Genomic DNA, 144,179 nt, shown 5'->3' with positions numbered 1-144,179 from the left:
CCCTACCACAAAGGGTGGTCTCGAAATGGTCAATGTGTGGGTTAGGGCAGCTGCCTTATACACTACTGGCCATTAAAATTGCTACACCACGAAGATGACTTGCTACAGACGCGAAATTTAACCGTCAGGAAAAAGATGCTGTGATATGCAAATGATTAGCATTTCAGAGCATTCACACAAGCTTGGCGCCGGTAGCGACACCTACAACGTGCTGACATGAGGAAAGTTTCCAACCGATTTCTCATACACAAACAGCAGTTGACCGGCGTTGCCTGGTGAAACGTTGTTGTGATGCCTCGTATAAAGAGGAGAAATGCGTACCATCTTTGACTTTGATAAAGGTCGGATTGTAGCCTTTCGCGATTGCGGTTTATCGTAAGGCGACATTGCTGCTCGCGTTGGTCGAGATCCGATGACTGTTAGCAGAATATGGAATTGGTGGGTTCAGGAGGGTAATACGGAACTCCGTGCTGGATCCCAACGGCCTCGTATCACTAGTAGTCGAGATGACAGGCATCTTACCCGCATGGCTGTAACGGATCGTGCAGCCATGTCCCGGTCCCTGAGTCAACAGATGAGGACGTTTGCAAGACAACAACCATCTGCACGAACAGTTCGACGACGTTTGCAGCAGCATGGACTATCAGCTCGGAGACCGTGCCTGCGGTTATTCCTGACGCTGCATCACAGACAGTAGCGCCTGCGATGGTGTACTCGACGACGAACCTGGGTGCACGAATGGCAGAACGTCATTTTTTCGGATGAATCCAGGCTCTGTTTACAGCATCATGATGGTCGCATCCGTGTTTGGCTACATCGCGGTGAACGCACATCGGAAGCGTGTATTCGTCTCGTCATACTTGCGTATCACCCGGCGTGATGGTATGGGGTGCCATCAGTTACACGTCTCGGTCACCTCTTGTTCGCATTGACGGTACTTGAACAGTGGACGTTACATTTCAGATATGTTACGACCCGTGGCTCCACCCTTCATTCGATCCCTGCGAATCCCCACATTTCAGCAGGATAATGCACGAGCGCATGTTGCAGGTCTTGTACGGGCCTTTCTGGATACAGAAAATGTTCGATTGCTCCCCTGGCCAGCACATTCTCCAGATCTCTCACCAATTGAAAACGTCTGGTCAATGGTGGCTGAGCAAGTGGCTCGTCACAATACGCCAGTCAGTACTCTTGATGAGCTGTGGTATCGTGTTGAAGCTGCATGGGCAGCTGTACCTGTACACGCCATCCAAGCTCTGTTTGACTCAATGCCCAAGGCGTATCAAGGCCGTTATTATGGCCAGAGGTAGTTGTTCTGGGTACTGATTTCTCAGGATCTATGCACCCAAATTGCGTGAAAATGTAATTACATGTCAGTTCTAGTATAATATATTTGTCCAATGCATACCCGTTTATCATCTGCATTTCTTCTTGGTGAGCAATTTTAATGGCCAGTAGTGTATGTCTCCACGGTGACGAAAACATGAAACCACCGCCAGCTCAGCTTCACAGCGACTCTGATTGAAAATCTTGCATCCACTTATCACGAACCACTCCTTGTAGGGGCGTATATTTCGCCACCACTACCTCACCTAAAGGAGTTTTTTTGTGGATTTCTGTTATGCCAACGCTGACCCGCCAAGTGAGCGACTGCACAGGACCCGTGATGTTTACTGTCATATGATGTGAGACCATCCCCGAAATCCGATTGAAAGCTGTCTGCTCTCGGTTACTTGGTCAGTGGTCTGGAGTTCAGTGTATGGCGCTATTCTTGAGTTCAATGCCAGAGTGGCCAGGTATTTGGTGGCCAGCCACAAATACACGAATCGCCAGAGACTCCATTCCATACGTATTGCTGGTTCTCCGTCGCGTCCCCATAGCCATATACCTGATACAGATGAACACCGTGTGGAATGTGGGTCCCTCGTGGAGATGTGGAGGTTGATAAGACGTATGTTGGCCCTCATTCAGCAAATGATCCCTACAGCAGTAACTTCGACATCCCTTCTTATCCCAAATATGACATTTTATACACATACTAAGATGAATGCAGTGATATGGATGAAGGGCCTTACCACATTGTATCTTTACCGTGATGATGACAAACACTTTCCCAATTTTCAGACCTCCTTATTGGAACGATTCACTCTTTTACGACACCACCCACGCTACTGCCAGTACTTCGCTAATTATCCGGTTAGTGTCATCTTGGACCCTCCCCACACTTGGGGTGTGCCGGGTATAAGAAGTTAGCCTCATGTCCATGTTAAATTTACGGAACGGACTGGAGCAAGTGGCAGAATCATATGAACCCTTTCTTCGTGAAGACGTGCCCAGCCCGAATGACGAGTTATGATTCATGGACGTTCTGATTGATGCTAGCGGTGGGTGCCGAGTCTAATGTTGCTGCTGCCAGAACGCGGCGTTTACGTTCTGTTTATGCTTCAGTATTTTTTGTTCGTAGTTACCTTCTTTACCCCTCGAAGGGCAGCTTTTTAAGAATAAAGATATTCTGTTTAACAAAAAAATAGAAAATTAAAATAAAAATTAAAAAATGGTAAGGCGACTCCGCGCCATAAGCGGGAAATCGAGTTCTAGTACCTGGTATTTTTTTAAATTAAAAAAGCAACAAGAAATGGTTAGTCAACCACTTGCGATAAGCGGAAAATGCAGGTTAGAGTCCCGGTCCGGCACAAATATTCATCGTTATCATTCCATTCTACAGCTGATGTCTTTCCAAATTTGCAGTTGTTTATATGATTAGGTTGGAAGGAACGGAAACTGTCTCTTAGGAAGGTTTCAACCGAATCTCGTCACCTGTCCGCGTGCTGCTGTCTTGAGGATCTATGAAAAGTGGTTGAAGAATGGCGAAACCACGATTAAGCGACAGGTGCTGGCCGTCCACGTCCACCATAGAACGTGAATGTAAGAGACTTCTATCTTTAAGCTTAAAGATAGAAGACGTAACCGTAAATTTAAAATTTACCGAAAAGATTCCTTCACTGACACTTCCATCCGGCTTCCTCCCAACATCCTATAACCTACAAACAATCCACCGTCTTCTTTCTATCCCTATGTCCCTAGAAGACTTTGATCAGGAACTTAATACAATAAAAATAATACCCATAAATAAAGAATTTGACTGCAACACCACCATTAATAAAATTTTAGGCAAAAAGATGAAGAAGCTAGCCAGGTCTCTACTGTTCCAAATGAAAAACACAGACAAACAGGAAAAGAAATGGTCCAGATTACCTTTTATAGGGAAAACATCAAATAGCATAAGTAACATCTTGAAGGCAAAGGGCTTCTCTGCGGTTTTTTATGTCCTTCAGACGATAGGTAGTTTCTTGTTCAATGCAAAAGTCAAACAACCAGCTATCACAAAAAGTAGGGTTTATAAAATCACATACCATGAGTGTCAGTCTTGCTACATTGGACAGACAGGGAGGTCAATCTGTACCATACTTAAGGAACACCACAGAAGCTGGAGATTGAAGAAGCCTGATTCAGCCTTTGCAGCACATTGCCTGAACAATAACCACAAATACGCAATAGATGCACACGTTCCACACACAGAGGAAAAGGAGGCCAAACTGAACCAATTAGAAATTTTAGAAATTAAAAAGTAATGTGTATATCCCCTAACCTGTTATTAAACGAGCAAACACAATGCAATTATTCACCTCTTTTAGATGAGATTACAAGCCCAGGATAGAAGCCAAACTTTGGCTCCAGTCCAGTAGTTAAAAAGCTCTTGGCTGATGTATAGCTTTAGTCCACTCATTGCATTGCAATGGGTGAATGCTTAATAATGTATGTAATTTGTTAAAAATGGTCATTGACGTAATTGTACATTAAGCTATGGATCAATACGTGAAGAAGTTGAGATGATTATCTTTGCCTTCTCATCATGTTTATTTGTGCATTATCATCTTTGGGAATCAGTAATGTACTTGAAAATGGGCTTATAACCTGAAACCTAGGTTTCCCAATAACATTAATAATAAACTGTGAAACAAGGCTAGAAACAGTGTTTCTTTAGATAAAATAGAAGCTAGCTGAGTTACTGTTCTTATCTAGGTGGTGCATCTCTATCTGTTTGTAACCGTTTCAAATGGGCAGGGGCAGCATAACACGCAGAAAAGAGCTCTCCAACCTCAGTTTTCATCCCGTAATACTGACTATTCGTAGCGCCCCAGGGTATGATTCTCGATTACAACATGATTTTGGACAGAGTTTAAAAAAACTGTAATCATTAGGGGAATACCGGCGATTTTTTGTAGTATCCACCCGTCGCTACTTCTCTAGAAAAGCAGCTAATAGTATACGGGTCACGTTTTTCTTTGTTTACCTGTTTTTTGATATTTTTATTCTAGGTACAGTATCTTGAAACGTATAACGCAAGAGTCTGAGGGAGTGTTAGAATTTTTCAGTCTCTGTGCGATATCTGCGTTTATTACTGGAAATAACAGCAAGAAAAACCGAAAATCGCTTCTTTCACGAACCGGTTATTTTGAGCGGTTTTAGTAGCCAGGTTAAAATGGAGATGAAAAAAAAAACAATATAACAAAGACCAGTTGTTTCAGTGATAACCGGCATCCCTACTTCGAATATAATATTCTTAATAATCCACATTACTTTAGACTACTGTGACAGAAAGTACGATAGCAAGAAGTCACGCTTAGTGAAGGAAGATGCTCTCCTATACAGAAGACAGTCCCTGATGTCATACATATAATGCACAATAGCTTCATTCTTAGCCACGGTTCCATGTGACGTATTCAGTCACAACTGGTTTCGGCATCTTTATCATCTTCATCTACATCTACATCTACATGGATACTCTGCAAATCACATTTAAGTGCCTGGCAGAGGGTTCATCGAACCACCTTTACAATTCTCTATTATTCTAATCTCGTATAGCGCGCGGAAAGGACGAGCACCTGTATCTTTCCGTACGAGCTCTGATATCCCTTATTGTATCGTGGTGATCGTTCCTCCCTATGTACGTCGGTGTCAACAAAATATTTTCGCATTCGGAGGAGAAAATTGGTGATTGGAATTTCATGAGAAGATTCCGTCGCAACGAAATACGGCTTTGTTTTAACGATTTCCAACCTAATTCCTGTATCATTTCTGTGACGCTCTCTCCCATATTTCGCGATAATACGAAACGTGCTACCTTTCTTTGGACTTTTTCGATGTACACCGTCAGTCCTATCTGGTAAGGATCCCACACCGCGCAGCAGTATTCTAAAAGAAGACGGACAAGCGTTGTGTAGGCATTCTCCTTAGTAGGTCTTTTACATTTTCTAAGTGTCCTGCCAATAAAACGCAGTCTTTGGTTAGCCTTCCCCACAACATTTTCTATGTGTTCCTTCCAATTTAAGTTGTTCGTAATAGTATTACGTAGGTACTTAGTTGAATTTACGGCTTTGTGGTTAGACTTATCGTGTAACCGAAGTTTAACGAGTTCCTTTCAGCACTCGTGTGACTGACCTCATCCAAACAGGCATACTCTCTATAAATCTGCTCAGGGCCGTCGTCTTGCACTTGCAACTACGAAGTGTCATTGTAGCTGCAGCATCTCAAGGTGATTAAAATATCAAAACTGATCATGTGTGATTGAATGAGAGTAAAGGTACTATGAATCAACTGATAATCGCTGTAGCTTTACCATCCAATGGCAATATACATAAACCAAATGAAGGGAGTTAGATATTTTTTGTCAAAAAAACAAAGATCTTATAAATGCAACAGGCAGTCCTAATCGGACGAGGAATGACACAATAGTATACGTAGGTTTAACTTCGTTTAAGCCAGCTTATACTTAGGACGTGATCTTTCTCGGCATTGTAACTCGAACTTAGTTAAGAGAAGAGCGTCAGATTTTAAACTTTATGAGTATTCCCTCTTTTACAGCAGTTTCTTAGCAAAGTGCAATGTGCAATGTGACTCTAGTAGCTGGATGTGAAAAAGACGTAATTAAATGGTTTGTGAACGTTCATGTTGAGGCTGAAGCTCTCTCTCTTGTGTTAGTGTTCGTCTACGAGTGTGTTTCTCGATATCTTTCGCCTTCTTATCGTATTTCCTGAACAGTTACAGGATGAAAATTTGAAAGTGCTGTTTTTCACCGTGCAGTGAACAGCGAAATCAGAAAAATGACAAGCTAGGAAAAATGCCAAGCTTGGTAAGAGAAATAGCTGTAACGCTAAATACAGAAAACCACGAAAGCAACAACATGTGTTCATGAGAAATAAAGTTAAAAAATACTGATGATGCTGTAACTTCAGAAGCGAAAATTGTGTTTGTACAATGAGAAATCTATCTAAAAAGAAACTGGTTTGTGAACACCTTCAAACACGAAACACGTCTGTATTTAAAGAAAGTTTTTGACAATGCTGACTGGAATACACTCACTGAAATGCAGAAGGTTGCAGGATTTAAATACAGGGAGCAAGAGGTTATCTACAACTTTTACAGAAACCAGGCTGTAGTCATAAAAACAGAGAGACATGAAGGTTTGGCAATAGACGAGAAGCGAGTGAGATAGGGTTGTTACCTATCTTCCACGTTATTCAATCTATACACTGAGCAAGAAGTAAATGAAATTAAATGAAAGGGAAATAAAGTTCACGAAAATTAAATAAAATTTTTCAGCTTCGCTGATGACACTGAAATGCCGGCAGAAATGGCTTGGGACTAGGAAGAACAATTGAAAGGAATGAACAGTGTCTCAAGAAAGAGTTAAAACATGAGTACCATCGAAAGTAAAACGATAATGTAAAGTAGTAGAATTAAATCAGAGAGGCTAAATATTAATAAAGTTAGTAGATGAGTTTTGCTGTTTGGATAGAAAGATAACTGACAATGGCCAAACTTGAGAGGATATCAAATGCGGACTAGGAACAGTACGAAAAGATTTTCTGTAAAAGAGAACTTTCTTAACATTGAATATATACACATCAAAAATTGCATCACCCCAGTTCCCAGAACTCCTGAAGAAGACGTTGACTGTGGATACTGTATCACAGACACAGTCGCTTTGGCTGTTCAGAGATGTCACTAAACCCGCCCAAAGATGTAAACAACCATGCATGAGCAGCGCCTATGAGACGTCCGACAGCTGATCAGTTCCAGTCATTCCACTAGGAAGGAGGTACAAGGCTCGTGTTCAACCACGCCTAGACGGTCCATACCGCGGTTCGATGGCATCCACATTGTTACTTTGTGCCAGGAAGGGCACTCAACAAGAAAAGTGTCTAGGCGTCACGAGTGAAGCAAAGCGATGTTGTTCGGACATGGAAGAGACACAGAGAGACAGGAACTGTCGATGACATGCCTCGCTCAGGCCACATAAGGGCTATTACTGCAGTGGATGACCGCTACCTATGGATTATGGCTCGGAGGGACGCTGACAGCAACGCCACCATGTTGAATAACGCTTTTCGTGCAGCCACAGGACGTCGTATTACGACTCAAACTGTGCGCAATAGGCTGCATGATTCACAACTTCACTCCCGACGTCCATGGCGAGGTCCATTTTTGCAACCACGACACCATGCAGAGTGGTACAGATGGGCCCAGCAACTTGCCGAATGGACCGCTCAGGATTGGCGTCACGTTTTCTTCACCGATGAGTGTCGCATATGCCTTCAACCAGACAATCGTCTGAGACGTGTTTGGTGGCAACCCGGTCAGGCTGAATGCCTTAGACACACTGTCCAGCGACTGCAGCGAGGTGGAATTACCCCGCTGTTTTGGGGTGGCATTATGTGGGGCCGACGTACGCCGCTTGTGGTTATGGAAAGCGCGGAAACGGCTGTACGATACGTGATTTCCATCCTCCGACCAATAGTGCAACCATTTCGGCAGCATATTGGCGAGGCATTCGTCTTCATGGACGACTTTTCGCGCCCCCATGGTGCACCTCTTGTGAATGACTTCCTTCAGGATAACGACATCGTTCGACCAGAGTGGCCAGCATGTTCTCCACACATGAACCCTATCGGTCATGCCTGGGATAGATAGTTAAGGGCTGTTTATGGAAGACGTGACGCAGCTCAAGTGGGACAATCTGGAGCAACAGTGCCTTGATTAACTTGTGGATAATATGCCACGACAAATACAGGCATGCATCAATGCAAGAGGATGTCCTACTGGGTATTAGAGGTACCAGTGTGTACAGCACTCTGGACCATCACCTCTGTAGGTCTCGCTGTATGGTGGTACAACATGCAATGTGTGGTTTTCATGAGCAATAAAAAGGGCAGAAATGATGTTTATGTTTATCTCTATTCCAATTATTTTGCAAGTACAGTCCGCGCACCTGTCTTGAGGCAGCCGCTCATTGGTATCTTGTGTTCAGTGCGACGCGGACAGTTGTCGGATGCGTTTGTTAAGTCGGACATTGTCACATTCTAACTGAAGAGATAGATGTGATCATGCTTGTGCCGATTGGGAAAATTGCCGACTGTGAGGTGCCAAGATATTATTTGTTTTCTCCAAGCGGAAAATGTTAGATGGTTCAAATGGCTCTGAGCACTATGGGACAGCTGTGGTCATCACTCCCCTAGAACTTAGAACTACTTAAAACCAACTAACCTAAGGACATCACACACATCTGTGCCCGAGGCAGGATTCTAACCTGCGACCGTAGCGGTCGCGCGGTTCCAGACTGTAGCGCCTAGAACCGCTCGGCCACTCCAACTGGCGAAAATGTTAGACTCTGTGACGTTCGCCGCAGACTTGTTAGTGATTGCAGCCGGTCTTCGAAAGTGATGCATAATATTTAAGAATGGGAGAACGGACGTTCATGACAAAGAGAGATCAATACGACCCTCCGTCATCACAGATGCTCTGAAACAAAAGATTGACCGTATCATCCGAGATAATCGACATCCACGATTAGCGACGTGCATGAACAAAGCCAGGAAGTTTTTTTTTTTTATCTTATGGGACTTAACTGCTAAGATCATCAGTTCCTAAGCTTACACACTACTTAATCTAAATTATCCTAAGGACAAACACACACACCCATCCCCGAGGGAGGACGCGAACCTCCGCCGGGACCAGCCGCACAGCCCATCAGTGCAGTGCCAGGTAGTATATCGTTTAATGGTGCATGGATCTTTCAGTCAGTACTCAGGGTACCACAGAATCTGTGCACGGTGAGTACCATGCATACTCGGGGATGACCGGAAAGCTGCGGCAGTGGGTGCTGCATTAGCGTTCTTGAAGCTTTACGAAAAGGAAGGCAATACGTTTATTGACCAGATGGTTACAGGAGATGAAGCATGGGCTTATCATAACACCCCCACAATGAAGCGACGGTCTATGGAGTGGCGTCATCCTCGGTCGCCACAAAGCCACGCAAGTTCAAATAAGCTAGATATAACCAGAAAGTGATGGTTTTTGTATTCTGCGATTGTGAAGACGTCTCTCTCGTCCATTTCATGCCAGGCAACAAAACGATCAATAGCGACACATACAGTGCTATCCTTGAACGTTTTAGCCAGGCGATGCAGAACTGCCAAAGAGGCAAGCTCTCGCGTGGAATTATTGTTGCTCAACAATACACGTTCGCAAACTGCCCAGCAGACACACGCCTCGCCGCGTGAGAAATTCCGGTGGGACATCTTCGTGCATTCTCCTTGCACTCCGGACCTGGCACCGTTGGGCTGTTTCCTGTTTCCAAAACTGAATGAGCAGCTTGCTGGTATACGCTTCGCAAATGACCTGAAGGATGCTGTCGTGACTTAATTCGATAGCAAGGCAGCCACACGGTATACACAAACTCGTGACAAGGTACAACGTATGTCTCAATGTAAAAGGGGGACTACGCGGAAAAGTAGTCAAAGTATATGTCAAAACGTGTATATTGAGTTTCTGTAGTATTATTAAAGAACATCTTGCTTTGGAGAAATGTTCTTTATTTTCTGGATGGCTCTCGTAACTGTAGGTGTCAGGAGGTCCTTCCTGAAGATATTTGCTGGAGTGTATCCTCGTGTGGAAGTGGACGACAAGCAGTTCAACAAGAGCGGAGTGGAAGCTTTTAAAATGTGGTGCTACAGAAGAATGCTGAAGATTAAATGGGTATCTCGTACTACTAATGATTAGCTGCTGGACAGAATTGGGGAGGAAAGAAATTTGTGATACCGTTTCCTAATGGAGGGAGCTGTGTATGGGAGAGGGGGAGGGGAATTACAGGAGGAGATGAAGGTTTGACAACAGTAAGCAGGTGCAGATGGCTATAGAGATGCTGGGGCTTGCACAGGGAGAGTAGCGTGGACAGCTGCATAAAACCAGTCTTCGGATTGAAGACAATATCATTCCTGGTTCCATAACAGCATGTCTGATGATTAATTTAGAAATCAGAGTAATTCTGCCTCTGGATATTTAGATATCCTAAGGAAGTTATCATAAATGGGTAACATAAAACAGCAGGTAATTTTTGAACAAGGTCCGAAAGTCATTCCCACAATAGTGGCCGGGCGTTTCCGTGGTGAAGAAAAGAAGAACTTTAACAATAGTAGACTACAAAATTAATTAAGGACGCTGGATCGGAAATGCCAATGTCAAATGTTACATCTACATCTATGTCTACATCATACTCCGCAAGCCACCTAATAGTGTATGGCGTAGGGCACTTTCGATACCTCTATCTGATCCCTCCAACCCTGTTCCACTCGCGAATAGTACGTGGGAAGAATGATTGTCAGTAAGCCTCTGTATGGCTCTAACATCTCGAATTTTCTCCTCGTGGTCAGTACGCGAGATGTATGTGGCGGGAAGCAATATGTTTTCCGACTCCTCCTGAAAACTGCTGTCCCGAAATTTCAATAGTAAATCTCTCCGTGACGCACAACGCCTCTCTTGTAACGTCTGCCAGTGCAGTTTGTTTAGCATCTCCGTAACGCTCTCTCGCCACCTAAACGATCCCATGACGATCTTCGTTCGATCTTCTCTATCTCCTCTATGAGTCCTGCCTGAAAGGAATCCCAGACAGATGGACAATACTCAAGAACCGGGTGAACAAGCTCCTTATAAGTCACTTCCTTCGTGGTTGAGTTACACTTTCGTAACATTCTTCCGATGAATCTGACTCTGGTACCTGCTTTTCCCACTATCTGTTTTATGTAGTCATTCCACTTAACATCGCTCTGGATGCACTACTGGCCATTAAAATTGCTACACCACGAAGAAATGCAAATGATAAACGCGTATTCGTTGGACAAATATATTATACTGGAACTGACATTTGATTACATTTACACGCAATTTGGGTGCACAGATCCTGAGAAATCAGTACCTAGAACTACCACGGCCTTGATACGCCTGGACATTGAGTCAAACAGAACTTGGATGGCGTGTACAGGTACAGCTGCCCATGTAGCTTCAACGCCATACCACAGTTCAGCAAGAATAGTGACTGGCGTATAGTGACGAGCCAGTTGCTTGGACACCACTGACCAGACATTTTCAATTGGTGAGAGATCTGGGGAATGTGCTGGCCAGGGCAGCAGTCGAACATTTTCTGTATTCGGAAAGGCCCGTACAGGACCCGCAACATGCGGTCGTGCATTATCCTGCTGAAATGTAGGGTTTCGCAGGGATCGAATGAAGGGTAGAGCCACGGGTCGTAACACATCTCCAGGTGATACGCCAGTATGGCGATGACGAATACACGCTTTCAATGTGCGTTCACCGCGACCTAGCCAAACACGGATGCGACCATCATGATGCTTTGAACAGAACATTGATTTATCCGAAAAAATGACGTTTTGCCGTTCGTGCGTGCACCCAGGTTCGTCGTTGAGTACACCATCGCAGGAGCTCCTGTCTGTGATGCAGCATCAAGGGTAACCGCAGCCATGGTCTCCGAGTTGATAGTCCATGCTGCTGCAGACGTCGAACTGTTAGTGCAGATGGTTGTTGTCTTGCGAACGTCCCCATCTGTTGACTCAGAGATCGAGACGTTGCTGCACGATCCGTTACAGCCATGCTAGTGTTACGAGGCCGTTGGGATCCAGCACGGCCTTCCGTATTACCCTCCTGAGCCCACCGATTTCATATTCTGCATTTCACAGTCATTGGACCTCGACCAACGCGAGCAGCAATGTCATGATACGATAAACCGCAATCGTGACAGGCTACAATCCGACCTTTACAAAGTCGGAAACGTGATGGTACGCATTTCTCCTCCTTACACGAGGCATCACAACAACGTTTCACCAGGCAACGCCGGTCACCTACTATTTGTGTATGAGAAATCGGTTGGAAACTTTACTCATGTGAGCACGTTGTAGGTGTCGACACCGGCGCCAACCTTGTGTGAATGCTCTGAAAAGCTAATCATTTGCATGTCACAGCATCTTCTTCCTGTAGGTTAATTTCGCGTCTGTAGCACGTCATCTTCGTGGTGTAGCAATTTTAATGGCCAGTAGTGTATTTTACTGTCTCCAACTGTTTGTCATCAATAGTGTAACTGTGCAGAAGTTGATTTCATTTCCTAGGTATGCGCAAAACGTTAAATTTATTTATTTTCAGGGTCAACTGCCAGAGTGTGCACCATTTATCAATTCTCTACAGGTCGTTCTGCAAATTCTTACTATCTTATGGCGTTGCTACTTTGGTATAGACTACTGCATCATTTGCGAATAGCCTTAAAGGTCATCCGACGCTTTCTACTAGTTCGTTTATATATATTGTAAACAGCAACGGTCCTATCACACTTCCCTGTGGTACTACGGATATTACCTTTTCATTTCTAATTTCTCTGATTTCGATAAATAAAGGAAAAATACACGAGAATAACGATTAAATGTAAACATGGCGGAAAAGGTGATCCTATGCGATAAGCCCTATTACTTGGAAAAAACATGGAATTCTTCATTTCCTGCTGACGTAGGGCGAGTAGTGTTGACTGTCGCGCTACTGCGATCTTGGCACCTGCCCAGAGCAGCATACAGTGCATCAATAAATTGGGCAACGTGAGAAGCACACGACAGTGTTCGTCGCCTTGCCTGAAGATGCATGACAGACCAGTTTAAATAACTCTCTGGAACGTGAATCATAACCGGCTGTGATATTCAAACATCGTCGACTATAAGCTGCTTGATCAAAAGCATCCGGACACCTATTAGTGGACAATAATATGGGTTGTGTCCCCCCTTCGCCTTTACGACTGCTTGAACTCTGTTGGGGACGCTTTCAGTGAGTGCATTTTCAATTTGTCGTCGCGTAATGAATAGTCCATTAAATTTCGGGCATGCAGCCGCGCAAATAAAATTTTCTCCACCGATATTTCAGCCGCGTATCGTCCGGTCATCCTCAGAGTGAGTCACAAGACTGACGACAAGATGCCAAGCGCGGCCTTATATGCTCCACCGTAGCAGTACTGCGCGTGCGGGTCGCAGATGCTGGTCGGCGGCAAAGAAATACGCTTTTACACATGCGATGCCTGTGGCGAAGGCATACAGACATTCTATTCGCTTATCGATGTATGATCGGCGGCGGTGACACCGTGACGACTTCTCTGCAGTTTAATTACCCCAAGAACTGGATTCCATGCTTTGTCCAAATTAAAACCATTATCTCTATTTATAAATTATTAGCTAATCTAATCTCTATAGCTTCCCTGAAAACAGATTCCCAAAAGGAAGAGATTTATGTTAAAATCATCACATCCCTGTAATTCATGGAATGCCCTGTATCAATGCAGTGTTCGGCCACAGCTGACTTGTCTGGCTGTAATAAGCGTGTGTATCTTCGATGTTCCACACATCACTCATGAACAGTGCGTGTTGTTCGACCTGTATACGACTTCTCACAATTTCGGCAAGGAATCTGATACCCACCCGCTTTGCAAAGCTATAAATCGTCCTTCACAGAACCGAATAAAGATGCAATCTCCGGGGGGGGGGGGGGGGGGGGGGGGGGCGGGGGGTATATCACCTAACACAGTGTTTCTCAACAATATGGCCTATCTTCGAGGAAAGAGCACCCACATGGGGCAAAAACGCACTAGCTATGAAGGAATTACCATCTTCTTTCCCATCACATACCAGCAATCTAGGTTTTGCATTGAAAGCTGTACGAGTTTGTTGCGGAGAAAATCCATTCGATTTAAAAATGCTCTTGAGGTATGTGAGCTCTTCTTGCAAATTATCTTTATCGGATACACAGTGCGCCCTATGCACTAAGGTGTTAAGGACACCTATGGTCTGTGAAGGATGATGGCAGCTACTGGCATGGAGATATAGATCTGTGTGTGTTGGTTTCCGATATACGGCATGACCTAATGTGCCATCAACTTTTGGATGTCTCATCACCAACAGTCGACCTGGGCAGATGAAGAGAGGTTTAAATGTTCCTGTTGGATGTGTTACTCCGGTAACATCCAGTGACTAGTCCAAGTTTGAAGTCAGCCCTCCTGACGGACCCACTTTGGTGATACTGCTTCTGTTTTACACTGGCGGTTTCTGCCTCTCGTGAAATCTAGTAGTCCATTCAACATTACACAGTAGTGTCCGGATGCTTTCGAGCCGATAGTCCACACGTTAAGGGATCTTTGAGATCCAGGAGAATACACTACGTCATGGGAACATGACGCTGGCTAAACTACGGTGGGAAAATTTGGTAAGAAGAGGCATACATTATAAGCCAATACAAGGTCTCTTAATGTTGTTGTGTGTGCTGTTGGTGCGAATGATTCCTGCCGCCAGAATGACGACACTGCACGAGAAGCGATTGTTGGCAGATTAGAAGCCGTTCGCAAATAAAATGGCTGGCAATTTACTATTGGCGACAGCGTCGTTTCACCCCTTTGGAAACGTTTTCAGGAGGGGGAAAACATTCATCTGCATTTTGAGCAGGGCCAACCAGTTGCTACAACTGTAAGTTTCCCTTCTGTTTGCTTCCTGGATTGCTTCTTGCACACGAGAGCAACAATATACATGTCTGCAAACACTGCTAAATTCTTGCTAAATAATGTACTACCACAGCTGCGGTGCCCAGAATACGGAGTCGTTTGTAAGACTGGTTGACCACATGTACCTCCCAGAATTACCATTGCTCATTTACTTGGTCTTACGGGCGAACTGCACACCGCTTCATTTATGTCCTGCAGGTGTGATAACTATACTAGAAACATGTTTCACAAGCGATCATATGCTCAAAACCATCACAAGACAAGCACATTTCCAGACCACATAATAAATATATTAATGTCATCCAGGATTGTCAACGACAGCGGGCAGCGCCTAAAATATGTATAAATTATAATGCATTTGTTTATTCATTTATTGAAGTAAAACCAATTAATCATGGCTTTACAACAATTCAAACAATAATCCAATGTGGTGCACCACCTAAACTTACGGAACATTACAAGTGCAAGTAACGTTGCGTATAGATGAACAAGTGCTAACAGATTGTATACATGTGCCTAGCCGGTTTCTTGAAATGTATTTCACTCTCTCTCTCCCTCTCTCTCTCTCTCTCTCTCTCTCTCTCTCTCTCTCTCTCTCTCTCTCTCTGTGTGTGTGTGTGTGTGTGTGTGTGTGTGTGTGTGTGTGTGTGTGTGTTTGTGTGCGCACAGATCAAAGCTTAAAGTTCAAGGACGTAGTATTCGGTATGTCAGGACCAAAAGATAGCATTTGTTTTTATGAGCAACTGGTAGCTGGTTGAGGGCAGTTAGCATACAGAAGACTGCATGAATCTCTTGCACTTATAAAAATTCACCGAGAAAATATTCTGTAGCAGTTTCCACCTGATCTTTGTCATTCTTGTCACTACGATTTACTTTAGCGTGCCACCAAGACGAAATCTTAACTTCTTGTGATCGTCTGTTGCAGCGTTCGTCATACAGTTCACGTTCCTGGCAGCCTTCTTCTGGCTGAACGTCATGTGTATCGACATGTCCTGCACCTTCACGTGAGTAACTTTACCTCCAGTCTCCAACACTCAGAACTTTTAGAAAATTTGGTTGAGTTTCGTTTACTACACTATAATCTTGCTGTGAAGGAAACAGTAATGGTACTACCCTTAATTAAGCTTAACGAGTGAAATGAAACTTACCGTATGTGTCTAACTACCTTCCACCTATGAAAATAATTATAGTGGTATGAAATGTCTTCAAGTGGGCGATTGTACACATAAAGCTTAGTACCCTTGGTTTTATTTCTCTCTCTCTCTCTCTCTCTCTCTCTCTCTCTCTCTCTCTCTCTCTGTTCTACCGCCTGGGCACAGAGGATGTGTGTGGAGCAGGTCTTCTAGGTACCAGGGGTCAATTTTATCACCTAATTGTGTACAGCATCTACCATTATCGGGATGATCACTGATTTTTCTGTACTTAGCTAATGTTTTAACAGTTACAATACGAATTTTCTTTCTCGATACTGACAAAGAACTTGTTTTTAAATTTTCTCTTTTGCCCTAATAAGCAAGAGAGGTTGCTTGGTATCCTGAGGCACCGTACAGCTTGGTTCTTCTCAGCCAGATCGCAAATAAATGAGAATGGAATAAAGGCTACCTACTTCGAAATGTTTGGGTAGGTATGGGAATGGACTTCCATTTGAGTCATTTTCCTTGGTCGGAACCATGAGCTCGAATCCACATTTAATGTGTACCAGTGACAACACGGACCTAGCCAAAAATATGAAAATATGTAACTCTTTGGCTCTGTAACCCATCGTGCTTTTCAGCTCCTCATTACTTGCTCTGATGCACAAGGCAGGCTGTTCGAGAGACGGATTCATTGCAGAGTTCTAAACTGCTCATCTAGACAGACTACATGAGAACTGGTATCGGGTCCAGGGGTTCCCCAATGGGAATTTATGGGAGAAAATTTCCAATTCTGTCGTTTGCCTTACAACCAAGAAAAACCTGCCGAACACCTCGGTCTGAATGAGTGGACTGGAAATATTGTTAATTTATGTCTCGGACAGTACGTCCTAGACAAAAATGTGGATGTATAATGTGTTTCTGTAAGTATGTAATTGTTGAATGGTTCGACGTGTGAATAGTATCTGACAACGTGGTTTGCTTGAGCTCCTGCTTTCTTCTCATTACCTGAACGTCGTCGCTGACGGACGAAACCGGTAATTTCCTGTTGAAATTGTGTGTAATTGCGCCTGACAGTAAAACATTCTGAAACTCGATTTCAACAATCACTGGCGACTCCACCAAGACCGAAATGTAGTTCTTTCCAAACACAACAAGTGACTGGCTGCACACCACAAATGCCCCCTAATCCATCATCGTATTCTCATTAACCCTTCACGAGACAGTGACACAGGTTATGTTGTGCCGTCTTCCTATAATATCGGGCCTCTAGATTTATCAAGTCGGATTTCGAGAGCCAATGTCGCGTTTTTCCAGAACTTCCTATTCAACACCCTGAATATTTCCGGTATACTCCAGTGTCGGTTACGCTGCCCTGTTAAGATCCTACCTGCACTTTTCTGAATTCGATCTATGTCTTCTGGTACGCATACTTGATGAGGACTCAAAAAATTTGAAAAATTCCCTTGTATTGGCCACAGCAGCTTTCCTGTGCCGTTACCTGTATGAGTGCAACACACTTTATCAAAATCCTCCTAACATACCTGTCATGTTCCTTCAATAGACTAATTTTATTTCATATCGCTCTCGAACATTTGAACGATATTACGGACTCCGAAATTGACCTGCCCACTAGCCTTGGAATTGGATGGGATGTAGCTCTCTCTCTCTCTTTCTCTCTCTCTCTCTCTGTTTTATGAGCATTATCATGGTTTGATAGTGTTGAGACAGCAAGCAGCCACAAATTTATTTTCATTTCCATTATTCAAAACGTACTGTTACCGGTTTCGAATCATTACGATTCATCTTAAGACGGTTTTGATGCTTTCATTAGAACATGTGGTGCGTTTTTTTACAGGTTAATTGTCCTAAAATATAAATAATACATAATTGTAAGCACGCCACACAGATGGTTGCGTTACAGACTTGCACAGGATGTGACTTACGTGAAATGTCGGTTTGGAGTGTTTGTGTTCATAGTTTTCGTCGAACAGGTGTGAATGCATTCCCACTGCATTCTTATCGTTGCACACGTAAATTTTTCTCACTGAACACTTTATATTTGTCACAGAAAAGATTTCTAACATGCACCCACATGTTTTGATACATACAAAGTGCTTACAAACATTTGAGTGTCAAAGATGCTACGATATATCGTAACATTATAAACATGTCCCATGTGTGGAAACAGATCATATATTCACTAATGCAACTGAAACGCCTTTTACGGTAGTTCAGAGGGACATTGATTTTGTGAGTTCTAGAGCGAATACTGTTAGATTAATTATGCTAGAAATTCGTCTTGTACGTGTTACGAACGTATTAATCTTTCCTCTTTGCTGACTTAAGTGATGATCTGAAAGTTTGAGCAGATATCGGTCGGTGTATATCGGTTTTCTAAACACCCTGCGACCCATGTTTTCAGCATTTCTCGTACCCAGCACATCTAGAAAGTCTAGCTATTGGTCCTCTTCTGCCTCTACCTCCAGCTTTTTAATGTCGAAGTGGAGACTGTTAGGATGTCTTGGGAAAACACACAGCTGTTTCTCACCATGTCTAATGTGTCGTCGATATATATGCACCACCCCATAAGTTTACAAGGTCTAACACCTGCCTTTTGAAAAGATTTCGGGCTTGCAGCCGGTCGTCGTTAGCTTCCATCCACGACATTTCGACTGGACAACTGCCAGCCATCCTCAGGTGAGCCATCGAAGACTGACGAAGACTCGCGTGGATCTGCACGGAGATAACTTGTCCTCCGATGTGTGATGGAGTTCGCAGCAGTTATTGCTTTGCCTCCCATGCATGCCGATGTAATGCGTCTTCACACGTAGGTTGTCTTGTTGGGTGTCTCCTCAGCACAGTTCTGCAGTGCTAGCTATGCAGCGAGCTGGTGTAGCCAGCGGGTACTGACGAAGACGCCCTCCGTTCCGTAATATATAGCGTGCAGCGAGTATTCCGCGCATGCGTCAAAATCATATGGAGAGACGAACCACACCGCGCGCCAGCAGCGCCCCCGCTGGTGGAACTGCAGAACTCAACTGTGTTCGGCGTTGTCAATTGCCGCGGCTATCGGAGTTCTCTGACGTCTTCCTCTGGAGCAGAAAGTGTCATCCACGTACCTCCAAAAAACAGTTGGTTTGAGGGCTGCTGATTTCGTAGTGTGGCCACATGGAGAATAAAAATTAATGGAGTTATTAGATCACCTCAACTCCATTCATGAGAACATTCGGTTTACCATGGAATTAGAGGAAAATGCACTACGGTCGCAGGTTCGAATCCTGCCTCGGGCATGGATGTGTGTGATGTCCTTAGGTTAGTTAGGTTTAAGTAGTTCTAAGTTCTAGGGGACTGATGACCTCAGAAGTTAAGTCCCATAGTGCTCAGAGCCATTTGAACCATTTGAGAGGAAAATGGTTGCCTCCCTTTCTTGGATGTGCTAGTTAGACAGAAGAGTGATGGCTCTCTGAGGCATTCGGTTTATCGAAAGTCCACATATACTGATTTGTATTTCGATTCGTCCAGCTGCCATCACCCATCGCAAACAACGAGTGTACTTAAAAAACTTGTACACAGAGCTCAAGTAGTGTCAGATACAGATAGTTTGCCTGAAGAGCTTGCCCATCTCAAGAGGGTTTTCAAAGAGAATGGCTATTCTACCCGGCAAATTAGCAAGGCACTTGCAATTAAGCCAAAGAAACAGGGAGTGGAGAAAGAAGAGAGCACGTCTGCTAAATCTTTAGCTTTTCTTCATTTTGTTGGCAACATTTCCTTCAAAATTGTAAGAATCCCCCGCGGTTTCGGAGTGAAAGTAATTTTCCGTCCACCATCGAAGATTTCCGACCTGCTGGGATCAGTGAAAGACGATCAGGCATTGCGGAAGGCGGGAATTTATGAAATACCTTGTCAGTGTGGCATGTCATGTATAGAACAAACATTGCGAACAGTAGAAGAACGTTGCACTGAACATCAACGCTGTACTCGCCTTTTGCAACCTAGCAAGTCTGCAATTGCTGAGCACTGCATTTCCACTGGGCACTCAATGGAGTATGCCAAGACAACAATTTTGGCCACAGCAACACCCTTTTGGGACTCCGTCATAAAAGAATCAGCAGAAATTCGCATGACAGACAATCTTATCAACCGTGACAAAGGCTACCAGCTACATAATGCGTGGAACCCCGTCATCGCTAAGATCTGCTCCAGACGAAGACGTCAGAGTACTCCGATGGCCGCGGCAATTGACAACGCCGAACACAGCTGAGTTCTGCAGTTCCACCAGCGGGGGCGTTGCTGGCGCGCGGTGTGGTTCGTCTCTCCATATGATTTTGACGCATGCGCGGAATACTCGCTGCACGCTATACAGGGTGTTACAAAAAGGTACGGCCAAACTTTCAGGAAACATTCCTCACACACAAATAAAGAAAAGATGTTATGTGGACATGTGTCCGGAAACGCTTAATTTCCATGTTAGAGCTCATTTTAGTTTCGTCAGTATGTACTTTACTTCCTCGATTCTCCGCCAGTTGGCCCGATTGAAGACAGGTAATGTTGACTTCGGTGCTTGTGTTGACATGCGACTCATTGCCTCACAGTACTAGCATCAAGCACATCAGTACGTAGCATCAACAGGTTGGTGTTCATCACGGACGTGGTTTTGCAGTCAGTGCAATGTTTACAAATGCGGAGTTGGGAAATGCCCATTTGATGTATGGATTAGCACGGGGCAACAGCCGTGGCGCGGTACGTTTGTATCGAGACAGATTTCCAGAACGAAGGTGTCCCGACAGGAAGACGTTCGAAGCAATTGATCGGCGTCTTAGAGAGCACGGAACATCCAGCCTACAACTCGCGACTGGGGAAGACCTAGAACGACGAGGACACCTGCAATGGACGAGGCAATTCTTCGTGCAGTTGACGATAACCCTAATGTCAGCGTCAGAGAAGTTGCTGCTGTACAAGGTAACGTTGGCCACGTCACTGTATGGAGAGTGCTACGGGTAAACCAGTTGTTTCCGTACCATGTACAGCGTGTGCAGGCACTATCAGCAGCTGTTTGGCCTCCACGGGTACACTTCTGCAAATGGTTCATCCAACAATGTGTCAATCCTCATTTCAGTGCAAATGTTCTCTTTACGGATGAGGCTTCATTCCAACGTGATCAAATTGTAAATTTTCGCAATCAACATGTGCGGGCTGAAGAGAATCCGCACGCAATTGTGCAATCACGTCATCAACACAGATTTTCTGTGAACGTTTGGGCAGGCATTGTTGGTGATGTCTTGATTGGGCCCCATGTTCTTCCACCTACGCTCAACGGAGCACGTTATTATGATCTCGTGCGGGATACTCTACCTGTGCTGCTAAAACATGTGCCTTTACAAGTACGACACAACATGTGGTTCATGCACGATGGAGCTCCTGCACATTTCAGTCGAAGTGTTCGTACACTTCTCAACAACAGATTCGGTGACCGATGGATTGGTAGAGGCGGACCAATTCCATGGCCTCCACGCTCTCCTGACCTCAACCCTCTTGACTTTCATTTATGGGGGCATTTGAAAGCTCTTGCCTACGCAACCCCGGTACCAAATGTGGAGACTCTTCGTGCTCGTATTGTGGACGGCTGTGATACAATACGCCGTTCTCCAGGTCTGCATCAGCGCATCAGGGGTTCCATGCGACGGAGGGTGGATGCATGTATCCTCGCTAACGGAGGACATTTTCAACATTTCCTGTAAGAAAGTGTTTGAAGTCACGCTGGTACGTTCTGTTGCTGTGTGTTTCCATTCCATGATTAATGTGATTTGAAGAGAAGTAATAAAATGAGCTCTAACATGGAAAGTGGTAAGTAGGCTGTTTAGGTTCTTATATTGGTAACGCCAGGTAGCACTCTGTATGAAAATCACTGGCTGTGCTGTGTGCAGTCTGTGGCTAGTTTGCATTGTTGTCTGCCATTGTAGTGTTGGGCAGCTGGATGTTAACAGCGTGTAGCGTCACGCAGTTGGAGGCGAGCCGCCAGCAGTGGTGGATGTGGGGAAGTGAGATGGCCGATTTTTGAGAATGGATAATCTGGAGGTGTGTCCATCAGAAACAGTACATTTGTAAGAATGGATTTCATGAACTTCTATATATATTATGACTATTAAGGTAAATACATTGTTTGTTCTCTATTAAAATCTTTCATTTGCTAACTATGCCTATCAGTAGTTAGTGCCTTCCGTAGTTTGAATCTTTTATTTAGCTGGCAGTAGTAGCGCTCGCTGTATTGCAGTAGTTCGAGTAACGAAGATTTTTGTGAGGTAAGTGATTTGTGAAACGTATAGGTTAATTTAGTCAGGGCCATTCTCTTGTAGGGATTACTGAAAGTCAGATTGCGTTGCGCCAAAAAAAAATATTGTGTGTCAGTTTAAGCACAGTCATGTACAATTTTTCAAAGGGGACTTTTCAAAGTAAGTGTTTCTGGACACATGACCACATAACATATTTTCTTCCTTTGTGTGTGAGGAATGTTTCCTGAAAGTTTGACCGTGCCTTTTTGTAACACCCTGTATATTACGGAACGGAGGGCGTCTTCGTCAGTCTTCGATGGCTCACCTGAGGATGGCTGGCAGTTGTCCAGTCGAAATATCGTGGATGGAAGCTAACGACGCCCGGCTGCAAGCCAGAATGTTTTTGAATATTTAGTTCGCCGGGAAAATTTTAAATTTCACACCTGTCTTTTGGATTTCTCCATGAAGAAAACCACCAGCCTAATTAGACTATCAATGGAGACTCCTAAAAGTTGAACTATGTATTTTCTTGTTCTAGAACTGCAATGTGTCCAGTTTTGTTGAACAGTGACGCCACTGCTTCCTCTGGCTGCAGCGGGATGCGCACCACGCAGTCCCCGGAGCTAGAGCGCGACCGCCGCCGCTTCCTGTGGTACTCTGCCTACGCCTGGGGCTGCACTGCTGCCATCTGCGCGGCCGCCGTTGTTGCCGAGTTCTCACCCGCCGTGCCCGAAGACTCGCCCTTCAAGCCCAACATCAATAAGGGCACCTGCTGGTTCACAGGTCAGCTCCTGCGCCTACACACTTACTGATGATGCACAATGAGACATCTGCTACTCAACAAATTCTCTCTTTCACGAACATTATTTATACAGGGTGAAACGTATTTAAACCGACAAACTCTTGGAGTTTGTAGGGGACATCAAAACAAATATTTTTCCCTAATGTCATTTTTTCCTATGAGGATTATTTAAACCGGTGGAGGCCGTGTTACGCTCTTCAGTTTGATATGTATCCACTTTGCGAGCTAACTATTGTATTGGCTAACTCGTTAGAATTTGCGGAACATGCGTTCCTATAAATTTTAGGAAGTCAGTAAGATTTTTTGATTACAAGAATTGAAAGAGATTTGGTATAGGTTAACACCGATCTTCGTTACCTACATACCTAGTTGTTGCTTTCACGTGTACTGGGGCATACCCGCATCCTACGTACACAACCAGGGAAGATGGACTTATATAGTTGTTACTCTGGTCTAACTACTCAGTAACTGGCCTTCACAGGGAAACCCTGGAAAACCAGGAGGCTTAGACCCCAACTAGGTATCACGTTGTTGTTGTTGTTGTTGTTGTTGTCTTCAGCCCTGAGACTGGTTTGATGCAGCTCTCCATGCTACTCTATCCTGTGCAAGCTGCTTCATCTCCCAGTACCTACTGCAACCTACATCCTTCTGAATCTGCTTAGTGTATTCATCTCTTGGTCTCCCCCTACGATTTTTACCCTCCACGCTGCTCTCCAATACTAAATTTGAGATCCCTTCGTGCCTCGTAACATGTCCTACCAACCGGTTCCTTCTTCTTGTCAAGTTGTGCCACAAACTCCTCTTCTCCCCAATTCTATTCAATACCTCCTCATTACTTATGTTACCTACCAATCTAACCTTCAGCATTCTTCTGTAGCACCACATTTCGAAAGCTTCTATTCTCTTCTTGTCCAAACTATTTATCGTCCATGTTTCACTTCCATACATGGCTACACTCCATACAAATACTTTCAGAAACGACTTCCTGACACTTAAATCTGAGCTCGATGTTAACAAATTTCTCTTCTTCAGAAACGCTTTCCTTGCCATTGCCAGTCTACATTTTATATCCTCTCTACCTCGACCATCATCAGTTATTTTGCTCCCCAAATAGCAAAACTCCTTTACTGCTTTAAGTGTCTCATTTCCTAATCTAATTCCCTCAGCATCACTCGACTTAATTCGACTACATTCCACTATCCTCGTTTTGCTTTTGTTGATGTTCATCTTATACCCTCCTTTCAAGACACTGTCCATTCCATTCAACTGCTCTTACAAGTCCTTTGCTGTCTCTGACAGAATTACAATGTCATCGGCGAACCTCAAAGTTTTTATTTCTTCTCCATGGACTTTAATACCTACTCCGAATTTTTCTTTTGTTTTCTTTACTGCTTGCTCAATATACAGATTGAATAACATCGGGGAGAGGCTACAACCCTGTCTCACTCCCTTCCCAACCACTGCTTCCTTTTCATGTCCCTCGACTCTAATAACTACCGTCTGGTTTCTGTACAAATTGTAAACAGCCTTTCGCTCCCTGTATTTTACCCCTGCCACCTTTAGAATTTGAAAGAGATGATAGGAAAGACAGAACAATTTAGAAATTTGAGAGATATTCTAGAATTCGTAGGAAAGATAAAATCTGCCTCATAGCCAAAACAAATCTTTACACATGAAAATTTTTACGATCTTCAGAAAAATTTTCTTCATCGATGTCTTGCTGAACTGCGGTGAAACTGATCGAACCGTAACATGGGACACGGCACGGAGACAGGCGTCGCATTGGCGTACCGGACAGGAAACGTAACGGATTTGAGAGACCAGAAGGAACCTCAGGAACAGGTACTCAGGATTGTGGCATGAAACAATCGAAATTCGTCTAAGCAATGGTCAACTATTAAATATTCCTGGAAGAGAAGGGTTAGTCGAATTCCTCCAGATTCATTTTGAACTTAATAATGGACCTGATCCATTCAATTATTCGTATTTCTCCAGATTCAGTTTAAACTCAAATATGGACCTGATCCATCCAATCTTCCATCTGAGGAATGGGAAAATCCATTCGTCTTATACTTTCCACACCTAGGTGTCTTAATCGATACTGTAGTTGCACAATATCATAACTCCAGATCGGAAAACAATTTTGAAAACATGGATAATTTCATCCATCTTCTTGAGTAAGCCGAAAGGTTCTAATCCTGGTTTTAATTTTTTTATTTTTTTTGTGTTTCGTTGGCTTTTCCAGGTGGAAGTAGATCTGAATCTTTCCTAATTTGGTTTCAAGTACGAATGTGGATAGCATGTCAGAATATTAAAAACTTTATTATTTGAGACAATTTCAAAAAAAAATTATATCTTATTCATGCATGGTTACAATGAAATTTTGCTGATAGAGAACGTTTAATTAAGTCTTGCTGCATGACCTCTCCAGCTGAAATTAATCTTTGTTAGTAGTGATTGACGATCAAATTTTTCTCTTTTATACTCCGATTGCCGCATTTTCTCATGAACATATATGAATGCAATATAACAACAAACAAATCCAACTGGAAAATGACACATTGTTATTAATTCGATGAAGAATTTTCTTATTAACTGTAATTTTATAAACACACACTAAGCTAGTTAATTAAATTCTCTTGAATAGAATTTAGCTCGCGCCAAAAAACCAGCGAGTCTTTATGTCTGTGGACAGTTGCAAGAGACATTACAAGTTGTTAGAGGCCGTATTACGACCTTTAGTTGCTAGAGGCTGTATTACGAGCTTCAGTTTTTAGAGGGCGTATTACGCTCTTCAGTTGTAGACAACTGCTGTCCACCAGTGTAGTAGCGCGTTGTCTCTGTTTACTAATGGAGCGATACACGTGGAGTGAGTACACTGTGTGGTTGGTGCGTACTACGTAGCGCACCACAACGGACGGGCTGCGTGAGACCGGGTCATCTAGCAGATTACCTGGACAGGGACGCCGTCGCACGGTAAGAACGCTGCAATTTGAGGAAGCTGTCTTCAATCAGCATTCGTGCAATTGCACGTAACGTGGGGACGAGTCAGACGAATGTAAGAACAGTCATTCGAGAGCAATTGTTACGTCCATTTCACTTACAGCGTGTCCACAACCTGGAACCAGTTGATTATCCACCCAGAGCACAGTTTTCGCAGTGGTACATGGGACACTGTGAAATGCATCCTACATTTCCATCCTCTGTGTTGTTTACCGATGAAGCAACGTTCGGGTGTGATGGAGTCTTCAACATGCACAATTCGCATGTTTGGAGTGAGGATAACCCACATGCCACAGTTACCAGCGCTCATCAAGTGCGGTTCTTCGTTAATGTGTGGGTCGGTGTTGTTGGGGACTTTTTAATTGGGCCATATCTGCTACCTAGGCCATTAAACGGCAGGCACTATTACAATTTTCTAGCCAGAGCATTGCCAGAATTGCTGGAAGACGTCTCGCTCCCTACAACACAACGCATGTGGTTCCAACATGACGGGGCGCCGGCACACTTCAGTCGTCGTGTGCGTCGATTCCTGGACCGATGGTTCCCAGTAACGTGGATTGCTAGAGGTGGTCCCGTACCATGGACTGTTCGATCCCCAGATATGACCCCTCTGGACTTTTTTGTGTGGGGAGAGATCCGCAACCTTGTTTTCGCAACTCCTGATGCATCAGAAGAGGATCTGGTTGCCCGGATAGTAGCAGCAGCAGGAACAATTCAGGATACTCCTGTGATTTTTGCTCGTGTCAGACAGAACATGATCCGACGGTGTAACATTTCTTTACGTGTCAAAGGCGGCATTTTTGAAAATGTACTGTAATTGGAATTTGGTTGTGTTAATGTGTTGTCTCTTGGTCATAAAAAAAATAGAAAAGTGTTTGTTGATTTAATTAATTTGCCGCCAGAGAAATCTTCCTCTACCGTTTTAAATACTCCTCACAGGAAAAAATGACATTAGGGAAAAATATTTGTTTATTTGTTTTGACGCCCCCTACAACCTCCCAGAGTTTGTCGGTTTAATACTTTTCACCCTGTATACTCATATGTACTAGCTGAGTACATTTGGACACGCATGCGTGATCAGTGGAACTTTGCATCGCTAATTCAGAATAACGCAGCACTCCAACGTCGTATCCTTTCCAGACCGTAAGTGATATGTGTACCAAGTTTGGTTAAAATCAGATCAGTAGTTTGTATTTATAATACGTATGGATTTCACAGGCCAAATTCCCGCAGGCTTCAAAAAGAATGTAATTATTCCATTTTCAAAGATGGTACATTTTAACAGAATGCATGCAAAATACTACCCAGGACTCAACAATGCGTTTCGAGAGGAGAGAGAATAGTCTCATCACCAGAATGTCAAACTTAGCTCATGAGGTTAAAACGCTAAACGGCCTACCAGTATATTTTTTGCGTTTATACAGTGAAATAGAATAAAATCGCTGTGACTGTGGGCCCACGCCTTACAACTGAAATTGCCGACTTCCGTCAGCAGTCGTCCCATATTACACCGCTCACCCCACCAGATCGCGTTCTCCTGGTCTGCTATGGTCTTCAGGAGTGTCTAGTTGACGTTTCTACAGATGTCCGAGATTTTTGTGAACTGACGTACCTGGGTGTTGCTGTGCAAGTGCAGCTATTGGCTCAACCATGATATTATTTGTTGGTCCCTTAGTTTCCCTCATTTCCAAATGTGCTACTTGCATGTTGTCTACGGTCGTCAGCCTCTCGCTATTTCGTCAAAGATGTATTGAAAATAATTATACATCTTCACTCCGTCTTCAGGCCACTAATGGTCCATTGTGACCATCCGACAGCCGTGTCATCCTCAGTAGAGGATGCGGATAGGAGGGGCGTGGGGTCAGCACACCGCTCTCCCGGTCGTTATGATGGTTTTCTGTGACCGGAGCCGCTCCTGTTCTGTCGAGTAGCTCCTCAATTGGCATCACGAGGCTGAGTGCACCCCGAAAAATGGCAACAGCGCATGGCGGCCTGGATGGTCACCCATCCAAGTGCCAGCCATGCCCGACAGCGCTTAATTTCGGTGATCTCACGGGAACCGGTGTATCCACTGCGGCAAGGCCGTTGACCAATTATACATCTGCTGCATAATAATTCTAAAAAAGCGTTAACAAATCTCATTCAGTTGTCTTTCACTTGCGAGTTACGAATACCGTTACGTTTCTTCTAAGAAACGGCAGTCTCCAACTCTGCCAGCTAATAGAGTTGACGCACTTCTTTTTCTATGCGCCGTATTTCTAAGTCGTCTTCTATTCCTTTAAGGGGATGGCCAGTTTCGTACGCATGGTTCGCAACAACTGATTAATCGCATTTATGTACATTGCATCTTTGCGTTCCTCGTATCTAATCGGAGACGAGGACCTACGGGACAATGTATTTCTATTCTGTTTTATTGCACGAACACTGCAAATGCGTTGTAGGATTTTTAGTTTTTTTTAATCTCATGAGTTAAGTTTCAGAAACTAGCGATGAAGCACTGTCATGTATAGGACAAAAAAACGTTGGATGCTACAATTATTACTGTTAAAATATGACAATCGCTATCTCATACCCCTAAAATGGATGATATCAAAATACTGACAAAAATCACGAGGATCGCTCGAAAACTAATACCCTACGTTCTGTTCTCAGCTGTCAACGATACTGAGAATGTGAGCGTTAGGTCTGAATGTTTGAAGTTTCCTGAGTGCGCGCTCAAAATTTCGTTCCCTCCGACAGCTTAGCTGCAGCAGTGGCGCCTGTAAGTGATGTACGTTACAACCAGCGTGTCTTCATCGAATTCATCATTGCGGAGAAAGAAAGTGTGAGGACCATCCACAAATGTATGTGTGAAGTTCGTGGTGCATCTGCAGGGAAACTGTTGGTCGCTGGGCACAGAGGGTGAAGGAAGTTCACATTCACTGTCATATTCTGATCATGGCTTACAATTAGCTAGCCAGTCAAAAACACTGATTTTCCTTAAGTTTAGTGTTTTGTCCTCAACAGTCTCTATATTAACAGGATTACCTTTTCCTCATTTTGATTACTAATACGCTAACACTGTTCATTTTGTTCACTAACGGGTTCACAATGTGTGATTTCCAAGAAATGAATGGAGAAATTCTCTGTATTGGCAAACGAGTCGTTGCTGCATGTGCCTTATTTACTACAGTGTTGAACTCCTGACATCCATTTGCTTCATCTGTGTAGTTTTCTCCTTTAAATTGTGCTAATGTTCCTCCCAAAATTTTTTATTAATCTTTTATTGATCTGTTCCAGATTCCTGGCAAAATCCATTACCTTCTTTCCCGTCTTTCAAATTTGTTTTATCGCCTCTCCTGTCACGTGCTTCAATTTTCGTCCAGTCTTGTGTCACGTTATTCAAATTTTTTATCCTTTTCTCACTGTGCTCTGATGATACCTTCAGAATACTTTGCAAAATATCAATGTTCCCATCTTCGGCATTACTACAGGAAGGGATTGAGACTGCAGATGAATCCCAGCATTAGTCTCAACAACACTAGCATGCAGAGAAAAATGACAAGGTACCTAGCCATATACTTGGCAAACGGTTAACATTCAACAAGCACGTAAGACTTGCAACTGAAAAAGCGACAATACTAACGCACGATGTTGCCACGCTAAACTCAGCTCACTACAGACAACCATTGAAGACGCTGCGAATTTATCATACAGCTCTCTTTGAGTCTGTTGCGAGCTTCGCAGCAAGTGCCTGGCCACATCGACTGTCACTCGCGACATACAAAGCCGCCGTGAGGTGTGGACAAAGAAGTGTATTTCCCAGAATATCAGGAGCATTTGGTACCACGTCCGTGGAAGCCGTACGCTTGTACTTGTGACCTACCACACTGATATAACCATTGTACACACAACAGCGGCATATTGACTCTAACGGAGAAGACTGGTGAAGGTACACGAGATAGCAGAGGAGCATATTTCAGAAAAATACGAATTAAATCTTTGGAAGGTTGAGACATGGCAAAGAGAAAAGTAGGAAACATCTGACAAGGATCGTCGGGTCTTCTCCTTCTTCCCGAATACCCAGGAACGTTTGAGGATCATACATGTTCACCCAAGTCTCGGTATGGTACATTTGCTGAGGGGCCATGGCCCTCGCCCTACACAGCTGCACCGCAAGTGATTCATTTGAATGTGGGGAACAGGCATCCCCCGACCACACAACACTAAAACGTGGGGCTCACACACACACACATAACACCGATGACAGAAATCGAAGAAATAGAGCAATTATTAAGAGACCCAGATAAATGTTGAATGCCTAACCGGATTACTGATGAAATATCAAGTAGTCTGCACGAGACTTACAATCAGCAACGACCATATAAAAAATCGCGACCAGACGCAAACCCTACACCTCAAGATGATGCATGGGACAACAGAGATTCAAACACTGATATGGGAACAGATGATGACATCAGTTTCATCAGATACAGATACATATAAGACATAGCAGCAGATCACATGACTCGAGCGGTCTAAGGCGCTGCAGTCATGGACTGTGAGGCTGGTCCCAGCGGAGGTTCGAGTCCTCCCTCGAGCATGGGTCTGTGTGTTTGTCCTTAGGATAATTTAGGTTAAGTAGTGTGTAACCTTAGGGACTGATGACCTTAGCAGTTAAGTCCCATAAGATTTTTTAAAAAAGATCACATGACTGTAACAAAACTACAAGTAATAAGTTAGTAATAAAATATTAAACGACGAATTTTCCTGTTTGTACAGAGTAAAACAAGTAATTCTTAATTTTTTTGCATCATTATTTTCAAACATGTAATTTGTTAATATGTAAACTGTATTAGATGCTAATCGTAAAACATGTGAATTTCATAACATTGTGTATAAACATACATATAAAGTATCATAAATCTTAACTACACAAAGATGGAAGCACAATATAGATAAGAAGTGCCTTTCGGAGAGACGAGGCTCAAGGTCGCCGTCCACAGAGCTCCTCTCCCACTTACGGTACGAGCAAATGGCCGAAGGAATTCTAATAAGAAATACTACGGTTAAACCACATACACAAACCACATAGAGTTAATCTCGCCACATAAGTACATACAGTTGTAAGTATAGTGCAACAGAATACGCTAACTCAGGTGAGACAGGCTCTAAGTGTTTATTGAAGCCCTCCCTCTTAAAATGACCAGGTAAATAGACCTCTTTTATCATCTGAATCTTTCCTCTCTTCTATTATTTCTTCCTAAGAACAAAGTAAGGTTTTTTCATTTCCCAGATTGTACTTTATGAAGCACATATTTGTAATTAACAATGTAATTATTTAAAAGATAAGAAAAATAACAGCACTGAGAGAATTTCTAGAAAAACACGAAATGTCTGTGTGCAAATTGTTACTAATTTTTAGCAGCGAACGACCCACCATAGTTACCAAGACTGTAATGTTAATAAATAAACAGATTGAAGCGCCAAAGAAACTGGTATAGGCATGCATATTAAAATACAGAGATAAGTAAACAGAGAGTGTACGGCACTGCGGTCGGCAACCCCTGTATAAGACGACAAGTGTCTGGCGCAGTTGACAGATCGAGAACTGCTGCTACAATGGCAGGGTATCAAGATTTAAGTGAGTTTCAAAAAAATGGCTCTGAGCACTATGGGACTCAACTGCTGTGGTCATCAGTCCCCTAGAACTTAGAACTACTTAAACCTAACTAACCTAAGGACATCACACACATCCATGCCCGAGGCAGGATTCGAACCTGCGACCGTAGCAGTCGCACGGTTCCTGACTGCGCGCCTAGAACCGCGAGACCACCGCGGCCGGCTAAGTGAGTTTCAACGTGTTGCTATAGTCGGAGCACGACCGATGGGACACAGCATCTCCGAGGTAGCCAGGAAGTGGAGACTTTCTCGTACGACCATTTCACCAGTGTACCGTGAGTATCAGGAATTCAGTAAAACAATAAATCACCGACATAGCTGCGGCCGGAAAAAGATTCTGCAACAACGGGATCGACGACGACTGAAGACAATCGTTCAGCGTGACAGAAGTGCAATTCTTCTGCAAACTGCTGCAGATTTCAATACTGGGCCATCGACAAGTGTCAGCGTGCGAAGCATTCAACGAAACATAATCGACATGGGTCTTCGGACCTGAAGGCCCACTCATGCATCCTTGATGACTGCACGACACAAAGCTTTACGCCTCGCTTGGGCCGTCAGAGTATCAGCGTGCGAACCATTCAATGAAACATCATCGACATGGGCATTTGGACCTGAAGGCCCACTCATGCACTCTTTATGACTGCACGACACAAAGCTTTACGCCTCGCTTGGGCCCGTCAACACTGACATTGGACTGTTGGTGACTGGAAACATATTGCCTGGTCGGACGAGTCTCGTTTCAGATTGTATCGAATGGATGGATGTGTACGTATATGGGGACAACTTCATGAATCCATGGACCCTGAATGTCAGCAGGGGACTGTTCAAGCTGGTGGAGGCTCTGTAATGGTGTGGGGCCTGTGCAGTTGGAATGATATGGGATCCCTGATGTGGCATGGATAGCTACGATGCCACGGCGTAAATACAATTTCTAAAGTTGGCACTACGGCAGACACCGACGACAGCGCACTCTAGCTGGAGCGGGAGAGCTCTACGAGCTCCGCTCCAGATTCTGCCCATTTCATCAAGAGCAGACGGCCGGGACACTTGGCACCTCATTGCAAAGTTATGTAACCGTTTATCAACTTGTTTTTGCCTATAGTAAACATCTACCATTTGACAAGCAGTAACGACGTGTTTTGCCTTTTCCTGCTCCTAATCACTTCCTTCGTTCGGCCGACCTTTCAGTTTACCGGAGCAGACCTACGCGCCGCCTTCCAGGCGGGATACATAACCTGATACGTCTAGATACTATCCTGACCGGTGACGCATACGTGAGCATCCTGACTGGTTACCTGTATCCATACATGTCCATTGTGCATTCCGACGCACTTGGACAATTTCAGCAGGACAATGCAACACTCCCCACATCCACAATTGGTACAGAATGGCTTCAGGAACACTCTTCTGAGTTTAAACACTTCCGATGGCCATCAAACTCCCCAGACATGAACATTATTGATCATATCTGGAAAGCCTTGCAACATGCCGCTGAAAAGAGATGTACATCCCTTCGTACTCTCACGGATATATGGACAGACCTTCAGTATTCATGGTGTCTATTGCCTCCAGCACTACTTCAGACGTTAGTCGAGTCCATGCCACGTCGTGTTGCGGCACTTCTGCGTGCTCGCGGTGGTTCTACACGACATTAGGCAGGTGTACCAGTTTCTTTGGATCTTCATTGTAATAATTTATGACCTTCTTTGGTTTGGGCTTGTAACGTCCTTCGGATCTTCGGTCTTGGCTAACACTCAGCGGTAGAGCAATGACATTGTTATTTCCTATGTATCGGTACACACGTTCCAAACAGAACATTGATGAACTAAACTCGAGACTTGTGCGATATATTCACTTCACCAAATGTCGTAATTAAATCGTTTATAATCAATGGTTTATCAGTTGCTATTTAAATATTAGTGATAAGTTCAAATTAATTCCAGCGACACCGAATTCCCTATAGACTGGTTGTAATCTCAAATTTATAATCAGTCGTAACAGTGTAATTAATTCCTAATGTCAGGGAGTTTCTATATAAGCGCCGAGCCGAGCGCTTCAGTCAAATATCATCGCAGCACGTTATCTCTATAAATAATATTGTAAAACTTGAATGATAAATGTATGAATTGACACGATATGCTGGTTTATTACTCAATATTAGTCACTTCCTAACAGAGACGAGAGGAAGAAGCTTTCTCAGGTGTTGGGGGAATTATAAAATATATGCTTCGTAACTATCGTCAAGTTCCATAGTCCATTAGTTATTACGAATGAAATTGTCTATCTGTGTTCACTTCCTAAATAGTGTTAACTTCAGGTTATGTAATTAAAAGTAACTTCTGTCTAATATATGCAAGTCCTCTATCGGAATTCTAAATAACGTTTATTTTAAGTCAAATTGTTGTCTCACTGCGTCGTAGTAGGTCGCAATAATCAATTCTGGAAAAAATCTAATTGCGCCTACATATACGAGCATTCAAAAGTTTGACCTGCTTCGGCTAACTCTCGTAAGTAGTGACAATGGATTAAATTATCCTTAGCCATTACTCACGAATCTCAAAGAGTACTCACACGGAGTATTCTTTGGGAACGTTGGTTCTACTTTGCGAATTTTAATTATAATAATTTTGCGATTTACTATGATTTTGAATTTTGAGTTTGATTTTACTGGAATCCTATCTTTCTTACGTATGTTATTAAATTACCAAGTATTAGATTCCTGATTCAATTACCACTCCGTCTACAGGCCACAAGTATCCTACCGGGACCATCCGACCGCCGCGTCATCCTCAGAGGAGGATGCGGATAGAAGGGGCATGGGGTCAGCACACCGCTCTCCCGGTCGTTTTGATGGTATTCTTGACCGAAGCTGCTACTATTCGGTCGAGTACTCCTCAATTGGCATCACGAGGCTGAGTGCACCTCGAAAAACGGCAACAGCGCATGGCGGCCTGGATGGTCACCCATCCAAGTGCCGACCACGCCCGACAGCGCTAAACTTCGGTGATCTCACGGGAACCGGTGTATCCAATGCGGCAAGCCCGTTATTCCCGATTCAGTTACTGGTTAATATCCAAATAATAGTGTTAACTGGAAATTTGTTTGCTTGTTCATTTTTCATGGAATTTGGAACTTGTTTTGGGGAAATCTGGGAATTTTGGAGCTAATTTTTTATTTTCATTTCTCTTCCGAGGAAGTGGCATTACAGGTTCTTGCGGAAGAATGGGCTGTCAGTCATCACAGACATTCACACACCTCATTCAATGTGTCCCCAGCAGAGATCAAGCAGGCATAAAAGTGGAGGATGGACGCACCCCATGCTAATGTCTATTAATAGTTGTCTGCATGCTTTTGATCAGATAGTGTATGGCCAACACCGACTCAAAGGAAGGCCTCGGCGCTTGTTGGTGACGTTACGTCAGCTAGGCACGGCGAACGCCAGGTCTGTTGTAGGCAGAAACGCCTGGGCGTGCTTATCACTATAAATCTCTTATTTTTGGACAAAATGTTTGGTATTGTTTTGGATTCTGCAGTTTTATTTAGATGAAAGATTTTCTTACTATCGTAAAGCTACAAATAAAGATCATAGTTCTGTATTACTGAATCCTGTCGAAATAAACGTAGATCAATATGAGAAGATGCTTTGCCCCATTGCAAGATTCGGAAATTTTACATTCAAGTAACTATATTTACTTGATCCATTTTGTTATAGAAACTTACCCCAACCCCCTTACAATGAACTCGTTTCTTTTATTTATTTATTTTCGTTTGACATCGTCACTAGAAATGTGTACTAATTTACAGGTGTAAATGTCCAACTGTTGCCAGTCATTAGATTACAGTCGTTTTCAACGAAAGGAATTCTAAACAGTAAACAAAATAGCTTCATACATCGAAAATACTGCTGAGCTTAAACTTTTTCAAACATGCACATTAGAAAAGATAAGCATTCCCTTCTTGCAACTGAAAGGAGAAATATTATAAGAAAAAAAATTTATTTGATAAAACACGTATCTCTCTTTTGTCTCTTCTTCTGTCCCCCACCCCCTCCCCCAACGTGTACAGTCGCAAGATATTTCATGAACATTCAGTGCTCCTCACCCCATATTCTACCAAGATTCCTAAAGAAGAGCACCAATATGTTTACAGTTTCTTGTAAAAGCAACCCAGTAGAAACGTAACTTCCTCAGATTTACAAATAAGATGAAGAAGCACGAATTCTGTTGCTGCTGGACCACGAAGTTGTTTTTGTATGTCAATCCTTAAAACAGGTGGAAATTTAAGTTCAGGAGTACACTATTTGTTAAGAAGTGTAATGAATTGCACAACTAATTGATTGCAGAAATCTCCCAGAACAATGTGTGTTGGTCAACTGTCGCCAATGTTTCACATTTTCCTGTGTCAGAGAGGGAGACACCACTATTATGAATATGCCTGCAACAGACCTGGCGTTCGCCGTGCCTAGCTGACGTGACGTCACGAACAAGCGCCGAGGCCTTCCTTTGAGTCGGTGTTGGTATGGCTCTTGCGAATCTACAGCAAATCTTATTCTTTATAATACGGTATGCTACGGCCGTTGTGGTTGCAGGGAAGCCGGCGACGCTGCTGTACTTCTACGGACCGATGGCGCTGCTGCTGGTGTCCAACCTGTGCCTGTTCGTGTACACGGCGGGCCGCATCTACGTGGCACAGCGCGGCTCCGACATCCTGCGAAAGCCGGGCAGCCAGCGACACCACGGGGGCAGCAAGAGGCGCCAGCAGCAGGAGCAGCAGAAGGAACTGGGGCCGGAGCAGGCGCGCAGGGAGCAGCGCAAGGACCGCGGGAGGTGAGGCGCCGCCGTCGTGGTCCCAGACCAGTTCTGTCGGGGACAAAGCGGGCGACGCTGCTGGTCACGGGAAAACTTCAGTATACACTACTGGCCATTAAAATTGCTACACCAATAATAAATGCAGGTGATAAACGCGTATTCATTGGACAAATATACTAGAACTGACATGTGATTACATTTTCACGCAATTTGGGTGCATAGATCCTAGGAAATCACTACCCAGAACAACCACCTCTGGCCGTAATAATGGCCTTCATACGCCTGGTCATTGAGTCAAACAGAGTTCGGATGGCGTGTACAGGTACAGCTGCCCATGCAGCTTCAACACGATACCACAGTTCATCAAGAGTAGTGACTGGCGTATTGTGACGAGCCAGTTGCTCCGCCACCATTGACCAGACGTTTTCAATTGGTGAGAGATGTGGAGAATGTGCTGGCCACGGCAGCAGTCGAACATTTTCTGTATCCAAAAAGGCCCGTACAGGACCTGCAATATGCGGTCATGCATTATCCTGCAGAAATGTAGGGTTTCGCAGGGATCGAATGAAGGGTAGAGCCACGGGTCGTAACACATCTGAAATGTAAGTGCCGTCAATGCGAACAAGAGGTGAGCGAGACGTGTAACCAATGGCACCGCATGCCCTCACGCCGGGTGATACGCCAGTATGGCGATGACGAATACACGCTTCCAACGTGCGCTCACCGCGATGTCGCCAATCACCGATGCGACCATCGTACTGCTGTAAACAGAACCTCGATTCATCCGAAAAAATGACGTTTTGCCATTCGTGCACCCAGGTTCGTCGTTGAGTACACCATCGCAGGCACTCCTGTCTGAGATGCAGCGTCAAGGGTAACCGCAGCCATGGTCTCCGAGCTGATAGTCCATGCTGCTGCAAACGTCATCGAACTGTTCGTGCAGATGGTTGTTGTCTTGCAAACGTCCCCATCTGTTGACTCAGAGATCGAGACGTGGCTGCACGATACGTTACAGCCATGCGGATAAGATGCCTGTCATCTCGAGTGCTAGTGATACGAGGCCGTTGGAATCCAGCACGGCGCTCTGTATTACACTCCTGAACTCACCGATTTCATATTCTGCTAATAGTCATTGGATCTCGACCAACGCGAGCAGCAATGTCGCGATACGATAAACCGCAATGGCGACAGGCTACAATCCGACCTTCATCAAAGTCGGAAATGTGATGGTACGCATTTCTCCTCCTTACACGAGGCATCACAACAACGTTTCACCAGGCAACGCCGGTCAACTGCTGTTTGTGTATGAGGAATCGGCTGGAAACTTTCCTCATGTCAGCACGTTGTAGGTGTCGCCACCGGCGCCAACCTTGTGTGAATGCTCTGAAAAGCTAATCATTTGCTTATCACAGCATCTTCTTCCTGTCGGTTAAATTTCGCGTCTGTAGCACGTCAACTTCGTGGTGTAGCAATTTTAATGGCCAGTAGTGTATTTCTGAGCTGTGTGGCGAGGTCGATACCGGTGAACTGGAGCGCCATCTTTGGGTATCTGGGAACTAGCGATCTCTGGCGAAGAACAGTGGAGTGGACAGTCAGGCAGAGGCTTGTCAGGGGTCGCACAGAGGATGACGCATGAGACAGAACGTAGTCGTTTTTGGGTTAGTGTGACCAGATTTCCCAGTACGCTCATGTTCCAGCAGAAGGCTGTGTGTAGTGGCGCTGTTGGTATAGAGCAGGGACGGCCAAGATTTTGATTCGTGTGCCGTACGCGGGCACGAGTGACAAAGCGCGCAGTCTGGCTGCACTTTTCCCCTACTGACGTGCTACGCTGTCTGAGCGTGAGGAGGGGATAGAGGAGAAAACTGCGTGCATGCCAGACTTTAATGGCAGTGCTGTTGCACTGCGTGTGACTTGGTTTTATATTTCACATTCCTCAACAACACAACTCACAAACAAAGTACACTCCTGGCAATGGAAAAAAGAACACATTGACACCGGTGTGTCAGACCCACCATACTTGCTCCGGACACTGCGAGAGGGCTGTACAAGCAATGATCACACGCACGGCCCAGCGGACACACCAGGAACCGCGGTGTTGGCCGTCGAATGGCGCTAGCTGCGCAGCATTTGTGCACCGCCGCCGTCAGTGTCAGCCAGTTTGCCGTGGCATACGGAGCTCCATCGCAGTCTTTAACACTGGTAGCATGCCGCGACAGCGTGGACGTGAACCGTATGTGCAGTTGACGGACTTTGAGCGAGGGCGTATAGTGGGCATGCGGGAGGCCGGGTGGACGTACCGCCGAATTGCTCAACACGTGGGGCGTGAGGTCTCCACAGTACATCGATGTTGTCGCCAGTGGTCGGCGGAAGGTGCACGTGCCCGTCGACCTGGGACCGGACCGCAGCGACGCACGGATGCACGCCAAGACCGTAGGATCCTACGCAGTGCCGTAGGGGACCGCACCGCCACTTCCCAGCAAATTAGGGACACTGTTGCTCCTGGGGTATCGGCGAGGACCATTCGCAACCGTCTCCATGAAGCTGGGCTACGGTCCCGCACACCGTTAGGCCGTCTTCCGCTCACGCCCCAACATCGTGCAGCCCGCCTCCAGTGGTGTCGCGACAGGCGTGAATGGAGACGTGTCGTCTTCAGCGATGAGAGTCGCTTCTGCCTTGGTGCCAATGATGGTCGTATGCGTGTTTGGCGCCGTGCAGGTGAGCGCCACAATCAGGACTGCATACGACCGAGGCACACAGGGCCAACATCCGGCATCATGGTGTGGGGAGCGATCTCCTACACTGGCCGTACACCACTGGTGATCGTCGAGGGGACACTGAATAGTGCACGGTACATCCAAACCGTCATCGAACCCATCGTTCTACCATTCCTAGACCGGCAAGGGAACTTGCTGTTCCAACAGGACAATGCACGTCCGCATGTAGGACGTGCCACCCAACGTGCTCTAGAAGGTGTAAGTCAACTACCCTGGCCAGCAAGATCTCCGGATCTGTCCCCCATTGAGCATGTTTGGGACTGGATGAAGCGTCGTCTCACGCGGTCTGCACGTCCAGCACGAACGCTGGTCCAACTGAGGCGCCAGGTGGAAATGGCATGGCAAGCCGTTCCACAGGACTACATCCAGCATCTCTACGATCGTCTCCATGGGAGAATAGCAGCCTGCATTGCTGCGAAAGGTGGATATGCACTGTACGAGTGCCGACATTGTGCAAGCTCTGTTGCCTGTGTCTATGTGCCTGTGGTTCTGTCAGTGTGATCATGTGATGTATCTGACCCCAGGAATGTGTCAATAAAGTTTCCCCTTCCTGGGACAATGAATTCACGGTGTTCTTATTTCAATTTCCAGGAGTGTAAGTTTTAAGTATTATTTAATCATTTTTGGTGAGCTGACGACATACTTTTTACATGGGACTAACTGTCGGCATATGGGCAGATGCAGAGAATTTTACAGAGTTTTGCTCTGAAGTTTCCACGTGAGCCGTGTGTCGGCTCTCAACATATATCGCGCTGTTAAGATTGTTCTGAGTCCTTCCATTACATCGTTAATTGATTCTTTCATATTTGCCGTTATGCTGCCTACGTTTCTGTTGAGATTCCCCTCTGGCTTCGTGTCTGGTCTTATCGATCTTCGAGTCGTTGCTTCCTGTTATCCTTGCGTAAGGGAATAAGATCATTAAGGCGAGGGGGAGGGGGGGGGGGGCGGGGATGGCCGGTTGGTTGTTGGTTGCGTAGCGGTGACGAGTCGGTCGGTCGCCTTTTAAAATTCCTTTGAAGCCAGGGAGCTTAAGGAACTTGACTTTCTTTGTGAGAATTTATGCGTTCTACAACGCAATTTTCTTTTTAAATGCATCCCTAGCAAATCAGAAAGAAGTTACCTAACAGTATCTTACGGTAAGCAGTGTGCGGTCAAGCCCACGTAAAATGCGGTGGAGAGTTGGCTGTTGTTCCGTGAAGCCGCGTGGTCTATCCCGGCGGTGAGAGACGTGTGGAACGAGTTGACTGGACAAGGCTGTAAGCTCTTGCTGTGAACACCCGGGGGCCACGGCTGTGCTTCCGAGTCACTACTTGGTGGGAGCGGCAACGGATGTCTTTAAATTTTCCGTCTGGAGGCGAGAATGATGGACAAGTAACTCGCCTAACCTGAGGAGTGGTATTTCGCCGTCGTGGGTGCAGAGAAGACGATGGCTCCGGTGACAGAGCGCGTGGCTGCGTGACTGTGTCCAGTTGGGTACGCTGGCGACGTGGACACGGTCGGGTGTGAGGAACCTTTGCATTGGAATTCACCTGCTGTTTCTCTGATAAACTGCGAGTTAAGTTGGTTAGAGGTTTAGATGCTAACTGAAGAATTTTGGTTTGTGCAACCAGCGTCTTTTCTGCCTTGTGGCCTCCTGCGTTCGTGTTTCCTGTCCCTGTCGCCGGTGTATTTATAGACAGTGATCTTTTCACTTCTTATTGATACTGCCTGGGAGGAAGTGTATTTTTGGGCAGTGATTATGGTTCCTGATTTGATTCCTCCTCCTCCCCTGGCCTCGCGTGAGGTCGATGTGATTGCTGAATGTGAGGCGTTGTGGGTCTTTTAGTCCGCTTCTAGACTGAGCATCCTTCGGGAGACAATTGTGGGCGCCCTTACACCCGGTCGGTTAATTATTTCTATCCTAGGACATTTTGGTGGCAGGACACGGCATTAAAGTTGTTTAGTTATTGTAAAATGTCAGATGGTTGTATTTTACTCTGATTGGTTTTGGCCACTTCTTAAAAAAGTTAAGTTTGCCTTTCATAGGTGTTTTTTTTTTTTTTAATTACGTTAGTTACTGTAAAAGGTGACTCACTGTATCTTTACTTTGATTGTTTTAATTTACTTGGCATCCTTTGAAAATGCTAGTTCTGCCTCCCTGTTAGCGAGCCCTGGTAATTTAACATCTTGTGCCAAAATTTAAAGAAGTGGCTCCCTATATGTGCGGTAGCGAAATTGTATGCAAATTGCTGTTTTTCTTTCATTACTTGGAAAGTTTTAATTTTGTTATTAAATGCTTTATCAAAGTCTGTTTTAAGTAAAATGGCTTGGCTATTAACGGTAAAGTAAAGTTTTTAGTTTCACTTCTTGGAAAATTTTGATTTGTTATCAAATGTTTTATCAAAACCGGTTTTAAGTAAAATGGCTTGGCCGTTAACTGTAAAGAGAATTGTTTTGAAAAGGCACTCATGTCTGCTAGCTTTTTGGATCTGTTCCTGGTCAAGTGATAAAGAAATGACTTTTAATGGTTGAAATAAAAAATAAATTGTAAATTGCAACTCGACAGTAACGAACTAATTTTGGCCCCGTTTCCCAACTGGGGGTTTTCCCTGATTAATCGTAACACCAGTTTGACGACGAAATCATGGTTTATTCAGTTTCATAATCGAGAAAGGGTTTTTCACGCTAATATGTTCGTAGAAATGTTGTAGCACTTTTGCAACCTCATTACAGGGAAAGGAAAATCTACCTGAAACAAGCAATGTAGACGTTCTAGACAACTATAATCTAAAAAAAATTGTCATTAAAACTGGAATTACCTTGCAGGTCAGTCAGTTACATCTACACATGCATAGATGCTCTTTCAGCTGAAATGCCAAACGATCTCGACAACACTTTGAAAACAGATGCAAATCTCTATAAAACTATCCGTGTAATTCTTTGAAGGCCACAATGAGTGCTTCAAACTGCACGTTTTCTTTGAAGCCAGTGGGCTTAAGGAACTTGACTTTCTTTGTGAGAATTTATGCGTTCTACAACGCAGTTTTCTTTTTAAATGTATCTCTAGCAAATCAGAAAGACGTTACCTAACAATATCTCACGGTAGGCAGTGTGCGGCCAAGTCCACTTAAAATGCGAAGTCTGCAAACCAGTCCAGATATTCTAATTTTCGTTTCTTCACTCTTTTTTCCTTCATAAATTCAACAACAGCAAGTTTTAAAACGAAAAATCGTTCTAGGCATGCCCCCTGAATTAGCCAATGCACTTTGCAGTACTATATGAAGTCTCCATACTCTTGGTTCAGTTCCACTGAAACCTGTTGCAACAGACATTGGGATATTATGCATACCACCAGTTTCTTCAAGTGATCCAAGCCTGAAAATTTAGCACAAAGTGCTTCTTAATGTACAGAACAATAAATCCCGTCAGTCGAGCATTGTATCTTTTTGCTCTTCCATTGTTCAACTCAATCTTTAAATTTGTTTCTGCATGGTATTGTAATGAAGTTTCATAGCAAATATGCTGTACCCGTCGCTTGTGCGAACAGAGAATTACCATCCCCCTCCAGTGTCATTGCCATTCATAGTAAATGCTTGTGACGGTAGATCGCTAGAATGCCTCTCTTTGTGCAAATAGCCTCTGGACCTGTGAGTGTCCTTCATATCACGAACAAATAGCGAAGGGTAAATAGCGTTGACACCACGATTCTCCACAACTCAGAGGCTATGCCTACCGAAAAATGCCGCACCGAAATTCTAAATGAAATACAGCGCTGCTCCAGGTACCTCCGAGAAGGAAGGAGCAAAGCCAAGTGACAGGCTGGGCCTTGGCCCACACGTGGCTGGTACGCGGCCCGCACACCATGCACGCGTGAAATTTGCCACGCTGTCTGCAGCAGTTATTGCGCTTTACCGGCCATTTGATCGGTAAGTTGAGTGTACATTAGCTTGACTTGTTTGCATGCATGATCGAAGATGGAGCTAGGAATATGCCACTTTCTTTCTAAAGATGAACATCCTCTGGTGTTTCTGTGACACACATTCCGGCCAGTGACTCTTGTGTGTCCTGCTCTGGTTTAGTGATTATTGCCTGTTTGGTGCTCAACTCACCGCCGTCATTTTTGCAACCCTGCTTTGGTAAAGCCTATTTTTGAACTTCCGTCACATATGCTCAACCCTCTTCCTCGTAGGCAACCTACTGGCTCTATTATGGCCTATTTTTCTTAAACTACACCACTGCCCAGTAAACCTGCTACACCACGAAGATGACGTGCTACAGACGCGAAATTTAACCGACAGGAAGAAGATGCTGTCATATGCAAATGATTAGCTTTTCAGGGCATCCACACAAGGCTGGCGCCGGTGGCGACAGCTACAACGTGCTGACATAAGGAAAGTTTCCAACCGATTTCCCATACAAAAACAGCAGTTGACCGGCATTGCCTGGTGAAACGTTGTTGTGATGCCTCGTGTGAGGAGGAGAAATGCGTACCATCAAGTTTCCTACTTTGATAAAGGTCGGTTTGCAGCCTATCGCGATTGCGGTTTATCATCTCACGACATTACTACTCGTGTTCGTCGAGATCCAATGTCTGTTAGCATAATATGTAATCGGTGGGTTCAGAAGAGTAATACGGAACGCCATGCTGGATACCAACGGCCTCGTATCACTAGCAGTCGAGGTGACAGACATCTTATCCGCATGGCTGTAACGGATCGTGCAGCCACGTCTCGATCACTGAGTCAACAGATGGGGACATTTGCAAGACAACAACCATCTGCACCAACAGTTCGACGACTTTTGCAGCAGCATGGACTATCAGCTCGGAGACCATGGCTGCGGTTATCCTTGACGCTGCATCACAGACAGGAGCGTCTGCGATGGTGTACTCAACGACGAACCTGGCTGCAAGAAAGGCAAAACGTAATTTTTTCGGATGATACCAGGTTCTGTTTACAGCATCATGAAGGTCGCATCCGTGTTTGGTGACGTCGCGGTGAACGCACATTCGAAGCATGTATTCGTCATCGCCATACTGGCGTATCACCCGGCGTGATGGTATGGGGTGCCATTGGTTAGACGTCTCGGTCACCTCTTGTTCACATCGACGGCACTTTGAACAGTGGACGTTACATTTCACATGTGTTACGACCCGTGGCTCTACCCTTCATTCGATTCCTGCGAAACCCTACGTTTCAGCAGGATAATGCACGACCGCATGTTGCGGGTCCTGTACGGGCCTTTCTGGATACAGAAAATGTTCAACCGCTGCCCTGGTCAGCACGTTATCCAGATCTCTCACCAACTGAAAACGTCTAGTTAATGGTGGCGCAGCAACTGGCTCGTCACAATACGCCAGTCACTACCCTTGATGTACTGTGGTATCGTGTTGAAGCTGCATGGGCAGCTGTTCCTGTACACGCCATCCAAGCTCTGTTTGACTCAATGCACAGGCGTATCAAGGCCGCTATTACGGCCAGAGGTGGTTGTTCTGGGTACTGATTTATCAGGATCTATGCACCCAAATTGCGTGAAAATGCAGTCACATGTCAGTTCTAGTATAATATATTTGTCCAATGAAGACCCGTTTATCACTGCATTTCTTCTTTGTGTAGCAATTTTAATGGCCAGTAGTATAAAAAGGCAAATATCTCAGGGAGAGTATTTTAGGTTAAGTCTTTCAGTGTTGTTCTTACTTAATTCTTTTAGAGGGTCTTGGTAGCTATATGTGTTGTTTTACACTGAAGATCCAAAGAAACTGGTACACCTGCATTGTCATGTAGGGCCCCAGCGAGCCCGCAGAAGTGCCGCAACTCGACGTGGCATGGACTCGACTGACGTTGTTAGTAGTGCTGGAGGGAACTGACACCATGAGTCCTGCAGGGATGCCCATATATCCGTAAGAGTACGACCGGGTGGAGATCTCTTCTGAACAGCAAGTTGCAATGCATGCTAGATATGCTCAATAATGTTCGTGTCCGGGGAGTTTGGTAGCCAGAAGAGTGTTGCTGGAGCCACTCTGTAGCAATTCTGGACGTGTGTGGTGTCTCATTCTCCTGCTGGAATTGCCCAAGTCCGTTGGAATGCACAATAGACATGAATTGATGCAGGTGGTCAGACAGGATGCTTACGTATGTGTCACCTGTCAGAGTCGTATCTAGACATATCAGGGGTCCCATATCACTCCAACTGCACACGCCCCACACCATTACAGAGCCTCCACCAGCTCGAACAGTCCCCTGCCGATATGCAGGGTCCACGGATTCATGAGGTTGTCTCCATATCCGTACACGTCCATTCTTAATACAATCTGAAACGAGACTCGTCCGACTAGGCAACATGTTTCCACTTATCAACAGTCCAATGTCGGTGGTGACGGGCCCAGCCGAGGCGATGAATCTTTCGCGCGCTGACACTTGTTGATGGCCCAGCATTGAAATCTGATGCAGTTTGCAGAAGGCTTGCACTTCTGTCACGTTAAACGATTCTGTATAGTCGTTGTTGGTCCCGTTCTTGCAGGATCGCTTTCCGGCCGCAGCGGCGTCGGAGCTTTGATGTTTTCCTGGTTTCCTGATATTCACGGTACACTCGTGAAATGGTAGTAGGGAAAATCCCCACTTCATCGCCATGTCGGAGATGCTGTGTCCCATCGCTCGTGCGCCAACTATAGCAGCACGTCGAAACTCACTTAAATCTTGATAACTTGCCATTAAAACAACAGTAACCAATCTAACAAATGCACCAGACACTTGTTGTCTTATACAGGCGTTGCCAACCGCAGCGTTTGTCTGTTTACATATCTCTGTATTTGAATACGCATGTGTATACCAGCTTGTTTGGCGCTTCAGTGTATTTTAACTGTTCAGCTCTCGTTTATCAAGAAAGGAGTTCCTCATGGTAGTCGTAACAACTACTGTGTGGAAGCATTAGTGATTTGTAATTCTTGTCAGGTTTCAGTTAATAATAGCCTGAGTAATCCTTCTGACGAACTGAAGTGCTTGTTACTTCTTGGCGTGTTTAAATCAAATTGTCTGTTCATTTCTTCATGGATAACGTAACCGGTAGTACATGCGTCGCATCTTGAAAAGGTACTTTCTATTGTTTGGCACGCTTGATTAATATCAAGTTCTTTTTAAGGTAATGCTTGTGCTTTGATGCTGTTAAAAGCCGGCCGAGGTGGCCGAGCGGTTCTAGGCACTTCATTCCGGATCCGCGCGACTGCTACGGTCGCAGGTTCGAATCCTGCCTCGGGCACGGATGTGTGTGATGTCCTTAGGTTTACTTAGTTCTAAGTTCTAGGGGACTGATGACCTCAGATGTTGAATCCCATAGTGCTCAGAGCCATTTGTACCATTTTTTGCTTTTAAATTTCTCGTTCCAACTTCTGCTCAAGACTTGAGTATAGTGTTTTGACAAGGGCAATAAACTATTGTTTTATCCCTGCTTTATTTGAGAGAGGTTTTATGTATGTTGTAGTTGAGCCAGTGTTAATTTCATATCTTGCTATCGCGGATAGGGTGCCCGAGATCCGGTGTAGGATTGCACCTATCTCCTTTGGCACTCGAGCCCTTTGCAATATTGTTAATGGGTCTGAAGAATGCCTGACGTCAACAGAAAGACAAGAGAGAGCCTTCCTAAATGAGTGTAGTAGGTTCCGATCACAACATTCCTTAAAAATTGTCTGCTTGCCGCACAGAGCACTTTACATAGAACAGGAAAAACAAAACAAGCTCCAGACAAGCAGACAAAACCCAAATTTGCCTGAAAGTAACTCCTGAGTCCCCAACAGCTAAAATAATGTTCTATACAGGTAAGTAGTGCAAGGTTATCACCAAATTTAAGACGATTTATTTTCAGTACGAATGCTAAGAATAGTTACGATGACATGGAGTATCACTGCCCGATTCCTTTTTCAGTTACGAATTTCTCACTGTCGTGACAAAGCTTAATGGAAGCTGTAACCTTGATGTATACATTCTTTAGTATACTAACATAGGTCGCTTTAGTTCCTCTTCCATCAAGAACTGTTCATACACATTTCATTGAAACTGAGTGAAAACTTCCTTATAATATGTGAATTCCAGACAAAGTGCTAATTCACACACATTTCCCGTTCTGTAATGTTGCTGAGACCTGTCAATGGTTCACTGCACTACATCCACTTCTAAGGAAAGCTCAATCCTCTGCATGAATCAGATTAAATTTTTCCCCTGTGCAGTTGGCAGTAATTTTAGTGAATTTCCCGTACATTACGTGGAAGAGTCTGAAAAATCAATAGTTTTTCAGCAATAGAACAGTTAAATCGCTGTTCCAGTTCATCATAGAATACATTACAGATCGAACAGGGCCCATCAGAGATGTTTACGTCACGCTGAATCTATGCAGAGACACAATTCGCACTCTCCAGATTGACCAGATTCAGAACAAAATACTAGCTGACGGAAACTTTCGGACCAGATTTATGATTCAAATGTTCAAATGAGTGTGAATTTCTAAAGGACCAAACTGCTTAGGTCCTCGAGCCCTAGACTTACACACTACTTAAACTAACTTCAACTAACTTATGTTAAGAACAGCACGCACACCCATGCCCGAGGGAGAACTCAAAACTCCGGCGGGAGGGGCCGAGCAAACCGTGACATGCCGCCTCTAACCGCGCGGCCACTCCGCGGGGCAGTTGTAATTCAATCAGGGTTTACTAATACATAGAACACAACACATAGTTCTTAACGGAATGAAATCTACTCACCAAAAGTAGCTTCGCTTGACCCGCCGCCCCCCCCCCCCCTCCCCACCCCAAATCGTCATTTTAGTTTAGAGTTCGTGTAAATGATGTTGCGATCATGGTTTTGCAGTCAGTGCAATGTTTACAAATGCGGAGTTGGCAGATGCGCATTTGATGTATGGATTAGCACGGGGCAATAGCCGTGGCGCGGTACGTTTGTATCGAGACAGATTTCCAGAATGAAGGTGTCCCGACAGGAAGACGTTCGAAGCAATTGATCGGCGTCTTAGGGAGCACGGAACATTCCAGCCTATGACTCGCGACTGGGTAAGATCTAGAACGACGAGGACACCTGCAATGGACGAGGCAATTCTTCGTGCAGTTGACGATAACCCTAATATCAGCGTCAGAGAAGTTGCTGCTGTACAAGGTAACGTTGACCACGTCACTGTATGGAGAGTGCTCCGGGAGAACCAGTTGTTTCCGTACCGTGTACAGCGTGTGCAGGCACTACCAGCAGCTGATTGGCCTCCATGGGTACACTTCTGCGAATGGTTCATCCAACAATGTGTCAATCCTCATTTCAATGCAGATGTTCTGTTTACGGATGAGGCTTCATTCCAACGTGATAAAATTGTAAATTTTCTCAGTCAACATGTGTGGACTGACGAGAATCCGTACGCAATTGTGCAATCACGTCATCGACACAGATTTTCTGTGAACGTTTGGTCAGGCATTGATGGTGATGTCTGGATTTGACCCCATGTTCTTCCACCTACGCTCAATGGAGTACGTTATCATGATTTCATACGGGATACTCTACTTGTGCTGCTAGAACATGTGCCTTTACAAGTACGACACAATATGTGGTTCATGCACGATGGAGCTCCTGCACATTTCAGTCGAAGTGTTCGTACACTTCTCAACAACAGATTCGGTGACCGATTTATTGGTAGAGGCGGACCAATTCCATGGCCTCCACGCTCTCCTGACTCATCCCTCTTGACTTTCATTTATGGGGGCATTTGAAAGCTCTTGTCTACGCAACCCCGGTACCAAATGTAGAGACTCTTCGTGCTCGTATTGTGGACGGCTGTGATACAATACGCCATTCTCCAGGGCTGCATCATCGCATCAGGGATTCCATGCGACGGAGGGTGGATGCATGTATCCTCGCTAACGGAGGACATTTTCAACATTTCCTGTAAGAAAGTGTTTGAAGTCACGCTGGTACGTTCTGTTGCTCTGTGTTTCCATTCCATGATTAATGTGATTTGAAGAGACGTAATAAAATGAGCTCTAACATGGAAAGTAATCGTTTCCGGACACATGTCTACATAACATATTTTCTTTCTTTGTATGTGAGGAATGTTTCCTGAAAGTTTGGCCGTACCTTTTTGTAACACCCTGTATATAGTGGGGAAAATCGTCGTCCCAAAATACTGTAACGGGCGAGAGCGGTGGCAGTTGAACGTGCGTTCTCCTCGATGTACGATCACAAATTGCCACAGTCAGCCTTCGGCGGCGCAGCGGTTCGGACGGTGTTTACGTCCCTGCCGCACGTCTGTGCGAGAGGTGTTTACGTTACGTGTGTAGCGGTGTGTGGCGGTATACATAGAACGAATCATGGCTTTGTCGTTCCGCAAATCGACACTGAAATTTAGTTTTGCTAACGAATATGCTCGACCGAAGGCTTACGAGATCAAACGTTATTTACGGGACGAGGTGAAAATCGAACCTTACGTTCTAGTTGGAATCCACTTATCTATAGTCAGCAGCGTGGTCTATGTCAAGCTCATAAATGAAGCGGCATGTGACGAACTACTACTTCGACACCGACAAGGACTTCGTTTCTGTCATTCGGACGGGAATGTTGGAGCGGTAACTGTTGAACACGCCGGCATGGGCCTCCGAACGATCCGCGTATTTGAGCTTCCATTCGAATTGCCAAAAGAATTGGTGACAGACGCCCTGCGTCCTTACGGAACGGTCCTATCCCACGTGGCTGAAAAATGGGCGAGTTTCAAGACGTATCCTGTCCTCAATGGCGTCAGACAAATACGGATCGAACTCCGAAAACACGTCCCGTCATACTTGTACATCGCCGGTTGTCGGGCGATTGTCATTTACGACGGTCAACCAAGGACGTGCTCTGTATGTGGGAAGGAGGGACACATACGTTCTGAGTGTGCTCAACGAAGGTTATTACAGCTGCTACGGAATGATCCACCCCTCACGCCGCATCCGACTGTGCTCCCCATGACTTACGTCGCCGCATTACGCGATGACGTGGGCCGCGAGACAGACGCGTACCAGAACACACAGACAGCGACGGATCGTGGCGAGCCACAGAAAGACGACGTTGCGGTGGACCGCCTGCAGCAGTCACAGGACGCCCTCTCTTCGGTTCCGCTTGCGGCCCCTTCAGATAACGCACTTGGAGACGTCGATCATACGACGGCGCATGATTCCGACGTCCCCCACGAACAACTGGAGACCATGCTGACCTTTGATTCCGAGGCCCGGCAACGTAAACAGCGATCACCAAAACGCCGGAAGAAGCGTCGCCTCACGGTGGAGAACGACCACTCTGATCTAGCAGACAATTCTGAGAAGTTTACGGGTACAGAACAGACGACCATGGATACAGAAGAACTGCCTAGCGTGGATGCAACGGTGGCCAGCGGGACGGCGGCACGACCTACCGCTGACGATGCTCCAGACACAGCGAAGGCGCTCGATCGGCGGCAACAGGCTACTGAGGAGGCTACGGCGTCTGCACCGCACGACAACGATGGGACACTAGGGGACTGGTCAGAAGACTCACCCCCGTGGGGAACTGATGATGCTAGAGGAACTGCTCCCACGCACTCTCCCGGTGTAAGACCGGAAGGGTGCACGGAATAACGGCAGACCATATGAGGGTACGGCGGGGGACGTTAGTACGACAGCAGCCTATGTACGGAAGAATTAGCGACCGTACGGTGCCCTATCTACGTTAACAGCCATGCAACAAGCTTATCGGATAGGGTCTGTTAACATCAATAGCATTGGGACGCCGGTAAAAATCAAGATGCTCAGTGACATGATAAAGGCTGCGGATTTAGACATAGCACTATTACAAGAAGTTCGGGTACTTCCCCCCTCGGACTTTTACGGTTACGACATTTACTGTTCCCCGTGTGACGAGAGGGGCGTTGGCACAGCTATTCTATTAAAGGAAGGGATACGTGCAGACGAAGTGGAATATTTGCCTTCTGCCCGTGGTACGGCCGTGACCATAGGTGGGATACGTTTGATCAACATATACGCACCGTCAGGCTCGGATAAGAGAAGGGACAGAGCAGATTTTTACGCCCATGAGGTTACACCGTTGTTCCAGGGACGATACGATGGTTGCATACTCGGCGGAGATTTTAATTGTGTGCTCGATAGAAAGGACCAACAACCTAACTATACTACTAGCCAAGAACTTAGGGAGCTGGTCAACGGGATGGAATTAGTCGATACATGGGACCTGAAGTATCGAAACCAACCAGGATATACATTTTTTACTAGCCACTCCGCGGGCCGTTTGGACCGGATCTACGTTTCAAGGGCGTTTGCAACGTCGACGGTGGACGCAGAAATATGGCCGACGGAATTTACAGACCACGAGGCATATATTTGTACGGTTAACCTTAATAGACAGCAGGTGTGGAGACGGAGGGGTAATTGGAAGATGAACGTCTCCCACCTGCGAGATGCAGAATGCCGACGCATGGTGGAGGACGCGTGGCATGGCTGCCTCCGTCGACGAAATTCTTTCGGTTCTGTCCTGCAGTGGTGGATCGAGTGCGCGAAGCCAGCTTTACGGAGGACGTTAATAGGTTACGGGAAGGAAGTTTCTCAATGGCAGCGCACGACCACTGAGTTTTACTTTACGGCTCTCCGGGAACTGTTAGCACAACCACCTACACCAGAACGCCAGACGGCCGTCCACCGAGTTAAAGCGAAGCTGGTACAACTTGCGAAGCAGAGGATGGCAGGTACGATGATACGCGCGAGGTCGCAGGATTTCCTGCCCAACGAGGTTCCCTCGATGCATTATGTGATAAAGGAAAGACGAAGAAGACGCAGGAATTTGATACATGAGATCGATCTCGGCGATGGCCGTCGTTTTACAACACAGAGGGGCATAGCACAGGCGTTCACGGATCATTTTAGCAGATTCTATGCGAGCAACGGGGAGGGTCAGAGGGAGCTGGGGAACGTCCTGGAAGAGATCCCAGACGCGACGAGTGTGAACGGGGAAGCGGACGGTTTATCTGAAATTACGTGTGAAGAACTGGAGGAAGCGATTACACGAGGTGCTTGCAACAAGTCCCCAGGTCCAGACGGATTCCCGTTGGAATTTTACCGTGCCTTTGTGACCATTATGACACCGATGTGGCTATGTATGTTTAATGAGCTTCTGCAGCAAGAAGTACCGGTTCACATTCAATTCACGGAAGGGCTCATGATACCAATACCGAAGCCCCGTGGTGGCAAACGGCCTTGTGATTATCGCCCCTTGACCCTCCTTAATAGTGACTACAAGATCTTCATGCGCATCCTGGGAAGTCGTATCAAAAAGTCGCTGGAGAATCGAATACATGCCGATCAGACTTGTCTTGGCGGCATCAGTAATATCCACACAGCCTTGGGAGACTATCGTGACGTCGTCGCCCTCGCGGCTGCATGCCGCCTCCGGGGGGCGATGGTCGCAGTAGATTTCGATCATGCTTTTGATCGCGTGGATCATGTGTACCTCGCGGCGGTGATGAATAGGATGGGTGTCTCGCCATTATTGACCAATGCTGTGATGCGTTTGTTGCACGGCGCCAGATCAGCGATGGTGGTCAACGGAGGGAGAACTGAGTATTTTAAGATCTTAAGATCAGTGAGACAGGGTTGCCCCTCGTCGATCCTCCTTTATGCAATCGCCTTAGAACCGTGCCTCGCAGGCCTTCGCCGCCGTCTTAGCGGGATCTCCCTACGGCAATTATCATTCAAATGCAGAGCATACGCGGATGATATTGTGTTCCTCGTACGGAATGAGAGGGAGACTCAAACAGCACTGGATTGGCTACAGACGTATGGGATGGCAGCTGGAAGTGTGGTCAACTACCGAAAATCACAATTCATGCATGTGGGGCGTGGACTAGAACCAGGAACGGAAGGACCCTTACCTGCGGTGAAAACCCTCCGCTGTTTGGGTATCACCTTTCATAAAGAGACAGCGAGAACGGCTGCGGACAACTACCGAAGATTGTTACTCAGAGTCCGCACGGCAGTACGACTAAACGCCCTACGGTCGATGGATATGCTGCAGCGAGTGTTACTCGTCAACCTTTATCTCGCGCCCATGATGTGCCACCTGACGCACCTTCTTCCCTTGACGCGCACGATGGCTATGAGGATTCAGGCGGCTTTGGGTACTATGTGTGCCTGGGACAACTCTTTAAGGTACAGTACAACACGCTTACCCTCCCAGCGCGAGAGGGGGGCGTTGGTTTAGTGAACGTGCACGAGAAGGCGCGTGCCATGTATATTAATACTATGCTCAAACGGTGGCGCAACAGGAATCACTCGCTTACGGGGACGATCATCGAAGAACTCGTACCCACATCGCATCTTCCTCCAGTCAGTGTCGGCCATATATCACCCCCTTTAACGTATGTGCGCACGTTCCTCGTGGAACACAATTACGTTCGAGAGCGTTTACCGACGACCCGACAGTCGACATCGAAGGACGTGTACCATCTGCTCCTTCGACAGATCGCCCGGAATAGGGTGGAACGCAAACATCCAGCTGTTAATTGGCACGTGGTGTGGCGCACGGTCCACCACCCCCACCTACCTACATCTGTCAGGTCAATATGGTACATTGTCGTCAACAGAAAATACCCTACAAATGATAAAAAGTACGCAATACATTTGGCGGATTCGCCCTTGTGTCAGCAATGCGGCGTGCTGGATACGGACGACCATCGGCTGGTCTGCGGCGAGGCATTGGCTGTCTGGACTCTCGCAAGAAAGATAATAGCGTTCATGCGGCGCACTATCTATACAGCAGTCTGTTCTGACATAGTATTTTTTCCAGAGGAAACGTATTTTCCGCGTCATAAGACGAACGCAGTGGCGTGGATCACAGGTATGACGGTCCATTACATCTATAGAGACACACGTAAGAACTTACTGAACGTCCTGGATTACTGGCAATACTTGCAAGATGGACACACGAAACTATTACGGCTACAAAAGTACAAGGATTGGTATGCCAATTTCCTGGTAACGGTATTTGCGGACCCGCCATATACTTGGGTACTTGGGGTGTGCCGGGTGCGCAAAGATGAGCGGCGGTGCTTTCGTTGTGAAACCGACCAAGTAATGTGATCGACTAAGAACACTATGCGAGTATGCGACCTACGAAGAACTCACGCTTGAACAGTTAGCAATTGGATGTACTTAAAATTTTGTTTTCATATCCCTAAATACTTTTCTTTAGGGTGCCGGAAGTGGCCCCATTTTGATTTTGTTGTTATTTCATGCTGCATGGTAGGACGGCAGCGAGGTTCCTTCCAGGACGGTTATCATGTGTCAGGACGTACTATGTTTATTTTGTGAATAATAAAGGTTTTTGTTTCTCCTTTCTCTTACCTTCCTTCATATACATAAAATAAATAAATAAATAAATAAAAATAAAGAGTGTAGAAGCTTCTAAGTTGTTGCAGTCACCAAGGAAGAAACACAGCAAGTCAAGTGTTAGTTTTTGAAAATAAAATTTTTGGCCGCTTTTGCTGCCTTGTAGTTGACAAAAAAAAAAAAAAAAAAAAAAAAAAAATTGCCGAGATTGGAGACCCTCTTACATCCCCTCATCCCTCCCCTCCCTCCTCCCTCTCTCCCTCCACCTGTAGGGGGACACAGGCTTTTTCAAGCAGTCAGTTGCTGTTAGATGCAGTCCATTTACCTACAGCCTACTTCCCCTGGCAGGTGAACGACACGCAGCCCACCTTGAGGCGAAGGTCCTTCGCCATCACAAAAGCGTGTAAGGCCAACTAAACAGTATGGGATAAATGACGACTATCCCGCCCCCACACGCCGCGCCCTGGTCAGAGCTCAGCTGGGTAAGGCGACCGCACACACACACTCGACCGACACCACACTGCTGCCACAAGAGCCCACCATTCTGAATGTGAGAACACTGCACTGTAACAGTTTTGTTTAATTTCAACGCACCTCCTGTAATGGAGCCTATATTACACAGGAAAAGAGAACCGCGATGGTAGTAAATGGCCTCCCTCCACGAAAATAGGCACAGTCCATTTTCTTTCAGTTTTAGGAGCAAAATCGGTATAATTTTTACATTCGACTCCAGGATACAATTCTTACCTCATTGTTTTGCGACATCCAGTTCGAGTACAGCGCCATACTGTCTGACTGATGCGCTGTTCTGTACCGTACATAAGAATAAGACTCACAAATGAGGTGGGTCATATAGCACACAAAATAGCGCAGATGGGATGATTATGTGCCGTGATCGTGGATCTTTTAGAGTGCAATAGGTGGTGTGATCGGCGCGGCAGGATGCTTCGGTTTGTCATTATTACTGGAGAATCTAGACAATATTGTTACGAAACATCGGTAATATTACCTGCATCGAAGATGTTATGCTCTTTAGCAGCATGAATTTAAATGTGTTAACACGCCTTGCAGTATCTTTCTGCGAGGAGTTTTTCACTATTTGCGGCGCTGTATCACTGTCGAAAATAATGGAAAAGCGGTTGAAATCGAGACTTCGCAGTTGGTAATATGCACACATAGCCGTTATATGTATGTGTGTACAGCTGTCAGCGGTGGACGGTTGCGGTTACTATGCATAAGTTGCTGTTCTTCTGCAAATTACGTTGCCTTAGGTGCGCACTCTCTAGTGGGGGGAAGGGGAAACTCTCACATTCCAGGATGCTGAGTGCAGTTGACATTGTCAACTAATGAATAGAATATTACTAGAATTTAACAAATACTCCAAATCTACAGTTTCTAGACTGCCTAACATGGTTGTGGGGACGTATTGCAGTTGGGCAGTGTAAACAAAAATAGCGAAGCTCATCTGCTAAGCAATAACAGCATATACTCATGGGGAAAAATATCAGACCTGCAGCAGAAATCAACTTTTTTCACATTTCAACACCCTGTTGCAGACCCCCACATGGTAGAGTGGAACCCAGATGAACACGTAGAATTGCGTCAGATTTTTTGAGTTTTCATCAAGCTTGTCATTACATGGGTCTGCAGACAAGCTCTCTCATGTGCCATAGCAGTACACGGGTTTGTTCCCAGACTACTAGTTTCCAATCTGCACCGCTTGATGAGTCTCATCTAGGTACGAGGCGAGTGTTACTATACTTCTCATGATTTTTCCCATCCAAAATGCATGCACATAGATTGCTGGGAAGAGGGGAATCCTTAGAATATTTTAGTAGGCTGGTGTATCGGACATGCAGATACCCTCGTATAAAATCAAACAGTGCATGGGTGTGGCGGCAATATGACCATACACGTACGGAAAAATATGACAAAATGACACAAACTCGGTGGAAATCGATGAAAACCTGGTATAATTACGACAAATTGATGGAAAATGCGTAAAATTTAGGGAAATACGACGTAATATATAAAGAAGGAAAAAGCTTGAAAAATTACGTAACTGACTGAGAATATATAAAATTAGAGAAAAAGCATCATGAAAAGCGGGGAATTGAGGTGGGTCGGGGGTATCCTGCCACTGAAGACTGAGAAAAGCTTAAAAACTATGCTCTGGCTTGTATTCACTTTTCACCCTGCTCTCCCCTGTAAACTATAACTGTGTCCTCACACATGCAGTAAAATGTGGATGTTACTGGATGTCACACATGGCACGTTAAATAGTGTGAGGGGGATGTACTGAAGAGACATGGAGTTAGGGCGAAACTGCTATATTATCCCACACGTGAGCAAAACTACCTAACATCAGACCAGATCTTCTTTGTGCAAGAGGAATGCTACCACAGCTGTAGTGATGCTACTGTAGACAGCAATAAGACTGTTACATCTCCTTTGGCTACTGATTGTGGTTTTTACTGCCCCATAAGAAGCTGTTGCTTCTTCATGTGTATTTTCGTGCAGCAGGGCGTGGGTGGTACCTCAATGTATCAGCTATCGAAAACACTCATGTCGGTTTTTCCTCGCTGTATTTCCTAGCGAGACATAGCTGCATATGTAAAAACCAATACTGCTACTATTAATGATAAGCACGACTGACGCAAGAAGTGTGATTGAGGGAAGGTATGTTTCCAACTTAAAAACACGTATAAAATCCATTAATTTCCTAAGAGACAGAACAGCAGTTTCCTGACTTCGTTCTAGTTGGTTTACAAGCAGCTCGAGCGGCGGATATACACTGGTGATGCCTGCCTAGCACACCACAACAGTGTAGAAGGAATTAGTTTCATCATTTCAAAGTTTTCCGCCATAGTGATTGGGGGAGGAAACTTGTATCGTGGTTGTATGTCTGATGTTAGACAAATACATCCTGCATTAGAGTATTAAGAGCAATGCATTCGACGCAACTAATACGTCAGAAACCACACAGATTTAACAATATAACATTTTAGGTGCAGAGCCATGTAACCATATGAGTGTGTATTTATTCTCTACGATCATTTCTCTTCCCGGCACTGACTTCAGACAGTGGAATGATGATTCAGAACTGATAGCACAGTTGATTTACATGAAGTATTTCCAACTCTATCCATCTGGAGCTCCATCATGTATAAACCACACATTTCTGCTTAACTGTCTTTTATCTCACTGCATCACTCTGATGCCCACTATACATTGATAAGAGGTTCTACCCTCCTCAACACACACGCATCTGGAGAGATCTTGTGCATTTGGATTGTTGTCGTGGGTAAGGTTGGTGTTGCATGGAGAACTGGTCAAGGACAATATGGGTGGGATCTGTCAATCTCCGATTTTACCCCACAAATTCGAGAATACTCTGTGATGCCCATCCACATGTGGAAAGATGGCCAGTCGTAACTGTAAATTCTGCACTATGAGCGATGCACTGGAAATACGTAGATAACCTAATTGCATCGGTATCGCACGCTATCTGGCATACTTTGTGTAAATGGCCGAATGGATGTCCTGCACAGTCATCTATCTATCTGCTCAGTCAATCTAGTATATGGTACCTGCAAAGTAGTGGAGAGGAAATTTAGCGATAATACAGAAACAGGGAAGCAAACTGCTGTGTAATTGGCTGGCACTGAAATTACTGAACAACTGGTAAAATTGCTAAAATTGATCGCGCTATCAACTGCAGTGCATACTAAAGTATGTCGACTTATATCAATAGTGTCTTTCCTATACCATCTGTTTGCTGCTACACTGTTGATTACGACATAATGACTGAAACCGCTTGGCTGAGATGGAGAGAGCCTTGGCGCAACATTGGATCTCTAGTTGTTTGGAGGCTTTCCTCAATGTTGAGGACTCGTCCCATTTCCATATGCTGTGATGCCCTCCACATGTTTTTTTTTTCACCAGTAAGAAAACAGTACCTCTTTTTACGTATTTTACTGCCTTATACTTGTTGTGAACAGCACCTTCTCGTAAAGGTCAACACAAGAACAGCAATCATGTACACGACTGCAAAATAGGAAACAATGCTCCTCGAAACAGGATACTGCCACTGCAGAAGATGAGGTTGACTGTACAGGTCATCATCTTTGGAGAGCTGTTGGAAACGCTCTACAATACCTCAAACTCTTCCAGTTTCCATATGGAGAAACATCGCCTCTGTGTTTTATTTCTCCTGTAGTGACCTATTTCTGACAATCGATCCCTACAAGTGTACAGTGCTTCATATACATTCCGTGAAGTGTTGATTTACGTGCAGTGATATTCTTTGACTTAGCTTTTGTTGGTTATTCCATGCTGTTCATGTCTGCACAATTCATTCATCTGCAAATGTTCACGGTAAGACTATATTTTCTACCATTGATCTAGTTCGAGCTTGCTATCAGATCCCTATAGCTGCAGAAGACATTCCTAAAAGAGCGGTGACAACACCATTCGGTCTATTTGAATTCACCCGAATGCCATTCGGACTGTGTAATGCCGCCCAGACCTTCCAACGATTTATGGATGAGGTTACAAGAGATTTAGATTTTTGCTATGTGTATATAGATGATTTATTGGTCATGTCTGCATCGGAAGAGGAGCACTTACAGCATTTGGCACAAGTGTGTGATCGCCTACGCACACATGGGCTAGTAATTAATCCTTCCAAGTGTGTTTTTGGTGAGAATGAGGTCCACTTTCTAGGATATTTGGTGAATGCACAGGGTATTCGACCGCCACATAATAAAGTAGAGGCCATAAGCAAATACCCCCGCCCTGTCACAGTCAGAGAATTACGACGATTCATTGGAGTAGTGAATTTCTACCAACGCTTCATTCGCAATCATGCACTGATAACTGCACCATTGAATGAACTACTTAAAGGCGCACCTAAACCTAACCACAGCGTGCATTGGACTATCGAGGCGGACACCGCGTTTCACGCTATAAAAAAAGCTATAGCAGAGGCCGCACTATTAGCACACCCGGTCGCGCATGCTCCACTCAAAAATGGTTGATGCTTCGTCCACTGCCATTGGTGCCGTACTTCAGCAACAAATTGATCAGTTATGGCAGCCCATTACATTTTATAGTCATAAGTTGTCACCATCTCAGCAACGTTGGGCAACATATGACCGTGAGCTGTACGCCGCTTATGCGGCAGTAAAAAAATTCAGACACGCATTAGAAGGGCGGCAGTTCACGATTTACACAGATCATAAACCGCTTACCTATGCCTTTAAGGTAAAGCCAGAGAAAGCATCGCCCAGGCAGCAGCAACACTTAGATTATATCAGCCAGTTCATGACCAGCATTGTGTATGTGGAAGGGAAGCTAAATGTTCCAGCTGATGCACTTTCTCGCATAGAAGCAGTGTCTACAGTAGCAGATATCACACAGGTTTAAGCAGTGACAAAGGCCATTGATTACGACGCCCTCGCGCATTCGCAACTATGTGGTAGTGAGTTGCGTGATCTATTGCAACAAGAGAAAGGATTGAAGCTACAGCCCGTGACATTTCCTGAAGCAAGCATTGAGTTGTACTGTGACGTAGCAAGAGGAAAGATACGTCCATTTGTGCCACAGCAATTCAGAACACAGGCAATTGCATCAATGCACAATCTGTCACACCCAGGAGTAAGAGCCACACTCAGGTTGGTCAAACGGAGATTTGTATGGCCATCTATGCACACAGACTGTAAAACATTTGTGAAGCAATGCTTGGGGTGCCAGAGGAATAAAATCACAAAGCACGCCAGTGCACCATTAGGCACATTTCTTCCACCAAATCAGCGTTTTGACCATGTGCATGTTGACATCATCGGCCCACTCTCGACATCGGAAGGCTACAGTTATTGCCTCACGGTGATTGACAGATTTACTAGGTGGCCTGAGGCATTTCCAATGAAGGACATCACTGCAGAAACTATAGCTCAAACATTTTTTCGTGGTTGGATTGCCCGGTTTGGAGTTCCACTAAGAATTACAACTGATCAAGGACGACAATTTGAAGCCTACGTTTTCAGAGCATTGGCTACGTTATTAGGTTCGAAACGCACACGCACCACGGCATACCACCCCGCATCAAATGGCATGGTTGAGCGTCTTCATCGACAGTTAAAGGCAGCACTGAGATGTCACGCAACACCGAATTGGACAGACACATTACCTATCGTACTTTTGGGTCTACGAACGTCATTCAAAAGTGATCTGAAAGCAACAGTAGCAGAACTGGTGTATGGGCAAACATTACGCCTACCAGGAGAATTTCTGCACAGCATGGCAGATGATACAATCACAGCCTCAGAATTCACCACAAGATTAAGAGAGCATTTACGCCAATTGAGACCAACAATGCCCAGAAACCAGCTTGGAATACACTCGTTCGTTTTTGCGGAGCTAGACAAGTGCACGCATGTATTCTTACGCAATGATACTGTGCGTAAACCACTGCAGCCACCATATGACGGACCGTATCTGGTAGTCAGTAGGGATACCAATACTTTCCGCATAATGGTTAACGGTACACCCACCACAGTTGCAGTGGACCGTATCAAGCCTGCATTTCTGGACGCAACAGACACCACAGCTACCACTGAACACAAACCAGAGAAGACAGGAGAAGCTACAAGATGTGTTCCTGTACCCCATGAACACCACAACACCAGTCACTGCAACACCAAGACCGACGTCGAGGACTACTACACCACTCCCTGACACAACCACTGACACACGTAACGCACCGCCCGGTTTCAAGAAAGAAGTAGTTACAAGAGCTGGACGGCGTGTGAAATTTAATCTGCGGTATCGTTAGCATTAAAGTGGGAAGTCATGTAGTGACCTATTTCTGACAATCGATCCCTACAAGTGTACAGTGCTTCATAAACATTCCGTGAAGTGTTAATTTACGTGCAGGGATATAGTTATTCTTTGACTTAGCTTTTGTTGGTTATTCCGTGCTGTTCATGTCTACACAATTCATTCATGTGTGTAGTGTTAAGTTATTGCTAAATATGTGTGGGAATAAAGGAATTTTTTCTCCAACACCCACACTCCCTTTCTGTGTGTTGTGGGAGCTGCATAGTTTACACAATGTGGTGTTTAGCTTTCTGTGCGAGCCAATGGATCAAAACGTGTTAATATCGGCTTGGCACCTAACACAGACCTCGAACTCATTGTAGAAAAACGTGTGTGGCAGTACACAAAGTTGTAGTTGTACACTGCTTGGATGTGTTACAACCTAAAAACAATGTATTAAACTGCTTGTGAAGAGACAATACAGAAACCCTCTCTTGTGTTTAATAGTCTGTTAGATATGGTATTCCTCCACTACACTCGACAAAACTTTACACAGATCTGTGCAAGCTTCTTCGAGCACTGGCCACGTGCTCCAATGGAATGATATGTGTATATGTAATATGCTCAATGTCAACATGCAGATAATTTTTTTCTGAAATAACAAAAGAGAGAGACACAGTAAAATCTTATAGGAGGTTCTACTACAAGGAGTGGTATAGCTGGTTAAGGTTTAGATGCAGATAGTTCTCTCAAACTTTTTCTCATAAAACTAATAGAAATCAGCTGTATCTATTCTATCAGAAACATATCTGTTTTTATTATTATCATCATGATTGCATGTTTAAGAATAGATGTTACCACAGGTCCTGTGTTATTTCATTCTTCACAACCTCTAGTTATAAAGTAGGCACCACTTGGATTATAGCTGATTGTGGAACCTAGAAATGATAGTGTGTTTCCCCGACATGTAAGTAGCTTGCATGAAACAGTGTGTGACGATCAAGTTGCTTACGAAACTGGAACGCAAGAATCTGCTGCTATTGGGAATGATTGTCTGTTGTATGATAGAAATTTTACACACTGGTTGGTACAGAGGAGATATGGAGTAAAAACATCAAATGTAAACACTCCGATGGCTTGGCTCTGAGCACAATGGGACTTAACTGCTGTGGTCATCAGTCTCCTAGAACTTAGAACTACTTAAACCTAACTAACCTAAGGACATCACACACATCCATGTCCGAGGCAGGATTCGAACCTGCGACCGTAGCGTTCGTGGGGTTCCAGACTGTAGCGCCTAGAACCGCTCGGCCACTCCGGCCAAAAACACCGATGGTATATACTTTCAGTGTAATGGAAGAAAGAGAGATGCAGTAAAACCTTATAAAGATTTTTATTACAGGACAGGCTCTCACGATTTGTTTCGTAAATGGTGATGTGATACAGCTTTGCATTGGTAAAATGGGTCTTGTCATAGTGTACAAAACAGGATCGCTCTCTTGAATTATAACTTCTTGTTGTCGAACGTAAAATGATTATGTTTATACCAGAATGTGAGCAAATGATGTGAAATATTGTATTCTCTACTGTTATTTTACGTGTCTGAAATGTTTGTAATACATATGTACATGACAGTTTATTTACAGACACTGATTTGAATGCGAGAGATGCTCTCAGGTCGTGTAATTTGTCCATCAAGCTGAAAGAAATAACTTAACATACATGCTTTTTCATTTGGGTTTAAACTCTCGTTTTTTATTTACTCTGATGACGGTTTCGATATAATGAGGACATTCTGCGGTGATCGGTAATTTTCGCTGGAAAGTAGTGCAAGTTTCTTTTCTGATCTTCAAAACATATGTTTGTGAATTCATAAGAGACCAAACTGTTAAGGGCATCGGCACCTAGACTTCCACACTATTTAAACTAATTTAAACGAACTTGCACTAAGGACAACACACACACTCATGCGCGAGGAAGAACTCTAACCTCCGGCGGGAAGGGCCGCGCAATTCGTGGCATGACGCCTCTAACCGCGCAGACAGTCCACTCTGCTTTTCTGGTCTTACGCAGGGTGCAGATGTATAGGGGTTGTATCTGCAAGCGGCAGCGGTGCATTTCTTTGGACGTCGCAAAATGAGATAAGAATTGAATCCTGCGATCAAACAAAAACTATAGCGGTTTTTCTCATAAAACTAAAAGGAAATGGATTGCACATATTTTCGTGGAAAGAGGACATTTGTTATCATCACGACTGTGTTTCCCTTTTTAATAGATTCCACATTATAGAAGGTGCGTGGGTGGTGTGATGTCAGTCCAGTGTATGTGTGTGGTCGCCCTAGGCAGCTATGCCCTGACCAGGCCGTGGTGTGTGGGGTGGGATGGCCTTCATTTATGTCATATTGTTTAATTGGTTTTATATGCTTTCGAATTGGCGAAGGAATGTCAAATCAAGGTGGGCTGGGTGTTACTCGTATGCCTGTGGAAGAGTGATAAACCGAGAATTGTTTTTTTCACTATACTTTCAATGTGTAATTAGAGCAGTGAAGCATTTCCCATCATTAGCAGTAGTGTGTTTTGGCTTCTATTTTCTGGCTACAGGGTGAGGCGTCTGTAACGAACTCTGACATGAAACAGTGATAGATACAGTCCTCAGCTTTGTGCTTGGAGGTAATACACTTATTGAACTCCTCTGTGACCAACACCAGCATCTCGTCAGTTGAACATATTTTCCGCCAAAAATAAAAATGAAGCTGGTACCTCCCATTCCAGCCATTTTTCCCGCTTGCTTCTAGGTGAAGGGTAGAGTTTGAGTGTGCCTGCCACTAGTTTCAAGTGGTATTGTGAAACTTTTTTCCCAGCAGAGTAACACCAATTTTTGAGCTGTATTGCGATTTTAGGCAGCCCTTGCGTAGAGTTATGCATATAGTTGTGTAATTTGGAGCGATCTTTATGATTAATTACGTAATTAGGACCGATCTTTGCTCCAATTTCCCACCGAAAATGAATAAAGCACACTAACCTAGCTTTCCTCACATGCATCTGGGTACTTTCCACGTGTTGGTGGGACCTATGACCTCAGTAATTTGGTTTCATAGCAACTTACCTCCGCCATGTGTTAGGGGGTGGGGGGGGGGGTGGACTTGGCCTTTCTGTCCACAAGGAACAGGGTTCGAGTCCCAGAAAGGGTACTGCCATTTTTCGTTTCCCGCCATTTCCTGGATGGGTGTTGGCATGGGACGTCAGCACAGCCCTGGGACAAAGAAAGTCCCACCAAAATTCGAAATTCTAACAAAATTCAAAATTCCCACCAAAATTTGAAATTCCTGCAAAAATTTGAAATACCCACCAATAGGGTAGGTGAGACTGGGGTGGTGAGGGGGAGTGGACGTGGTTGGGGACCCATACGAAGGCTGAGGAAAACACATGATGTCATCCAGGGTGGGGGTGGATTGGGGTGATGGTGGGTTTGTCTGAGGGGTAATTAAGTGATCAATTTAATTAATTTGCATTAAAATTTGATATCAAAAATGCGCTCAAAGCCCCTGTGTCTTACTACCAGCCTGTGCGGCAACATATTCTCACCATAGTTTATGAGTTGGGGAGGGGGGGGGGCAGTCCTGCATAAGGCCGAGCCTGCTGCCAACCACTGCCAATCTGCCGCTGTGTGATGGGCTGATCCTCAAAAATGCAAGTCTGCCTTCTGCTGCATCTCCAGAGTCAGAGTGTCCTGCATCTTCATTCCAGAGAATCCGCTCCTCCACACCTCCAAAACGCAAGTGTCGACCTCGTGTCTCTATCCAGAAAGTAAAAAAATTCGGTCTTTTCCCTCTGCTCAGCACAAAACCCATGCAAAAGACACTTTAACAATTAGAAGGCTGCATTAAACACTGGCCAATCACAGTTTTTTCCCAAAACAGTTGCCCAATGCTCCACCTGGAAAATGTTTTCTAAATTATCCAATGACGTGCCTTCCTGAGAAAAACGAACTCTAAACTCCCATTCCTTGATATCTTTTCACGTCATGCAATGAGCTGTTTACCTGCGTCTAAAATTCTTAGAAAACAGCGTACTGAACTCCCACTTAATTATATTTATTTAGACCATCAAATGAACTACCTTCCCATCTTATGGCATAGAGAGAGAGGAAAATTCTCACACCACATGGCCCAACTGTCACACAAGCGTGGCACCCTCCAGATTTCTAGCAAGAGTGTTACTGAGAAAATAACATTGCACCAAGCTTTCTTTGGGCAGAGAGGCCGACTGCAAAAAATAAGTTATTCTGCACTAGGCAAATGCACGACATGGTTCATTATACACTGATGTGGTAAAAGTTAAGCGACACCTCTCAGAATCATGTTGGACTTTCTTTTTCCCGACGTGGTGCAGAAACTGGACGTGGCATGGGCTCAACAAGTCGTTGAAAGTCGCCTGCAGAAATATTGAACCATGCTGTCTCTATAGCATTTTAATTGCAAAAGTGTTGCCGGTGCAGGATGTTGCACACGAACTGATCTCTCAATTACGTCTCATAAATATTCGATAGGATTCATGTCTGAGCAGCCATATCATTCCCTTGAATTATCCACAATGTTCTTCAAACCAACTGTGAACAGTTGTGACCCAGTGACTCGACATCGTTGTCTGGGAACCTTAAGTCCGCGAATGACTCCAAGGAGTCTCCAAGTAGCCGGACATGACCATTTTTAGTTGATGATCGGTTCAGTTGGGCCTCAGAACTCAGTGCGACAGCTTGCAGAGTGTCTTGGTGACGATTTTGGTCTATGCTTTCGTGGTGTCTGTGCCACATTCGAACCCTACCATCAGCTCTTACCAACTGAAATCGGCATTCATCTATGACACAGTTTTCCTGTCGCCAAGGGCCCAACCGATTTGGTCACAAGTGCAGGAGAGAGGTTGCAGGCGATGTAGTGTTATCGTAGGCACTCGTATCGGTCATCTACTGCCATAGCCCATTAACGCCAAATTTCGCCGCAACGCTCTAATGTATATGTTCGTCTTACGCTCGACACTGATTTCTGCATTTATTTCACGCAATTTTGCTTGCCTGTTACCACTGATAAGCTGGTAACTCTACGTAAATGCTGCTGCTCTGCCATTAAGTGAAGGCCATTGGCCACTGCATGACCTGTTGCGAGAAGCACTGACTGAAATTTGGTATCCTCGGCACGCTATTGAGTCTGTGGATCTCGGAATGTTGAATTTCCTAACGATTTCCGGAATAGAATGTCTTATGTGTCTAGCTCCAACTACAATGCCGCGTTCAAAGTCTGTTTATTCCCGCTGCGCAGCCGTCATCACTTCGAAAACATTTTAACATAAATCACTCGAGTGCAAATGGCAGCTCCACCAATGTATTGCCCTTTTATATCTTGTGTATGTGGTACTATCATTGTCTTATATGTGCATTTCACTATCCCACGACCTTCGCCACCTCAGTGTGTGAGGTGTCAGGCAAATCCAACACCTTCCATGAAAACCCTGACATGATAAGCAAATCCAGTAGTATGTCACATAGCTCTGAATAAATCGTGACATTAAATTAACCAAGTAATACGAGTAACGAGTGAGCAAATGGAATACCACAGACTAACACAAGAATGCCTAAATGCATGTCATACCTTCCCACCGTGAGACTGACGCAGTTCCGAGGGGAGAAACGAGAACAGAAGCCCAGAGCAGAACCGTGTTAAGCGAGAAGGCCCTACGATAAGGGACGGACACCCACGTTGCCAGCTAACCGCTAGGACCACCCCCCAGCCCATGTTAAAAGCTAGAGCCCTCCAGAAGAACAGTATAGATCTTACGATAACACTAAAAGGGCCACCCCAGCCGCAAGTTTCAGCGTGAGACTTTTTGACGTCTCTGTTTCGTCAGGGCCACCCCCAGCCCATGTTAAAAGATGGAGCCCTCCAGAAGAACAGTATAGATCTTACGATAACACTAAAAGGACTACACCAGCTGCAAGTTTTAGCGTGAGACTTTTTTGCGTCTCTGTTACGTTGCAAACTTTAAAAACATAGCCCCACCACGAAAAGTATAACGTTTCTCTTTGGATAGACAGAATTTTTGTAGGCGGAGCTTAAGGTTAACATTGAGACCCTGATTGGTCAGATGAAAACACAGCCAGATAGTTTTTTTTTTAAACCAACTTCGGTAAATTGCAGTAAGGAGAAGTTAGGACAGAGTTGCTTCCGAGACGGCGAGGTGAGCGGAGCTGTGATGTCCGCCGCCCCCTGACGAACACCGACAAGGTAATGAACGCACGCGATGCCGCATAACATCGCATAAAGCTTTACTCAGAACTCCAGAAGTCTCATCTGTTACACCCCCTTTTTGCGTAATACTAGTGTCGATCGTCAATTAAAGCTCATGGTGTTCACATTTGCCACTTGAAGTAAAAATCTGAAACGCAATGATTTTTCTGTTATATAGTTATTGAGAAGCCACATCAGCCACTGTAATTTCCGACAAGTTAGATAAATAATTAAAGATAATTGAGGGTCACTGTAGACCATTTTGATAGTTTTCTCTCTTGTGAAAATTAATTTAAACCTAGATTATAGATGTGATATGGCATAGGTCATCCTTCGATCCATTGTAGAACTTGGAAACCCACTCAGGGAATATTCGTTCACATTTTTGTTGAACGCAGTTGGTTTTTACCATCCTGTATTAAAACATTTCCTTTTATCAATAGTGCAATTTATAAACAATGTTTTGTGAGTAGAATAAAATTTCCAGTGCCAAACTTAACTGCTTTTTCGATGTTGCTTTACCAGCTAACTAAAAATAGGAAAGCCTTGAAACCCTTCCACTAAAGTTAGTTAGTATTAAGATTCTTTTACAGGGAGTGCAGTGGAGCTGACGCTGAAATCATTAAGTATTTGGTTATATCATCACTAGTCTCACTGAACTCTTCTGAACTCTACATGTCATGTGTGGTCTGGCGTCTCCTCACCAGCAACATGTCCCAGGTTCAAACCAGTCAATTGCCTAAAAAACACGCTCAGAGCGTCGTTGCACGAAAGTGGTAGGGAGACACGATATAGAACAAACAGACACCACGCAGAATGTTAGAAGTGTACTGGACATTTTAGCCATAGGGCCAGACCACAATGTGCTTGGCTGTAGTTTGTGGAATTCTGACAACACGAACCCCACAGGCAGTGTGGCAGACAATACGTGACCCATAAATGTCTATCTGGTGGTTAGAGCCCGGGTTGTCGTCCCCTGGTCAAGGTGACCCAATCCTTAGAGCTCAACTATTCTCTGCAGAGAGATCCAGAGGCTCGATTCAAGTGCCCCCTCCCCCTACTACCATCCAAGACTCCATCAGATTCATAACACAACAAATATGGATATGCAATCATCGCAAATATAGAGAATTTAAGATATGGTAACTTTCGACTTTTGGAGACCCCGATATCACCCATGTTACCAGCATAAGATATTCATAAGTCGATCAAAATATGATCCGGATTATGATAAACTGAATCAATGCCAATGATATGTGTATATGTCGGTCCACCACTTGACTGACGCTTTTCAAGATCACAGTTATCAACAACTTCAACTGGAAACCTCCCATAGAATATGTGGTGGAGTAGGTGAAACAGATGCTGCATTTTACTGGCGGAACACTTGGAAAATGCAACATCTCTTCTAAAGAGATTACTTATAATAAGCAAAAATTGAGGATATTCAGCCCAGTCAGCAATCATGCCATTATTATCACAACATATCTCAGGAAAACATTATTCCGTTTTCAAGCTCTAAACACAAGGAAACTAGACAAAACAGTCGTTTTTATAACGACAGACATATAAAGATTACCAATGTCCTGAGTTATACTCTACATTACATTTTTTTTATTCCATATGGCCTTGTCGCCGTTAAGTAGTGGGACAAAGTGGACATCACCCCACTCTGCATTGTTGCCAAATTCATTAAAGATGGCGGATCCCAGATGGTGGATACAGATGTGGCAATGGCACACTATTGTCATGATGGGAAATTCCAATTTTGGTGAGAAAATAGGTCAGTTGGGCTACCTCCACTAACCCAACTCCACCCACCCCTGCCCCTGGAAATAGTTGCAATTAAAAAAGAGATGGCAAGAAATTCGAATTTACTGATGGGGCTATCAAATTTTGTTTGTTCACCTTGAGGCCTGGAGACCAACTGACCTAGTTTACAACACCAGCACCAGACAACACTGTTGGCCCTCCCCTCCACCAACCCTCACCTCACCACCCCTCCCCTACTGGAAACTGGCGGGAAACTTACTCAACCTGTGTCGAGTTGCTGGACTGGGAAGACCTGTTGATGGAATGCTAATATAGTATGCATAAGGCGCTGTTTAAACAATTTGTTTAAGTACATTGTTTGTTTATTTCTGTAATTGCAAACACACCTCGATATTGATGCTGGCGTTTAAACAATGTAGACGATGTTAAAAAAATAGGTACTTTCTTTTTATTCCCGTAGTCAAATGAACCATGTAATTACACTTTCCCAGATCATACTACACATATCTGAAAAAATTTCTCGCATGTGCTTTATGCGCCTGAGTAACGGCCACAGGGAGAAGCATGCACTTAGCTGCTCCACTCTGGCCACCGGCCACTGCCAACATAACAGTCACGTAGAGTGCTTCTTGTTGTGCTGGAAATACCTGCAACATTTCTCCTCATCCCTGACGCACTTTCATTCCTTGTGGCACAAGGATATCACTTGTCACTGAACATGAACTGCTTCAGGAGTTATTAAATTTGGTGTTTAAGCAATGTACGGAATATTGTCCCATACATAGCTTGAAGATGTCACAGGAACTACCAATGCACAAAGAGAGAGAGAGAGAGAGAGAGAGAGAGAGAGTTTTGCAGATGACGCAAGAATATTTAAATAGTTTGCGATGTAATTACACTTTTTTTCCGAGGAATACCTCCATACTGGAACACTGATTCTAAAAAGATCGTGGCGTGTTCTGGCATACTTCTGAAACCTCCCAGCCTCCCTCCCTGAGACAGTTTGTGTGCTATAGTTCTCGATACCGGTATCACCGCAGTATCCGATTTCCCACACCAAAACGACGATATTTGGAAGCCAAAATAAATGTCTCTGCAAATCTGAACAGGATGCTTACCACTTTTTTGAGGTTTAGCTGCTTGGCTGAAAGCACCGTCAGAGAGAGATAAAACTTTCTAAGTCCTACAGCTGCTGTGGTGTTGATCAGTTTTCTGAAACGCTGAGTGCGATTAGTTTATTTTTGCTGCTGGAGTCAGGAATGTTAAGGCTCTTATTTTTATTTTTCTCTCTTTTTGGAGCACACTAGCGTATAAGCACAAATGGTAAAATCAGAACAATTACATATCTAAAAGTTCATGACATATTTCGAATCTTACATTAGACTGTGGAAAAAAACAATGAGAATTAGAAATATAGAAGAGAAAAATGGATGACATTTTCGGTGAATTTTCGATGTCCTACAACTGCTGCTCTGGAGATGCTGTAAAACCGCAGTGGCAGGTGTGGAAGGGGTGGGGGACAACACCCCATCTGTACAAATCAGAGGAGGCTGGTCAACTTGGACTTGCCTCTGAGCACTTGAGGAAAGAAATCACATGACTCTCAGACGTCACAGAAGTTTTCGGAGATACCTTACCTCTGTCTTGTTCGAGTCATTCTGTAAAGGCTCCTACACCCTGCACAAACGATGTCTTGTGACGCTCTGATGTAATGGAACTACCTGTGAATGGAGCACTCTGATTGATTCTCACTGAATTTACCAACCAAATTGCTGCCGCCTGTTTGGGAACACTGTCTCTTCCTGCACACAGACAAATTACGAGACTTTGAGCGGCAAACTATTTTGTACAAATCGGAAAACATACAGCAGTCATATTGGACTGAAAATTACACCCTGAAAAAGTGGTCTACTGATCACGATATACAGGAACTACGGCCAAAGACACTCCCTCAATTACACTGCTCTGCTACTGTCGACGAAAGCTTGAGTCTTTCGGTATGAAATTGGTCTTCAATCAGACTATATCACCACAAACGTATGTACCACCATACCACATCGACGCAATAAACGCAATTCGTTTCCTGCACCATACAAAGTCATCACTTCTGCATCCTGCATATAGCTATCGACCACCTCACTCTCGTACTTATGCTGAGAAGACATAAAGGCCCCCCCCCCTCAAAAAAAAAAAATATAAAATAGGCACATGCACAGTACATAGTCACAGCACTACATCTTTCCCATCAGGTTGGTCGGTTAGTCATCCACTGTCGCCAATGGTCACAAGGCAACAGTCCCCACACACAGTGCTTTGATGCGCAATCAGAGCGCCCTACGCAGACAGTGGCCACACACTAAACTAGTGTACAAAGGCTGCGCTGGTTTCCCTGGCACAGAGGCTTCCACTGATGGTACTGCTTCCCATCTGGCCTGCTTCCTGCCATGGTTTCTGCAACGTGTTGTAATCGTCTCTAGACTCAGGATTACAAGAATGTGTGTATTTTAACACGGTTTGTCAGAATATCATACCATTTACGGGATGGTTCTCTATATTAACTACATAGCGGTGTGTTACCAATCGCTTGTACAGTACAATTCCAAAAGTAAGGAGAGAAAGTTACATGTCTAGAAACCCAAAACTTTAACAAAGTCATCATGTGGGGCATAGTTCAAACCACTGAGTAACTAGAAACATCACACCTGCCTCTTTATGTGAAAACTCGAAAAAAGAGGAACCTGGTAGATCCACTTCTGTTTTTTAACAGATTGCGAAGCATGCGCTATCCACTGTACCACAGAGAACACCACCGCATACACTGCCAGTAACTGGGGTGCAACGGCGGACCCTGCAAAGCGACGAATTGACCGCCAGCTGCCAAGCCACGTGCAGGTGTAAGTTTGGGTCCCGCAAGCATGAGGCGGCAGCGTCCCTTTCATACTTGACATCTGAGAAATTCCTGTCGAAACATGTTTACCTAGCCATCGCGGCTGATGCATAGCATTTGTACCTGTGGTTCCAGCACAGGCCTATTTCCGAGCGGGAGATGTTTGCCTAGCGACTCGGCCCCGCAAGCGCATCTAAAATATTGTCAGTGTTATAATGACATCTCATGTCTGTGTACATAACAGCCAAGTATCCCTCTGGACACGCTATAGAAATCTTTTGCAGTGCTTCCCAAAACTGTTAGTGAAAATAACCCAGAGTAACACAGGATGCATTCTTCCTAGTGATTCTAACAGCAGAATCTGTCCATTACATATCAGCCCCACGCAGAAATCATTAAGTGTTGCAGAAATAATTCTCGTCGCTATTTTGTTGTAGGAGCTTTCGTGATGTCTCAGCTTGTCTGCATGGAAATTCTTGTCCTAACAGGACCTGTTTACGAAAATAGCCAAGTATAACATAGGGTACATTCTGCCTAGCGATCCTAATGGGACAGCCCATCCATCCCGTATTGTCCTTCCAACATAGATCTCAGAAATGGTAAACGTTTTGCTCATGTTCTCACCGATAAAAGGCTTCATCATGTCTGTGCATGCTTACGAAAACACCATTAATCATAAAAGTATTCTTGTTGTACGGAAAGAGGGCACTGTCTAAGCACAGACAGGAAAACGGAATTCGGAGCACTGTCCTACAGAAGAGAAAAACGGCTGGAATTTTCGGTGCCCTATAGCTGCTGGTCTAGAGATGTAACAATGCCACAATGGCGGATGAGGTACAGCATCACACCAACTTGTCTTTGAACACTTGAACAAAGAAGACATAATGCTCCTCTCAAATCTTTCCGTAGATACCTTTCACCATCATGTTTGAACCAGGCGTAGAGGCTCCTATGTCCCAGCACAAAGGATGAATGAATGGATCATTCTGGTTGGCTCTTACTGAATTTACCCGCCAAACTGCTGCTGCTGCTGGTGTGGGAGCACTGTCCGCCACTTTTTTCTGCAGATGAGACTTTCAGCGTCTAAACTATTGCAGAACTATTTCACTGACAACTAAACCCTGCAAAAGTGGTCTACAGATCGTCAGATCCGTATTTGACACTTCCTCAATTACACTCCTCTGCCGCTGACGACGAAAGCTTGAATGAAACCGATCTCCAACGCGGCTACATGCCACCGTATACTATATCGATGTAGTAAGCACACAATTCGTGCCCTGCACCAAATAAAATCATCACTTGAGAATGTTGTATATAGCTATCGACCATCAGACATTCACACATATATCACGGACACCATAAGTACATGGATCATACATTGTCCTTGCAAGCTCGGTAGGTCATCCACCACAGCCGCCGGTCACAAGTCATCTGTCCCTGCACACACACTGGCACTACGCGAGACAAGACTGCCCTCAGCGGACCGAGGCCAGTCTACATGATAGACCCACTTTGAAAATTTCGTATTTATTCAAGTACAAATCCAAAATAAACAAGCTTTATACGAAGAAAAGGAGGAAGTTTCAAAGACTTTTTTCATAATGTTTGATATCAAATAAATAAATTTAATAATGTCTAATACACTACTCACCATTAAAATTGCTACACTACGAAGATAACGTGCTACAGACGCGAAATTTAATCGACAGAGCATTCACACAAGGTTGGCGCCGGTGGTGACACCTACAACGTGCTGACATGAGGAAAGTTTCCAACCGATTTCACATACACAAACAGCAGTTGACCGACGTTGTCTGGTGAAACGTTGTTGTGATGCCTCATGTAAGGAAGAGAAATGCGTACCATCACGTTTCCGACTTTGATAAAGGTCGGATTGTAGCCTATCGCGATTGCGGCTTATCATATCTGCATGGCTGTAACGGATCCCTGAGTCAACAGATGGGGACGTTTGCAAGACAACAACCATCTGCACGAACAGTTCGACGATGTTTACAGCAGCATGTACTATCAGCTCGGAGACCATGGCTGCGGTTACCCTTGACGCTGCATCACAGACAGGAGCGCCTGCGATGGTGTACTCAACGACGAACCTGGGTGCACGAATGGCAAAACCTCATTTTTTCGGATGAATCCCGGTTCTGTTTACAGCATCATGATGGTCGCATCCGTGTTTGGCGACATCGCGGTGAGCGCACATTGGAAGCGTGTATTCGTCATCGCCATACTGGCGTATCACCGAGCATGATGTTATGGGGTGCCATTGGTTACACGTCTCGGACACCTCTTGTTCGCATTGATGGCACTTTGAACAGTGGACGTTACATTTCAGATGTGTTACGACCCGTGGCTCTACCCTTGATTCGATCCCTGCGAACCCCTACACTTCAGCAGGATAATGCACGACCGCATGTTGCAGGTCCTGTATGGGCATTTCTGGATACAAAAAATGTTCGACTGCTGCCCTGGTCAGCACATTCTCCAGATCTCTCACCAATTGAATGGTGGCCGAGCAACTGCTCCTCACAATACGCCAGTCACTACTCTTGATGAACTGTGGTATCGTGTTGAAGCTTCATGCGCAGCTGTACCTGTACACGCCATCCAAGCTCTGTTTGACTCAATGCCCAGGCGTATCAAGGCCGTTATTACGGCCAGAGGTGGTTGTTCTGGATACTGATTTCTCAGGATCTATGCACCCAAATTGCGTGAAAATGTATTCACATGTCAGTTCTAGTATAATATATTTGTCAAATAAATACCTGTTAATCGTCTGCATTTCAACTTGGTGTAGCAATTTTAATGGCCCATAGTGTAATTGCCAACTAGCTCTGCAGATGACGAAGAAATTGATGAAATGTATGAAGAAATAAAAGAAATTATTCAGATAGTGAAGGGAGACGAAAGTTTAATAGTCATGGGTGACTGGAATTCGAGTGTAGGAAAAGGGAGAGAAGGAAACGTAGTAGGTGAATATGGATTGGGGCTAAGAAATGAAAGAGGAAGTCACCTGGTAGAATTTTGCACAGAGGACAACTTAATCATAGCTAACACTTGGTTTAAGAATCATGATAGAAGGTTGTATACATGGAAGAATCCTGGAGATACTAGAAGGTATCAGATAGATTATATAATGGTAAGACAGAGATTTAGGAGCCAGGTTTTAAATTGTAAGACATTTCCAGGGGCAGTTGTGGACTCTGACCACAATCTATTGGTTATGACCTGTAGATTAAAACTGAAGAAACTGCAAGAAGGTGGGAATTTAAGGAGATGGGAACTGGATAAACTGAAAGAACCAGAGGTTGTACAGAGTTTCAGGGAGAGCATAAGGGAACAATTGACAGGAATGGGGGAAAGAAATACAGTAGAAGAAGAATGGGTAGCTTTGAGGGATGAAGTAGTGAAGGCAGCAGAGGATCAAGTAGGTAAAAAGACGAGGGCCAGTAGAAATCCTTGGGTAACAGAAGAAATATTGAATTTAATTGATGAAAGGAGAAAATATAAAAATGCAGTAAATGAAGCAGGCAAAAAGGAATACAAACGTCTCAAAAATGAGATGGACAGGAAGTGCAAAATGGCTAAGCAGGGATGGCTAGAGGACAAATGTAAGGATGTAGAGGCTTATCTCACTAGGGGTAAGGTAGATACTGCCTACAGGAAAATTAAAGAGACCTTTGGAGATAAGAGAACCATTTGTATGAACATCAAGAGCTCAGATGGAAACCCAGTTCTAAGCAAAGAAGGGAAAGCAGAAAGGTGGAAGGAGTATACAGAGGGTCTATACAAGGGCGATGTACTTGAGGACAATATTATGGAAATAGAAGAGGATGTAGATGAAGATGAAATGGGAGATACGATACTGCGTGAAGAGGCCCCCGGAGTAGACAACATTCCATTGGAACTACTGACGGCCATGGGAGAGCCAGTCCTGACAAAATTCTACCATCTGGTGAGCAAGATGTATGAAACAGGCGAAATACCCTCAGGCTTCAAGAAGAATAAAATAATTCCAATCCCAAAGAAAGCAGTTGTTGACAGGTGTGAGAATTTCCGAACAATCAGTTTAATAAGCCACAGATGCAAAATACTAACACGAATTCTTTACAGACGAATGGAAAAACTAGTAGAAGCCGACCTCGTGGAAGATCAGTTTGGATTCCGTAGAAATACTGGAACACGTGAGGCAATACTGACCTTACGACTTATCTTAGAAGAAAAATTAAGGAAAGGCAAACCTACGTTTCTAGCATTTGTAGACTTAGAGAAAGCTTTTGACAATGTTGACTGGAATACTCTCTTTCAAATTCTAAAGGTGGCAGGGGTAAAATACAGGGAGCGAAAGGCTATTTACAATTTGTACAGAAACCAGATGGCAGTTATAAGAGTCGAGGGACATGAAAGGGAAGCAGTGGTTGGGAAGGGAGTAAGACAGGGTTGTAGCCTCTCCCCGATGTTATTCAATCTGTATATTGAGCAAGCAGTAAAGGAAACAAAAGAAAAATTCGGAGTAGGTATTAAAATCCATGGAGAAGAAATAAAAACTTTGAGGTTCGCCGATGACATTGTAATTCTGTCAGAGACAGCAAAGGACTTGGAAGAGCAGTTGAACGGAATGGATGGTGTCTTGAAGGGAGGATATAAGATGAACATCAACAAAAGCAAAACGAGGATAATGGAATGTAGTCGAATTAAGTCGGGTGATGTTGTGGGTATTAGATTAGGAAATGAGACACTTGATGTAGTAAAGGAGCTTCGCTATTTGGGGAGCAAAATAACTGATGATGGCCGAAGTAGAGAGGATATAAAATGTAGACTGGAAATGGCAAGGAAAGCGTTTCTGAAGAAGAGAAATTTGTTAACATCGAGTATAGATTTAAGTGTCAGGAAGTCATTTCCGAAAGTATTTGTATGGAGTGTAGACATGTATGGAAGTGAAACATGGACGGTAAATAGTTTGGACAAGAAGAGAATAGAAGCTTTCGAAATGTGGTGCTACAGAAGAATGCTGCAGATTGGATGGGTAGATCACATAACTAATGAGGAGGTACTGAATAGGATTGGGGAGAAGAGGAGTTTGTGGCACAACATGACCAGAAGAAGGGATCGGTTGGTAGAACATGTTCTGAGGCATCAAGGGATCACCAATTTAGTGGTGGTGGTGGTGGTTAGTGTTTAACGTCCCGTCGACAACGAGGTCATTAGAGACGGAGCGCAAGCTCGGGTTAGGAAAGGATTGGGATGGAAATCGGCCGTGCCCTTTCAAAGGAACCATCCCGCCATTTGCCTGAAATGAATTAGGGAAATCACAGAAAACCTAAATCAGGATGGCTGGAGACGGGATTGAACCGTCGTCCTCCTGAATGCGAGTCCAGTGTGCTAACCACTGCGCCACCTCGCTCGGTACCAATTTAGTATTGGAAGGCAGCGTGGAGGGTAAAAATCGTAGGGGGAGACCAAGAGATGAATACACTAAGCAGATTCAGAAGGATGTAGGTTACAGTAGGTACTGGGAGATGAAGAAGCTTGCACAGGATAGAGTAGCACGGAGAGCTGCATCAAACCAGTCTCAGGACTGAAGACCACAACAACAACAACAACAGTGTAATTTGTAATTAATTAGTTATTAATAATTCCTTAGTAAATATAAAAGTGACAAATGTTATTAATGTTCAATGTGACCACTGTTGGCTGCACGGCAAACATCAACGCAGTAGCCAAAATCGTCCCACACACGCGAAACCGTATCTGCTTTTACTGAGTCCACAGCAGCAGTGTTCCGGTTCCTCAGATAGTTCGGAGTGGTTGGTAGAGGCCGGGCGTAAACAGCTTCCTTCACAAAACCCCATAAGAAATAGTCACAAGGAGTGAGATCAGGAGATCTCGGTGATCAGGACTGCAGAGCCAGGTCCTCAAGTCCCATGCGGTGGATACAGCACTAGGGAAGGGAATCATTCAAAAAGCCTCGTACATCACGGGCCAATGGAGCGGAGCTCCATCCTGTTGGAAAATGAAGTCCTGGGAATCTTCCATAACTTTCAGGAACAGCCATTGTTCAAACATGTCAAAAATGGTTCAAATGGCTCTGAGCACTATGAGACTTAACATCTGAGGTCATCAGTCCCCTAGAAGTTTGAACTACTTAAACCTAACTAACCGTCACTGACTTAATCTGCAGCTGACCAGAAGTAGACCGGTATATTTTGCGTCTTGTGAAAGAATGGAGCGTACCGAGATCGTAACTGCTGTTCCACACACATCTAAGTGCACAAGATTTCTCCAAATGCGCCCATGTCGGGGAGCTTGGCACCCCTTATCGGTGTGTAGTAGTAGATATGAAAGTGTTGTGATGTAATAGCAGACAGTTGAGAAGAACATGAACAAGCACAAGAAAGAGGTGGTTTTATGCACAATGGAGTTCCAGACGGATGGAGTTCGAAGCATTTTACGTAAATCAATTCTAATGTATTGTTCTGGTGTCTGGGATTAGTGCCGGGAAGCTATTGGTAAGAGAGAACATAAACGCATGCACTCCTAAGGCTACGCGGTTCTGTACTTAAAACAGGCTATAATGTCTGATCGTTGCAGTTTCCGACCTATTTGTCGTGTGGAGTGCAAGGCTGTTAATATTACAATGCAAGAAATATATTTCCAATGTATGACATTCATGCTCCTTGGCGGTTTCTCTACGATAAAATATAGTGACAAACTGTAAAATGAAAAAAAATCTACTTTCTTAAAACATCGATTCTGTGTGATACATGCATAATATAGGTTTCCAGAGGTGTGTAGCATCCACTGTTCACATCAGAAATTATACTGTGCTCGCATCATTCCTACGTAAAATGATCGTTAGTAATGGAGAATACCTCTTCCAAAAAAACAGGTAAACGCATAGCACTGTCGTTTGACACGTGAAATTACACGCCACGCCGCCATTAATTCTGTGAACAGGACCTCTGTCAAGCAGATGTATACACGGAGATTGCAGTGCCTCACAAACACCTGTCACTACTGGTGGCATGTTCGGTGGTGTTCTCTGCGATACATAGATGGCCCATGCTACACGAACGAAAGATTTTTACTAGTGTGATTCTGTGTGAAAGGTATTTTATATTAGAATTGCTTGTGCAATCAGAATGAAAAAAAAGTGATCGATTTAATTACTTCTTACAAGACCTGCATCTTCCCAGACAGCAGGGAATGATCACCAAGAGAATTCCAACACCTGCAAAGTAATTTTTCTTATATTTAGACAATAAACCCTTGAACTGAAACTTACTGGCAGATTAAAACTGTGTGCTGGACCGAGACTCGAACTCGGGACCTTTGCATAATGCGGGCAAGTGCTCTACCATCTGAGCTACCAGAGTACGACTCACGACCCGTCCTCACAACTTCCATTCGGCCAGTACCTCGTCACCTATCTTCCAAGCTTCACAGAACCTCTCCTGTAAACCTAGCAGAACTAGCACTCCTGGAAGAAAGGATATTGCGGAGACATGGCTTAGCCACAGCCTGGGGGATGTTTCCAGAATGAGATTTTCACTCTGCAGCGGAGTGTGCGCTGATACGAAATGTCCTGGCAGTTTAAAACTGTGTGCTAGGCCGAGACTCGAACTCGGGACCTTCAACACGGCCAGTACCTCGTCACCTATTTCCGAGCTTCACAGAAGCTCTCCTGCCAAACTAGCAGAACTTGTACTCCTGGAAGAAAGGATAATGCGGAGACATGGCTTAGCCACAGCCTGGGGGATGTTTCCAGAATCAGATTTTCACTCTGCAGCGGAGTGTGCGCTGATACGAAATGTCCTGGCAGATTAAAACTGTGTGCTGGACCGAGACTCGAACTCGGGACCTTTGCCTTTTCCGGGCAAGTGCTCAACTATCTGAGCTACCGCAGCATGACTCACGACCCGTCCTCACAACTTCAATTCGGCCAGTACCTCGTCACCTACCACCCAAGCTTCACAGAAGCTCTCCTGCGAACCTAGCAGAACTAGCACTCCAAGAACAAAGGGTATTGCGGAGACATGGCTTAGCCACAGCCTGGGGGATGTTTCCAGAATGAGATTTTCACTCTGCAGCGGACTGTGCGCTGATACGAAATGTCCCGGCAGATTAAAACTGTGTGCCGGACCGAGACTCGAACTCGGGAACTTTACCTTTTCCGGGCAAGTGCTCTACCATCAGAGCTACCAAAAGACGACTCACGACCAGTCCTCACAACTTCAACTCGGCCGGTACCTCGTCACCTATCTTCCAAGCTTCACACAAGCTCTCCTGCGAACCTAGCAGAACCAGCACTCCTGGAAGAAAGGATATTACGGAGACATGGCTTAGCCACAGCCTGGGGGATGTTTCCAGAATGAGATTTTCACTCTGTAGCGGAGTGTGCGCTGATACGAAATGTCCTGGAAGATTAAAACTGTGTGCTGCACCGAGACTCGAACTCGGGACCTTTGCCTTTTACAGGCAAGTGCTCTACAATCTGAGCTACCAAAGCACGACTCACGACCCGTCCTCACAGCATCAGTTCGGCCAGTACCTCGTCACCTATCTTCCAAGCTTCACACAAGCTCTCCTGCGAACCTAGCAGAACTAGCACTCCTGGAACAAAGGATATTGCGGAGACATGGCTTAGCCACAGCCTGGGGGATGTTTCCAGAATGAGATTTTCACTCTGCAGCGGAGTGTGCGCTGATACGAAATGTCCTGGCAGATTAAAACTGTGTGCTGGACCGCGACTCGAACTCGGGACCTTCGCCATTTGCGGGCAAGTGCTCTACCATCTGAGCTACCAAAGCACGACTCACGACCCGTCCTCACAACTTCAACTCGGCCAGTACCTCGTCACGTATCTTCCACGCTTCCCAGAAGAACTCTTACGAACCTAGCAGAACTAGCACTCCTCGAAGAAAGGATGTTGCGGAAACATGGCTTAGCCACAGGCTGGGGGCCGGCCGGAGTGGCCGTGCTGTTCTAGGCGCTACAGTCTGGAGTCGACCGACCGCTACGGTCGCAGGTTCGAATCCTGCCTCGGGCATGGATGTGTGTGAAGTCCTTAGGTTAGTTAGGTTCAATTAGCTCTAAGTTCTAGGTGACTGATGACCTCAGAAGTTAAGTCGCATAGTGCTCAGAGCCAGAGCCACAGCCTGGGGATGTTTCCAGAATGAGATTTTCACTCTGCAGCGGAGTGTGCGCTGATACGAAATGTCCTGGCAGTTTAAAACTGTGTGCTAGGCCGAGACTCGAACTCGAGACCTTCAACACGGCCAGTACCACGTCACCTATTTCCGAGCTTCACAGAAGCTCTCCTGCGAAACTAGGAGAACTTGTACTCCTGGAAGAAAGGATATTGCGGAGACATGGCTTAGCCACAGCCTGGGGGATGTTTCCAGAATGAGATTTTCACTCTGCAGCGGAGTGTGCGCTGATACGAAATGTCCTGGCAGATTAAAACTGTGTGCTGGACCGAGACTCGAAATGGGGACCTTTGCCATTTGCAGGCAAGTGCTCTACCATCTGAGCTACCAAAGCACGACTCACGACCCGTCCTCACAACTTCAATTCGGCCAGTACCTCGTCACCTATCTTCCAAGCTTCACACAAGCTCTCCTGCGAACCTAGCAGAACCAGCACTCCTGGAAGAAAGGATATTGCGGAGACATGGCTTAGCCACAGCCTGGGGGATGTTTCCAGAATGAGATTTTCACTCTGCAGCGAAGTGTGCGCTGATACGAAATATCCTGGCAGATTAAAACTGTGTGCTGGACCGAGACTCGAAATGGGGACCTTTGCCGTTTGCGGGCAAGTGCTCTACCATCTGAGCTACCAAAGCACGACTTACGACCCGTCCTCACAACTTCAATTCGGCCAGTACCTCGTCACCTATCTTCCAAGCTTCACACAAGCTCTCCTGCGAACCTAGCAGAACTAGCACTCGTGGAAGAAAGGATCTTGCGGAGACATGGCTTAGCCACAGCCTGGGGGCTGTCTCCAGAATGAGATTTTCACTCTGCAGCGGAGTGTGCGCTGATACGAAATGTCCTGGCAGATTAAAACTGTGTGCTGGACCGAGACTCGAAATGGGGACCTTTGCCATTTGCGGGCAAGTGCTCTACCATCTGAGCTACCAAAGCACGACTCACGACCCGTCCTCACAACTTCAGTTCGGCCAGTACCTCGTCACCTATCTTCCAAGCTTCACACAAGCTCTCCTGCGAACCTAGCAGAACCAGCACTCCTGGAACAAAGGATATTGCGGAGACATGGCTTAGCCACAGCCTGGGGGATGTCTCCAGAATGAGATTTTCACTCTGCAGCGGAGTGTGCGCTGATACGAAATGTCCTGCCGGATTAAAACTGTGTGCTGGGCCGAGACTCGGACTCGGGACCTTTGCGTTTTGCGGGCAAGTGCTCTACCATCTGAGCTACCAAAGCACGACTCACGACCCGTCCTCACAACTTCAACTCGGCCAGTATCTCGTCACGTATCTTCCAAGCTCCACAGAAGCACTCTTACGAACCTAGCAGAACTAGCACTCCTCGAAGAAAGGATGTTGCGGAGACATGGCTTAGCCACAGGCTGGGGGCCGGCCGGAGTGGCCGTGCTGTCCTAGGCGCTACAGTCTGGAGTCGAGCGACCGCTACGGTCGCAGGTTCGAATCCTACCTCGGGCATGGATGTGTGTGATGTCCTTAGGTTAGTTAGCTTTAATTAGCTCTAAGTTCTAGGTGACTGATGACCTCAGATGTTAAGTCGCATGGTGCTCAGAGCCAGAGCCACAGCCTGGGGGATGTCTCCAGAATGAGATTTTCACTCTGCAGCGGAGTGTGCGCTGATACGAAATGTCCTGGCAGATTAAAACTGTGTGCTGGACCGAGACTCGAACTCGGGACTTTTGCCTTTTCCGGGCAAGTGCTCAACTATCTGAGCTACCGCAGCACGACTCACGACCCGTCCTCACAACTTCAAATCGGCCAGTACCTCGTTACATACCTCCCAAGCTTCACACAAGCTCTCCTGCGAACCTAGCAGAACTAGCACTCCTGGAACAAAGGATATTGCGTAGACATGGCGTAGCCACAGCCTGGGGGTTGTTTTCTGATTGAGATTTTCACACTGCAGCGGAGTGTGCGCTGTTACGAAATGTCCTGGCAGATTGAAACTGTGTGCTAGACCGAGACTCGGACTCGGGATCTTTGCCTTTTGCGGGCCAGAGCTCTACCATCTGAGCTACCAAAGCACGACTCACGACCCATCCTCGCAACTTCAATTCGGCCTGTACCTCGTCACCTATCTTCTAAGCTTCACAGAAGCTCTCCTGCGAACCTAGCAGAACTAGCACTCCTGTAAGAAAGAATATTGCGGAGACATGGATTAGCCACAGCCTGGGGGATGTTTCCAGAATGAGATTTTCACTCTGCAGTGGAGTGTGCTCTGATACGAAATGTCCTGGCAGATTAAAAATGTGTGCTGGACCGAGACTCGATATCGGGGCTTTGCCTTTTTCGGGCAAGTGCTCTACCATCTGAGCTACCAAAGCACGACTCACGAACCGTCCTCACAACTTCAATTCGGCCAGTACCTCGTCACCTACCTCCCAAGCTTCACACAAGCTCACCTGCGAACCTAACAGAACTAGCACTCCTGGAAGAAATGATATTGCGGAGACAAGGCTTAGCCACAGCCTGGGGGATGTTTCCAGAATGAGATTTTCACTCTGCAGCGGAGTGTGCGCTAATACGAATATCCTGGCAGATTAAAACTGTGTGCTGGATCGAGACTCGAACTCGGGACCTTTGCCTTTTGCAGGCAAGTGCTCTACCATCTGAGCTACCAAAGCACGACTCACGACCCATCCTCACAACTTCAATTCGGCCAGTACCTCGTCACCTACCTCCCAAGCTACACACAAGCTCTCCTGGAAACCTAGCAGAACTAGCACGCCTGGAAGAAAGGATATTGCGTAGACATGGCTTAGCCACAGCCTGGGGGATGTTTCCAGAATGAGATTTTCACTCTGCAGCGGAGTGTGCGCTGATACGAAATGTCCTGGCAGATGAAAACTGTGTGCTGGACCGCGACTCGAACTCGGGACCTTTGCCTTTTGCGGGTATATGCTCTACCATCTGAGCTACCAAAGCATGACTCACGACCCGTCCTCACAACTTCAATTCGGCCAGTACCTCGTCACCTATCTTCCAAGCTTCACACAAGATCTCCTGCGAACCTAGCAGAACTAGCATACCTGAAAGAAAGGATATTGCGGAGACATGGCTTAGCCACAGCCTGGGGGATGTTTCCAATATGAGATTTTCACTCTGCAGCGGAGTGTGCGCTGATACGAAATATCCTGGCAGATTAAAACTGTGTGCTGGACCGAGACTCGAACTCGGGTCCTTTGCCTTTTGCGGGCAAGTGCTCTACCATCTGAGCTACCAAAGCACGACTCACGACCCATCCTCACAACTTCAATTCGGCCAGTACCTCGTCACCTACCTCCCAAGCTTCACAGAAACTCTCCTGCGAACCTAGCAGAACTAGCACTCCTGGAAGAAAGGATATTGCGGAGACATGGCTTAGCCACAGCCTGGGGGATGTTTCAAATATGAGATTTTCACTCTGCAGCGGAGTGTTCGCTGATACGAAATATCCTGGCAGATTAAAACTGTGTGCCGGACCGAGACTCGAACTCGGGACCTTTGCCTTTTGCGGGCAAGTGCTCTACCATCTGAGCTACCAAAGCACGACTCACGACCCGTCCTCACAACTTCAATTCGGCCAGTACCTCGTCACCTACCTCCCAAGCTTCACACAAGCTCTCCTGCGAACCTAGCAGAACTAGCACTCCTGGAAGAAAGGATATTGTGGAGACATGGCTTAGCCACAGCCTGGGGGATGTTTCCAATTTGAGATTTTCACTCTGCAGCGGAGTGTGCGCTGATACGAAATATCCTGGCAGATTAAAACTGTGTGCTGGACCGAGACTCGAACTCGGGACCTTTGCCTTTTGCGGGCAAGTGCTCTACCATCTGAGCTACCAAAGCACGACTCACGACCCGTCCTCACAACTTCAATTCGGCCAGTACCCCGTCACCGACCTCCCAAGCTTCACACAAGCTCTCCTGCGAACCTAGCAGAACTAGCACTCCTGGAAGAAAGGATATTGCGTAGACATGGCTTAGCCACAGCCTGGCGGTTGTTTTCTGATTGCGATTTTCACACTGCAGCGGAGTGTGCGCTGTTACGAAATGTCCTGGCAGATTGAAACTGTGTGCTAGACCGAGACTCGAACCCGGGACCTTTGCCTTTTGCGGGCCAGAGCTCTACCATCTGAGCTACCAAAGCACGACTCACGACCCATCCTCGCAACTTCAATTCGGCCAGTACCTCGTCACCTATCTTCTAAGCTCCACAGAAGCTCTCCTGCGAACCTAGCAGAACTAGCACTCCTGGAAGAAAGAATATTGCGGAGACATGGCTTAGCCGCAGCCTGGGGGATGTTTCCAGAATGTGATTTTCACTCTGCAGCGAAGTGTGCTCTGATACGAAATGTCCTGGCAGATTAAAACTGTGTGCTGGACCGAGACTCGATGTCGGGGCTTTGCCTTTTTCGGGCAAGTGCTCTACCATCTGAGCTACCAAAGCACGACTCACGACCCGTCCTCACAACTTCAATTCGGCCAGTACCTCGTCACCTACCCCCAAGCTTCACACAAGCTATCCTGCTAATCTAGCAGAACTAGCACTCCTGGAAGAAAGGATATTGCGGAGACATGGCTTAGCCACAGCTTGCGGGATGTTTCCAGAATGAGATTTTCACTCTGCAGCGGAGTGTGCGCTGATACGAAATGTCCTGGGAGATTAAAACTGTGTGCTGGACCGAGACTCGAACTCGGGACCTTTGCCTTTTGCGAGCAAGTGCGCAACTATCTGAGCTACCAAAGCATGACTCACGACCCGTCCTCACAACTTCAATTCGGCCAGTACCTCGTCACCTACCAACCAAGCTTCACAGAAGTTCTCCTGCGAACCTAGCAGAACTAGCACGCCTGGAAGAAAGGATATTGCGGAGACATGGCTTAGCCACAGCCTGGGGGATGTTTCCAGAATGAGATTTTCACTCTGCAGCGGAATGTGCGCTGATACGAAATGTCCTGGCAGATGAAAACTGTGTGCTGGACCGCGACTCGAACTCGGGACCTTTGCCTGTTGCGGGCATATGCTCTACCATCTGAGCTACCAAAGCATGACTCACGACCCGTCCTCACAACTTCAATTCGGCCAGTACCTCGTCACCTATCTTCCAAGCTTCACACAAGATCTACTGCGAACCTAACAGAACTAGCATACCTGGAAGAAAGGATATTGCGGAGACATGGCTTAGCCACAGCCTGGGGGATGTCTCCGATATGAGATTTTCACTCTGCAGCGGAGTGTGCGCTGATACGAAATATCCTGGCAGATTAAAACTGTGTGCTGGACCGAGACTCGAACTCGGGACCTTTGCCTTTTGCAGGCAAGTGCTCTACCATCTGAGCTACCAAAACATGACTCACGACCCGTCCTCACAACTTCAATTCGGCCAGTACCTAGTCACCTAACTCCGCAGCTTCACAGAAACTCTCCTGCGAACCTAGCAGAACTAGCACTCCTGGAAGAAAGGATATTGCCGAGACATGGCTTAGCCACAGCCTGGGGGATGTTTCCAATATGAGATTTTCACTCTGCAGCGGAGTGTTCGCTGATACGAAATATCCTGGCAGATTAAAACTGTGTGCCGGACCGAGACTCGAACTCGGGACCTTTGCCTTTTGCGGGCAAGTGCTCTACCATCTGAGCTACCAAAGCGCGACTCACGACCCGTCCTCACTACTTCAATTCGGCCAGTACCTCGTCACCTACCTCCCAAGCTTCACAGAAGCTCTCCTGCGAACCTAGCAGAACTAGCACTCCTGGAAGAAAGGATATTGCGGAGACATGGCTTAGCCACAGCCTGGGGGATGTTTCCAATATGAGATTTTCACTCTGCAGCGGAGTGTTCGCTGATACGAAATATCCTGGCAGATTAAAACTGTGTGCCGGACCGAGACTCGAACTCGGGTCCTTTGCCTTTTGCGGGCAAGTGCTCTACCATCTGAGCTACCAAAGCACGACTCACGACCCGTCCTCACAACTTCAATTCGGCCAGTACCCCGTCACCTACCTCCAAAGCTTCACACAAGCTCTCCTGCGAACCTAGCAGAACTAGCACTCCTGGAAGAAAGGATATTGCGGAGACATGGCTTAGCCACAGCCTGGGGGTTGTTTCCAATATGAGATTTTCACTCTGCAGCGGAGTGTGCGCTGATACGAAATATCCTGGCAGATTAAAACTGTGTGCCGGACCGAGACTCGAACTCGGGACCTTTGCCTTTTGCGGGCAAGTGCTCTACCATCTGAGCTACCAAAGCACGACTCACGACCCGTCCTCACAACTTCAATTCGGCCAGTACCTCGTCACCTACCTCCCAAGCTTCACACAAGCTCTCCTGCGAACCTAGCAGAACTAGCACTCCTGGAAGAAAGGATATTGTGGAGACATGGCTTAGCCACAGCCTGGGGGATGTTTCCAATATGAGATTTTCACTCTGCAGCGCAGTGTGCGCTGATACGAAATATCCTGGCAGATTAAAACTGTGTGCTGGACTGAGACTCGAACTCGGGACCTTTGCGTTTTGCGGGCAAGTGCTCTACCATCTGAGCTACCAAAGCGCGACTCACGACCCGTCCTCACAACTTCGATTCGGCCAGTACCTCGTCACCTACCTCCCAAGCTTCACAGAAGCTCTCCTGCGAACCTAGCAGAACTAGCACTCCTGGAAGAAAGGATATTGCGGAGACATGGCTTAGCCACAGCCTGGGGGATGTTTCCAATATGAGATTTTCACTCTGCAGCGGAGTGTTCGCTGATACGAAATATCCTGGCAGATTAAAACTGTGTGCCGGACCGAGACTCGAACTCGGGACCTTTGCCTTTTGCGGGCAAGTGCTCTACCATCTGAGCTACCAAAGCACGACTCACGACCCGTCCTCACAACTTCAATTCGGCCAGTACCCCGTCACCTACCTCCCAAGCTTCACACAAGCTCTTCTGCGAACCTAGCAGAACTAGCACTCCTGGAAGAAAGGATATTGCGGAGACATGGCTTAGCCACAGCCTGGGGGATGTTTCCAATATGAGATTTTCACTCTGCAGCGGAGTGTGCGCTGATACGAAATATCCTGGCAGATTAAAACTGTGTGCTGGACCGAGACTCGAACTCGGGTCCTTTGCCTTTTGCGGGCAAGTGCTCTACCATCTGAGCTACCAAAGCACGACTCACGACCCGTCCTCACAACTTCAATTCGGCCAGTACCCTGTCACCTACCTCCCAAGCTTCACAGAAGCTCTCCTGCGAACCTAGCAGAACTAGCACTCCTGGAGGAAAGGATATTGCGGAGACATGGCTTAGCCACAGCCTGGGGGATGTTTCCAGAATGAGATTTTCACTCTGCAGCGGAATGTGCGCTGATACGTAATGTCCTGGCAGATTAAAACTGTGTGCTGGACCGAGACTCGAACTCGGGACCTTTTCCTTTTGCGGGTAAGTGCTCTACCATCTGAGCTACCAAAGCACGACTCACGACCCGTCCTCACAACTTCAATTTGGCCAGTATCTTGTTACCTATCTTCCAAGCTTCACAGAAGCTCTCCTGCGAACCTAGCAGAACTAGCACTCCTGGAAGAAAGGATATTGCGGAGACATGGCTTAGCCACAGCCTGGGGTATGTTTCCAGAATGAGATTTTCACTCTGCAGCGGAATGTGCGCTGATACGAAATGTCCTTGCAGATTAAAACTGTGTGCTGGACCGAGACTCGAACTCAGGACCTTTGCCTTTTGCAGGCAAGAGCTTTACCAAATGAGCTACCCAAGCACAACTCACAACCCATCCTCACAGCTTTCGTGAGTCGTACTTGGGTAGCTCAGATGATAGAGCACTTGCCCGCGAAAGGCAAAGGTCCCAAGTTCGAGTCTCGTTCCAGCACATAGTTTTCATCTGCCAGAAAGTTTCATATCTGTGCATACTGCGCAGCAGTGTGAAAATCTCATTCTGAAAGCCGTGAATTTCCTGCCATGAGATCCTTCCTCTCCACCACAGAGCCACCAGTTTCCAGGTAGTGGAGAGGAGGGAAGAGGGCGAATGAGAGTTTTATCAGAGGAGGAGGGGTTAATTAATTGATCGATTTAAACAACTAGTCAATTAGGCTGATAAGAGTGAAGGGGCCATTTGAATAACTCAGACCTGAAAGTGTACCTGTACCAGCGAGGGGGTGAGATGGGTGGGGGGCGTAATCGATTTCCTGAATACATCTTTAAATAAATAAATAAACTATATTCAGAACACTGCCAACAACCCCATAAATTGTTTAAATAAACAATATTCCACACTTTGTCTGAATTTCTTGAACAATATTCCTTACACTGCAACCGATTTCCTGACAAATTCTTTATCTAATTAAATAAACCACATTCCATACACTGCCACAAATAATTAAACAATAATCTGTACATTGTCCAGATTAATTGAACAATATTCCATACACTGCAATCGAATTCCCCCTTAATGACCAATCAATAGTCTTTTTCCCACCAGATTCCGGGAGGGGCAGGGGTGGGCGCTAAGAAGTGTCCCAGAAATCAGATTTACTTAATTGATTGATTTAATTAATTTGTCACTCAAATTGATATCAAAAGTGTGCTTGTATCAGCGAGGGGGAGGGTGGTAGAGTTTGACGTTCCCTGAGAGATTGGGTGGGAGGGATAGGGGTGGATAGGTTGAGGAATTGTCGATCAAGCGGAAGGGTCCCCTTAGCAGAACAATAGGTTAAAGATCTTCCACTCAAAGGAGAACAATAGTTTTGCCCCTAAGTGCATACCTGCTCCTAATGTAGGCAAACCGCACTAACGAAATGCATAGTTTGTCGCACTACTAGCAGACTGGTGGTAAGCCGAGAATGTCAGTTTGTTCTGGTCACCATTTGTCATTCCCACGCACCTGCACACCAAACGGAATCGTTCTAGGAAACCAGACATATATTTATCACTGTAATTACAACTAAATATTACGATTGCAGCCCCAGTATAGTGATTTTTGACAATTAGTAAAATGTCAAAACAAGTCTCCTCCTGATGGGTGTGGCTCTGGAACTATCAGTATCTATATCCTCCTTATGACTGGACATAATTTTCTAGATAACATTTTCTGCTATCGATGCACTGAATCGCAGTCTCCCACATCAAATCTGTACCTCCCTTATGACAGGAAATAGTCACATTCTTTGCACATGTCAGAACAATGGTCACAGCAACTTCACACTCCAACACATACTTCATAAGCCTGCTGATGATAACGAATCTATCACACATCCCATATTAAGTACAAAACTTCGACCATAACTGAATGCAGTTGACACTGAACATACTGAGGGAAAGTCCCCGATGGACGGACATGCCGTATTTGTTTTTGTTGCGAGTGGTACCAGTGTGTCTTAGGAAGAGAGACGCACTTGTCTTATAAGTGACCAGTTATTAAAAACAGATCACAACAGATGCTGTATGTTACTGTCACCCTGCATAAAAAGCGGTCTTGGTTCTGCAGGGGGGGGGGGGGGGGCACAATGGTATCCATGCAACAAACTACACAAGCTGTGGTATGTTAGCCGGCCGCGGTGGTCTCGCGGTTCTCGGCGCTCAGTCCGGAACCGCGCGACTGCTACGGTCGCAGGTTCGAATCCTGCCTCGGGCATGGATGTGTGTGGTGTCCTTAGGTTAGTTAGATTTAAGTAGTTCTAAGTTCTAGGGGACTGATGACCATAGATGTTAAGTCCCATAGTGCTCAGAGCCATTTGAACCATTTTTTGTGGTATGTTATTGCTTGTGAATGAAGTGGCCTTCCACACAAATACCGCGACATTGAGTATAAGTGTGACCACTGGGATGTATATTAACAGGCCAAAAGCGAAGCTGCACGTCGCTGGCGGGGTAAGCTCGTAATAAAATCACGACTCTCATCGAATTTAGAAAGTGACTCAGCTAAGCAACGAGGTTTTAAGGAACTCCCTCATTCCGCTTCTAGATATTTCTCATGCTAACAAAGATTATTTGTAATTCACTCTATCTCAATGCAATGTAGGTAGTGTAACAGAGGTTCTGCGATGTATCCACTGGGTTATAGGAGCGGGAGAACGATGGTTGACTGAGAATGATCACATGCAGTAGATAGTGTCCTATGTGACGAATCATTTAAAAAATGCAACGCTAGATTGACATCATAAGAAATGTACAATATCCTATGACCAGGACACTGGCTTTTCAGATCTATAGTGCTACACTCTGGTAGATATGCTATCTGCATTTTGTCATCAAGACCATCTATTCAACCACATACTTACGTTGGATCCTATAGAGAAGTCTTTTAATGATTACAGCCACTAGTGAATCATATTTAAGGCATTCTTATATCTCGAAACGAGTTCCCTTTATCTGCTAAGGACTCCATACAGCAAAAGTCCAAAGTGGTTTTAGACAGTCTCTCTGCATCTTGGAACTGTTCATCAGTCCCTCCTCCGTCCTCCTTGCAGCTTTGTCCATGTGATAGTCCCAATTTAAGTCAGAACTGAACCGAAGTCAGAGAGAGTGATATCTGCCACCTTCTGCTACCCACGGAGAATCAGGATAAGCTAAGTTATTGCGACAGGACCATGTTTAGACCACTAAGTGGAAATGGGAACATGTTGCAGCTCTACGAACTGTGTACAATGCGTAAGGACAGCGCCAAACAAAGCTTTCTCCTGCAGCTGTAATTTACAACTAGGTTCATCTGTTTGCCCTGTGCAGAACTGTTTAGGTCTTTTAAATCCTAACAAACAGTATTTACAATGTGCTTCGCTATACTCTCCACCAATCAGAACCATGTCGTTTCAGCTAACAAATACCACACAAACAGTTGCTGCATGTTTTTTAACAACATTTTACTGTATGTCAATTGAGGTAATAGAGATACATGCAAGCTCACTGCTATCTTTGATGCTTTCCTGGAAAAGAGAACCATCTGCCTCTAAATTGACTTGCATGTGCGTTAAATGATGACTGAAAGTGGATGGAGTGATCGGTTGAGATGGGGACATAACAAGGTATGATTTAATGGTAGTCTGATGACGCATTCTAGAGAGAGGGAGATGTTGCTGCAAGCCACTTATCATGCATTTCACCATTTTTTTTCTCTTGTTGTGTCAGGGTGTATCAGTTGTGTGGTATAACCTGCATTTGACTCATATCAACTGCATGTCCTGTGTGTGACTTAAAGCACTATCTACCTGCGATCGTTAACCCCAAATCTCTTCATACTACAGTCAATTGAGGAATTCCACCTCATATGCTCTCTGGTGCTGGTGTTGTGAACTAGATCAGTTGGTCTCCAGGCCTTAAGGTGAACACACGAAATTTGATATTCCCGCCAATTAATTCGAATTTCCTGCCATTTCTATTTAATTTCCTGCCATTTCCTAGGGGGTGGATTTAGGTTAGTGGAGGTAGAGCAACTGACATACTTTGCCACCAAAATTTGAATTCCCTCCATGATATGTGCGACATTGCTACATCTATGCCCGCCCTCTTGCATCCACCATCTTGAATAAATTTAGCAACAATGCAAAATGGGGTGATGCCTGGTTTGTTCCACTACTCATCACAACATAAAAACAGGCTGCACATGTGCATTATTAACTCAAACGGTAAAATATACAACATCACAAGCCGGCGCATCCACCATTACCGAGATACAGCTGAAAAATAGGAAGCCGCTGCCATCACCTACCAACGATAACATTTATTTAAAGCGTGATGCTCAGCGCCAACCATACTACCCTCTGTCATAAAATCTTTGAGAAATTCTGGTCCTTGACAATTCTAACTTAAAACTACCTCTAAGCTGCAATCTGAATGGAAATAGCATGCGTAAATCATATGTCACTAGCTGAAATATGTTTGTGGCTACTGGTGAAACATCTGATGTGCATGTGGATGAATTTATAAGATTATAAAGTTTGTTTTATCGTTAAACTATTTTAAGTTTAATGGTAAGTTTTATGTACAAGATAAAGGTTTAGCAATGGGATGGCAGACATCTTCTTGAATAAGAACGAAACAGCTTTTTTAAAGGTAAATGTTAAGTACAGTTCCAAGATATGGATGAACAGAAGACACGTTGATGATGTTTTCATAGTATATCAGGGGACCAAGGAAAAAATAAATGGGTTGATGAATTACTTCAATAAGATGCTTAAGGACATAGCTTTTAAAGTAGAGCATGTGCAACCAGGAGTCTTAAATTATCTGGACCTGAGGATCGAGAATAAGAATAATATGCTCGAGATACGGATTTTTAGGAAACCCACGTTCACAATGGCGATTATTGGTAAGCTGTCTTCATAAGCATAAATAAGCATTTTTCAAAAAATTTTCATTTTTCAAAAATTAGCATTTTTCAAAAATGGTATGGTACCCTCATAAGCACAAATCAAAATTTTTCAATAATACGATGCACAGGACTAATTCCATACCTCTAAAACTGGAAAACAAGAAAGAAGAAATGAAAAACCTTAAACAAATAGCGGTCGAAAATGGCTTTGAGTTGTGTTTGAAAGGTCGATTGGATGTAGTAGTTAGGCATGGTAACCAGAAAAACGGCAAAAATCCAAAGAAATATAGAGTCATGCCATATTTGGATACCATCTCACAGAAATTAGCGAGATTTTTTTAACAGGAAAGGGTTTAGAATTGTTTTCAAGATGGACAATAAATTATGACAGAGGCTGAGCATAAGATGGACACAGATAAGACTTAGATGAGGAAATCGAGAATGAATGAAGTAAAATGTCAGGATTGTGTAGTGAGATATGTGGGGCAGACGGGACGCAATTTTAAAGTTACATTTAAAGAGCAGAGTAATAGAGAGAACGGTTCGTCAGATGCAGCAAAGCATATCAAGAACGAGCAACATTCGTGGGGGAATATAACAGAAAGAACGACGGTGGTTGCTATCAAATTTAGACGAGGTAGAGATTTGTTATGCCTAGAAGTAAGAGTGCATCTCCGTTTTAAATGAGAGGAAGGAAGTGTCTGAAGGGCATTTCTGAACACACGTTAGCAGTATCCACCTTAAGAAGCAGCCACCAATATATTTTACCTAGTGACATAGGAATTACGCATGCTATTTCCGTTCGGGCTGCAGCTTAGAGGTAGTTAGAATAACATAGTGACAGACAGGCATTTCTCAAAGATTTTATGATAGACGGTAGTGTAGTTGGTGCTGAGCAGTAGGCTGTAAGTAAATATTATCGTTGGTAGGTGATGGCAGCGGCTTTCAGCTTGCAGTTGTTCCTCGGAAACGGTTGATGCACCGGCTTGTGATGTTTAATGTTATGTGGTTTTAAGTTGTGAGGGGGCCTGAGGCATAAAAAGTTTTTAAGGTAGGTTATAACACAGGACGTCTGTAACTCTTATTTGTCTGTCGGAATAAGGAGGATTATTTTATCGGGTTTCCTCGCTTTCTACCATTTGAAAGCGGGATAATATTGTCCCGAAATATGTTGTGGGAATGATCACACGATTGAAAATTGTACTGAAAATCCTCTATATTGCTTGAATAACAGTTGTATGATGGCTTCACATCGGTTACCTACAATAAGCTTGTCCGGCTTCTTGTGAACTTTCGTTCTGCAGTAAGGGATCATTAAGAGGTAGGATTGATGGAGGGCATCGAAAAAGTTCAAGTAAAGTTTCTTCGTTTTTTATTATTATGGAATGGAAATAGGGCAATAGTCTCGCGGACACGTTACGGGATTTGGAGTGGCAGTCATTCGAATATATGTCGTTTTCGTTGCAGCGAGATTTTTTCGAGTGAGATCTCCTCGCGGAGTTTAAATCATCCACTTCTCCTCCGAACGTCAAAATATTTTTTTGACGCCCACCTTCATAAGGAGAAATCATCATCGTGATAAAATAAGTCAGAGCTTCCACGGAAAGATTTACCTATTTATTTTTTCCTTGCGCCATTAGAGAGTGGAAGGGTAGAGAAACAATTAAAAGTGATTCTATAATCCTCTGCCAAACACTTAGACGTGAATTGCGGAATAATCTTGTAGATGTTGATAAGATGCTCATCAAACGCCAGTAGCAAATGCTACAAGAGAGGCATTGTGCACTATAGAGAGGTGAACTGTCAAAATTCTGAGATCGTAGAATGTAAGAAGATTCAGGCAACTTATTACTTTCGCCCAGATACAACTCGCAATATGACCATGACGTGAAATTAAAGCTTACACAAAGATTTACTTAGAGATGTTCTTCCCACACACCATTTCTGAATACAACAGTGAAGAGGAGATATAATAGTTGTACTAGATCTTACCTCTGCCACACAACAAGGTAGCTTCGAAATATAAAAGTAGGTGTAGATGTAGATCGTTTATGTCGATTTTAGATGCAGATGTAGAGTTATTATGTCGATGTAGATTTTCGATGTAGAAATAGATTTTTGACGTATATACAGATATTTTGTGGTTTTCATGTAGATGTAGATTTTTGATGTAATTGTATACTACCGGCCATTAAAATTTCTACGCCACAAAGAAATGCAGATGATAAACGGGTATTCATTGGACGAATATATTATACTGTAACTGACATTTGATTACATTTTCACGCAATTTGGGTGCATAGATCCTGAGAAATCAGTGCCCAGGGCATTGAGTCAAACAGAGCATGGATGGCGTGTACAGGTACAGCTGCCCATGGAGCTTCAACACGTTAGCACAGTGTATCAAGAGTACTGACTGGCGTATTGTGACGAGCCAGTTGCTCGGCCACCATTGACCAGACGTTTACAGCTGGCGAGAGATCTGGAGAATGTGCTGGCCAGGGAAGCAGTCGAACATTTTCTGTATCCAGAAATGCCCGTACAGGACCTGCAACATGCGGTCGTGCATTATCCTGCCGAAATGTAGGGTTTCGCAGGATCTAATGAAGGGTAGACCCACGGGTCGTAACACATCTGAAATGTAACGTTCAATGTTTAAAGTGCCGTCAGTGCGAACAAGAGGTGACCGAGACGAGTAACCAGTGGCACGCCATTCCATCACTCCGGGTGATACGCCAGTATGGCGATGACGAACACACTCTTCCAATGTGCGTTCACAACGATGTCGCCAAACACGGATGCGACCATCATGATGCTGTAAACAGAACCGGGATTCATCCGTAAATATGACATTTTGCCATTCGTGCACCCAGGTTCGTCGTTGAGTACACCATCGCAGGCGCTCCTGTCTGTGATGCAGTGTCAAGGGTCTCCGAGCCGATAGTCCATGCTGCTGCTAACGTCGTCGAACTGTTCGTGCAGATGGCTATTGTCTTGAAGACGTCCCCATCTGTTGACTCAGGGATCGAGAAGTGGCTGCACGATCCCTTACAGCCATGCGGATAAGCTGCGTGTCCTCTCGACTGCTAGTGATACGAGGACGTTGGGATCCAGCACAGCGTTCCATATTACCCTCCTGAACCCACCGATTCCATATTCTGCTAATAGTCATTGATCTCGACTAACGCGAGCAGCAATGTCGCGATACGATAAAGCGCAGTTGCGATAGTCTACAATCCGACCTTTACCAAAGTCGGAAACGTGATGGTAAGCATTTCTCCTCTTTACACGAGGCATCACAACGACGTTTCACCAGGCAACGCCGGTCATCTGCTGTTTGTGTATGAGAAATCGGTTGGAAACTTTCCTGATATCAGGACGTTGTAGGTGTCGCCACCGGCGGCAACCTTGTGTGAATGCTCTGAAAAGCTAATCATTTGCATATCACAGCATCTTCTTGCTGTCGGTTAAATTTCGCGTCTGTAGCACGTCATCTTCGTGGTGTAGCAAACTTAATTGCCAGTAGTGTAGATGTGAGTCGATGTGAGTCGCCACAGAAGGTGTTCTCCTTTGCAGGCTTTCGCTGTACCTCAAACTGTTCGGTCTAACGGGCGTAACGTGGCTGATGGAGATCGTGTCGTGGGCAGTGGGCGGACCTGCCTACGTGTGGATCGTGACTGACCTGGTGAACGTGATGCGGCCGGCGTTCATCTTCTACATCTTCTGCTGCAACCGCACCGTCGTGAGGCAGCTCCGCAGCAAGCTACCCAGCAGCTGGCCCTGCGCACTTGCGCCCTCCAAAGGTACAGAGCGGCCAAAGCACGTCGTCACACACAACTTGGCAAACCAATATACACTCCTGGAAATTGAAATAAGAACACCGTGAATTCATTGTCCCAGGAAGGGGAAACTTTATTGACACATTCCTGGGGTCAGATATGTCACATGATCACACTGACAGAACCACAGGCACATAGACACAGGCAACAGAGCATGCACAATGTCGGCACTAGTACAGTGTATATCCACCTTTCGCAGCAATGCAGGCTGCTATTCTCCCATGGAGACAATCGTAGAGATGCTGGATGTAGTCCTGTGGAACGGCTTGCCATGCCATTTCCACCTGGTGCCTCAGTTGGACCAGCGTTTGTGCTGGACGTGCAGACCGCGTGAGACGAAGCTTCATCCAGTCCCAAACATGCTCAATGGGGGACAGATCCGGAGATCTTGCTGGCCAGGGTAGTTGACTTACACCTTCTAGAGCACGTTGGGTGGCACGGGATACATGCGGACGTGCATTGTCCTGTTGGAACAGCAAGTTCCCTTGCCGGTCTAGCAATGGTAGAACGATGGGTTCGATGACGGTTTGGATGTACCGTGCACTATTCAGTGTCCCCTTGACGATCACCAGTGGTGTACGGCCAGTGTAGGAGATCGCTCCCCGCACCATGATGCCGGGTGTTGGCCCTGTGTACCTCGGTCGTATGCAGTCCTGATTGTGGCGCTCACCTGCACGGCGCCAAACACGCATACGACCATCATTGGCACCAAGGCAGAAGCGACTCTCATCGCTGAAGACGACACGTCTCCATTCGTCCATCCATTCACGCCTGTCGCGACACCACTGGAAGCGGGCTGCACGATGTTGGGGCGTGAGCGGAAGACGGCCTAACGGTGTGCGGGACCGTAGCCCAGCTTCATGGAGACGGTTGCGAATGGTCCTCGCCGATACCCCAGGAGCAACAGTGTCCCTAATTTGCTGGGAAGTGCCGGTGCGGTCCCCTACGGCACTGCGTAGGATCCTACGGTCTTGGCGTGCATCCGTGCGTCGCTGCGGTCCGGTCCCAGGTCGACGGGCACGTGCACCTTCCGCCGACCACTGGCGACAACATCGATGTACTGTGGAGACCTCACGCCCCACGTGTTGAGCAATTCGGCGGTACGTCCACCCGGCCTCCCGCATGCCCACTATACGCCCTCGCTCAAAGTCCGTCAACTGCACATACGGTTCACGTCCACGCTGTCGCGGCATGCTACCAGTGTTAAAGACTGCGATGGAGCTCCGTATGCCACGGCAAACTGGCTGACACTGACGGCGGCGGTGCACAAATGCTGCGCAGCTAGCGCCATTCGACGGCCAACACCGCGGTTCCTGGTGTGTCCGCTGTGCCGTGCGTGTGATCATTGCTTGTACAGCCCTCTCGCAGTGTCCGGAGCAAGTATGGTGGGTCTGACACACCGGTGTCAATGTGTTCTTTTTTCCATTTCCAGGAGTGTACTTAAGCACCGCTTGCCTCATGCTGTAGTAATATAAAGAGATTTCTCTAAATTATACACCTATTTGTGCATATCTTTCACCACTAAAGATTAGAGCCCACAGATCCTCTCTTACACCTAACCAATCACCTTTAATGAGTCAACATTACAATGTATATAGCACATGAGCAATATACACTGATGAGCGAAAAGTTTATGATCACTTGCTTAAAACCGCACACATTTTAAATGCAATACTTTTGCTGTTTTGCGTGTCCTTAGGGGGTTTCCGGAGGTATGTGGCACCTAATATTTACGAACAGGTCTCGCAGTTCCCGATAATTACCGGGCGACGCCTGATAGCATAGCAGATGTATTGCATAGGGCTCAGATCATTCAAGAGCATTTCTTAATTTAGAAATGTTGCTACACTGTCGTTTGTGACACCAGCAACGTTTAAACACTACGGCTGCACGAGAAGAATACGACAAGTGCCATAACTTGATTTCGCAGAAACTTCGCTGAGTGGAAGAGGAGTCAAAAAAAAGAAAAAAGAGAAGCGAATATTTGTCTGGGCTTTTCCATAGATACTCGATCGTTTCTCAGAAACCGACGCTCAGAGTTTTGAGGTACTTTATGATCCTTTTATCGAGAAAATAGTTTAGCAGAAAAGATGGCACAGTGACAAACCGTCGCAGTTTTACTTTTCTACATGTACATCTACACACATACTTCGCAACCCACCATACGGTGTGTGGCGGAGGTTACCTCGTACCACAACTAGCATCTTCTCTTCCTGTTCCACTCCCAAACAGAACGATGGAAAAATTACTGCCTACATGCCACTGTACGAGCCCTAATCTCTCTTATCTTATCTTTGTGGTCTTTCCACGAAATATAAGTTGGCGGCAGTAAAATTTTACTGCAGTCAGCCTCAAATGCTGGTTCTCTAAATTTCCTCCGTAGCGATTCACGAAAAGAACGCCTCCTTTCCTCCAGAGACTCCCACCCGAGATCCTGAAGCATTTCCGTAACACTCGCGTGATGATCAAACCTGCCAGTAACAAATCTAGCAGCCCGCCTCTGAATTGCCTCTATGTCCTCCCTCAATCCGACCTGATAGGGATCGCAAACGCTCGAGCAGTACTCAAGAATAGGTCGTATTAGTGTTTTATAAGCGGTCTCCTTTACAGATGAACCACATCTTCCCAAAATTCTACCAATGAACCGAAGACGACTATCCGCCTTCCCCACAACTGCCATTACATGCTTGTCCCACTTCATATCACTCTGTAATGTTACGCCCAAATATTTAATCGACGTGACTGTGTCAAGCGCTACACTACTAATGGAGTATTCAAACATTACGGGATTCTTTTTCCTATTCATCTGCATTAATTTACATTTATCTATATTTAGAGTTAGCTGCCATTCTTTACACCAATCACAAATCCTGTCCAAGTCATCTTGTATCCTCCTACAGTCACTCAACGACACCTTCCCGTGCACCACAGCATCATCAGCAAACAGCCGCACATTGCTATCCACCCTATCCAAAAGATCATTTATGTAGATAGAAAATGACAACGGACCTACCACACTTCCCTGTGGCACTCCAGACGATACCCTCACCTCCGATGAACACTCACCATCGAGGACAACGTACTGGGTTTTTTTGCTCCCCATGTTCGATACCCGATTATTGTTTTTATTTTCGTTTTTAATTTAACTATCCATGTCCGTACGAGATTACTACAAGAATATTTTCCAATGTATACTGAAATAACGTTGTCCTTATTCGTCTACTAATTTTATGTCTGATGAATGACTTTTTAAAAAATCAATAAATCAACGAGAAAATTATTTTAAATTGTTTTCAGTTTAATTCCTGTAGCGTATTTTCATTCATGATCAATAACAGGCGCCAGTTTTCGGTAAAGCGATCCGCTATGCGTGGTTTGCCACGAAGTTATTGGGAATGCGTGAAGTCTTCAACAACGTTAATGATTTTTCTTTCTCTAGATGAGATTCGTATGAAGAAATGTTACTGTGGCAAACTTCCCTTCACACGTGGTGTTTGGAATGTTTCTGCGATCAGTATCGTCCTAGGGAATGCAGAAAATGTTCCTGTAGAACAAACATAAGCATAAACTATAGGAATTCATATAAGAACTGGCATAAGGACGAAATATAGCAATAAGAGAATTTAAAAAGATTGTAGCCCCTGATATTACCAAACACTTATCATATACAACAAATATATGACACTTATTACGATAAACCAGTTGTGATTTCACAATTAATGTAAGCCCTTGCACCCCAAACTTGGTTAGAAACATTCGTGTACTAGCCTTGTATAGACGTGGAAGGATGAACGAAAAAACAAATAAAAACAATAATGGGGCTTCAAATGCGGGGCGAAAATTTGAGAGGCCGCGACGCCAGCCAGTGTGCCACAATTATGTCTGAGATTATCGCCCGCTATATAAAAGACATTTCAATTACGTCAAAAACCTTGAACGTCGTTTTCTCAGAAACGGTCGAGTATCTATGGAAAAGCTAAGACACGCGTTCATTTATTTTCACTCCTCTTCCAATGAGCCAAGTCTCCGGGAAATCAGGTTATGGCACCTGCCATGTTCACCTCATGAATGTTCGCAAATCTGTTGTTTACAATTGTTAGTTCAGGTTACCACCGTAGCCACTAGGCTGACGTCACTTGCATCCCAGGAGCCAAATCAATTATAGAACTCCTAGGACAGACAGTGTAAATCTACCCAATGATGGAGGTTCAAGCTTCTGAAACTTGTGCATGGTAAGAGTAAACTTTTTTGCACGAATTCATGATTTCACGGCGATATACAATTCTCTCGTGCTCCCAGCCTCGTCAAACGGTTAAAAACACACAAGCTTTCGTCCTAGCGCTCCTAGTGCATTGATGTGATGACGGACGCCACGACAGTCACCACACGAACTGCCGCAGAAGCCATCAGCCGAAACACTGTGGATTTTTAGCGCCTCAAGAGAATGCCATCAGTAACCTTGTTGTTTCAATCGATATAGGTAATGGTTCCAGTAAAGCCTAACTTAAAATGTTTGTGTTTAAAATGCACTCCAATCCCTCACCTAGAAAACGTTACCAGAAGCCTACGGCACCGATACTATGATAATCCTTCCACTTCTTCTGACACGTTAAACCAAGTATACCATACTTACTGTTCCCCGTCTGAAATACGTTAATGGCTATACACAACGGAATCTGACTGCAAGAAAAGTACATAAGATTCTGCGATATGCAAACAAAGCTGACCTCCCCGTGTTGTTTCCTTCGTTGAAGAACTATGCTACACAGCTGTAATACTAATACATTGTTCTTTCTTACGTTAAGATAAATCAGATCTGTGATGGCGAACTCTTCTGCTCTTTCTTAATGTCAATTAGTTCAAAATGTTCAAAGTGTGTGAAATCTTATGGGACTAAGGTCATCAGTCCCTAAGCTTACACACTACTTAACCTAAATTATCCTATGGACAAACACACACACCCATGCCCGAGGGAGGACTCGAACCTCCGCCGGGACCAGCCGCACAGTCCATGACTGCAGCGCCCAAGACCGCTCGGTTAATCCCGCGTGGCTGTCAATTAGTAATCGAAGGATTATTGCAATGAGAAAGACGTATGATCACTCCTTTCTCAATATCTCTTATTTATTTTCACGGTTATTTTGTTACACAAACCGTTATGAGACAGTGTTACTACTTACTTCACTACGTGTGTTCACTGTGTTGCACCCAATCAAAACAACTTGTTGATGTAGGTTTAATTTTATATTCACTAAGGGTCCTATCTTCCACTCTCACTATCCTGTCTCCACACTTTTAATTACCTTACCACTTCTTCACGAAAGTCGATCTCACTTCATACAGTCACTCCCACGTCCAACAATTTCGGGTTCCAGCACTGGCCTCCGACTCCCATTCGGCCACAACTGCCTGTCTTGGCGTCATTATCCACAGGTAGATCTTTCAGCTGAAGTCACTCTGGTTGCCTCCTCACATCTTCTGTTAGAATTTCCACTTACTGCAATTTCTTTGCATATGATCTAACGATATAATTAGTTCTCTTCTCTAAAAATTTCCTTTTCTCTGTGCTGCTGTCTTCTAATCAATGTCTACATCCTCTGAGGTTTGAGTTTATTCACACCCTACTTTACATATACGCAGTTCACTCGCTTGTCAATGAATGAAATGTAGGGTGACCTCGGAAGTTTCCGTAAATACGAGGCTTGGAACTTTAATAGTGGCAACAACTTATTTACAGCTCGTACGAAATAGATATGTGTTTCAAAGTTTACTGACCTTCAAAGTAGTGACCACATTGTGTATAATCCGCTGCCAGCGATGTGGAAGTCTTAGGATACGTACTCTTTAGCAGTGCCAGTTGTGTTGACATTTCGAGCGGCGCGGTCTATTGCCCGACGAATTTGTAGCAGTTCTGCCGCGAATGCCGTGAAGTGTTTCCTTTAGCTCAGAAATCGAGTTGAACTCTCGAGGGCTTAAGTCAGGGTGGTATAGCACTTAGCAGCCCAATCAATCAGACAAATCAGTAACAGCTTGCACTGTACGTGCTTGAGCATTGTCCTGCAAAATGATGGTTAGGTCCTGCAGAAAGTGTCATCACTTCTAAGTTGGTCGTAGGTTCTGTTCCAAAAATGAACAGCATAGAGACAGAAGTGATGACACTTTCTGCAGGACCTGACCATCATTTTGCAGGACAATGCTCAAGCGCAAACAGTGCAAGCTGTTACTGATTTGTTTGACTGATGGGTCTGCTAAGTTCTGTACCACCTACTGCAGTCCCCTGACTTAAGCCCTCGTGAGTTCAACTCGATTTTTAAACTGAAAGAAACACTTCACGGCATTTGCTTGAGAACTGCTACAAATTTGTCGGGCAACAGACCGCGCCGCTCGAACTGTCAACACAACTGGCACTGCTAAAGAGTATCCAACGATTTCCACATCGCTGGCAGCGGGTTATACACAATGCTGGTGACTACTTCGAAGGTCAGTAAAACTTCGAAACACGTACTATTTTGTACGAGCTGTAAATAAATAGTTGCCACTATTAAAGTTCCAATCCTCGTATCTTCGTCTTGCTAAATCGATTCAGATTTTGAAGCCCTCACACATCATGTCACCAAGTGCAGACGACAGTTTTTAGCCCTACCAACGTATATTTTTTATGAATACTAGTGTTCAAAACTACCATGTATCATAGCTCGATGAAACCTGGACCATAGAAATAACTGCTATAGTGTAATACAGAATGTACACTACTGGCCATTAAAATTGGCAGAATAAATGCAGATGATAAACGAACCCCCATGAACCATGGACCTTGCCGTTGGTGGGGAGGCTTGCGTGCCTCAGCGATACAGATAGCCGTACCGTAGGTACAACCACAACGGAGGGGTATCTGTTGAGAGGCCAGACAAACGTGTGGTTCCTGAAGAGGGGCAGCAGCCTTTTCAGTAGTTGCAAGGGCAACAGTCTGGATGATTGACTGATCTGGCCTTGTAACAATAACCAAAACGGCCTTGCTGTGCTGGTACTGCGAACGGCTGAAAGCAAGGAGAAACTACGGCCGTAATTTTTCCCGAGGGCATGCAGCTTTACTGTATGATTAAATGATGATGGCGTCCTCTTGGGTAAAATATTCCGGAGGTAAAATAGTCCCCCATTCGGATCTCCGGGCGGGGACTACTCAAGAGGATGTCGTTATCAGGAGAATGAAAACTGGCGTTCTACGGATCGGAGCGTGGAATGTCAGATCCCTTAATCGGGCAGGTAGGTTAGAAAATTTAAAAAGGGAAATGGATAGGTTAAAGTTAGATATAGTGGGAATTAGTGAAGTTTGGTGGCAGGAGGAACAAGACTTCTGGTCAGGTGACTACAGGGTTAAAAACACAAAGTCAAATAGGGGTAATGCAGGAGTTGGTTTAATAATGAATAGGAAAATAGGAATGCTGGTAAGCTACTACAAACAGCATAGTGATCGCATTATTGTGGCCATACGACTCCTTTTCTTACTAGGCTAATTACTGTTTAGCTCTATAGGGCCATTATACTGAAATGTTTCCCCACACCACCTAGTATTGTCTTTCTATTTGTGTGAGTAACTGTATGTTCACTGTTGTGGGTCAATACATACAGCGTACACAGGGCGATGTGTGAAACTGATGGCGATTACACGCTTCCGCTGTTGCAGAAATCTGCTCCAGATGCTGCAGATACCATGTTGAGCTGAAAGTGGTAACCAAAATATGGAGAAATATTCTTCGGGTGGTCTGTTGCATAGCAATCAGATTGCTTTCAGTTCTGAGAAATGTCCAGTTACTATTGTGGATTTGAATGATCCATGAAGTGACTTCTTTTCCGAAGAAAACATCGAACTATTTCACTACAACTGAACGCTCCCGTCGGAACTGTTCTCAACTGGTGTTTATTAGTAAATCACAATAGCAGTACATCGCTGGGTGTATAATAAGACGTACCTTCTTGAAATGAACAATATTTTATTGTTCTATTAACTGATTTCCTTCCATATGCACTTATATTTTACAATGTGAATCAAAAACTCGCAATGGCGTCGATTTTTTTACATCACAAGAATGGCTCTCCACTACTAAAATTACTCTTAACCAGAACAAAACAAAAACTATATCCTAAGAATAATTATGTGAGCGCTGTCCGCCACAGAGTAATAAAAAATATCTCTGTCTCTCTCTCGCACTGTCACAGCAAGTTACGCTGCATGATACATCATATATGCCCCTCTTGTGGACGAACGTTTTTGGGCAAAAACAAACACGAGCGTTCACACAACACTATATCGGTGATTGTTTATGACGCTGTATTAAAGTCCACTAGAGTATTAATGTCCACTGTATTTCTTATGATATTTTGGTATTAGTGAATGACTAGCTAAATGTAAATTATAGATTTGGGTGCATATACTGCTGACAAAGGCTGTGCTGAATTCCTGATGCAGCATATATGCATAGCTTACATGCTTGCTTTTATTCATTTGTCGAGGATGGCATGAGAGGTGATCAGAAACCTTTTTTATCATCATTCAGAGCTTCTGTCACTCGCCTTGGGATGTCTCAAACGGATAATCTAGCCATTCGGCCAAGCCCCACAAAGGAAAACCGAGGAAAACCGCGGGGTAGATTTACCATCCTCGTATTTCTCATTTGCAAGGGTAATTAATTGAATTACAAAGGAAAATAAAAAAAAATATTTACAATATGGATTTTTTTGTTGAATGAATTTAAACACTGTTCACAAAAGAAACACAACACTGTTAATCTTCTGTGTCTTGAGGTGAACCGTCGACGCGTTGGTTTACGTCCATCTACGATTCCCTTCTATCAGTCATCTCCGGGTAACTGATTGAATTCTATTCCCATTTCACCGTCTCCTCGTGGGTATTATGGTTTTCCGCATATGGTTAACATGAAAATAAGAGTCAGTGTAAGTTCCGTGGAAAAGGCGTTTGATCTATGCTGAGCTGAAATAGAATCTAATCTAAAGTTCTTTCTAATTCTCTGTCCTGAATTCGAAATATTCGGAAGTCGTAAGGTATTCTTCATTTCTATCAACAACCCTAGAATGCACTATACACAAATCCAACTGGAGCTGCCGTGTCAACTTATGCTCGTCATCTTTCAGATGGACTTTAACACTTGTTGATGGGCTTATAACTGAAAGGCATTCGCTCAGTTGGTAACTTCACGAGCAACAATTGATATAACATAATATACATACACAGGTATGTTACAACAATAGTACAATTCTAAAGACAATGTTCATCACAAAAGATTGAAACAAAGTAATAGGCGTCCTTTTAAAACTGAGAACAGGTTACCCCTTCCGAACAGCATGACTTCAGCTCAGCGAGTAAAAAAGCAAATACAAACATACATTGAGATTGTTAAGTTGACATAAGAAACAATATCTTGCCATAGACCAGATTCATTTGAGTCACTAACCCATGGTCATTATGCATTGTGAAACCTGATTGATATTACTATCTACTAAATAAAAATTTTTTAAAAGAAATCATTCATACTATAGCTAAATTCTCTGCATACTGAAAAGAAAACTTATCCTTACAGTGGAAAACCTATACATAATGTCTGCATATCTCTCGTACAGTATGCCTGAAAAGAAAAACTAACTACTAAATTGCAAAAAAAAGAAACTATCCTAAGTATGATTCATAGGTTTAATGAAAATTCTCTAATCAATATTATTTGATAAGAATAGTATTTTCAATATTCAGAATCTTCAGTCATCATGAAATTGCTTTAACAAGTGATGAGGATACATTCCTTTCACCTTTCCATTCTTCACATCCTTCAAAACATAAGTTCCTGGATGGGGTATTTTGGTAATCACAAATGGTCCTTGATACAATAATTGCCATTTTGTGTTCTTCCTCTGTATAAGTGAAGCCTTAGGATAAGTTTTTACTAAAACTTGGTCTTTCACTTTATATGTTTTTATTTTTCCAAGTCGATTGTCAAAATATATTTTCCTTTTTCTTGCCTTGTCCATTATATTAAGTAAGGATTGTCGTACTTTATTTTGTAGGTCTATTTTGTTAATAGCTACTTTAGGAATTGGTCGAATCCAGTCATTCTGTTCCTGTTTTCCAAACATCAGTTCGTATGGGGTGTATTCTGTCGTAGTATGTGGCATATTGTTTACAATTTCCTGAAAATCGTAAAGATAATCGATCCATTTGGGTTGCTGGTTGTGGCAATATGTTCTCATGAACCGGTTTAATTCACGAAAAATTCGTTCCACGGGATTCGCCGAAGGGTGGTACACTGATGTTAGAATTTGTTTTATACCACAACTGGCTAATGTTTGCCTCCAACGAAATCCAGTGAACATTGACCCATTGTCAGAAAGAATAGCTTCTGGTTTGCCTACTTTGACTATATAATCTTTGACCAGCTTCTTGGCTATGGATGCAGAAGTAGCTGATTTTAATGGATAAAGTTTGACATACTTAGTGAATATATCAAGAAAAGCTACAATATATTTGCATCCTCCCCTTGATGATGGTAGAGGACCACAGACGTCGACCGAAATGATTGACAGCGGTTTAGTGGGTATAGTAGTATGTAGGAAATCTTTCACACAAAAATTTCCTGGTTTGGCTAGCTGCCAAATTTTACATTTCCTTAACTGTCTGTGCACTTTCCTGCGAATTTTTGGGAAGTAGCAATATGCTTGAATCTTCCGAGCACACTTTAATACTCCAAAATGTCCCCAAGTGATGTGCGTGTGCAAAATTAAGTCATTCTCATTCTTCTCGGGAATACACACCTTCCAATTATCTGAATCAAGATGCCCTTTGAGAAATAAGACGTCGTCCTCAACTTTGTACAGTCTCTTCAGATCATCGTTTCCAGGCTTTGCTAAAGTTTCCTTTATTGAATGCCAACGAGGATCTTCATTCTGTAGTTTTTCCATGTTCTTACACATGTCAAGAAAATGTTTCCTATATATTCTATCAGTCATTATAAGAACATTAAATTCGGACGGATTGCTGGTGATGTTGATAGTTGACAAATCTCCATCTGGCATTCTAGACAGTGCATCAGCGATGAAATTATCCTGTCCGCTTAGGTATTTAATTTCAAATTGAAACTCTTGGAGTGAGAGCGTCCATCTTGCTAATCTTGGATGTAATAATTTACACGTTTGCAAAAAACTTAACGCTTTGTGGTCACAGTATACTGTTGTCTTCGCTCCATATAAGTAATAGTAAAATTTCTTAAATGACCAGACTACGGCCAATGCTTCCCTTTCGGTAGTCGTATATGTTCTTTCACAAGCAGTTAAGAGTCGGCTAGCAAAAGCTATTGGACAGAAAGTTGATTTCCTATCTATCATCTTTACTTGGAAGAAGCATGAACCTATTCCAATTTCCGAAGCATCTGCCATTAAACCGAATTCTTGGCTCATATCCGGATGATATAATATTTGTGAATTGACTAAGGCATGTTTTATTGCTTCAAATGCATTCTGACATTGTTGCGTCCACACCCACGGAGTATTTTTGCGCAACAGCTGTACAACGGTTCTGCATTAATAGAGTGGTCGTGAATGAAACGCCTGAAAAAAGAGACAACTCCGAGGAAGCCCTTTAACTGTCTTTTTGTTGTTGGAACTGCAAAGTTTTTGATTGCCTTTAGTTTCTCGGAGTCCGGTAAGATGCCTTTTTCATTTATAAGATGACCCAAAAATTTGATTTTATCTCGAGCAAAATGGGACTTTTGCAGATTTGCGGTTATGCCTGCTTCCTTGAAACGTTCTAACACTCTTCTCAATAAATCAACGTGCTCCTCCCATGTGCTCGTAGCTATGAGCATGTCGTCCACAAATAAAGTTAAATTGCTTCGAAGTGCAGGTCCCAATGCATGATCTAGAGCATTTATAAAAACTCCTGAGCTCACGTTTAGCCCAAAAGGTAAAACCTTAAATTGATAGCTTCTACCTGCATGTACAAATGCGGTGTACCTTTTTGATGGTTCGTCTAGAGCCACCTGCCAAAATGAACTTCTCAAATCAATATTTGTTAAGTATTTCATCCCCTCGAACTTTTGAATTAGCTCATCGATGTTTTCCGGGTGAGTTCGCACGGGCATGATAATCTTATTTATCTGCCGTGCGTCTAGCACGAGACGAACTTTTCCTCCCTTTTTCGAGACAACATGAAGCGGACTACAGTATGGACTCGTCGAAGGTTCGATCAGATCCCATTCAAGCATCTGGTGGATTTCCGCATCAACTGCCTTTCGTTGGTGCCACGGTACTGGATAAAAAATACGGCAGAAAACTTGGTGTGGTATCACATCTAAATGGCATGTGTATCCCTTGATTACACCAGGTCTTTCTTGAAAGACTTCATGATATTCCTGTAGAAGATCATATAATTGCTTTCTTTGGTGTTGTTGCAAATATTCAGGTTCTTGCACCTTTTCATATACCACAACTTCAGGGTTTAAAACTGGTTGCAAATAATTAATTTGGTAATACCGTACAGGTTTGCTATGTATCCACTTTATTTGCAGCTTTCGTCCCTGACAATACTTTCCATGGGTACTATATTCCCTGAGAAGATTCAGTTGATGTTTCTGATCCATTATTGTAAAACTGGCACGGCCTAGAGAAAAATCGATATGCCAATTTCTCTCTCTAAATTCATCTATACCCAGGATACAGTCCTCAACCACATTTTTTTATTACAAGGAACGTGCAATTTATAGCTACATTTCCTATATCTAACTGGAGTTGAGTCTGCACTATAACCTGAGAAGACTTATGACCAGTAGGACCTACAATTCTACAACATTGAACAGGAAAAATCGGTGGATTGGCTTTCTGAAGTATTCTTTGAAATAACTTATCAGAAACGACATTTACTGCTGCTCCTGTATCTAAAGTAACTTGCACAGTAATGCCTTCAATCGCCGCCTGAATTTTCGCAACAGGTACAGTGATATGTTGCTCTTGACAAGGCATCATAACCTGCTGAAGTTCTTCTATTAATAATCTGCCTCCATTGTACCGGAAAAATTTGACGCTCGAATTTTCGCCCCTGAAAACTTCCTCGACTGCACCGTCGGGGCTTCTGACAGTCGAGTTTAGTTTGACGATTGTCCATTATTAGTAGATGTCTGCTCCGTTACGTCGGTTATTATTGGTGGTAGATTTCTCCATTCATTTGCATTATCATTTGGTACCCAACCTGAAGTTTGTGGTTGGTTGTGATATTCATGGGTTGGTTGCTGATATCGTCGTTTTTGCTGATAATTCCCTTCTTGATAGTATCCTTTCCTCTTCTTATTATTCTTCCTCCATTTCCGTTTATATGTTTGTTCACATTGTTGATCATGATTACACTTGTCGGGATTTTCGTTACCAAATTTCACGTTTTTCTGGAAATAATTCACCTGTGGGTTTGGTGAATTGTGTGCAAAAGGTTTGTTTCCATACTGTTTGTTGTTACTATTGTATTTGTTAGGTTGGTAACTTGGTTGGTTATAGCGCATACGAGATTCTTCGAACAGAATGTCTATTGAATCCAATGTGGCTAGAAAATCTTCCACATGTTGTTCAGGCACATGTAGAAGTTTTTCCTTAACTTCAAGTGGAAGTTTGCCCTTTAATATTCTATTGATATCCTGCGTCGGGATTGGTTCATTCCAGTATTTACTTTTATTTATATACTTCTCGAAATACTTTCTTAAAGATCCATTTTTGAAAGAAAAAGGTTGTGGATTAAAAACTTCCTTACGTAGTCTTTCTTGTACACCTTTATTCCAGTATTTGTGCAAGAAAGCGCGTTCAAATTGGTCATAATCTTGACACCAATCGGATGCTTCTGACGCCCACATCGATCCATCTCCATGTATGAATCCTGCAACGTACATAATTTTTTGTTGCTCAGTCCACATTCGCGGCAATATCCCTTTAAATTGCTTGATAAATACCACGGGATTGATCGACTTCCTTTCGGGAATAAATATCTGGAATTGACGATATTTAAGCATTTTTTCTTCATTCATAGTCACAGGTGTATTCTGGTGGCTACTACGCGGTGAATGATAATCTCGATAATTTGTTTCTGGTTGATTACGTAAATATGCACCATAACATGGATATTGTTGCATGGATTCGGTTTCACTGGTTTCATCAGGAATAATGTCTGCTTTTGATAAACTGCAAGTAGTATGTGCCCCTCTAGTATTAACTAGACCCTGCTGGCATGCTTTTAATGTATTTTCTATCTTTGCTTTCCAAGCAGGAAATTCATCTCCTATATTCTCCTTAATCTCTTTAACTTCTGCTTTAAGTTGTTCTTGTGCAGCTTCGTTGTTAACTTGCACGTTAGAAACCGTTTCTTTCAAGGTTTTGTCAACATAATTTCGCACTGTCTCTGTTTGCTCTTTCGCCCAATCTTCAATGTCCTTAGGAAATGCGATCTTATGTTCATTGAAAAGTTTCTCTATGTGTTTCTCGCCTTCGAAACTGAGAGTGTCTATCCTCCGAGTAAGCTCAATGACAGCTTGCTCGTTATCGTGCTTAATTGTACTCACGTCTTGCGCAATAGTGTTCTGTACATGTATAACTTCTTGCACTTGATGATTTAGTGTATCTTGACGACATAAGATGTCTTTGTATTTGTTTGTTAATTCCTGATACTGTTGTTCTTGTGTAACTATGAGTTGTGCCTGACTAGTAATCAAGTGACTCTGCTTTGTTTCCAAACTCTGGAATTTTTCAGTAATCTTATCATTTATTTCTTTTAGTTTATTAGATTGCTCCTGAGCCAAATTAAATTGCGCACTCTCCAATGCCTGGAATCTACGATTCATGTCGTTTGCAAACGTGGATTGTGCCGTTGCAAGATTAGATTGCGATGTTTCCAATGCCTTAATCCCTTGTGTTATGACAGTCAAACTTGACATCAGCTGGGATAACAAATCGGTATTCTCAGCAATTGGCGATTGCACTGGGCTTAATGAGGATTGTACCGACACAATTTTCGGTACAGTCATTTCGTTTTCGCACGCGTCTGTGTCAGAGATGAAATTCATGTTGTTTGTTGGTTGCTGCATATTTCTCTGGACTTCTTTCGACATATGAATGTCGGAACTAGCAACCGTTTGTGTCGACGGCATGAGCGCATTAATTATTGCTGGTTGCTCAGCAGTAATAGACATATCGCTAACTACGGCGGTATTAAATTCTGTGGCACTAGTTGACGATGCATTCACACTATTTAATTCATTTTGTGGCATTGTGATGCGTGCTTGCTTATTGGCTTTGAACATAGATCTAGTTATCACCATGTAAATGAACAATTGACAGTTTCTCCTCTAAGTAAGTCCTACAAAAGTGACTATTAAACTTTTACACACGCAAAAACGTTAATGTCCTAATGCTGTTAATGTACACTTTACAATGTGACACAAAAACAGTGCATAGATAACACATAAAATGTTGTCTTACTATATCTACTGAAATACTGGAATTCTAGTAAAATTAATATAGCAACTCTATTTATACTTAGAAAATTTCTACATGAGGGGCCACTACAATGCATAAATGCTCAAGAAAGCTAGTAATTCAAATGTTCTGGCCTTTTTGAAGTTTCTGCTCGGCTGCTGGGACGGCGTACTCGTTCTCTTCACAAGATACTCCCGCACGTTCAGTTAGCATGAAACATACAAAAGACCATAATGTAGTTACTCTATAAGACTAGACATATATACACACAATGAAACATTACTTACTAAATTACTAACATATTTATATTGCAGGTTCACTATGAGTGTTGTATCAGGATCGTGTCCTGTCTAACGGTAGACATTTATAACGACTCCTTTTCTTACTAGGCTACTTACTGTTTATCTCTATAGGGCCATTATACTGAAATGTTTCCCCACACCACCTAGTATTGTCTTCCTATTTGTGTGAGTAACTGTATGTTCACTGTTGTGGGTCAATACATACAGCGTACACAGGGCGATGTGTGAAACTGATGGCGATTACACGCTTCCGCTGTTGTAGAAATCGGCTCCAGATGCTGCAGGTACCATGTTGAGCTGAAAGTGGTAACCAAAATACGGAGAAATATTCTTCGGGGGTCTGTTGCATAGCAATCAGATTGCTTTCAGTTCTGAGAAATGTCCAGTTACTATTGTGGATTTGAATGATCCATGAAGTGACTTCTTTTCCGAAGAAAACATCGAACTATTTCACTACAACTGAACGCTCCCGTCGGAACTGTTCTCAACTGGTGTTTATTAGTAAATCACAATAGCAGTACATCGCTGGGTGTATAATAAGACGTACCTTCTTGAAATGAACAATATTTTATTGTTCTATTAACTGATTTCCTTCCATATGCACTTATATTTTACAATGTGAATCAAAAACTCGCAATGGCGTCGATTTTTTTACATCACAAGAATGGCTCTCCACTACTAAAATTACTCTTAACCAGAACAAAACAAAAACTATATCCTAAGAATAATTATGTGAGCGCTGTCCGCCACAGAGTAATAAACAATATCTTTGTCTCTCTCTCTCGCACTGTCACAGCAAGTTACGCTGCATGATACATCATAATACGAAGCCCACACCTACTACAGTAGTACAAGTTTATATGCCAACTAGCTCTTCAGATGACGAAGAAATTGAAGAAATGTATGACGAAATAAAAGAAATTATTCAGATAGTGAAGGGAGACGAAAATTTAATAGTCATGGGTGACTGGAATTCGAGTGTAGGAAAAGGGAGAGAACGAAACGTAGTAGGTGAATATGGATTGGGGCTAAGAAATGAAAGAGGAAGCCGCCTGATAGAATTTTGCACAGAGCACAACTTAATCATAGCTAACACTTTGTTTAAGAATCATGATAGAAGGTTGTATACATGGAAGAACCCTGGAGATACTAAAAGGTATCAGATAGATTATATAATGGTAAGACAGAGATTTAGGAACCAGATTTTAAATTGTAAAACATTTCCAGGGGCAGATGTGGACTCTGACCACAATCTGTTGGTTATGACCTGTAGACTAAAACTGAAGAAACTGCAAAAAGGTGGGAATTTAAGGAGATGGGACCTGGATAAACTGAAAGAACCAGAGGTTGTACAAAGTTTCAGGGAGAGCATAAGGGAACAATTGAAAGGAATGGGGGAAAGAAATACAGTAGAAGAAGAATGGGTAGCTCTGAGGGATGAAGTAGTGAAGGCAGCAGACGATCAAGTAGGTAAAAAGAAGAGGGTTAGTAGAAATCCTTGGGTAACAGAAGAAATATTGAATTTAATTGATGAAAGGAGAAAATATAAAAATGCAGTAAATGAAGCAGGCAAAAAGGAATACAAACGTCTCAAAAATGAGATCGACAGGAAGTGCAAAATGGCTAAGCAGGGATGGCTAGAGGACAAATGTAAGGATGTAGAGGCTTATCTCACTAGAGGTACGATAGATACTGCCTACAGGAAAATTAAAGAGACCTTTGGAGATAAGAGAACCACATGTATGAACATCAAGAGCTCAGATGGAAACCCAGTTCTAAGCAAAGAAGGGAAAGCAGAAAGGTGTAAGGAGTATATAGAGGGTCTATACAAGGGCGATGCACTTGAGGACAATATTATGGAAATGGAAGAGGATGTAGATGAAGATGAAATGGGAGGTACGATACTGAGTGAAGAGTTTGACAGAGCACTGAAGGACCGGAGTCGAAACAAGGCCCCCAGAGTAGACAAAATTCCATTGGAACTACTGACGGCCTTGGGAGAGCCAGTCCTGACAAAACTCCACCATCTGGTGAGCAAGATGTACGAAACAGGCGAAATACCCTCAGACTTCAAGAAGAATATAATAATTCCAATCCCAAAGAAAGCAGATGTTGACAGATGTGAAAATTACCGAACCATCAGTTTAATAAGCCACAGCTGCAAAGTACTAACACGAATTCTTTACAGACGAATGGAAAAACTAGTAGAAGCCGACCTCGGGGAAGATCAGTTTGGATTCCGTAGAAATACTGGAACACGTGAGGCAATACTGACCTTACGACTTATCTTAGAAGAAAGATTAAGGAAAGGCAAACCTACGTTTCTAGCATTTGTAGACTTAGAGAAAGCTTTTGTCAATGTTGACAGGAATACTCTCTTTCAAATTCTAAAGGTGGCAGGGGTAAAATACAGGGAGCGAAAGGCTACTTACAATTTGTACAGAAACCAGATGGCAGTTATAAGAGTTGAGGGACATGAAAGGGAAGCAGTGGTTGGGAAGGGAGTAAGACAGGGTTGTAGCCTCTCCCCCATGCTATTCAATCTCTATATTGAGCAAGCAGTAAAGGAAACAAAAGAAAAATTTGGAGTAGGTATTAAAATCCATGGAGAAGAAATAAAAACTTTGAGGTTCGCCGATGACATTGTAATTCTGTCAGAGACAGCAAAGGACTTGGAAGAGCAGTTGAACGGAATGGATGGTGTCTTGAAAGAAGGATATAAGATGAACATCAACAAAAGCAAAACGAGGATAATGGAATGTAGTCGAGTTAAGTCGGGTGATGCTGAGGGTATTAGATTAGGAAATGAAACACTTAAAGTAGTAAAGGAGTTTTGCTATTTGGGGACCAAAATAACTGATGATGGACGAAGTAGAGAGGATATAAAATGTAGACTGGCAATGGCAAGGAAAGCGTTTCTGAAGAAGAGAAATTTGTTAACATCGAGTATAGATTTAAGTGTCAGGAAGTTATTTCTGAAAGTATTTGTATGGAGTGTAGCCATGTATGGAAGTGAAACATGGACGGTAAATAGTTTGGACAAGAAGAGAATAGAAGCTTTTGAAATGTGGTGCTACAGAAGAATGCTGAAGATTAGATGGGTAGATCACATAACTAATGATGAAGTATTGAATAGGATTGGGGAGAAGAGAAGTTTGTGGCACAACTTGACCAGAAGAAGGGATCGGTTGGTAGGACATGTTCTGAGGCATCAAGGGATCACCAATTTAGTATTGGAGGGCAGCGTGGAGGGTAAAAATCATAGGGGGAGACCAAGAGATGAATACACTAAGCAGATTCAGAAGGATGTAGGTTGCAGTAGGTACTGGGAGATGAAGAAGCTTGCAGAGGATAGAGTAGCATGGAGAGCTGCATCAAACCAGTCCCAGGACTGAAGACCACAGCAACAACAAACGAGTATTCATTGGACAAATATATTATACTAGAATTGACATGCGATTACATTTTCACACAATTTGGGTCCATAGGCCCTGAGAAATCAGTACCCAGAACAACCACCTCTGGCCGTAATAACGGCCTTGATACGCCTGGGCATTGAGTGAAACAGGGCATGTATGGTGTGTACAGGTACAGCTGCCCATGCAGCTTCAACACGATACCACAGCTCATCAAGAATAGTGACTGGTGTACTGTGACGAGCCAGTTGCTTGGCACCATTGACCAGACGTTTTCTATTGGTGAAAGATCTGGAGAATGTGCTGGCAAGGGAAGCAGTCGAATGAAGGGTAGAGCCACAGGTCGTTACACATCTGTAATCGTAAATTCAGGCAGATTGTAGCGCAGTCGTTAGGCATTTATACAGGTTAGTTCATACATTCTTTGCGTTATCTAGGCTCGGGCTCGGTTTCAGTAACTGTTGTTCAACAGCGATTAGAATGGACAGGGACTGTGATTGCTGTGTTCAGATGAGGGCTGAGTTGGCATCCTTTCGCTCACAGCTGCAGGCAGCGCTGACTTCGGTTGCGCAGCTTGAGGCTGTTGCCAATGGGCATCACTGTGGGGAGCCAGACTTGGGTATCGCGGGGATGTCAACCTCGTCCCATCTGTTCCCAGATCGGTCTGACGCTGTAGTTGCTCCGATTGCTGCCCGCAGTGGGGCTGAGCCCTCGCCTGTGGTTGATTGGGAGGCCGTTCCAAGGCGTGGCAGGCAGCGAAAGACGTCCTCGGAGGCTGATCAGAAAGCCTCCCCAGTGTGTCTGACAAACGGGTTTCAGGTACTGTCTCTGGCTGAGCCAGATGCAGCTGCCTGCCCTGTTTCAGAGGATGATTCTCAGCCTTCAAGGTCCGGGCAATCGCAGAGGGTGGGCTTATTGGTAGTTGGGAGCTCCAATGTTAGGAGCGTAATGGGGCTCCGTAGGGATATGGCGGCTAAGGAGGGGACGAAATCCCGTGTGCACTCCGTGTGCATTCCGGGTGCAGTCATTCCTGATGTGGAAAGGGTCCTTCCGGATGCCATGAAGAGCACAGGGTGCGACCAGTTGCAGGTGGTGGCATATGTCAGCACTAATGACGTGTGTCGCTTTGGATCTGAGGAAATTCTCTCTGGATTCCAGCGGCTATCTGATCTGGTGAAGGCTGCCGGTCTTGCTTACGAGATGAAGGCAGAGCTCACCATCTGCAGCATCGTTGACAGAACTGACTGCGGACCTTTGGTGCAGAGCCGGGTGGAGGGTCTGAATCAGAGGCTCAGACAGTCTTGCGACCGTGTTGGCTGCAGATTCCTTGACTTGCGCCATAGGGTGGTGGGGTTTCAGGTTCCGCTGAATAGGTCAGGAGTTCACTACACTCAGCTGGCGGCTACACGGGTAGTGGAGGCTGTGTGGCGTGGACTGGGCGGTTTTTTTAGGTTAGAAGGCCTCGGGAAAGTACGGAGTGGGCTGCAATCTCAAAGGGTGCATGGCAAATACAGGACGTGCTTGGATCAAGGAACAGTCGGAATTGTTGTTGTAAATTGTTGTAGTTGTGCTGGGAAAGTCCCTGAGCTTCAAGCGCTAATAGAAAGCACAGAAGCTGAAATCGTTATAGGTACAGAAAGCTGGCTAAAACCTGAAATAAGTTTTGCAGAAATTTTTACGAAGTCTCAGGCGATGTTCAGGAAAGATAGATTAGGCAGAATTGGTGGTGGAGTGTTTGTGTCTGTCAGTAGTGGTTTATCTTGTTGTGAAGTCGAAGTAGATACTCTGTGCGAATTGGTATGGGTGGAGGTTGTACTTAACAGCCGAACTAAGTTAATAATTGGCTCCTTCTACCGACCCCCAGACTCCGATGATATAGTTGCTGAACAGTTCAGAGAAAATTTGAGTCTCATAACAAATAAATACCCCACTCATACGGTTATAGTTAGTGGGGACTTCAACCTTCCCTCGATATGTTGGCAAAAATACTTGTTCAGAACCAGTGGTAGGCAGAAAACATCTTCCGAGATTGTCCTAAGTGCTTTCTCCGAAAATTATTTCGAGCAGTTAGTCCACGAACCAACGCGAATTGTAAATGGTTGCGAAAACACACTTGACCTCTTAGCCACAAACAATCCAGAGCTAATAGAGAGCATCATGACTGATACAGGGATTAGTGATCACAAGGTCGTTGTAGCTAAGCTCAATACAGTTTCTTCCAAATCCACCAGAAACAAACGCAAAATAATTTTATTTAAAAAAGCGGATAAAGTGTCACTAGAAGCCTTCCTAAGAGACAATCTCCATTCCTTCCGAACTTCAAAAATGGTTCAAATGGCTCTGAGCACTATGGGACTCAACTGCTGTGGTCATAAGTCCCCTAGAACTTAGAACTACTTAAATCTAACTATCCTAAGGACATCACACACATCCATGCCCGAGGCAGGATTTGAACCTGCGACCGCAGCGGTCGTGCGGTTCCAGACTGTAGCGCCTTTAACCGCTCGGCCACTCCGGCCGGCCCTTCCGAACTGACTACGCAAATGTAGACGAGATGTGGCTCAAATTCAAAGATATAGTAGCAACAGCAATTGAGAGATTCATACCTCATAAACTGGTAAGAGATGGAACTGATCCCTCATGGTACACAAAACAGGTCCGAACGCTGTTGCAGAGGCAACGGAAAAAGCATGCGAAGTTCAGAAGAACGAAGATTGGCTAAAATTTACAGACGCGCGAAATTTGGCACGGACTTCAATGCGAGATGCCTTTAATAGGTTCCACAACGAAACATTGTCTCGAAATTTGGTAGAAAATCGGAAGAAATTCTGGTCGTATGTAAAGTACACAAGCGGCAAGACGCAGTCAATACCTTCGCTGCGCAGTGCCGATGGTACTTTTACCGACGACTGTGCCGCTAAAGCGGAGTCATTGAACGCAGTTTTCCGAAATTCCTTCACCAGGGAAGACGAATGGAATATTCCAGAATTTGAAACACGAACAGCTGCTAGCATGAATTTCTTAGAAGTAGATACCGTAGGGGTTGCGAAGCAACTCAAATCGCTTGATACGGGCAAGTCTTCAGGTCCAGATTGTATACCGATTAGGTTCATTTCAGATTACGCTGATGCAATAGCTCCCTACTTAGCAATCATATACAACCGCTCGCTCACCGATAGATCTGTACCTACAGATTGGAAAATTGCGCAGGTCGCTGCAGTGTTTAAGAAGGGTAGTAGGAGTAATCCATCGAACTACAGACCTATATCATTGACGTCAGTTTGCAGTAGGGTTTTGGAGCATAGACTGTATTCAAACATTATAAATCACCTCGAAGGGAACGATCTATTGATAAGTAATCAGCATGGTTTCAGAAAACATCGTTCTTGTGCAACGCAGCTAGCTCTTTATTCGCACGAAGTAATGGCCTCTGTCGACTGGGGATCTCAAGTTGATTCCGTATTTCTAGATTTCCGGAAGGCTTTTGATACCGTTCCTCACAAGCGACTTCTAATCAAGCTGCGGGCCTATGGGGTATCGTCTCAGTTGTGCGACTGGATTCGTGATTTCCTGTCAGGAAGGTCGCAGTTCGTAGTAATAGACAGAAAATCATTGAGTAAAACTGAAGTGATATCAGGTGTTCCCCAGGGAAGCGTCCTGAGACCTCTGATGTTCCTGATCTATATAAATGACCTGGGTGACAATCTGAGCAGTTCTCTTAGGTTGTTCGCAGATGATGCTGTAATTTACCGTCTAGTAAGGTCATCCGAAGACCAGTATCAGTTGCAAAGCGATTTAGAAAAGATTGCAGTATGGTGTGGCAGGTGGCAGTTGACGCTAAATAACGAAAAGTGTGAGGTGATCCACATGAGTTCCAAAAGAAATCCGTTGGAATTCGATTACTCGATAAATAGTACAATACTCAAGGCTGTCAATTCAACTAAGTAAGTGGGTGTTAAAATTACGAACAACTTCAGTTGGAAAGACCACATAGATAACATTGTGGGGAAGGCGAGCCAAAGGTTGCGTTTCATTGGCAGGACACTTAGAAGATGCAACAAGCCCACTAAAGAGACAGCTTACACTACACTCGTTCGTCCTCTGTTAGAATATTGCTGCGCGGTGTGGGATCCTTATAAGGTGGGATTGACGGAGGACATCGAAATGGTGCAAAAAAGGGCAGCTCGTCTTGTATTATCACGTAATAGGGGAGATAGTGTGGCAGATATGATACGCGAGTTGGGATGGAAGTCATTAAAGCAAAGACGTTTTTCGTCGCAGCGAGATCTACTTACGAAATTTCAGTCACCAACTTTCTCTTCCGAATGCGAAAATATTTTGTTGAGCCCAACCTAGATAGGTAGGAATGATCATCAAAATAAAATAAGAGAAATCAGAGCTCGAACAGGAAGGTTTAGGCGTTTGTTTTTCCCGCGCTTTTCGGGAGTGGAATGGTAGAGAGATAGTATGATTGTGGTTCGATGAACCCTCTCCCAAGAACTTAAATGTGAATTGCAGAATAATCATGTAGATGTAGATGTAGATATAGATCTAGATGTAACGTCCACTGTTCAAAGTGCCGTCAATGCGAACAAGAGGTAACCGAGACGTGTAACCAATGGCAGCCCATGCCATCACGCCGGGTGATATGGCAGTATGGCGATGCCAAATACACGCTTCCAATGTGAGTTCACCGCGATGTCGCCAAACACGGATGCGACCATCACGATGCTGTAAACAGAACCTGGATTCATCCGAAAAAATGACGTTTTGCCATTCGTGCACCCAGGTTCGTCGTTGAGTACACCATCGCAGACGCTCCAGTCTGTGATGCAGCGTCAAGGGTAACCACAGCCATGGTCTCCGAGCTGATAGTACATGCTGCTGCAAACATCGTCGAACTGTTCGTGCAGATGGTTGTTGTCTTGCGAACGTCCCCATCTGTTGACTCAGGGATCCGTTACAGCCATGCGGATAAGATGCCTGTCATCTCAACTGCTAGTGATACGAGGCTGTTGGGATCCAGCACGGCGTTCCGTATTACCCTCCTGGTAGGACGCTATTCCTCCACCAGCGGTGTTGACAGCTGCTGTAGGTTTGTTAGTGCACGTAGAGGAGCTGTAGCGTGTCTCCCCAGCGGGTCCCACACATGCTCGAAGAGATGTAAGCTGGGGGACCGAGCAGGCCAGTCCGTTTGCCGAATATTCTCTCGTTCTGAGAGTTCTTCCTCCTCCTGCGCAGTTCGATGTGGTCGCGCCTTATCGTCCATAAAAATGGATTCAGGGCCGCAAGCACGTCTGAAAAGCCGCACACGTGGAAGAGGAATACGGTGTCACAAAAACGTTGACCGGTGTGGGTATTCCCTTGCAACATTATACCTCCCCACACCATAAAACCTGGACCATCAAAACGATCTTGTTCCACACTGTACATGTGTATTGTGTCTTCCCAATTCTCTCCATATGAGGGTACGAGGTGCATTCGGCCCTGACATTCTTTTTATGGATGACAAGGCGCAACCGCTTTGAACAGTGCAGGTTGAGGAGCTCTTGGATAGAGGGGCGATGCGGTTGGGAGATGTATCGCAGTACATCCACATGCACCAACAACCTTCTAGAATATGTCAATTGGGCTGGTGGAGAAATGGAATGCCCTACCACAAGAAATACTTACTGATCCTGTAGCCAGCATGGGAGCACATTGCAAAGCATGTATTGCCATCCACATTAGTGTTACACCCTATTAAGAACTATGTCTCCCCTTTTGTACTGTCAGAGGACTATCACAAATCGTGATCTACGTCTACATGGTTAATGGTTCAAATGGCTCTGAGCACTATGGGACTTAACTTCTGAGGTCATCAGTCCCCTAGAACTTAGAACTACTTAAACCTAACTAACCTAAGGACATCAAACACATCCATGGCCGAGGCAGGATTCGAACCTGCGACTGTAGTGGTTGCGCGGTTCCAGACTGTAGCGTCTAGAACCGCTTGGCCACCATCTACATGGTTACTCTGCAATTCACAGTTAAGTACCTGGCAGAGGGTTCATCGAACCATTTTCATACTACCTCTCTACCATTCCACTCTCGAATGGCGCATGGCAAAAAGGAACACCTAAATCTTTCCGTTCGAGCTCTGATTTCTCTTATTTTATTATGATGATCATTTCTCCCTACGTAGGTGGGTGTCAACAAAATATTTTTGCATTCGGAAGAGAAAGTTGGTGATTAAAATTTCGTAAATAGATCTCGCCGCAAAGAAAACCGTCTTTGTATCAGTGACTGCCACCCCAACTCGCATATCATATCCGTGACACTCTCACCCCTATTGCGCGATAACACGAAACGGACTGCCCTTCTTTGCACTTTTTCGATGTCCTCCGTCAATCCTACCTGGTAAGGATCCCATACTGCACAGCAATATTCCAGCGGAGGACGGACAAGTGTAATGTAGGCTGTCTCTTTAGTGGGTTTGTCGCATCTTCTAAGTGTTCCGCCAACAAAGCGCAGTCTTTGTTTCGCCTTCCCCACAATATTATCTATGTGGTCTTTCCAATTTAAGTTGCTCGTAATTGTAGTTCCTAGGTATTTAGTTGAATTGACAGCCCTTAGATTTGTGCGATTTATCGTATACCCGAAATTTATCGGATTTCTTTTAGTACCCATGTGGATGACCTCGCACTTTTCTATGTTTAGTGCCAATTGCCACTTTTCCCACCGTACAGAAATTCTCTGTAGATCATTTTGTAATTGGAATTGATCGTCTGATGATTTTACTAGACGGTAAATTACAGCGTCATCAGCAAACATCTAAGGGGATTGCTCAGATTGTCACCTAGATCATTTATATGAATCAGTAACAGCAGAGGGCCTATGACACTACCTTGCGAAACGCCAGATATCACTTCTGTTCTACTCGACGATTTACCGTCTATCACTATGAACTGTTACCTCTCTGAGAGAAAATCATGAATCCAGTCACACGACTGAGACGATACTCCATATGCACGCAATTTGATTAATAGTCGCTTGTGAGGAACGGTATCAAAAACCTTCTGGAAATCTAGGAATATGGAATCGATCTGAGGTCCCTTGTCGACAACACTCATTACTTCATGGGAATAAAGAACTAGCTGTGTTCCACAAGAACGATATTTTCTGAATCCATGTTGGTCATGCGTCAATAACTCATTTTCTTCAAAGTGATTCACAATGTTCGAGTACAGTATATGTTCCAAAATCCTACTGCAAATTGAGGTCAGTGACGTGGCTCTGTAATTCGATGGGCTACTTCTATTTCCTTTCTTGAATATTGGTGTGACCTGTGCTACTTTCCGTCTTTAGGAACAGACCTTTCGCCAAGTGAGTGGTTGTATATGGTTGCTAAGAAATGCGCTATTGTGTCTGCATACTCTGAAAGGAACCTGGTTGGTATACCATCTGGACCGGAGGATTTGCTTTTCTTAAGTGATTTGAGTTGTTTCGCAGCACCTAAGATATCTACTTTTAAGTCACTCGTGCTAACAGCTGTTCTGGTTTCGAATTCTGGAATATTTAATTCATCTTCTTTAATGAAGGAATTACGGAAAACTTGTTGTGTCTAGACAAGACAGCCTAGACACAATGAGAGGAAGCCGAAAGGCACGCGCTAAGATAAAGCCGGATGGCGTGAGGTCTGAAACAGGATACGTGATGAATGCTATAAAGAAAAGTACGTAGCTTCTGGAATACTTAACTTTAATCCATTCTTTTGGTACATCTGGAGATTGTGGCGATACAAGTGAGACTCTTTAGATACATGCAATGTTACTAATGGCGCCTTGCTAGGTCGTAGCCATTGACTTAGCTGAAGGCTATTCTAACTATCTGCTCGGCAAAGGAGCGAGGCTTCGTCAGTGTAGTCGCTAGCAATGTTGTCCGTACAACTGGGGCGAGTGCTAGTCCGTATCTCGAGACCTGCCTTGTGGTGGCGCTCGGTCTGCGATCACACAGTGGCGACACGCGGGTCCGACATGTACTAATGGACCGCGGCCGATTTAAAGCTACCACCTAGCAAGTGTGGTGTCTGGCGGTGACACCACATTCCCCCCCCGGAAATCGGCGAACGGTCGTGTTATAATGCTTCCGCCCGCCGTGGGGAGGACCCCATGTTGACGTATGCGATGATGTGGGGGGCCTAACAACAGGCGAGGCTGTGCCACCCGCACCCGGCCATTCGGTCCGAGGGGAGCTAGGAAACGCCTGAAAACCTAGTCCAGGGTGCACGTCAATATGCGGCGTATGCGCCCGTAAAGAGACAGGAGGGGCCGAAGGGTCGACCTCCATTGCGTCGGGGTATCCGACGCGCGACGACGTCATGTGGTCCGGAGCGGGCAAGAGTTCCATGGCGGAGGACGGCTGGTCACGGGAAGCGATCGGCGGCGCGTGACCCAGGGAGGCGCTAGGCGGCTGCAGCGAAGAGTCCACTGCGGGCGGCGCCGGCTGGAGGACAGGCGGCGGCGGCGGCGGCGGCGGCGGAGGCGGCAGCGGCGCGTCGCCATGGGGCAAAATAGAAGGCATCGTCGGTAACATCTGGGAATGAGGCGAGCCAGTAGATGGGTCCCCAGGGCGCTGACCGGACAGCACCGTCGCTGAAAGGAGACGGGGAGCGGCAGAACCCGTGCGACGACAGAGGCGCAGCTGATGGAGATGCCGACGCACCTCACCAGAGGCCCCCAAAACCAAATACATCGCGCGGCCGAGGCAGCGAAGAATGCGCCCTGCGAGCCAACGCCGTGAACCTCGATAGTTGCGATAGAATACAACGTCGCCTGGAGCAAAAGCAGAAGTCTGCCGCTGCGCAGGAACCTGATGCGGCGGGTGCAGCAAAGACATCAAGGTTCGTTGAGGACGACCGTGGAGCAACTCAGCCGGCGAGCGACCATCTCGGGGCTGAGAGCGATACGATGACAAAAAGAGCAACAACGCGTCCTCCCGAGAATGCGACTCTTTCAACTTCAACATGTGTGACTAGAAAGTCCGGACCAATCGTTCGGCGGCACCGTTTGACTGAGGCGAAAACGGCGCGGATGTCAGATGTTGAATACCATTGGCCTGGCAGAATGACTGAAATTCTGCAGACATGAATTGTGGGCCATTGTCGGAAACAATAGTCTGCGGAAGACCTTCAATGCAAAAGATAGCAGCCAACGCTTGGATGGTGGCCGTTGACGTCGTGGAAGACATCCGGACAACAAAAGGAAAATTACTGAAGGCATCTACCAGAACCAAACATCGAGCATTCCAGAACGGACCAGCAAAATCGATGTGCAAGCGTTGCCAAGGGGAAGTGGCTTTTGGCCATGCAAAGACTTTCCGCGGCGGTGCGGATTGTTGTTCGGCACACGCCATATTCGTAATCGCAGCATCGATTCCGAACCAAGTACAGTGCTGACGAGCAAGTTGCTTCGTTCGCACTATACCCCGAAGTCCTTGGTGAAGAAGCGGGAAAACAGAGGACTGTAACGAACGTGGGACCACGACTCGGGACTGATCATTATCAGAACGCAACAACAAAACACCACGTCGAACAAAAAGTCTCTCCTTGTGAGCAAAGAATCGGCGAACCAACGGATCCTCGATCCGAGACTTTGACAAAGGCCATTGCGTAGGAACAAAACGCAAAACGGTAGCAAGGACAGGGTCAGCAGCTGTGGCTGTAGCTACACGACGAAAATCAATCGGAAACGATTCGACCACTTCATCGGTTTCCGAATCAATGAACATGCAAGCAAGTTCGGAAGAATCGAATGCTTTATCCTCAGCAACAGGCAAACGGGACAACACATCGGCGTTTCCGTGCTTAGCAGTGGACCGATACAAGATATCGTAGCGGTACTGCGAGAGGAAAATAGACCAGTGAATGAATTTCTGCGCTGTACGCGGAGGTACAGGCTTGTTCGGATGAAAAAGCGACGTCAAAGGTTTGTGGTCTGTGATGATGGTAAAGTGACGACTATACAAGAAATCATGGAACTTAGTAACACCAAACACGAGAGCCAAAGCTTCTTTCTCTATCTGTGAATAATTTCTTTGCGCAGACGAGAGCAATTTGGATGCAAAGGCAATAGGGCGATCATGCGACCCATCTTTGTGCGCAAGCACAGCACCGATCCCGAAATCCGATGCATCTACCATCAACAAAAGGGGTTTCTGGGGATCGAATGGCGTAAGGCAAGTATTAGAAAGCAACGCCGATTTCAACTGGCGAAAGGCGCGTTCGCATTCCGTCGTCCAGACGAACGGAACACCCTTACGTCGTAAGCTATGAAGCGGAGCTGAAATGGAAGAGGCATTGCGCAGAAAGCGATGATAATAGTTAATTTTACCCAACACACTCTGTAGCTGCTTCACATTCTGCGGCGAAGGCAAGTCTTGTATGGCACGGAGGTGCTCTGGACTCGGATGTATGCCTTGGGCATTGATTACATGTCCCAGGTATGGTAAGTCACGAGCAAAAAACACACATTTGTCCTTCCGCAAGCGAAAACCATTTTGTCGCAATACCTGAAATAATGTTCGTAGGTGTGCTAAATGCTCGTCAGCTGTCTTTCCGGAGATCACAATATCGTCCAGATAGTGCGCAGCAGTAGGGACCGACGCACAAACAGTTTGTAAATATTGCTGAAACAATGCAGGGGCGGATGCACACCCAAATGGCAGTCTTTTGAATCGGTACAAACCAAGATGCGTGTTAACCACCAAGACGCGCTGGGATTCCTCGTCCACTGGTATTTGCAAGTACGCATCTGCTAGGTCCAACTTCGAAAAGTATTTACCCGGGCACAGTTTATCAAAAAGATCTTCCGGGCGGGGTAAAGGAAAAGTTGCAGTCACTAGTTGTGGATTCACAGTGGCCTTGAAGTCCACACAAAGTCTCAATTTTCCGGAAGGTTTTGGCAAAATTACTAAGGGTGAGGCCCAGAGAGAAGCTTGCACACGTTCAATTACACCTTGTGATTCTAAATTGTGTAATGTTCTTGCGACCTCATCACGCAATGCGTGAGGAACATTGCGCGCTCTGAAAAATTTCGGTTGCACGTTGACTTTCAGTTCCAAATGTGCTTCATAGTTCTGAGCGCAACCTAAGCTCAGTGCAGAAATGTCTGCAAATTCATCACACAGACGAGAAACACTGTCTGAAGGCACAGTCTGATTCACTGATAGGACCTGATTTTCTATAGACATGTTAAACAACTGAAATAAATCTAAACCAAACAAGTTCACTGCAGTAGAAGAACGAAGAACGTAAAATGATAGAAGTTTTATTTGTCCCTTATATGTTGCAAGAAGGGTGCACTGTCCTAACACAGGGATATTCTGACCTGAATAACTATTTAACTGAACATGTGCGGCACGCAACGGAGGTTTGCCCAGTTGTTTGTACGTGTCGTGATTGATCAATGAAACTGCAGCTCCGGTATCGAGCTGGAATGGTATCACGTTGCCATGAAAGTCCAAATCTACAAAAAGTTTATTGTCCTGCTGACGACAAGAGCGACTGTCTCGTGCAATTTGAACAGACACTGGTACAGAAGCACTTGCGACTTGACGCGATTTCTTGCGACGTCGACGCACACTTTGTGTGGGACGAACACAGTCACTGATAGAGACAGTGGCACTGGATGAAGTGGAATTAACTACATGAATGTCCATGGGTGAAGGTCCACGAGCCTGAGTGTCCTTGGTTCGATTCCGGCGCGAAGCAAACGGCCTGGAATGGTTGTGATTGGCTGATCTGAGCTTTTTCTGGCAAACACTTTGAACATGTCCTTTCTTATGACAGAAAAAGGAAATAGCTTGGCGTGACGGGCAATTGTCACGCGAATGTCTAGCAGCACACCGCGGGCATGATTTCACTGCATTTGTATGCTGGCGCGGCACACCGGGTTTAGAGCGTGGCGGCAGCTGCGCGGACGTGTGCGAGGGCAGTTCACCGGGCCGCGCAGTGCACCCGGCGGGCCGGTTAATGTTACACACGACTGGCGAAGTTTCAAATGATTCCTGAGCAAAGTCAAGCGTGTCTTGCCTATCCAATATGTTTATCACTTGCTGAAGGGAGGGATTAACTAGTTTCAAAATTTGCTCCCGTATACGAACATCAGAAACGTTCTGTGCTAGTGCATCACGTACCATTGTATCTGAATAAGGGAGTCCACATTCACACTCAAAAGCACAATCCCTTGTAAGGCCTTGCAATGTTGCAACCCACTCCCTATTAGTTTGACCGGCCGTACGTTTTGTACGAAAGAAAGTATACCTTTTTGCAACGACATTGACCGTTTCTTTGAAATAGGTATCTAAAGCAGACAAAATTTCTTCGTAGGACAGAGTTGCTACGTCACGTCGGGGAAATAATTTCACTATCACACGGTACGTTTGCACCCCTACACATGCCAATAAATGAGGCTGCCGCTCGTTACCTTGCATTCTGTAGGCGGCGAGATGAAATCCAAGCTGGCGTGACCACTCCGTCCATGTTTCCACGTCTGCTTGAAAATTATGGAATGGTGGTGCAACTGCATGTTGTGGCTGCGGTAGCGGTGAAGCGGCGGCGGCCGCATCGTTTTGCAGTGCACGTTGACCCTGGACGAGCTGTCCAAGGGCATCCTATAACGCCTGCGTCTGCTGATTCTGCAAGCGATAAAATTCGGACAGTACATCTGGCGAAGCCATGACACAAGTAAATGTAAGCAATTAGAAAGAACAAGACCTTTTCCGTTGACTCGTCGCCAAAAATTGTTGTGTCTAGACAAGACAGCCTAGATAAAATGAGAGGAAGCCGAAAGGCACGCGCTAAGATAAAGCCGGATGGCGTGAGGTCTGAAACAGGATACGTAATGAATGCTATAAAGAAAAGTACGTAGCTTCTGGAATACTTAACTTTAATCCATCCTTTTGGTACATCTAGAGATTGTGGCGATACAAGTGAGACTCTTTAGATACATGCAATGTTACTAATGGCGCCTTGCTAGGTCGTAGCCATTGACTTAGCTGAAGGCTATTCTAACTATCTGCTCGGCAAAGGAGCGAGGCTTCGTCAGTGTAGTCGCTAGCTACGTCGTCCGTACAACTGGGGCGAGTGCTAGTCCGTGGTTAGACACTGGACTCGCATTCGGGAGGACGACGGTTCAATCCCGCGTCCGGCCATCCTGATTTAGGTTTTCCGTGATTTCCCTAAATCGCTCCAGACAAATGCCAGGATGGTTCCTTTCAAAGGGCACGGCCGACTTCCTTCCCCATTCTTCCCTAATCTGATGAGACCGATGACCTCGCTGTCTGGTCTCCTTCCCCCAACAAAACAACAACAACAACAGTGCTAGTCCGTATCTCGAGACCTGCCTTCTGGTGGCGCTCGGTCTGCGATCACACAGTGGCGACATGCGGGTCCGACAGGTACTAATGGACCGCGGCCGATTTAAAGCTACCACCTAGCAAGTGTGGTGTCTGGCGGTGACACCACAAAACTGTATTTCGTAACTCCGCCTTAGTGGCGCCATCATCAGTACCATTTCCATCGCTATCGCGCAGTGACGGTATTGACTGTTTTTTGCCACTGGTGCACTTTACATACGACCAGAATTTTGAGATAATGTTTCATTGTGGAAACTATTAAAAGCATCTCGCTTTGACGTCCGCACTACATTTCGAGCTTCTGTAAAACGTACCCAGCCTTGGTGATTTTGCATGATAGCTGCAGTGGAATTATTGTACTTGATTAAAAGTGTCATTTCTGTTAGTCCCACTCTGTACTTCTTTAAGTTACCCGCTGTACTATACTGCAGCAGTTCTTTCTACACTACTGGCCATTAAAATTGCTACACCACGAAGATGACATGCTACAGGCGCGAAATTTAACCGACAGCAAGAAGATGCTGTGATATGCAAATGATTAGCTTTTCAGAGCATTCACACAAGGTTGGCGCCGGTCGCGGCACCTACAAACTGCTGACATGAAGAAAGTTTCCAACCGATTTCTCATGCACAAACAGCAGTTGACCGGCGTTGCCTGGTGAAACGTTGTTGTGATGCCTCGTGTAAGGAAAAGAAATGCGTACCATCACGTTTCCGACTTTGATAAAGGTCGGATTGGAGCCTATCAAGATTACGGTTTATCGTATCGCGACACTGCTGCTCGCGTTGGTTGAGATCCAATGACTGTTAGCAGAATATGGAATCGGTGGGTCCAGAAGGGTAATACGGAAGGCCGTGCTGGATCCCAACGTCCTCGTATCACTAGCAGTCGAGATGACAGGTATCTTGTCCGCATGGCTGTAACGGATCGTGCAGCCACGACTCGATCCTTAGTCAACAGATTGGGACGTTTGCAAGACAACAATCATCTGCACGAACTGTTCGACGACGTTTGCAGCAGCATGGACTATCAGCTCGGAGACCATGCTGCGGTTACCCTTGATGCTGCATCACAGACAGGAGCGCCTGCGATTGTGAACTCAACGACGAACCTGGGTGCACGAAAGGCAAAACGTCAATTTTTCGGATGAATCCAGGTTCTGTTTACAGCATCGTGATGGTCGCATCCGTGTTTGGCGACATCGCGGTGAACGCACATTGGAAGCATGTATTCGTCATCACCATACTGGCGTATCACCCGGCGTGACGGTATGGGGTGCCATTGGTTACACGTCTCGGTCACCTCTTGTTCGCATTGACGGCACTTTGAACAGTGGACGTTACATTTCAGATGTGTTACGACCCGTGGCTCTACCCTTCATTCGATCCCTGCGAAACCCTACATTTCAGCAGGATAATGCGACCGCATGTTACAGAAAATGTTCGACTGCTGCCCTGGCCAGCACTTTCTCCAGATCTCTCACCAATTGAAAACGTCTGGTCAATGGTGGCCGAGCAACTGGCTCGTCACTATACGCCAGTCACAACTATTGATGAACTGTGGTATTGTGTTGAAGCTGCATGGGCAGCTGTACCTGTACACGCCATCCAAGCTCTGTTTGACTCAATGCCCAGGCGTATGAAGGCCGTTATGACGGCCAGAGATGGTTGTTCTGGGTACTGTTTTCTCAGGATCTATTCACCCAAATTGCGTGAAAGTGTAATCACATGTCAGTTCTAGTATAATATATTTGTCCAATGAATACCCGTTTATCATCTGCATTTCTTCTTGGTGTTGCAGTTTTAATGGCCAGTAGTGTATATCTGGTGCAATTTCATCAAATTACATTACTTAGCAGAGTGACACATCGTGCGGAAGTTACTTCTGTACTTGTTTCGTACACTAGAGTATTTTAATTGTATTAATGAAGCCTGAAGACTCGCTCCCCTGTAAATGCCGGGTAAATAAAAGAAGCCCCCGTGGTGTGCTCCTTCAGAGAGAGGCGCGCAGTGACGGGGGATGGTGACGGCTGGCTGGTTGACAGGTAACGAACGATAGTGTCCGCTCTGGGGGCGGCAGCAGCAGCGGCGCCCATTCCAGACCCACCGGCACCGCCTGCACCTCAGCCAACGCCCTGGAGATGGCCAGCCTCCGCCCCTGATGACGCTACCGCGCGGCGAAACGCCGCGCACCAGCTGCGGGTGGCCAGCGACTTAGGACGTCTCCCCACGTAACACAGTCTTATCCGTGTCGTGGACGTGTAGTGACCGAGAGGTTGCCTTCGTGAAACTCTACAATAGCTATTGCTGTAATCTATTAGTATTATCAAAGTACCTGACATTTACATTGTCAAAGAAAGTGTAGATTTTTTCAGATGCATTAGAATATTCACAAATTTTATTATCTGATGTGTTATAAAATATTTCAAACCACAATAAATGATCTGTAATGTTGTAATGTTTAACACAGATGTTTGGGACTGACTCAGCACTACGGATCAAGAGTGCAGATAAATGCTTTCAAAGAGTTTTCAACGAAAACATTTCATTTTTTATTTTTCCATAGTTGTGGACCACACTCATAGTACATTTTTTGAATGAGACCAGTATTGCCATTTGACTGTACATTTTTATTATTTACCAGCCACTACCCACGGCTGTGCTCCCAGATCAACAGTTTTATTATCATGAGTGACGGTAAGTAAGCTACTGTACGTGCAATGACGTCAGCTACCTTCAGGTGTCTGCCTGTTTGGCTCCAACACCAAAGTGGCGGCACGTACTGCATTGCTGCTGAGAGTGTATATGTGTAGGTATAGGCAGGAGAGTGTTCCATTTAAGTGAGTATACATTATGCAATGTGTACATTGTGCAAGAAAGTTAATATTTTTATATCTGTATACGATTAATATTATTTATTTTCACTGATGTGTGAAAGTTCTAGAATAGTACGAATCATGAACCCACATGCAGTAACATTGGTATTCGTCTCTACCACTTCATACATTACTACCTGGGTAACAACCACTGTAAAAATTTAATAATCTAAGAGTGAGGTACAGTTTGTTTATCTCGCCTGGCGTTAGACACACTGTTATAAATTCATAAGTATACATAAACTCAAGCCAAAAAGGCATTATTAACCTTTAAACATAACCTTCCTGCAATAAACAAATCGATGTCCAGAAACAGTAAGCATATATTTCATGGTATAAAATGCTAATCTATTACAATCCAATTAACATACGTAAAAGACAGGGCACACACATGTAACAAAACAATAGAACACATAGTGGCGTCACAATCATTTTTTCCCTTCAACGATATTTCGACGACTTCACTGGTTGTTTTGTCATGTGTAAAGTCCAAATTTCGTTGCTTACTGTTTGGACTTGAACTAAACTGGAAGCAGTGAGCAACGAAATACATACATCAAAAAACGTTTAGCATCACTCCTGTTCCCAGAACTCCTGAAGATAGACATTGACTGCGGATATTGTATCACAGACACATTCCCTCGACTATTCAGAGATTTCACTAAAGCCGCCCAAAGATGTAAACAACCATGCATGTGCAGCGCCTATTACACGGAGTGGATCCGACAGCCGATCAGTTCCAGTCATTCCGCCAGGAAGAAGGTACACGGCTCGTGTTGTCTGTAGTTCAACCATGCCAAAACGGTCGATACCGAAGTTCGATGGCGTCCACGTTGTTACTTTGTGCCAGGAAGGGCTCCCAACAAGGGAAATGTCCAGGCGTCTCGAAGTGAACCAAAGCGATGTTGTTCGGACATGGAGGAGATACAGAGCGACAGGAACTGTCGTTGATACGCCTCGCTCAGGCCGCCCAAGGGTTACTTACTCCTACAGTGGATGACCGCTACCTACGGATTATGGCTCGGAGGAACCCTGACAGCCACGCCATCATGCTGAATAATGCTGTTCGTGCAGCCACAGGACGTCGTTTTACTACTCAAACTGTGCGCAAAAGTGCATGATGCACAACTTCACTCCCGACGTCCATGGTGAGATCCGTCTTTGCAACCACGACACCATTCAGCGCAAAACCGATGGATCCAGCAACATACCGAATGGAACGCTCAGGATTGGCATCACGTCCTCTTCACCGATGAGTGTCACACATTCCTTCAACCAGACAATCGTCGGAGGCATGTTTGGAGGCAGTCCGGTCAGGCTGAATGTCTTAGTCACACTGCCCAACGAGTGCAGCAAGTTGGAGGTTCCCAGCTGTTTTGGGGTGGCATTATGTGAGGCCGACGTACGCCGCTAGTGGTCGTGGAAGGCGCCGTACAATACGCGAATGCCATCCTCCGGCCGATAGTGCAACCATATCGGCACCATATTGGCGTGGCATTCGTCTTCACGGACGACAATTCACGCCCCCATCGTGCACATCTTGTGAATGACTTCCCTCAGGATCACGACATCGCTCGACTAGAGTGACCAGCATGTTCTCCAGACATGAACCCTATCGAACGTGCCTGGGGTAGATTGAAATGGGCTGTTTATGGACGATGTGACCCACCAACCACTCTGAGGGATCTACGCTGAATCGTCGTTGAGGAGTGGGACAACCTGGACCAACAGTGCCTTGATGAACTTGTGGATAGTCTGCCACGACGAATACAGTCATGCATCAATGCAAGATGACATGCTACTGGATATTAGAGGTACCGGTGTGTACTGCAATCTGGACCACCACCACTGAAGGTCTCACTGTATGGTGATACAACATGCAATGTGTGGTTTTCATGAGCCATAAACAGGGCGGAAATGATGTTCATGTTGATCTCTATTCCAATTTTCTGTACAGGTTCCGGAACTCTCGGAACCGAGGTGATGCAAAACTTTTTTTGACGTGTGTATTTGCTCAGCATCTAACGACGGCAACTAGGGAAGCTGTCGAAATATCTTGAAAGGAAAAAATATTAACAATTACTCCTCTGCAAACTCAGAGACCTAGAAACTTCACTGAGGAAAGATGAAAGTTGATTTTTTCTTTTCCTGTATTTTTTCTCATCCTCTCATGTCCTTGTAGTCTTAAACAGCTGATGTGCTGAAGGTAACACACAGCTCTTCTTAGGAGACTGCAAGGTTGAATCTTCTGCTGCCACACTTGTTTTTTGAGTATTAACAAAAGCTACTTTTTTATATTTACCTTCCATGTCTTACCCCATTTTTGCAAGAGGCTGGTGAAAATCTTCGTTCTGGCCTTGTACTGTGATAACCACCAGAGAAATCCCAATATCGATATGATAATTGATGAAATTCTAAATGATAATATATTTGATCTGGAACAACTTAATTTGCTACTTCTTGTAATTTAGATCACTGTGGGTGAATGAATGCCATCCTACGGGAGATGGAACGTGGACTCCAGTTGGCCATTCCATCAAATCAGGTGCGCCATGTTCCTACGGTGCGCTGGCTGGTTGCAGGCACGTCAAAACCACGGTAACAGAGGCATTGCCTAGCACGTGGTCTGCACAAAATTCCTCTGGCGGTAGCCACGCCCCACCAGGTACCTGTCACAATACAGCGTATAAACTTAACTTTGCAACACATTTAACGTCCAACCAACAGTGCATGCATAATCGACAACTTCCTTCATTTCCATTTGCTATATATTGGGTGCCTTTCCTAAGACAGTGTTCTCACTGGAGCCGTACGATATGTAATATGAAATGCAATGCGATTTGCGATACTGTACAAAAGCAACCCGCATTAGTGGGGAGTGTAGAAACGTAGCTGAACCAAACTGGCTTGTTCAAACTGGGACGATAGCAATGCAATACCAGTACAGTTCTCTGTAATACGTCACAGCACAACACGGAGAGGTGGTTACGCCATGCAACAGTATCTTACTGCACATGGGGAGAGAAATTTCAAGTCATTTAATGTGTTTGATAAACAACTGTTTTGTGTACATGAAGCAATGCTCATCTATCTCCATTATTATTTTCTCAGTAAAATTTTTACTTTTCGAATAAAAAATTAATCACTATGTTCTCTGCTACACGAGCTTTATCATCCGCTTTTGAGGAAATTAGTTGCTAAAAAAACTTATTTTTGCATCTTATAGTACGATATCATAGCTGGTTTCTTTTCGCTATTTCCCACAGTTGTTGGATACTTAAAGAATAAGCAAAACATAGAGCCTATTTTGAAAAGTTGGCAGCAAAAAAATGCAGTTGCTGGCTCGTTTACATTAGATACACTTTAGGTCAGACAAGGCCGCATACCAAATGTAGCCAACATATCGAAATTGTTTTTAATGTTGGGAGGAGAGCCATACTTCTTTCCAGGCTGAAGAAAATACGTGAAACATTTGAATGTTGTCCGCATAAAGGCCGGCTGCGAAGTGCCACACGTGAGGCTGTTACCGCCTGCTGTCTCTTGTTCCTTGTTGTATCACTGCTGTGCGAACGTGAGTGTCGCGCGGATAATGTCGTGTCTTACGATCTTTACTGCGGCGTGTCTTATCGTATTTCGTACTGCGTCAGTAACAACTACACCTAAGAGACGTCAGGGATTTTTTCTGGAGTTTCTGTTTCTTTTTTTTTATTTGCAAACATGAGTTAACCCCGCACTTCTCCCAGATTTATTTCTAACAGATGTTCGAAACACCTGTCGTAGTTAGATTAATTGCGGGAAGACACACATCTAGAAAGCGAGTCTAGCCTCCACAATAACCAGGACGACGAACCCACAGGTGTAGCTAGGAATGATATATTGCAAGCTCTTCCCGTAAAAAAACTACTTGTCTAAATACCTCAGAAAAGACACTGCAAATACACTACTGCCAATTAAAATTGCTACACCGCGAAGATGACGTGCTACAGACGCGAAATTTAACCGACAGGAAGAAGATGCTGTGATATGCAAATGATTAGCTTTTCAGAGCATTCACACAAGGTTGGCGCCGGTGGCGACACCTACATCGTGCTGACACGAGGAAAACCGATTTCTCATATACAGACAGCAGTTGACCGGCATTGCCTGGTGAAACGTTGTTGTGATGCCTCGTGTAAGGAGAAGAAATGCGTACCATCACGTTTCCGACTTTGATAAAGGTCGGATTGTAGCCAATCAAGATTGCGGTTTATCGTATCGCGACACTGCTGCTCGCGTTGGTCGAGATCCAATGACTGATAGCAGAATATGGAATCGGCGGGTTCAGGAGGGTAATACGGAACGCCGTGCTGGATCCCAACGGCCTCGTATCACTAGCACTCGAGATGACAGGCATCTTATCCGCATGGCTGTAACGGATCGTGCAGCCACGTCTCGATCCCCGAGTCAACAGATGGGGACGTTTGCAAGACAACAACCATCTGCACGAACAGTTCGACGACGTTTGCAGCAACATGGACTATCAACTCGGAGACCACGGCTGCAGTTACCCTTGACGCTGCATCACAGACAGGAGCGCCTGCGATGGTGTACTCAACGATGAACCTGGGTGCACGAATGGCAAAACGTCATTTTTTCGGATGAATCCAGGTTCTGTTAACAGCATCATGATGGTCGCATCCGTTTTTGGCGACATCGCGGAGAACGCACATTGGAAGCGTGTATTCGTCATCGCCATACTGGCGTATCACCCGGCGTGATGGTATGGGGTGCCACTGGTTACAGCTCTCGGTCTCGCCCTTTGATCAGTGGGCGTTACATTTCAGATGTGTTACAAACCGTGGTTCAACCCTTCATTCGATCCCCACGAAACCCTACATGTCAGCAGGATAATGCAGGACCGCATGTTGCAGGTCCTGTACGGGCCTTTCTGGATACAGAAAATGTTCGACTGCTGCTCTCGTCAGCACATTCTCCAGCTCTCTCACCAACTGAGAACGTCTGGTCAATGGTGGCCGAGCAACTGGCTGGTCACAATACGCCAGTCACTACTCTTGATGAACTGTGGTATCGTGTTGAAGCTGCATGGGCAGCTGTACCTGTACACGCCATCCAAGCTCTGTATGACTCAATGCCCAGGCGTATCAAGGCCGTGAACACAGCCAGAGGTGGTTGTTCTGGGTACTGATTTCTCAGGATCTATGCACCCAAATGCGTGAAAATGTTATCACCTGTCAGTTCTAGTATAATATATTTGTCCAATGATTACCCGTTTATCATCTGCATTTCTTCTTGGTGTACCAATTTTAATGGCCAGTACTGGATCACAATAATAGTGGAACGCCGAGAAGGAAAGCAGGAAACTACATAAAACTTCATATTATTCCTGTGATTAAAACATTGAGTCAAATTTACAAAGAACTTGGCTGTCTGGGCCCTCTTATCAATATGACATTGACCTCCCTCTGGCCTGGATGCATACACTGATTCAGTTAGCTCAAATGGCTCAAATGGCTCTGAGCACTATGGGACTTAACATCTGAGGTCATCAGTCCCCTAGAACTTAGAACTACTTAAACCTAACTAACCAAGGACATTACACACAGCCATGCCCTAGGTAGGATTCGAACCTGCGACCGTAGCGGATTCAGTTGGGAAGGGTGTGATAAGGCGATCGTGTCGTTTCCCAAGGCAATAAGGCGCCCAGCCGTTGTAGCTGGTCCTTGATATCCTGGATACTGACCGAGCGAGGTGGCGCATTGGTTAGCACACTGGACTCGCATTCGGGAGGACGACGGTTCAAACCATCCCGATTTAGGTTTTCGCTGATTTCCCTAAATAGCTTGAGGTAAATGCCGGGATGGTTCCTGTGAAAGGGCACGGCCGACTTCCTTCCACATCTTTCGCTAATACGATGGAACTGGTAACCTCGCTGTTTGGTTGCCTCCCCCAAATTAACCAACCAACCTGGGTACTGGCTCTGGGATGGAACTGACTTCTGAGCTCGCCCCATACACGTTCTGTCGGGGACATATATGGGACCTAGCCGGCGCTGGAGTGTCTCAGTATCACGCTGATAGTTCATGCAGACACGTGTCACATGTGGAAGAACATTGCCATGTTGAAAAACTGCACCACGGTACTACCGCAGGCTACACACGAGAAGGCTGATGTCCTTGACATACTGAAGTACCGTCACAGCTCCCTCAGTAGGTACCACCTGTGACCTTGTAACATCACAACTCTGTGGACGATCATACATTTTCTATGTGTTTTACGAAGTTTGTCCTATTAGTTGTGCTGATATTATTCTTGTAAATATGTTGTCAAATACAAATGCTATTTGTTGTTTAAGAAAGAGAATACGCATGGAATTTTAACATTTAAGTTGACACGCTAGCCTATTCATGGAAAAGATATTGTCAAAGAGTGTAATAAATTGAAAATGCATTATCGCCGGGCGTATGAGCGTGCCAAAAAAGTAGCAGTTCCGAGTCGCGAAGAGACGATTGGTGTCGATGGTTGTGTGTATACGCCGGTGTGGCTATGCAAAAGTGCAGATATAAAAAGTCTGTTTCCGAAGTTTGGAACAGTGAAAACCGAAATGGCTGTTTTGGCGGATGTTTCATACGGCTAAGCTATGTGCATGGGATTTAATGGAGACAGCACAAATGCAGCAAGAGTAATTCACATAACATCAAAAGTACTGTCGGCCCTCGTTATTGGCTATGGTATGGAAAGAAGATCAATCTGTGCTCTATTTTACCGCTAAGTAAAGCCACTGGACAAACCAACGGCGTCATAAAGTGAAGTAAGATCTACACTTTTTATAACTGGAAGTGTAAAGGCTGACCAGCTTAGTTGGAATTTTATTGCTTAAATAATATTGTTTTCGTGCATATTGTGACGTAAATAATTTTCCTAGGTCGTTACCCAAGTAGTATCCATAGTATCCCTTTGTATGAACCGAGATAATCAGAAAATGAACTGAAAATGAAGTAAACATTAATTTATTAGATTATCAAAACGTAATTTTTACAACTTTTGGACAACTACGTAATAATGAAATCTTTGGCTATAGTATGAATAATGTCAGAAATAGAATGATGCAAAAGTCAGTATTAATTCATTTGCTAAAAATAAAGTAACTTTAATAATAAAAAAAGAATTGGTAGTGAAACTTTACGTAACTTGGACACTGAATTTCATTGTCAAAGCACAATTCTAATTTATAGCTTGTGGCATAATTTATAACTTTTATTACATAGAAATATCAGAGTAACTGCTAGGTAATGAGCAAATTCAAACAATCTTTCTGCTTGCTACAATTGTCACAGTCAGTATTACGGTAAGTAACATAACAAAAAGTTTCTGTCCACACCCTATAAACAATCTTACTTTAATTGATATTTGGAAATTAATATAATATGTTGTATGCATTTGCTACTGGATTACTATTTGACTACTGTTTAGTGTGGTATGAAGTATCTGAATACCTAACGCACTATTCCTACGTCATGACGCCAATAACTATTCTTACCTAAGATTTGTTACATGTATAAAGTTCAGTTTAAAATTCGTTATTCTTGTTCCGGCGAGGAACTGGCGACCGTTGGCTCTTGTCATTAATGAAAACTCTGAAAACATTTTTTCCAAATTATCCACTAACTACTGTTAATTGAAAACTAGTTTACATAATAAAAAACGTATAAAGGTAACCGAACTTTGTTGCTAATCGTCATTGCTAAAATACTGAGCAGTGGCGATTCGGTTATACCTTCATCTACTTCTCTCAGTTTTGCATTATTCTCCAGAGTAGACGCCTTTTCCTCACAGATTAGGGACTTTAGGTACACGGTCAAATAGAAAAGCCTAATTAGCCGGAGAGACAGGAGGGTTTTAACCTAAAGTCGTATACGATGGCTCCCCACACCATAATCCCAGCAGGAACATCTATCTCTCTGCCTCTCCAAAACATTGCAAGAATGGGGCTCCTTGCCAGGTAGCTGACATAGTCTTGGACGATGGCCACTGGGGACAGTGCAGAACCTCGATTCATCGTTCAACACACTGCGACGCCATTCATCAGCAGTCCACATGCCCAGACGCGACACCACTCCAAACTCAGACGTTTGCGTTGTGGCGTTAACGGCAGCCTACGTGTGGGACGACTATTCCCTATTCGGACTGCTGTTAGCCTCCGGTCAACGCTGTGGGTTGACGCAGATTGCTGCAGGGAGTCCATTACCTGTCATCGTATGGCAGGCGTGGATGGGAACGGATTAGACAGTGCCTGGTGCACAATGCTGCGATCCCTCAGTACGGCGGTTCATACGTTGCTGACCAGAACCTGGAAGGTATGCAACTATTAACCATGTTTGGAAATACCTATTGCACCAGACATCTGTTAGGAGATACAGCTAGTATTGTCTTTCAGTGTCATCAAGTATACAATAATCATCTGAAAGGAGCAAAGTGTGGAAGAATAGTGAAGCTGAGTGAGTAAACGTGAAGTTCTGGGGGTGAAATACCGTTGTATTAGTCTCTTTCAGATCTGCAACCCATGTGGTAGAAATTACTACACTACCATTTGAAAAAAAATTACTTGGTACAGCTAAATGTAATTAATATTGCTAAAACCAGAGACTACACATACTTTCGTGAAGACTTTTTTACAATACTGCTGGGCGGACATATATTTTACATGGTTCCGGAAATGTTTAATATTGACAACTTAGGTTTCTCACCTAGTTTTTAGTATTTCCAATTGTTTCACCTTCTGAGTCCTTTAAAGAAATATGATTTTTCTTTTGAAGAAGGAGGAGGAGGAGATTAGTGTTTAACGTCCCGTCGACAACGAGGTTATTAGAGACGGGGATTAGGGAAGGATGGAGAAGGAAATCGTCCGTGCCCCTACGGAGGAACCATCCCGGCGTTTGCCTTAGGCAATTTAGGAAAATCACAAGAAACATAAATCAGGATGACCGGAGACACTTTTGAAGCGTCACCCTCCCGAACACGAATGCAGTGTGCTAACCACTACGCCACCTCGCTCGCTTTTCTTTTAATTGGCTAACGTAATTCGTAAACACAAACAAAAATATTCAATTGCAAGTTCTGAATGTTAAACATGTTATGTAACCATTTCTTATATACGGAGCGTAGTTAGCATTATTCCTATCTTCCGTGTGCGGTTGCTCTAAAATGCTAATTATTTGGACATCCAGGCACATAGTACTCTTCAAGCTAATTTAACGTTTGTTACATTTTGTCATTATATTGTTGCTATTTTAGTGACCATCAGTGTTCTAATAACTGTTTTAAAGTGTGACCACACAGTCCAGTCACATGAATGTGACCACCACTTACGTTCGACGTCAACTTGCGGTAACCACTCACATGCGGCCGGTGTAAACACTAGCAGTGGAAGGTATAAAAAGCTGCCAGGTGGATGTGGAAACTGAGGGATTTATCTGATGTCCAAAGGGGCATGATCATTGGCTTTTGGGCCATGGGTGGAACCGTTTTCGAAACTGCTAGGTTTGTTAGCTGTTCGCGTGCAGCCATGGTAAAACAGTGGTATCCAGAACTGGTGGTGAGACAACCGTAGTATACCACGGTCCATAGATAGCACAGGTGAATGAGGCGTGCGGAGACGTGCAACTGTTGAGTTATTGATTACCCAGCATGAACAAAGGGGCTACCAACAGCGTCTTCCCAACGACCGTGCAGTGAATGTTGCTGTGTGTGGGTCTATGCACCAGGCGCCTCTTCCGTGCACCCATGAAGACTGTTGTTCATCAAAGACAAAGGCTATAATTTACACGCTAGTACTGTTCTGACGTAACCACAAGCGCCAGAACGAAGACGAATAACGGAAGACCAGAGGAGGCGATGAAACGACAGGAGTGCCCCTGAAAGAAGTGAATGCAAGCGCCGCTCCAGCCAGCCTTGGTGATTAGTGCTCAGATCGGCTCCGTATACGGACATTAGTGGACAGTACAGGCACAGTTGTAGACCAGCACTCGCAGATCAATTGGCGTGTGTCAACTTGCAGGAACATTGTCTATAGCAAGAACCAGGATTTATGTTGTATATCGCCCATCGTTTGCGACACCTTTTGTAAATATAGACTACTGGCCATTAAAATTGCTACACCAAGAAGAAATGCAGATGATAAACGGGTATTCATTGGACAAATATATAGTACTAGAACTGACATGTCATTACATTTACACACAATTTGGGTGCATAGATCCTGAGAAACCAGTACCCAGAACAACCGCCTCTGGCCGTAATAACGGCCTTGATACGCCTGGGCATTGAATCAAACAGGTACAGTTGCCCATGCAGCTTCAACACGATACCACAGTTCACCAATAGTAGTGACTGGCGTATTGTGACGAGCCAGTTGCTCGGCCACCATTGACCAGACGTTTTCAATTGGTGAGAGATCTGGAGAATGTGCTGGCCAGGGCAGCAGTCGAACATTTTCTGTATCCAGAAAGGCCCGTACAGGACCTGCAACATGCGGCCGTGCATTATCCTGCTGAAATGTGGGGTTTCGCAGGGATCGAATGAAGGGTAGACCCAGGAGTCGAAACACATCTGAAATGTAACGTCCACTGCGAACAAGAGGTGACCGAGGCGTGTGTAAGGAATGGCACCCCATACCATCACACCGGGTATTACGCCAGTATGGCGATGACGAATAGACGCTTCCAATGTGCGTTCACCGCGATGTCGCCAAATACGGATGGGACCATCACGATGCTGTAAACAGAACCGCAATTCGTC

At 44.8% G+C, this 144,179-nt stretch overlaps 1 protein-coding gene and 1 pseudogene across 1 annotated transcript; one reads left to right on the top strand and one right to left on the bottom strand.

Moving 5' to 3' along the window:
- Window positions 1-22,939: 22,939 nt before the first annotated feature.
- On the top strand, window positions 22,940-132,626 carry LOC126419424 (G-protein coupled receptor Mth2-like). Its single transcript, XM_050086612.1, has 4 exons — window positions 22,940-23,123; window positions 36,398-36,635; window positions 97,624-97,850; window positions 132,507-132,626. The coding sequence occupies exons 1-4, from the start codon at window positions 22,940-22,942 to the stop codon at window positions 132,521-132,523; spliced, it is 666 nt and encodes a 221-aa protein (XP_049942569.1). The 3' UTR covers window positions 132,524-132,626.
- LOC126420114 (5S ribosomal RNA) lies at window positions 28,118-28,235 on the bottom strand (annotated as a pseudogene).
- Window positions 132,627-144,179: the final 11,553 nt, after the last annotated feature.

The sequence above is a fragment of the Schistocerca serialis genome, chromosome 9 (assembly GCF_023864345.2).
Source record: "Schistocerca serialis cubense isolate TAMUIC-IGC-003099 chromosome 9, iqSchSeri2.2, whole genome shotgun sequence".
Lineage (NCBI taxonomy): Eukaryota > Metazoa > Arthropoda > Insecta > Orthoptera > Acrididae > Schistocerca > Schistocerca serialis.
The sequence above is the reverse complement of the archived record's forward strand: the minus strand, read 5'-3'. Positions and strand labels throughout refer to the sequence as shown.

Coding starts and splice junctions, on each gene's coding strand:
- LOC126419424 (XM_050086612.1), top strand. CDS start 22,940: ATGCGCACCACGCAGTCCCCGGAGCTAGAGCGCGACCGCCGCCGCTTC. Junction 23,124..36,397: donor GGGCACCTGCTGGTTCACAG/GTCAGCTCCTGC, acceptor TTGTGGTTGCAG/GGAAGCCGGCGACGCTGCTG. Junction 36,636..97,623: donor CAGCGCAAGGACCGCGGGAG/GTGAGGCGCCGC, acceptor TCTCCTTTGCAG/GCTTTCGCTGTACCTCAAAC.